The 144,179-nt window shown below is 37.9% G+C and overlaps 1 protein-coding gene across 1 annotated transcript; it reads right to left on the bottom strand.

The window, feature by feature from the left end:
* Positions 1 to 50,588: 50,588 nt before the first annotated feature.
* LOC128642570 (V-type proton ATPase catalytic subunit A-like) lies at positions 50,589 to 125,176 on the bottom strand. Its single transcript, XM_053695338.1, has 15 exons — positions 125,107 to 125,176; positions 111,831 to 111,923; positions 102,174 to 102,302; positions 99,727 to 99,941; positions 98,942 to 99,079; positions 98,171 to 98,322; positions 93,824 to 93,986; positions 93,470 to 93,578; positions 90,655 to 90,777; positions 90,397 to 90,511; positions 90,236 to 90,299; positions 65,214 to 65,417; positions 64,668 to 64,762; positions 63,559 to 63,730; positions 50,589 to 50,942 (listed from the first exon to the last, which is right to left on the bottom strand). The coding sequence occupies exons 2-15, from the start codon at positions 111,910 to 111,912 to the stop codon at positions 50,850 to 50,852; spliced, it is 1,854 nt and encodes a 617-aa protein (XP_053551313.1). The 5' UTR covers positions 111,913 to 111,923; positions 125,107 to 125,176; the 3' UTR covers positions 50,589 to 50,849.
* Between the last annotated feature and the right edge of the window lie 19,003 nt (positions 125,177 to 144,179).

The raw sequence follows: 144,179 nt of genomic DNA, 5'->3' as shown, positions 1-144,179 counted from the left end.
AATAATAACAATATGAATATTGTTCTGACACCTGAAACTAGCAAAACAGAAATCACTTTTTTAGACTTAACCATATATATATTAGAAGGTAACATACACACAAAAACTTATTTCAAAAAATGTGACACTAACACATACATTAGGAAGGATAGTGACCATCATCCAACATGGCTGAAAGCAGTCCCCAAAGGACAATTTCTTCGAATGAGAAGAAATTGTGATACTCTAACCGATTTTGATACACAATCAAAAATCATTAAAGAAAGATTTGAAGCAAAGGGATATGAAACAAATCAATTAGAAAAGGTCAGGACAGAAGTGGCCAATAGAGATAGGACAACATTAATATCAAACACCACCCAAAAACAAGAACTTTTCAAGACTCATTTTCCAAGATTTACTACCACTTTCAATTGTGGTCACAGACAAATAAAACACATTATAAATAAACATTGGAAAGTTTTAAAAAATGATGAATATCTAAAAACCATTATTCCAAATAGACCATCTATTACTTTCAGAAAAGGCACAAATTTCAAACAAAAGTTAGCACCATCTCTCATTAAGGGAATGAATCCTCCTAAACCGATTCAGATTTCTAATTTGACAGGTTTTTATACTTGTGGGCATTGCAAAGCATGCAACCACACAAAAAGACATTTAAAACTTTTAGTTCAACAGTGACAGGCAAAACATACCCAATTAGAGATTTCATTAGTTGCAAAACTAAAAATGTAATATATCTATTACAATGTGAATGTAAAATACAATATTTAGGTCAAACCTCCAGATTTATAAAAACTAGAATACTTGAACATATGTATAAAATAGAAAAAAAGAAGGATGATCATGGTGTCCCCATTCATTTTAACAACTGCCAATGTTATAAAAACAAAAGTCATCTATTCTGGATAGGCATTGAAATAGTCTCCTTACATTGGAGAAGAGGTGAGATAGAAAAATCACTAAATAAGAGAGAGCTTTGGTGGATACACACGCTAAAGACCTATGGCCATTACGGACTAAATAAAGATATTAGAGTAGCGGCCTTTATCTAAGAGTATAACATTTGTAACCAATGAATTACTATTTATTCATATGCATTCGTAACAAATGAGTTACAATTTTTTTCATATGCACTTTTGTATGTATATCTTTTATTTAATTTTTTTATCTTATATTTTTAATATTGTTTTTAATATTATTTAAAAACATCATACATATCCGGTTTAGAACAACATAATGATTTTTGAAATACATTTTTTTCTATAAAAATGCAAAGTACTATTGTTGTATGGTTCCTATATTGTTAACTGAGTCCTTAGTGATCTGCACTATTATTTTTAGATCGTTGCACATAAATACTGGACTTTTAACAAAGATTATGGATAAGACGATAAAGAACTCTTTTACATCTGACGAAAATCGGAATGGAAACAAAAGGCTGGCGAAAAACATCCAGGATTGGCTCTTCCATTAAACATGTGATCACAAATCAGAAGCGGACCTGATTTAGAACTTATGTCCAATATGAACTCGAAAGGGAACTACTGTTTAACTGAATTTGATTGGTCCTAAAAACAAGGTGAAATTTACATACTGTCATCCGATTTATATAATATAATTACAATTAGATCTTTGCATCTTTTTGCACACTAACAATGATCTAAACAGAAATCGGCTGACATTATTGACACCTTAATTTCTGTGAATATTGTAAATTTTGTGAGTCTGGCTCCGGTCAGACCGGAAAAGGAACATTAATCATTTCTGTATAAAAGCACCTGTGTAAATCCAAAGGCAGCATTGTACCTTTTACTGCTCTTGAGAAAGACGAAACATTCGTTGAAACGCGTAGAGATTTTTGATTATGAGCTTTTTATCTATTTGTCCATAGTGACATTTTAAATAAATTTGTACTTTTAAGAACTTTTGCTTGCTGCCTTTTTGGATTTCTTTCAACTACACCAGTGGGAGTACTGCAAAAGGAGCCGGATTCCGATTTTATCGGAGTAAGTATACTGCACATTTTGCACCAGTTGTATACTGCATTTTAAAGTACGTTATCCTATATTCACAGCTACAGTGGATTGTGGGAATACCTGATTGCAAAACATCACTCAGACTACACTTTTGAAAGGAAGCTGGACTCTGAATTCTTTCAGAGTAAGTATACTGCACAATTATATGGTGTTGATCTACACACATAGAAATAAAGTCCTTTCATTCCCAGGCAATTTTGGAGCACAGAACAAGAAAACACCTGCGCCTCTATACCACACACCACTAACCCTAACACTATACCTAGCATTATGCTAACCCTAGCACTATACCTAGCATTATGCTAACCCTAGCCCTATACCTAGCATTATGCTAACCCTAGCCCTGTACCTAGCATTATGCTAACCCTAGCCCTATACCTAGCATTATGCTAACCCTAGCCCTATACCTAGCATTATGCTAACCTAGCCCTATACCTAGCATTATGCTAACCCTAGCACTATACCTAGCATTATGCTAACCCTAGCCCTATACTTAGCATTATGCTAACCTAGCCCTATACCTAGCATTATGCTAACCCTAGCCCTGTACCTAGCATTATGCTAACCCTAGCCCTATACTTAGCATTATGCTAACCTAGCCCTATACCTAGCATTATGCTAACCCTAGCACTATACCTAGCATTATGCTAACCCTAGCCCTATACCTAGCATTATGCTAACCCTAGCCCTATACCTAGCATTATGCTAACCCTAGCCCTATACCTAGCATTATGCTAACCCTAGACCTATACCTAGCATTATGCTAACCCTAGCCCTATACCTGGCATTATGTTAACCCTAGCCCTATACCTAGCATTATGCTAACCCTAGCCCTATACCTAGCATTATGCTAACCCTAGCCCTGTACCTAGCATTATGCTAACCCTAGCCCTATACCTAGCATTATGCTAACCCTAGCACTATACCTAGCATTATGCTAACCTAGCCCTATACCTAGCATTATGCTAAACCTAGCACTATACCTAGCATTATGCTAATCCTAGCCCTATACCTAGCATTATGCTAACCCTAGACCTATACCTAGCATTATGTTAACCTAGCCTTATACTTAGCATTATGCTAACCCTAGCCCTATACCAAGCATTATGCTAACCTAGCCCTATACCTAGCATTATGCTAACCCTAGCACTATACCTAGCATTATGCTAACCCTAGCCCTATACCTAGCATTATGCTAACCCTAGCCCTATACTTAGCATTATGCTAACCTAGCCCTATACCTAGCATTATGCTAACCCTAGCACTATACCTAGCATTATGCTAACCCTAGCCCTATACCTAGCATTATGCTAACCCTAGCCCTATACCTAGCATTATGCTAACCCTAGCCCTATACCTAGCATTATGCTAACCCTAGCCCTATACCTAGCATTATGCTAACCCTAGCCCTATACCTAGCATTATGCTAACCCTAGCACTATACCTAGCATTATGCTAACCTAGCCCTATACCTAGCATTATGCTAACCTAGCCCTATACCTAGCATTATGCTAACCCTAGCCCTGTACCTAGCATTATGCTAACCCTAGCCCTATACTTAGCATTATGCTAACCTAGCCCTATACCTAGCATTATGCTAACCCTAGCACTATACCTAGCATTATGCTAACCCTAGCCCTATACCTAGCATTATGCTAACCCTAGCCCTATACCTAGCATTATGCTAACCCTAGCCCTATACCTAGCATTATGCTAACCCTAGACCTATACCTAGCATTATGCTAACCTAGCCCTATACCTAGCATTATGCTAACCCTAGCCCTATACCTGGCATTATGTTAACCCTAGCCCTATACCTAGCATTATGCTAACCCTAGCCCTATACCTAGCATTATGCTAACCCTAGCCCTGTACCTAGCATTATGCTAACCCTAGCCCTATACCTAGCATTATGCTAACCCTAGCACTATACCTAGCATTATGCTAACCTAGCCCTATACCTAGCATTATGCTAACCTAGCCCTACACCTAGCATTATGCTAACCCTAGCCCTATACCTAGCATTATGCTAAACCTAGCACTATACCTAGCATTATGCTAATCCTAGCCCTATACCTAGCATTATGCTAACCCTAGACCTATACCTAGCATTATGTTAACCTAGCCTTATACTTAGCATTATGCTAACCCTAGCCCTATACCAAGCATTATGCTAACCTAGCCCTATACCTAGCATTATGCTAACCCTAGCACTATACCTAGCATTATGCTAACCCTAGCCCTATACCTAGCATTATGCTAACCCTAGCCCTATACTTAGCATTATGCTAACCTAGCCCTATACCTAGCATTATGCTAACCCTAGCACTATACCTAGCATTATGCTAACCCTAGCCCTATACCTAGCATTATGCTAACCCTAGCCCTATACCTAGCATTATGCTAACCCTAGCCCTATACCTAGCATTATGCTAACCCTAGCCCTATACCTAGCATTATGCTAACCCTAGCCCTATACCTAGCATTATGCTAACCCTAGCACTATACCTAGCATTATGCTAACCTAGCCCTATACCTAGCATTATGCTAACCTAGCCCTATACCTAGCATTATGCTAACCCTAGCCCTATACCTAGCATTATGCTAAACCTAGCACTATACCTAGCATTATGCTAATCCTAGCCCTATACCTAGCATTATGTTAACCTAGCCCTATACTTAGCATTATGCTAACCCTAGCCCTATACCAAGCATTATGCTAACCTAGCCCTATACCTAGCATTATGCTAACCCTAGCCCTATACCTAGCATTATGCTAACCCTAGCCCTATACCTAGCATTATGCTAACCCTAGCCCTATACCTAGCATTATGCTAACCCGAGCCCTATACTTAGCATTATGCTAACCCTATACCTAGCATTATGCTATCCCTAGCGCTATACCTAGCATTATGCTAACCCTAGCCCTATACCTAGCATTATGCTAACCCTAGCCCTATACCTAGCATTATGCTAACCCGAGCCCTATACCTAGCATTATGCTAACCCTATACCTAGCATTATGCTAACCCTAGCGCTATACCTAGCATTATGCTAACCCTAGACTAATAAATAACCCTATTGTTAGCCCTAGCCCTATACCTAACTTTACCCTAGCCCTAGCCCCACACACCTATCCCGAACACCAGCTCTAACTTTAACCATACCACAGATTAATTTCAATGCTCTGAATCAGAGAACATTGTAAAAATGCCACGTTAGGTTTGGTGACATTCCAATGTCATGCATTTTATGCCATTTAAATGTCTAATCTTTTAAATCTGGCAACATTTCTAGGATACTACTATACTATTTTACTATGGTTGTTGTCTCCATCTACTGAGTATTCTAGGTACTACATACACTTGTTACTGCAAAACTGGCAAAGTTTTTTATAGAATTTCACAATTGAGGGTTCATTTCCACTGAGTTGTTAAAAATGGAGCCATAGCTACCAAAGTTGCTGACATCTAAAAGTAGTTTATGGCTCCATTTTAGTACCAGGTTTCTATTGAACTATTTTGTGCATGGCGTGCAGTTGCTTTTTTCGTGTAGGTGTAAGTTAACATTGTGCTAACGCTACCATCAGACGTCAGATTTCTCTAAAATCGTGCCACAACATGTTTGTTGCTATGGTAAACCAACCTTACACTATAAAATTTACATTTAACATCTGCGCTCCTTATCTGTGATCACCTCTATAGAGTAACAAAAACAAAGATACACTGAATTCATTGCAGAAGGAAATGAAATTATATATTTTATTTAATGAAAACTTTTTTTTTTAAGTCATAAATATATTGATATAGCTTATATTCATTGCTGCCCTAGGCAAATGCCTATTTGGAATGATATGCTTGATCATATTTTTATATGGCAATAATTATTACAAATAACAAATTTATAAAGTGAAACACTTGCATTGTTTGAAAACTTTAATATCTCAATAATATCTCAGGTAAGCTAAATACTTACCTGTAAAATAAACCCTAATATAGCTACAATATAAATTATAATTATATTATAGCTATTTTAGGATTTATATTTATTTTACAGGTAACTTTGTATTTATTTTAACCAGGTACAATAGCTATTAAATAGTTAAGAACTATTTAATTGCTAAAATAGTTAAAATAATTACAAAATTACCTGTAAAATAAATCCTAACCTAAGTTACAATTAAACCTAACACTACACTATCAATAAATAAATTAAATAAAATACCTACAATTACCTACAATTAAACCTAACACTACACTATCAATACATTAATTAAATACAATACCTACAAATAACTACAATTAAATAAACTAACTAAAGTACAAAAAATAAAAAAGAACTAAGTTACAAAAAATAAAAAAATATTTACAAACATTAGAAAAATATTACAACAATTTTAAACTAATTACACCTACTCTAAGCCCCCTAATGAAATTACAAAGCCCCCCAAAATAAAAAAATGCCCTACCCTATTCTAAATTACAAAAGTTCAAAGCTCTTTTACCTTACCAGCCCTGAACAGGGCCCTTTGCGGGGCATGCCCCAAGAAATTCAGCTCTTTTGCCTGTAAAAAAACACATACAATACCCCCCCCAACATTACAACCCACATACCCCTAATCTAACCCAAACCCCCCTTAAATAAACCTAACACTATGCCCCTGAAGATCTTCCTACCTTATCTTCACCTCACCGGGTATCACCGATCGGTCCTGGCTCCAAAATCTTCATCCAACCCAAGCGGGGGCTGGTGATCCATAATCCTGCGGCTGAAGAGGTCCAGAAGAGGCTCCAAAGTCTTCATCCTATCCGGGAAGAACAGGCGATCCAGACCGGCAACCATCTTGATCCAAGCGGCATCTTCTATCTTCATCCGATGAGGAACGGCTCCATCGTGAAGACCTCCAGCGCGGATAAATCTTCTTCCGACGACGTCCAACTGAAGAATGACGGTTCCTTTAAGGGACGTCATCCAAGATGGCGTCCCTCGAATTTCGATTGGCTGATAGGATTCTATCAGCCAATCGGAATTAAGGTAGGAAAATTCTGATTGGCTGATGGAATCAGCCAATCAGAATCAAGTTCAATCCGATTGGCTGATCCGATCAGCCAATCAGATTGAGCTCGCATTCTATTGGCTGTTCCGATCAGCCAATAGAATGTGAGCTCAATCTGATTTGCATTACAATTAAAGTTGCCCCTAATCCTGAATTTCTGACCCGTTTGGGGATGTATAAAAAATTACTTTGTAATATACCTAATTAAGTGTCCGTGTGGGTTAATTTATATAGGTGAAACGACCCAGCGGGTCAGAGATAGAATTATACAGCATAAATCCAACATAAGGACCAATAATTTAAATGCACCTGTAGCCTATCATTTTTTGAGCTGCAACCACACAATTGCACAACTGCGCTTTCAAATTATAGATTTTGTACAAAGCCCTAGGCGTGGTGGCAATAGAGAATTATTGTTACAAAAACGTGAGGCTTTCTGGATTAATAAGTTAAACACATTGGCTCCCAATGGAATGAATAGAGAATTGGATTTGAGTGTGTTTCTTTAAGAGGTGTAATAATACTAAGAGTTATGTGATAATCCTTGTTTCTCTGGCTCTTTGAATTCTGTGTATAATATCTTGCTATGACATCTGTTAAATGCATTTTAACTTTGTATTTTTTTTAAAAAAGAAATGTTTTTAAATAAATGTGGTGAAAAACATGTATTTTCAGGTATAAACCACTAGAGGTCACTATGACAGGCATTCTTTTTGCCTTGTAAATGGTTAAATTAAAAAGGTGTGGTTTTACCTGGTTGTAGGTATTTAAGGTGATTATGTGTGATATACAAGTTATGAACATGAATAAGGGTTTGTAGCCCGAAACGTTGTTCTGCTTTCCTGGCTCCCAGTTTGTGACAATAAAGAGAACCTCTGCATAAGGACTTTGTGGTGCGTCTGCTACTTTTGTTCTATACTAACCCCTTGAAGATCACCCTACCTTGAGACGTCTTCACCCAGCCGGGCATAAGTGGTCCTCCAGAGGGTCCAAAGTCTTCATCCGATCTGGGCAGAAGATGACCTCCAGATGGGCAGAAGTCTTCATCCAGGCGGCATCTTCTATCTTCATCCATCCGGAGCGGAGCGGGTCCATCTTCAAGCCAGCCGACACGGAGCATCCACTTCCTCCGACGACTCCCGATGAATGAAGGTTCCTTTAAATGACGTCATCCAAGATGGCATCCCTTGAATTCTGATTGGCTGATAGGATTCTATAAGCCAAATTGGAATTAAGGTAGGGAAAATCCTATTGGCTGATGCAATCAGCCAATAGAATTGAGCTCGCATTCTATTGGCTGATTGGAAAAGCCAATAGAATGCAAGCTCAATCCTATTGGCTGATTGGATCAGCCAATAGGATTTTTCCTACCTTAATTCCGATTGGCTGATCCTGAATCCTATCAGCCAATCGGAATTCAAGGGACGCCATATTGGATGACGTCATTTAAAGGAACCTTCATTCGTCGGGAGTTGTCAGAAGAAGAGGATAATCCGAGTCGGCTGGCTTAAAGATGGACCCGCTCCGCTCCGGATGGATGAAGATAGAAGATGACGCCTGGATGAAGACTTCTGCCCGTCTGGAGGTCCTCTTCTGCCCGGATCGGATGAAGACTTTGGATCCTCTGGAGGACCACTTGTGCCCGGCTGGGTGAAGACGTCTCGAGGTAGGGTGATCTTCAAGGGGTTAGTGTTAGGTTTTATTAAGGGGGGATTGGGTGGGTTTTAGAGTAGGGTTGGGTGTGTGGGTACTTTTGCCTTTATTTTAGCTAGGTAGTTATTAAATAGTTAATAACTATTTAATAACTATTGTACCTAATTAAAATAAATACAAACTTGCCTGTAAAATAAAAATAAACCCTAAGCTAGATACAATGTAATTATTAGTTATAGTGTAGCTATCTTAGGGTTTATTTTACAGGTAAGTATTTAGTTTTAAATAGGAATAATTTAGTTGATTGTAGTAATTTTATTTAGATTTATTGTAATTATATTTAAGTTAGGGGGTGTTAGGGTTAGACTTAGGTTTAGGGGTTAATAACTTTATTATAGTGGCGGCGACGTTGGCGGCAGCAGATTAGAGGTTAATACATTTAATATAGTTGCGGCGTTGTTGGGGCCGGCAGATTAGGGGTTAATAACCATAATGTAGGTGTCGGCGATGTTGGGGGCAGCAGATTAGGGGTTCATAAGTATAATGTAGGTGGCAACGATGTCAGGGGCGGCAGATTATGGGTTAATAAGTGTAAGATTAGGGGTATTTAGACTCGGGGTTCATGTTAGGGTGTTAGGTGTAGACATAAATGTATTTTCCACATAGGAATCTATCACAATGGGGCTGCGTTAGAAGCTGAATGCTGCTTTTTTGCAGGTGTTAGGTTTTTTTTCAGCCGATTCTGCCCCATTGATTCCTATGGGGAAATCGTGCACAAGCACGTTTTGCCAGCTCACCGCTACCGTAAGCAGCGTTGGTATTGAGGTGAGATGTGGAGCTAAATTTTGCTCTACACTCACTTTCTTTGTGGCTAACGCCGGGTTTAAAAAAACCTGTAATACCAGCGTTGTCTTACGTGAGCGGTGAGAAAAAAATGCTCGTTAACACCGCAAGCCTTACCGACAAAAACTTGTAATCTAGCAGACAGTGTAACACTTTATTAAATATAAATATTGCATAAAATTTTTTTCATGCACACGCACGTGTGTGTGTATATATATATATATATATATATATATATATATAAACACATGTGTGTATATATGTACTGTATTTATATGTGTGTATATACAGTCGTATGCAAAAGTTTAGGCACCCCTGACAATTTCTATGATTTTCATTTATAAATAATTGGGTGTTTGGATCAGCAATTTCATTTTGATCTATCAAATAACTAAAGCACACAGTAATATTTCAGTAGTGAAATGAGGTTTATTGGATTAACAGAAAATGTGCAATATGCATCCAAACGAAATTAGACAGGTGCATAAATTTGGGCACCCTTGTCATATTGTTGATTTGAATACCTATAACTACCTAGCACTGATTAATTGGAACACACAATTGGTTTGGTGAGCCCATTAAACTGTACTCAAAATTTTTCTTTTGTGATTCAGATAGAGCATGACATTTTAAGCAACTTTCTAATTTACAGAAAAAGAACAGAGGCGCCACCATGGCCTAGTACCACCAAAACAGATATAGATGGGTGCAAGATAACAAATATACTCACAAACAATAAGCACCCAGCGGTGCTAATGGGGCAGGCTGGAACTTTGCAGTAGTCCAGCTCACTGTATGCGACCAGCAGTGATGTCCAGTCTGATGACCTTGAGGGAATACACCTATTGCCTGTATGAACACAAAAGGCAAACAACCATAGCCCAGTAACGTATGGACAAGGGCAAAAAGATAAAGATTGATTGCACTTAAAGGAAGGAATACACCTCCAGGTGCAGTAAAAATGGACTGGGGCCTCACAGCCGCCCAGCTAACTGGTATCACCAACAAAACAGCAAACAGCAGCATAAAACGTTCCAATGTACCCAGCAATGGTGTATCAATATAATACACCACAATAGCAAGTGTGTAGTTAAAAATGTTCATTATTAAAAAGCGACGCGTTTCTCAGCCTCCAAGGAGCTGTTTCATCAGGCTATGATACAAAATATTAAAATACACTGGCTATATAAAGGGTAACAAACATTCTCTGATAGGTCAAACAATTAAACAGTCACACCTATACATATGTGTTCACAATTAATTAGTTGGTATGGTAACGAAAGTAAACAATGGCCTCACAGATGGATTACAATATACATGTGATTCGCAATTACTCAGTTGACATGACAACCAAAGCAAACAAAACAAAAGCTTCACATATACAGATCACAACAAATAGTACAGCCCAAATTGGTATATATTGAAATCAAAATATATATATATATATATATATATATATATATATACTGTATATATATAAATAATAAAAACATTGCAAGAAAAATATAAAAAAATGCAACATTTGCAACATGAAAATACCCCTCCATCTCCTCCCCTGTCACCCCCACTTCTGCTTATATTTTCATAACAAGATATATTAAAATGCTAATACGTTGATACAAACATATATGATCCTGAAGCCAGCTTGTTTATATAAATAGCAAAATCCCAGTAGGGCCCTCCAGAGTAAAAACAATATAAGATAATATAGGTAGGAAAAGCAGATGTCCAGCCTAGGCTTGTAAAACTTGTTCTAAGTTTACAATAAAGCAATAATAAGGTTCTAATCGATATAATAAACCAAATAGTTTAAAATTGCACCTGCCTGTATATTATTTGTAGACAGACCGCTCTTAGCAGGGAAGAACATTTACTATGTGTAAAAAAGCATACCATGTATGTAAGAAGTTAACATTTGTGGCGTTGCCGCCACTCAGTCCCCACCTCGTGAGCAACTTCGTGTGTTAAGGGGTTTGTGCCTATGCACCAATCAATGAGGGAGAAAGCCGAAAGTGGGCGGGTCCACGGGTGTGTATGACTACCTTAGCTATACATTATAAGTGACAAAGAGGAACTACCTAAATAAAGCTATGCACCATATATACTTAGCAAATTATGATAGGATCTCACAAAGCATACTAACAGCCCTATAATGGCATGTCATAATGCCTATGGGTAGTAATTGCAAAGTCGATTTGCAAAAGGTGTAGGCTATGTGAGCCCAAACATAACGATCATAATGACTCAGACTCATAAAAAATAAAAAATAAAGTCAGTGTTAATTCCGTTCCGGGGTGTCTGCAATGTGATAAAAAACACTGGTAGTGTAACAAATGCCTATATAAAGTAATATATATCTAAATGATTGGGTAATAGTGCCTAATATATATTATCCTATAGCCACAGCTCATAGAAATAACGTGTTGTAAGTACTTAGTGATGAATGAAGTGAAAGAAAAAGGTGATAATGCTTGAGTAAGTGGCTTAGGGCCAAATGTTCCCTTCGTAAGACTATATTTCCTTATAGTCAACCTCTTATTCAACCAAACCCACTCATCTTGTTCCCTTTCCCCAATAAACACACAACTCCGATTTAGTGGCAAAAATTTGTAAAGGTAACTTTATTTATATACAACATCAGTAACGGCAATGAGTCCCCTAACTAAACCCCATTAAATTGCGGCGGACTTAACAATTAACACCGAATTGTTCTCAAACATGGAGGGAGCCCGCGCTCCCCCAGCCAGCCCATTATGTGCTTAACTTACACCGCACCAGACGCTCCATTGCGCATGTGGAAGTGTTATACCGGCTCGCCCGTCGGGGGCGTAGGCCTATCGTTCCACTTATGCCCTGTGCGTTACTTGGTCAAACCGTGCACCAATGCTGGCCGCAAATTACCGCCTCCTAGGGGTTCGCCATTCCACCAACTACAGTTACGCTAGTTTGGTACGCTACCTGACAGATGGGGATAGCCAGGAATTAACTAAAAACGTATTTGCCATTTCATGTCGACCGACTAGCACAACATTTTCTTCTTTCCAATTGGACTTATTGCCCTCTGTGACCGTTTTCCGGCTTGGATAACTGCAATAAAGAAAACACCAGTAAATATGAATGCAATCATTTCCTTTCCATGGGGATGGGTGGGTGGGACAAAGAAATTTTGTTTGAGACTGATGTCACAGCACAAGGTAAGCCCTTTTATGCATTCCTTCCCCCCTCTCTTGAACCCTCCCATGGCTTATTCCTATTCCTCCCCCTACTACTCCCCCCCTCTCCTTTCCCTGTTTTGCACACAGCTCCCCCCTCCCCCCTGGGAGTGGGCAGCTGCTGCTGCGTCTTTTCCTTTCCCATTGTCCCTGGCACTTACTGTGCTCCCTGCCTAATACGGCACTCCACACTCATAAGTGGCTTAGGGCCAAATGTTCCCATCGTAAGACTATATTTCCTTATAGTCAACCTCTTATTCAACCAAACCCACTCATCTTGTTCCCTTTCCCCAATAAACACACAACTCCGATTTAGTGGCAAAAATTTGTAAAGGTCACTTTATTTATATACAACATCAGTAACGGCAATGAGTCCCCTAACTAAACCCCATTAAATTGCGGCGGACTTAACAATTAACACCGAATTGTTCTCAAACATGGAGGGAGCCCGAGCTCCCCCAGCCAGCCCATTATGTGCTTAACTTACACCACACCAGACGCTCCATTGCTCATGTGGAAGTGTTATACCGGCTCGCCCGTCGGGGACGTAGGCCTATCGTTCCACTTACGCCCTGTGCGTTACTTGGTCAAACCGTGCACCAATACTGGCCGCAAATTACCGCCACCAATAACCCTCAACAAAAAGAGGGGACTCTTTTGGCCACAAAAAGAGGGGACTCTTTTGCCGCCACCTCATCACCCTATTCCTAACCTTGTCTACTGTGACCTCTACTTACCATGCTCTGCAATGTGACTTTTATATCTTCCAGAAAGATATCTTAACCATCATTCAATAAGTGTACCCCATCCGGCCTGTACAGTTCCGTGCAATCCGCCTTTATTCTGCCATGTGCTGCCTATCTGTGCCTTTCTGGCCCGTGCAGGGTCATGATACATTTTGTAAACGCGCTATTAATTATTTTCCTTGCCCGGAAGGCTCCTCTCTGTGACTCCACTGCACCCCAGGTCTGCCTTGAAATTATGGGGGACCACACTAGTCTAATGTGTTTCCATTTAGTGGTAAGCCACTGTAAATGTGACTTAAAGGGACACTGTACCCAAACATTTTCTTTCATGATTCAGATTGAGCATAACATTTTAAGCAACTTTCTAATGTACTCCTATTATCAAATTTTCTTCATTCTCTTGGTATCTTTATTTGAAATGCAAGAATGTAAGTTTAGATGCCGGCCCATTTTTGGTGAACAACCTGGGTTGTCCTTGCTGATTGGTGGATAAATTCATCCACCAATAAAAAAGTGCTGTCTAGAGTACTGAAACCAAAAAAAAAAGCTCAGATGCCTTCTTTTTCAAATAATGATAGTAAGAGAAAGAAGAAAAATTGATAATAGGAGTAAATTAGAAAGTTGCTTAAAATTGCATGCTCTTTCTGAATTACAAAAGAAAAAATGTGGGTTCAGTGGCTGCGATCACATCTATATTCTGCCAATATCCTATGTCTTTCCCCCCCAAGTGTATTACTATGATGTCTGGGTCCCTCCACCTTGCCGCAGCCTGGTTAATCGTTTGCGTCAGGTGTTCCCATCTCATGCCTCTCCTCCCTAGCCATCTTATTGATGCTTTGCTAAGGAGGAAGCCCAATTGTTGATAATTATCCTTTGCCGCTTTGACTGCTGCCCAGTGTATGTAGGAGTGTCCCACTATCCATACTCTCACCGCCCTTTCCCTTTTACCTGTACGGAAACAGAGGGGACAATGACACGTTACAATTTTCCATTGTTAAAAACTCATGCTTCCCTGCGTTTTAGTCGTTTTTCACAATTAACAGAATATATCTTTATATATATATATATATTTATGGTCTTACATATGTTTTGAAACAGTTAGACCTCCACCTGCCTAGCTTCTTAATCTCTCCTTCTGTTGCTTAACGCTGCAGATGTTGCTGCTGTTATTCTAAACGAGTGAGTGTTATACCTGCATGTCTCCCAACCCAGCTTTTGAATGGTTAATTTCAGAATTTGCCTGAATTGAAAAATAGAAACCAGTTCTCCCTTTGCATGTGTAAACAGTTGGTTCCCCCCTTTTGGTCGACTAGCCATATACTTATGCAAGTTTCTTAGCGGGTATGTTCCTTTATCCATGTCTTTGTTAATGGATACCCAACACCCCTTTCCCTCTGGGTCCGTTTTTGACCTCCTCACGTACACCATAATGGAGTCTTTGTACAACCGGACCTGATTAAACAGTATTCCCCCTTGCTGGTCTTTCTTGTTTTTTGCTACCACTTCATTTACTTGAAATGCACCTGCAAAGGCTAATGCGTGTAACCAAAAAAAAGGGGGGTATATAATGAGCGCAGGGTGAGACCACCAAGCTCCTGAAAAAAACAATGAGTCCCTCACACAGGTTATAGCATATAATAAAACAGGATTAGGGAGACAGGAGCGCTACAGCTAAAGGTGGTTACAAAAAATTACTAAGTACAAAATAAATAATCCAGTAATTCCTAAATACTGAGTGTTAATATCTAAATATTGAATGAAAGGTATATACCTACAATTAGAACAAAACAATACCAAATGGATTAAAAATGGTGAGAATAATCAGATATGCAGAAAGTGAGTTGTGCCAAAATTTAATCACACATAAAACCAACAAAATCAATAAACACTATGAAAATCTAATTAAAAAACGGACGTCTCCATTAGCTTAAAAATATAGGTTGCCACCACATCAGAAATCTATGAAATCAAGCCTATTATCCGTTGGCTTAGTCTGTTCAATATCAAACTGGTTATGCAGGGAAAAAGTTCCGAAAAGTAATTTGTTTGCTAGCAATCGCAGGCTTACCCCCAGGCTGTATACACTCTGTGTCTTCCGTGAGTGAGATTACAGCCGTAGCGGGATGACGTCACTTTTGTAGGCGCTGTCTCAGATCGGCCGTCTGATTGGTCCTGATTGCGATCAGCTTAAGAAAATAGTGAATGGATTCACAATGCAAAGTATCTGCCCTTAGGTGCCCGACAGCACACAGGATACTTATGTAGAAGAGACACTCTGTTAGGACTTCTCAACCAATTCAAAGAGTGCCAGCAAAAGAGATTGTTTGTTTTTGCAGAATCGGCTAAGCTCGTTAGCAATTATCCCAATCCTTATATTTCAGAGTGAATAACAAATTAAAATCACAGCGTTTTCCAAAGGGGATATATGTAGCTCCAGCTACAGACAAAAGAACAGTCCCTTCAAGTTGCAACACATCAACGCGTTTCTCCCTATGAAGGGCTTTTTCAAGATAGATTAGTTGCAACATGTGTACCTTTTTAAAGGTGTAGCTGACTCCTTATTGGTCAGATGCATTGTCTCTTTTAAGGTAGTATGAATTTTAGGGTGGTATTGGCAAACCTCTCTATTGTGGGCAACCAAAATAAGTAAGTAAAAATTTATCTACTCTTCATCACATCACTAAGACTTAACTTATATAGCTCAAAACTTTAATCGCAGCAATTTAATGACAGGTTTTGATTTTGAAGCCAAATTATTAATTGCATGCACTACACTCATGTTGTCCGTCCAAAACCTCACACTTTTGTCTCTTAACTGGTGATGTCAAATGTCCACCGCCACCACTATTGGGAAAAGCTCCAAGAGTGTGAGATTTTTTGTTGCCCCCATTTCCGCCCAATTATTAGGCCATTTCTCTGCGCACCATTTCCCGTGTAGATAGGCCCCAAACCCATGTGCCGCTGCAGCATCTGTGAATAGATGCAGCCCTTGGTTGGAGAGGGGTCCCTTTTGCCAAATTCTAACTCCGTTAAACTGTGAAATTAATTGTGCCCACATTTGTATGTCTTCCCGCAACTCGTCAGTCAATTCTATGCTGCTTCTTGGGTTATTAACTCCTGCCGTAGCCTGCTCCAACCGTCTGTTGAAAATTCTGCCCATGGGGATAACCTTACATGTAAAGTTTAGGAGCCCCAGCAAAGCCTGCATATCCCTGAGTGTTATGTACCTTGATATGCCAGCCTTATTTAATTGTTTACCCAGCTTCTTTAACTTGTCTTGCGGAAGGCTGCATTTCTCCTCCCTGGTATCTATTTGTATCCCCAGAAATGTTAGGGGCGTAACTGGTCCCTCTGTCTTCTCCTGTGCTATTGGTACCCCCAATTGTTTAAGCAGTGATTGTAGGTGGCTCATTAACATTATGCATTGTTTTGTTCCTGTTTCACCTGCGATTAAAACATCATCCAGATAGTGTGCTACACTGCTTAACCCTGTTCTCTCCACTAGCATGTCATGTATAAATGAGCTGAATTCTTCAAAATATGCACAGGATATTGCGCACCCCATAGGCAAACACCTGTCATAGAACTATTGCCCCTGAAATTTGATTCCCATCAACCTATAGCTCTGAGGGTGTAATGGTAACAGTCTAAATGCTGCTTCTATGTCTATTTTACCCATTTCAGTGCCTGGTCCTAATCTCTTTATCATTTGGATTGCGTGGTTGAAGGACTGGTACTTTACCGAACATTGTTGTTCATCTATTGAGTCGTTTACTGACGTCCCTTTGGGTGCGGATAAATGTTGAATAAGTCTAAATTTCCCTTGCTCTTTTTTGGGCACTACTACCACCGGTGAAATTATCATATTGAGTAATGGAGGGTTTATAAAGGGACCCGCTATCCTGCCCAACTTAATCTCCTTATCAATTTTTTCTTTAACAACCTCGGGAAATTGGTATGCTGATTTTAAATTAAGTGGCTCCCAGTTTTTATCTCCCCCTGCGTTGGTATACAGAAGCCATTAGTAAATGATTCCGGTGGCTCTTTTTGTGTTTTTGTAGGTTAACAGCATTTTTACGATTATTTTGATGTGTAGCGGGGTGTACCTTTGGATGGGGCTAGTTAGTTTGTGTTTGGCTGGTTCCCTTGCGCTGTGTGGTCCGAAAAGGCCGCCTGGCGTTTCTATTACAGTCTACCCCAGGGTGGATTCCCTTGCAATATCTGCATGCATGCTTAAAGTTGCAATTTTGTCTGTCACACTTTTTGTCATTATACGCCCAACATATCTTTCTATTACCGTCATCTGTTGTGTTATTTCCAAAAGTGTTTCCGTAATAACTCCCCTTCGGCCTATGACCACTGTCTGGTTTAACTAACCTGGTCCACATGTTCTTTCCTACCAAAATATTTTGTGTTCGCCTTTCCTAATTTTTTTCTAAATTCAGTGTCATAATCCCTCCATGTCTGACCCCCAAAGGTTGTGTATACCTCCAATATGGTATGCATGTATCTCGCCAGACTCTCCCCTTGTGTCGGTCTATCTTTTAAGTAGCATGCTGCATATATTAGAAAACCTTTCATCCATTGTCTTTCCTGGGTGCGTCAATTTTCTTAGGCTCAATGACCTAAATATGTATAGCTTAGAGGAGAGAAGGGAAAGAGGTGATATGATAGCAACTTTCAAGTACATTAAAGGGTTTAGTAAAACTGAGGCTGTGGGTATTTTACATAAAATGGAAAATTCAAGAACAAGGGGTCATGAACTCAAGCTAAAGGGTAGTAGATTCAGGAGTAATTTGAGGAAGCACTTCTTTACAGAAAGAGTGATTTATGGAATAAACTTCCTCAAGAGGTAGTAATGACAAACACTGTGGGGGACATTAAAAATGCATGGGACAAGCATAAGGCTATCCTACAAACTAAATAAGTTTATACTGTTAGGTAATATTGGGCAGACTTGCTGGGCCTATGGCTCTTATCTGCCGCAATATCTATTTCTCTATGTTTCTATGAAGGTGGCCAATATGATCAGGATATCTATGGCATTAGACAATAGTTAGTCTCCTAGCTAGGTGATGCTATAAAAATGCAAACTATAGAACAGGTAGTAATAATATATCTCATGTATGGGTCAGTGGTATCATATTCATATATCCCACTTTTTATCTAGAAGTTTCATAGGAACTATTGGATGATAAACTATAGTACAAATGATAATCATAGCAATAAAGCAGGCACATGGCTAGCCAGGGCCCTAGCAAAAAAAGCCTTCCAATCTCATATTTTTAAAATAGATAATTAAAGGGGACAGACTGATACTGACCCTAAAAGAATAGCAAATGTTTTTGGGAAGTATTATTCTGATTTGTATAACCTCACAAAACAGCCTGACAATGATAATTCAGACGCCCTAGATCAGTATTTAAGATCGGTAGATACTCCCAGACTCTCAGCACAAGAGGCAGATATCTTGGATGCCCCTTTCACCCTGAAGGAAATAGTGGAAGCCATAGAGGCCTTATCTAACAACAAAAGCCCAGGCCCAGACAGCTACTCAAACGATTATTATAAAATGTATAAATCTGATATTGCCCTCCAATTATTAAAAGCATTTCAACACATAGACGAAGTAGGTTATTTTCCGCCAGAGTGCCTAGAAGCCTATATCTCTGTTTTACCCAAACCAAACAAACCAATTAACTTACCCAGTAGTTACAGACCCATCTCCCTGCTCAACACAGATCTGAAATTGTTTGCGAGGATTCTGGCAGGCCGCATCAACAAAATTTTACCCCAGATTGTGCACCTTGACCAAGCCGGTTTTGTGCCAGGAAGAGAAGCGCGAGACAACACCATCAGAACTCTACAATTAATTGACTACGCTAAATTAAACAAAATTGAGATGGTGATTGTCTCCTCTGACGCTGAAAAAGCATTTGATCGCCTGGACTGGAGATTTTTGCAGGCAGTCTTACGCAAGATGGGATTTGGGGAAACCATAATAAATAGAATTTTTAGTCTATACCACGGCCCTTCGGCCAGGGTAAGAGCAAACAATATACTATCAGATGCCTTTCCCATTCAGAACGGCACCCGTCAGGGATGTCCCCTGTCACCCCTCTTGTTTGTGTTGAGCATGGAGATATTGGCCCACAAAATTCAGCAAAATGATCAGATATCGGGTATCAGAATAGGGCAGGACGATTACAAAGTGTCACTCTATGCAGATGACGTACTACTTACACTGACCAGACCCACTGATTCGATCCGAGAAGTGCTGAGAGAGTTTAGGGACTTTGGTTCTTTTTCCAACTTTCTGATAAATGATCAAAAGTCAGAGATTTTAAAAATTACTGTCCCTCAGGCTACTTATGCTGAATTACTGGAGACATGCCCATTCTATCCCCAGAAAAAAGCTATTAAATACTTGGGTATATATCTATCTCCTAAACCTAAAATACTGTTTACACTGAATTATCAGAACCTATATAAGGAATTGGGTAAAGAGCTAGGTAGATGGAAAGATAAATCCATTTCATGGTGGGGGCGCATTCAGGCTGTAAAAATGACTGTGCTACCTAGAATTCTTTATATCTTCCAAACGGTGCCGATTTCTTTGACTAAATCCTTCCGCAACATGCTCCAGAAATTGATAAATGTATATGTCTGGGGTAAAATCAAACCTAGAATTAATCAAAACATAATGTACCGCTCCAGCCAAGACGGTGGTTTAGGGCTTCCCAAATGGAAACATATTATCAAGCAAAATGTTTACAAAAGGTATTGGATTGGCACCGTAATTCCAACAGTAAAGCATGGGTGGCCCTAGACTCACAAATATTAAGGGCCCCGTCTCCAGGAGTGCTGTGCTGGGTAGAGAAGAAAAGCAGGCCACCCTGGATCATAGCTTACCCACTATATCGACATGTGTTTGAAGTATGGGACAATCTAATGAATAATGATCATAGAATCTCATCCCTAAGATCCCCTATGTCACCAGTCTCACCTAACGCAGAACTACACGGGGGACTAGAACATAAACTGAATATACAACATGATTGGGAAATAGGTTATACTGCCCCTATTTATAAATTTTTAAATGGTAACAAACTTAAACAAAGGACAGATTTGGGTGATATATTAGGTGGTGCCTTTACAAAATGGCTGAAATACTATCAACTTAGACATTATTTAGCCACTTCAACTGATAGAGAACAAATGACTAGACAACCTACCCCCTTTGAGCAACAATGCTTGCAAGACCAACCATTGCGTCACACTTTAACATGGGCAAAAAAAGCCCTACTGAATGGTGAATCGACCAATACTCCCGGTTATGTAGTTAGGTGGCATAGGGAGCTAGGTAGGGAATTGACGGAAAAAGATTGGAAAAACATTATTCATAACACAAAAAAATCTTCGGTATCAGCCAGATCACTAGAGCTAAACTTTAAGGTTTTAGCGAGATGGTACCTCACCCCAGCGAGAATCAAGACAATATATCCTTCGGCATCTGATTTATGCTGGAGGGGGTGCGGAAGTAGAGGCTCTATGTCCCACATTTGGTGGGCATGCAATAAAATTCAGCCCTTTTGGTCACAAATAGGGGAATATATTAAGACTGTTAGTAATCAAAACAATGATTATCAACTTCAACTACCTACAGCTTTATTGAACTTGCTGCCTAGATGCAAGTGTGCAATCCAAAGGAAACTAGTTCAATTGGCATTAAACACGGCAAAGTCCCTGATAGAGGATAATTGGAAGTTATGCAAAATCCCTACGTTCCAAGCATGGGAGTCCCTTATGGAGCACACAATTCGCTTAGAGGAATATGGCTATTTTAGAAGGAAAGATATGGAAACATTTCATAATATACAATTTTATTGGGAAACAAGAATGCACACACACTAATAACCACATACTAACATCTAGGCCAACTGGGAAACAAAGAAAGGTAGGGTTTCAGAATGAACCTTGTAAATAGCTAACTAATGGGGAAATGGCATGCAGGGATACATGGGTGAGGTAAATTATATCTTGCTCTTTCTACTCATTCTTGCATTATACATTGACCAACTATTGTTTTAGATGTTTTGTTGTTAAATGTTGATTAAGGTTGTTAATTATATAGCAATAGCACACCTGAAATGCTAGATGTAATGTTTTCTTAAGATGTATGGAATCACTCTAGCTTCTGTTAAACACCCTTTCAAGCTGTAACAGATGTGCTTAACGACGCATTTATATGTATTGTACTACTTCATCCAATAAAAATTATTTAAAAAAAACAAAAAAAAACAAATGATGATAGTATATCTCATGTGTGGGTCAGTGGTGTCATATTCATATATCCCACTTTATTCTGGGGGTTCCATAGGAACTGTTGATGGATTACTAGAACCCTATCATGTTTGACGCTACCGAACAAATGGATCAAATGAAAGCCGCCATATCCAAATTCTCATTATGACCGTCGGGCTGAAGTGTTTTCAATTTTGTGATCCAATCCAATTTTGTGATTTATAAAACTAAGAGTGCTCTCTTTAGACCCTCTAAAAATAAATAGGTCATCAATGTAACGGCCATAGAACACCAGGTTTGCTGCAAAGTGGGAGTCATAAATATGTGATTGTTCGAAACTCCCCATAAACAAGTTAGCGAAACTAGGAGTGAACCTGGTGCCCATGGCCGTTTTATAGATCATTTGAACAATAATATTTTTTGGGATCTCATTCACTCATAACATCAAGAAAGATGAGATTGAATTTCTTGATCTAATCTTGGGGAGGACTGTGGATGGAGCAGTTTCCTCCAAAACTTTCTTCAAAACTTTCTTAAAAAAAAAAGCGCTGCGGAATCTGTTGGCGCTCTACAAATACCTGATAATAATAATAATAACTGTGGATTGCAATATTTTCTTTTAACATTTTGAGAGCAACCACTATAAGTGTTGGAAGATGAATGTCCCTTATGGACAATTCAGAAGAATTAGGAGAAACTGCTCCAGAATTGAAGACTATGATGTACAAGCTCAGGTCATTGGGGATAGATTCCTAAAATAAGGCTACCCACAAGATTTAATTAATTGAGAAATGAATAGGGTCAGAAATGAAGATAGGACCAGCTATTTCAATAAGAAACATACGGCTAGATTTAGAGTTTTGTCGGTAAGGACCCGCGTAGCTAACGCTGGCTTTTTTCTGGCCGCACCTTTAAAATAACTCTGGTATTGAGAGTCCACAGAATGGCTGCGTTAGGCTCCAAAAAAGGAGCGTACAGCATATTTAACGCCACTACAACTCTCGATACCAGAGTTGCTTACGGACGCGGCCAGCCTCAAAAACGTGCTCGTGCACGATTCCCCCATAGGAAACAATGGGGCTGTTTGAGCTGAAAAAAAACCTAACACCTGCAAAAAAGCCGCGTTCAGCTCCTAATGGAGCCCCATTGTTTGCTATGGGGAAACACTTCCTACGTCTGCACCTAACACCCTAACATGAACCCCGAGTCTAAACACCCCTAACCTTATACTTATTAACCCCTAATCTGCCGACCCCGCTATCGCTGACCCCTGCATATTATTATTAACCCCTAATCTGCCGCTCCGTAAACCGCCGCTACTTACATTATCCCTATGTACCCCTAATCTGCTGCCCCTAACACCGCCGACCCCTATATTATATTTATTAACCCCTAATCTGCCCCCCACAACGTCGCCTCCACCTGCCTACACTTTTTAACCCCTAATCTGCCGACCGGACCTGAGCGCTACTATAATAAAGTTATTAACCCCTAATCCGCCTCACTAACCCTATAATAAATAGTATTAACCCCTAATCTGCCCTCCCTAACATTGCCGACACCTAACTTCATTTATTAACCCCTAATCTGCCGACTGGAGCTCACCGCTATTCTAATAAATGTATTAACCCCTAAAGCTAAGTCTAACCCTAACACTAACACCCCCCTAAGTTAAATATAATTTTAATCTAACGAAATTAATTAACTCTTCTTAAATAAATTATTCCTATTTAAAGCTAAATACTTACCTGTAAAATAAATCCTTATATAGCTACAATATAAATTATAATTATATTATAGCTATTTTAGGATTAATATTTATTTTACAGGCAACTTTGTATTTATTTTATCCAGGTACAATAGCTATTAAATAGTTAAGAACTATTTAATAGCTAAAATAGTTAAAATAATTACAAAATTACCTGTAAAATAAATCCTAACCTAAGTTACAATTAAACCTAACACTATACTATCATTAAATTAATTAAATAAAATACCTACAATTACCTACAATTAAACCTAACACTACACTATCAATACATTAATTAAATACAATACCTACAACTAAGTACAATGAAATAAACTAACTAAAGTACAAAAAATAAAAAAGAACTAAGTTACAAAAAATAAAAAAATATTTACAAACATAAGAAAAATCTTACAACAATTTTAAACTAATTACACCTACTCTAAGCCCCATAATAAAATAACAAAGCCCCCCAAAATAAAAAATGCCCTACCCTATTCTAAATTACTAAAGTTCAAAGCTCTTTTACCTTACCAGCCCTGAACAGGGCCCTTTGCGGGGCATGCCCCAAAGAATTCAGCTCTTTTGCCTGTAAAAAAAAACATACAATACCCCCCCCCAACATTACAACCCACCACCCACATACCCCTAATCTAACCCAAACCCGCCTTAAATAAACCTAACACTAAGCTCCTACCAATCAGCCAATCAGATTGAGCTCGCATTCTATTGGCTGTTCCGATCAGCCAATAGAATGCGAGCTCAATCTGATTGGCTGATTGGATCAGCCAATCGGATTGATCTTGATTCTGATTTGCTGATTCCATCAGCCAATCAGAATATTCCTACCTTAATTCCGATTGGCTGATAGAATCCTATCAGCCAATCGGAATTTGAGGGACGCCATCTTGGATGACGTCCCTTAAAGGAACCGTCATTCTTCAGTTGGACGTCGCCGGATGAAGATGGGTCCGCGGTGGAGGTCTTCAGGATGGAGCCGGTCCTCATCGGATGAAGATAGAAGATGCCGCTTGGAAGATGATGGTTGCCGGCCCGGATCTACTCTTCTTCCCCGATAGGATGAAGACTTTGGAGCCTCTTCTGGACCTCTTCAGCCGCCGGATGATGGATCACCAGCCCCCGCTTGGGTTGGATGAAGATTTTGGAGCCAGGACCGATCGGTGAACCTGGTATGGTGAAGACAAGGTAGGATGATCTTCAGGGGCTTAGTGTTAGGTTTATTTAAGGGGAGTTTGGGTTAGATTAGGGGTATGTGGGTGGTGGGTTGTAATGTTGGGGGGGGTATTGTATGTTTTTTTTTACAGGCAAAAGAGCTGAATTCTTTGGGGCATGCCCCGCAAAGGGCCCTGTTCAGGGCTGGTAAGGTAAAAGAGCTTTGAACTTTAGTAATTTAGAATAGGGTAGGGCATTTTTTATTTTGGGGGGCTTTGTTATTTTATTAGGGGGCTTAGAGTAGGTGTAATTAGTTTAAAATTGTTGTAAGATTTTTCTTATGTTTGTAAATATTTTTTTATTTTTTGTAACTTAGTTCTTTTTTATTTTTTGTACTTTAGTTAGTTTATTTCATTGTAGTTATTTGTAGGTATTGTATTTAATTAATGTATTGATAGTGTAGTGTTAGGTTTAATTGTAGGTAATTGTAGGTATTTTATTTAATTAATTTAATGATAGTATAGTGTTAGGTTTAATTGTAACTTAGGTTAGGATTTATTTTACAGGTAATTTTGTAATTATTTTAACTATTTTAGCTATTAAATAGTTCTTAACTATTTAATAGCTATTGTACCTGGTTAAAATAATTACAAAGTTACCTGTAAAATAAATATAAATCCTAAAATAGCTATAATATCATTATAATTTATATTGTAGCTATATTAGGATTTATTTTACAGGTAAGTATTTAGCTTTAAATAGGAATAATTTATTTAAGAAGAGTTAATTAATTTCGTTAGATTAAAATTATATTTAATTTAGGGGGTGTTAGTGTTAGGGTTAGACTTAGCTTTAGGGGCTAATACATTTATTAGAATAGTGGTGAGCTCCAGTCGGCAGATTAGGGGTTAATAATTGAAGTTAGGTGTCGGCGATGTTAGGGAGGGCAGATTAGGGGTTAATACTATTTATTATAGGGTTAGTGAGGCGGATTAGGGGTTAATAACTTTATTATAGTAGCGCTCAGGTCCGCTCGGCAGATTAGGGGTTAATAAGTGTAGGCAGGTGGAGGCGACGTTGAGGGGGCAGATTAGGGGTTAATAAATATAATATAGGGGTCGGCAGTGTTAGGGGCAGCAGATTAGGGGTACATAGCTATAATGTAGGTGGCAGCTCTTTGCGGTCGGCAGATTAGGTGTTAATTATTGTAGGTAGCTGGCTGCGACGTTGTGGGGGGCAGGTTAGGGGTTAATAAATATAATATAGGGGTCGGCGGTGTTAGGGGCAGCAGATTAGGGGTACATAAGGATAACGTAGGTGGCGGTCGGCAGATTAGGGGTTAAAAAAATTTAATTGAGTGGCTGCGATGTGGGGGGGGCCTCGGTTTAGGGGTACATAGGTAGTTTATGGGTGTTAGTGTACTTTAGAGTACAGTAGTTAAGAGCTTTATGAACCGGCGTTAGCCCAGAAAGCTCTTAACTACTGACTTTTTTTCTGCGGCTGGAGTTTTGTCGTTAGAATTCTAACGCTCACTTCAGCCACGACTCTAAATACCGGAGTTAGAAAGATCCCATTGAAAACATAGGATACGCAATTGACGTAAGGGGATCTGCGGTATGGAAAAGTCACGGATGGAAAGTGAGCGTTAGACCCTTTTTTGAGTGACTCCAAATACCGGAGGTAGCCTAAAACCAGCGTTAGGAGCCTCTAACGCTGGTTTTCACGGCTACCGCCAAACTCCAAATCTAGGCCATAGAACACAGGAACTGTTTAAAGAATCAAATCCACCATTGTTTATCACAAGGTACAATGCTAACCATCATGCAATTAATAAGATCCTCATGAAACATTGGCCTATTCTGACCAATGACCCTGTTTTCAAGAAAATATTGGGCACCAAACCTAAGATTGTTTATGGAAGAGCACCCACTCTGAAAACTGCTCTAGCTCCTAGTAAAATTGTCAGAGATAAATTTCAAGCAAGCAATGCTCCACCAACTTACACCTTGGGAATCAGGTCCCCTAGAAATAAAATATCCAAGTGCTGCAGAAAACGTTGTGGGATATGTAGCTCTATCATTCATGGGGCTTCCACTTTTACATCATACACCACTGGGGAAACTTTTAACATCAAAGGATTTATGACTTGTGAATCATCATTCGTCATATACCTTTTAAACTGTACATGTGGGGTCCAATACGTTGGCCGCACCTGTCGTAGGATCAAGAAAAGATGGGGCGAGCATGCATATAACATTAAAAAGAATTCAAGAGCCCATAGTGTATCCAGACATTGCTTGGATTTTCATAATAAACAGAAAAATCCTATGAAAATCATACCTATAGAGTTGATTCCCAGATCTCATAGGGGCGCTTTTATGACCCTCAGAAAAAGAGAGTCCTATTGGATCACAAAATTGAAAACACTTCAGCCCGACAGCCTCAATGAGAATTTGGATATGGCGGCTTTCATTTGATCCATTTGTTCGGTAGCGTCAAACATGATAGGGTTCTAGTAATCCATCAACAGTTCCTATGGAACCCCCAGAATAAAGTGGGATATATGAATATGACACCACTGACCCACACATGAGGTATACTATCATCATTTGTACTATAGTTTATCATCCAATAGTTCCTATGAAACTTCTAGATAAAAAGTGGGATATATGAATATGATACCACTGAGCCATACATGAGATATATTATTACTACTTGTTCTATAGTTTGCACTCTTATAGCATCACCTAGCTAGGAGACTAACTATTGTCTAATGCCATAGATATCCTGATCATACTCACTATACTTATAATTGGCCACCTTAATAGTTAGTTTGAGTGTATTCCAGTCTCATACCAACCCTGCTACATATTCTTGACAAGTAGATGACAAGTATAGTTAAGTCACAGCAACATCCACTTTACCATTACAGTAGTATATGTTATTTATCACACCCTACACTGACTCACACGTAGGTAGATTACATTAGTCCACTATTAAGTCCTAATTAATTATTATTTTTAGTATTTATATAGATAATTGCACTTACTTTGTGCTATAACTCCGTTAATAATATATCACATTCCTTTATTTTGATTACCCAATATAGAGCATGAGTTTTCACTATTACTTTCTTTATTCATCCATTTCATTACATCATATCCCCTTTTCTCTAATGGACGATCACTCAAGCATTATCACCTTTTTCTTTCACTTCATTCATCACTAAGTACTTACAACACTTTACTTCTATGAGCTGCAGCTAGAGGATAATATATATTAGGCACTATTACCCAATCATTTAGACATATATTACTTTATATAGGGATTTGTTTTTTATCACATTGCAGACACCCCGGAACGGAATTAACACTGACTTTATTTTTTATTTTTTATGAGTCATTGTGCTTACAGACCGTTATGTTTGGGCTCACATAGCCTACACCTTTTGCAAATAGATTTTGCAATTACTACCCATAGGCATTATGACATGCCACTATAGGGCCGTTAGTATGATCTGTGAGATCCTATCATAATTTGCTAAGTATATATGGTGCATAGCTTTATTTAGGTAGTTCCTCTTTGTCACCTATGACGTATAGCTAAGGTAGTCATACACACTCGTGGATCCGCCCACTTTCGGCTTTCTCCCTCATTGATGGATAGGCACAAACCCCTTAACACACGAAGTTGCTCACGAGGTGGGGACTGAGTGGCGGTGACGTCGTAAATGTTAGCTTCTTACATACATGGTATGCTTTTTTACACATAGTAAATGTTCTTCCCTGCTAAGATCGATCTGTCTACAAATAATATACAGGCAGGTGCAATTTTCAACTATTTGGTTTATTATATCAAGTAGAACCTCATTATTGCTTTATTGTAAACTTAGAACAAGTTTTACAAGCCTATGCTGGACATCTGCTTTTCCTACCTATATTATCTTATATTGTTTTTATTCTGGAGGGCCCTAATGAGATTTTGCTATTTATATAAACAAGCTGGCTTCAGGATCATATATGTTTGTATCAACGTATTAGCATTTTAATATATCTTGTTATGAAAATATAAGCAGAGGTGGGGGTGACAGGGGAGGAGATGGAGGGGTATTTTCATGTTGCAAATGTTGCATTTTTTAATATTTATCTCACAATGTTTTTATTATTTTTATATATATATATATATATATATATATATATATATATATATATATATATATATATTATTATTATTATTATACTTTATTTATGAAGCACCAACATATTCCGCAGTGCTGTCCATGGATATAATTAATTTAAATAAAACAATACAAGACTTGTAAGAGACAGGACAAAATTTACAAACACATACAGGAGGGATTGAGGGCCCTATTCCCATGGGAACTTACAATCTAGAAGGGTAGGAAGTTGAGAAACAGGAGGTGAGGACTGTAAGATTTGGAAAGATGTTAATACAGAGTTAGATGAGGGAAATGTTAGGTAAGTGAAGTTAATTTATTATTGAGTTGGGTGGTAGGCTTCTTTGAGCAGAAAAGGAAGACAGATTAGGGCAAAGCCTGACAGCACGAGGGAGAGTGTTCCAGAGGGTAGGTGCGGCACGACAGAAGTCCTGCAGTCTAGCATGAGAGGAGGTGATAGTTGCGGATGCAAGGAGCACGTCATGGTTGGATCTTAGTGGACGGGCTGGAGTATACTTGTGTATTAGAGAGGATAGGTAGAGGGGAGCAGCATTGGTGAGAGCTTTGTATGTAAGAGTGAGAATTTTGAATTTAATTCTGCTGTGAATGGGGAGCCAATGAAGAAACTCACAGAGAGGTGCAGCAGATGCAGATCGACGGGAAAGGTGGATCAGCCTGGCAGAGGCATTTAGGATGGATTGAAGGGGGAAGAGGTGGGAAAGAGGAAGGCCAGCGAGTAGGTTATTGCAGTAGTCAAGTCGGGAGATAACAAGGGAGTGGATTATTTGCTTTGTAGTGTCAGCGCTCAGAAAAGAGCGAATTTTGGAAATATTGAGTAGATGCTTGCGGCAGGTTGTAGAAAGCGATTGGATATGGGGGACGAAGGATAGATTTTAGTCAAGTGTGACTCAGAGGCAGCAGACTTGGGGCGATGGGGAAATGGTGATGCCGTCAACAGGATAGAGAAGTCAGAAGTCGGCGTAGAGCTTGAGGGGGGGGGAATAAGAAGGAGCTCAGTCTTGGACATGTTAATCTTTAGGTGGTGAGAGGCCATCCAGGAAGAAATACCAGATAAGCAGTTGCTGACATGAGAAAGGACAGAGGGAGAGAGAGCAGGGGTGGAGAGGTAGATCTGGGTGTCATCAGCATAGAGGTGATATTTGAAGCCATAACTGTTGATAAGTTTACCCAGCGAAGAAGTATAGATGGAGAAGAGTAGAGGACCCAGAACAGATCCTTGAGGTACTCCAACAGACATATATATATATATATATATATATATATATATTTATGTATATTTATATATTTTGATTTTAATATACACCAATTTGGGCTGTACTATTTGTTATGACCTGTATATGTGAAGCTTTTGTTTTGTTTCCTTTGGTTGTCATGTCAACTGAGTAATTGCGAATCACATGTATATTGTAATACATCTGTGAGGCCATTGTTTACTTTCATTACCATGCCAACTAATTAATTGTGAATACATATGTATAGGTGTGACTGTTTAATTGTTTGACCTATCAGAGAATGTGTGTTACGATTTATATAGCAAGTGTATTTTAATATTTTGTATCAGCCTGATGAAACAGCCCCTTGGAGGCTGAGAAATTAGTCGCTTTTTAATAAAGAACATTTTTTAACTACACACTTGCTATTGTGGTGTATTATATTGATACACCATTGATGGGTACATTGGAACTTTTTATGCTGCTGTTTGCTGTTTTGTTGGTGATACCATATGTGGAAAAAAGGATGGACACTGGTCTGCGGAGCAAAGGACAGTGCTATCCAACTGACAAAATTCACACTTCCCACAGGTGTGAAAAAAAGCTACAACGTAAAACAACAGGGGGTCAGTGGCCCCTGAGGCTGACTGTCAAGGAACAATGACTAGAGGAATAAATAAAAAATATATAGACAAGGATAAGGGAATAGAATAAATACGCTGAAATAGGAAAAAAATGTATAAAATTTAAAATCGATCCAGCAATATCACAATTATAGGTCAACTAATATTGATATAACTTGAGTAAATGTGAGTGATACTAATTAAAAATTCAAATAAGAAAGACTAAAACAATTTCTAAACATCAAATGCAAGGATTATTTAATACATAAATTGATAACAATATACATAAACAATACACCGGTGTATATATTAAAAAAGGGGGGGTCGAGTTACATAAAATACGATAATAAGGCACACTCTATGTAGTACCAATGAGACGATAAATGGACGTTAAAAAGAGAAAAGAATCACAGCAGCAATAGGTTAAATGTTCAATCAATTGAGAAGTTGTTTTACGTTGTTGGTGATACCAGTCAGCTGGGTGGCTGTGAAGCCCCAGTTCATTTTTACTGCACCTGGAGGTGCATTCCTTCCTGTAAGTGTCTTTGTCTTTCCTGTAAGTGTCTTTGTCTTTTTGCCTTTGTCCATACGTTACTGGGCTATGGTTGTTTGCCTTTTGTGTTCATACAGGCAATAGGTGTATTACCTCAAGGTCATCTGACTGGACATCTGTCAGGGTGCCAGGAATCAGAAGTGCAAAAATAATCACACCTTTATTGATAGCAAAAAATAATAAAAGTCCACAAGTCAAAAAACAAGCCAGGAGTCAAAACCAGAGCTGGTAGTCAGACGAGCCGAGTCAGAAGCCAAAGCGAATAGTCAGACGAGCCGGAATCAGGAACAAGGAAAACAGCAGAGTCAGAAACAAGCCAGGGATCAGGAACCAGGATGGACGTCAGGCAGCCAGATCGATCTACACAGGATAATACACAGGAACTCTAACAAACAAGTCTGAGACAAGGCAAAGCATACTAAACAGCGGCCCTTTAAATAATAAGTGATGACATCACAATTCTGAACTGCATTCTGTCTCACATGGATGAGGCACACCAGCCATAAAAGGAAGTGCAGGAAATGAGCAGCATCCCCCACAATGCACCATAGTCAGGAAGAGAGGTGAGTAAAATGGCTGCCAGCAGCACATGGCAAACAAACAGGGAAAAAACCCTGACAGTACCCTCCCCTCAACGACCCCTCCCCCGCGGGAGGACAGTAATTCCCTGTAGCCAATTTCATAATCACACTCCGCTGGAGACAATTTCTTAGAGAAGAAACCACACGGATGCAAGGAACCGTCAGGCGTAGGACGTTGAGACAAGATGGCACCTACTCCAGTCTCAGACGCATCGACCTCAAGAATGAAAGGCAGGACAGGGTTAGAATGAGCCAGAACTGGAGCGGCAGCAAAGGCAGTCTTAAGACTATCAAAGGCCTTAATGGCAGTAGGTGACCAATGGAGTGGATCATTCTCTTTACGGGTCATGTCTGTGATAGGTTTGACCAAGGAAGAAAAGTTTTTAATAAACTTTCTATAGTAATTGGCGAACCCCAAAAAACGTTGAATAGACCAAAGACCAACTGGGCGAGGCCACTGCAGAACTGCAGATAATTTGTCAGGATCCATGAAGAACCCTGCAACGAAGATAACATAACCTACGTGATGGAACTCACATTTCTCGAGTTTACAAAACAAGCCGTTCTCATGTAGTCTCTGAAGAACCCGTGTAACATTAGAACAATGAGCCTCAAGTGTGGGTGAGTGTATGAAGATGTCGTCTAAGTACACCACAACACACTGTTGCAACATATCTCATAGGACATCATTAATAAATTCCTGAAAAACAGCAGGAGCATTACTTAGGCCAAAGGGCATTACAAGATACTCATAATGCCCGCTCCTGGTGTTAAATGCTGTTTTCCATTTAGTGGCCCTCCTTAATCCTAACGAGATTGTACGCTCCTCTCAAATCAAGTTTAGTAAAGACTGTAACTCCCTTGAGGCGGTCAAAGAGTTCCATAATGAGCGGAATAGGGTAAGCATTCTTAATGGTAAGACGATTAAGACCCCTATAATCGATGCATGGTTTTAACTCGCCACCCTTTTTCTTCACAAAGAAGAAGCCAGCCCCTGCAGGAGAGCAGGATTTGTGGATGATCCCCAGCGACAGAGCATCAGCAACATACTCCTCCATGGCACAATTCTCTGCAACAGACAGAGGGTACACCTGGCCCCAAGGAGGAATGGCTCTGGGTTGCAGGTCTATGGCACAATCGTAAGACCAGTGAGAAGGCAACGTACCGGCACGCACCTTGTCAAAAACGTCTATGAAGCAAGAAAAGGGGGTTAAATAAACTAGCGCTTAAGAGTTAATATCCCTTGCCTTATTCTCCTACTATCTACTTCCCAGATAGAAAGGTGTATAAAGTGAAAAAGTTATGGAGATTAGGCGCTTAATCTGCAAAAGGGATAAAGGTGTGTATGGAAGTCGTTAGCTAAATGTAGACCTTGGGCAGAATAAGTGAAAAATTCTTCTACAATTTATTTTCAAAATAAAAACATTATAATACCAAGATAAAATAAATCACAATCCCTAAGTGTTGCAACACTATATCGATCAATTCATAACATTTCTAAAATTCAGATACACCAATAAAAGGATTTATCTGCTCTTTTGTATCCTTTGTTCAAAGATTTTAGATAGAATGTATTCTTTTATTTCAACACAATTAATAATATTTGTCTCTATTCGATATTTTATATCTATATTTCATCAACTTTAAAATTACAAATATGTAGCAAAAACTAACAATTAGTTAAAACAATTTAAAATGCAAGACTGATTATAAATGGTGTCCCCACAATGGCTGTTTACTTATATTGGTTGTAATTTTGTGTATCTAAAAAGTTCATCAAAGCATTTGTAAGTAATTGGAGATAAATTACTGAGGGCTGTGTTCTTTATCCTTATATCTATGTTGTGATAAATTACGGTTTCACGGTTACCTCTTTGTATCCTCAGTGAGCTTAATTTGTAGAAAAGGAATGTTCCAAACAGTGTTTAGGGGTGATTTTCTTACCCTCTCTTGTGAGCTGTTACTACTCACGGCTTCCCGGCGGTTCCTATGTGTCCTCAGTTTGACTCTCAGACAAGGGGTTCCGGTAGGTAATTTTCCTTTGTGTTACCTTGTCACTGGTCCTTGTAGAAAGTGCTCTGATTACAGCACCAAACTGTAGGCAATCCTTTTGTTTCTGTAACTTGCGCAAGTTAGCTTTTGTGTTTGTAGTTCCTCAATCTCCTGCACTTAAGTACTTCTGTACGCAGGAAAAAAATTGGGATTATTATTTTAATTTATTTTATATTATTTTATTATTAATTGGGATTATTATTTTAAAATAAATGGATCTCCAAACTAATTTATTCTAAAGATTTGTCAAAAGTTTAAAATGTTAATAGGAGTAATAGAAAATGAATGTGAAAATTAAATAAACTGTTAAAATATAAATGGTTGAACCCCTTGGCATATGTGATTGGAGAAAGGCTGTTAGAAATAATGAAAAAAGAAATCGGTTAACCACTCTGATATGACCTGAATAAGAAATAAAAAGTTAGAAAATAAAATAGGATATTTGAACAAAAGGACTCTAGGACCCAGTGGAAAAGAGAAACAGAAGCAGTGAATGGACCAATGGAAATCAAGTCAGTGCATGGACCAATGGAAATCAAGTCAGTGCTATACGGAACGGACCGAGGCAAAACATGAATGGAGTGCTTTGATACAAAAGCACTGTCAATGAAATAGCCCACAGCACCGGAGTCGACAAGAGCCTGAGTGACTATGTCCACTCAGGAAAGAACAACCATGACCAAAGGTTTCTCCTTAAGCGGTTCCGGGGACGAGGATAAACCACCCAAGGTCTGCCCCTAACAGGACCTTAGGTGTGAGCGTTTCTCAGCCGTGTAGGACAAGACTTCAAAAGGTGGCCCTGTAACCCACAATAGAGGCAGAGCCCCTCCCTCCTCCTAAAGGCCCTCTCCGCCGTAAAGCGACGCGTGAATCCCAACTGCATCGGCTCAGCAGTACCTGGTGACTCGGGACCAGGAGGCATGGGAGGAGAAGGAGGAATGGGTGGGAACGAACATGTAGGAGATAACGGAACAGGAGGCTTCTGCAAGCGCTCCTTGAAAGAGGGCCTCTCTCTGAGTCTGATGTCAATTAGGATAAAAAAAGACACCAATGCCTCGAGATCCTCTGGTAAATCTCTAGCAGCAACTTCGTCTTTAATCACATCAGAGAGCCCATGAAAGAAGGCGGCAACAAGGGCTTCATTGTTCCAACCTACCTCTGCGGCAAGCATACGGAACTCAATAGCATACTGAGCAACAGATCTTGTACCTTGCTGAATGGACATGAGTCGTTTAGCAGCAGAGGAGGAGCGAGACAGAACATCAAATACCCTTCGAAAGGAGGCCACAAATTCAGGGTAATTTGAAATCACAGGTTTATTAGTCTCCCATAAGGGATTAGCCCAGGCAAGAGCTGTGTCAGAGAGTAACGAGATGAGAAATCCCACCTTAGCTCTGTTAGAGTGAAACGCCTGAGGTAACATCTCAAAATAAATGCCCACCTGGTTCAAAAACCCTCTGCACTGAATAGGATCGCCTCCATATCGCTGAGGTAGAGGTGCAGAACCGGACATGCTCCTGGTAGACATAGGTGCAGCAGCGGAAACAGGAGCAGCCATAACTTGCGGGACACTTTGGTCCAAATGTGCAGTGCGAGTCAGCAGGGTTTGCAGGGCTAGTGCAAATTGATCCAAGCGGTGATCCTGTACATCCATCCTGGAAATGATGGCAGGTAAAGGTGGATAATTAGCACCATTAGGATTCATGGCCTTTGCGTAATGTCAGGGTGCCAGGAATCAGACTGAGACTAGAAGTGCAAAAATAATCACACCTTTATTAATAGCAAGAAATAATAAAAGTCCACAAGTCAAAAAACAAGCAAGGAGTCAAAACCAGAGCTGGTAGTCAGACGAGCCGAGTCAGGAGCCAAAGTGAATAGTCAGACAAGCCGGAATCAGGAACAAGGAAAACAGCAGAGTCAGGAACAAGTGTCAGGGATCAGGAACCAGGAAGGACGTCAGGCAGCCAGGTAATACACAGGAACTCTCACAAACAGGTCTGAGACAACGCAAAGGCAAAGCATACTGAACAGAGGCCCTTTAAATAATAAGTGATGACATCACAATTCTGAGACTGCATCCTTTCTCACATGGATGATGCACACCAGTCTGACCATAAAAGGAAGTGCAAGAAATGAGCAGCATCCCCCACAATGCACCATAGTCAGGAAGAGAGGTGAGTAAAATGGCTGCCAGCAGCACATGCCAAACAAACAGGGAAAAAACCCTGACAACATCACTGCTGGTCGCATACAGTGAGCTGGACTACTGCAAAGTTCCAGCCTGCCCCATTAGCACCGCTGGGTGCTTCTTGTTTGTGAGTATATTTGTTATCTTGCATCCATCTATATCTGTTTTGGTGGTACTAGGCCATGGTGGCACCTCTGTTCTTTTTCTGCAGATCACGACATACCAGGATTTGACCGTCCTTCCACAGAGAGCTGCCCCATTTTGGATCATTTGGACTCATATGATGAGCTGTTTTAGGGTTTTTTAATATTTTTATTACTACTATTATTATTGTTTTTGTACACAGGTAGTAGGAAGCGCCCCCTTTGGGTTTGGGTGTACGTTTGTACACCACTCTCTATTCTATTCAACTTTCTAATTTACTCCTATTATCAAATTTTCTTTATTCTCTTGGTATCTAAATTTGAAATTCAAGAATGTAAGTTTAGATGCCGGCCCATATTTGGTGAACAACCTGGGTTGTCCTTGCTGATTGGTGGATAAATTCATCCACCAATATAAAAGTGCTGTCCAGAGTGCTGAACCCCAAAAAAGCTTAGATGTCTTCTTTTTCAAATAAAGATAGCAAGAGAACGAAGAAAAATTGATAATAGGAGTAAATTAGAAAGTTGCTTAAAATTGCATGCTCTATCTGAACCACAAAAATTTGGGTTCAGTGTCCCTTTAAGCCTTGTACTTCATAGACAGGTGCATCCAATCATGAGAAAAGGTATTTAAGGTGGCCAATTGCAATTTCTTTTTCTCCTCTGAAGAGTGGCAACATGGGGGCCTCAAAACAACTCTCAAATGACCTGAAAACAAAGATTGTTCAACATTATGGTTTAGAGGAAGGATACGAAAAGCTATCGAAGAGATTTAAGCTGTCAGTGTCCACTGTGAGGAACAGAGTGAGGAAATGGAAGGCCATAGGCACAGTTCTTGTTAAGGCCAGAAGTAAAATATCAGAGAGGCAAAGGATGGTGAGAACGGTCAAAAACAGCCCACAGACCACCTCCAAAGACCTACAACATCATCTTGCTGCAGATGGTGTCACTGTGCATCGTTCAACAATTCAGAGTATGGGAGAGTGATGCGGAAGAAGCCTTTTCTGCACACACGCCACAAACAGAGTCGCTTGAGGTATGCAAATACACATTTGGACAAGCCAGCTTCATTTTGGAAGAAGGTGCTGTGGACTGATGGAACAAAGATTGAGTTATTTGGTCATAACAAGGGGCGTAATCCATGGCGGCAAAAGAACACAGCGTTCCAAGACAAACACTTGCTAGCCACAGTAAAATTTTGTGGATGTTCCATCATGCTGTGGGGCTGTGTGGCCAGTGCCGGTACTGGGAATCTTTTTAAAGTTGAGGGTCGCATGGATTCCACTCAGTATCAGCAGATACTTGAGAATAATATTGAGGAATCATTCACAAGCTGAAGTTACGCCGGAGCTGGATATTTCAACAAGACAATGACCCAAAACACTGCTCAAAATCTACTCTGGCATTTATGCAGCGGAACAAGTACAATGTTCTGGAATGGCAATCCCAGTCCCCAGACCTGAATATCATTGAAAATCTGTGGAGTGATTTGAAGCGGGCTTTCCATGCTCGACAACCATCAAACCTAACTGAACTGGAGATGTTTTGCAAGGAGGAATGGTCCAAAATACCTTCATCCAGAATCCAGACACTCATTACAGGCTATAGGAAGCGTCCAGAGGCTTTTATTTCTGCTAAAGGAGGCTCTACTCAATATTATTGTGATATTTCTGTTGGGGTGCCCAAATTTATGCACCTGTCTAATTTCCTTTTGATGCATATTGCACATTTTCTGTTAAAGGGACAGTCTACACCAGAATTGTTATTGTTTAAAAAGAAAGATAATCCCTTTTTTACCCATTCCCCAGTTTTGCATAACCAACACAGTTATATTTATATATTTTTTACCTCTGTGATTATCTTGTATCTAAGCGTCTGCAAACTGCCCCTTTATTTCAGTTCTTTTGACAGACTTGCAGTTTAGCCAATCAGTGATGGCTCCCAGGTAACTTTACGTGCATGAGCACAGTGTTATCTATATGAAAAACATGAACTAACACCCTCTAGTGGTGAAAAACCTGTTAAAATGCATTCTTAAGAGGCGGCCTTCAAGGTCTAAGAAATTAGCATATGAACCTCCTAGGTTAAGCTTTCAACTAAGAATACCAAGAGAACAAAGAAAAATTGGTGATAAAAGTAAATTGGAAAATTGTTTAAAATTACATGCCCTATCTGAATCATGAAAGTTTTTTTTGGACTAGACTGTCCCTTTAATCCAATAAACCTAATTTCACTACTGAAATTAATTATTTATAAATGAAAATCATGGAAATTGTTAGGGGTGCCTAAACTTTTGCATACGACTGTATGTCTGTGAATACATAAAAATACATATTTACACACATATCAACATTATATACTGTGTGTGTATATATATATATATATATATATATATATAATATTATATATAATCCCAGAAAGAAGCAGGCACTCTCCGTTTTAAATTTCAAGTTATTTACTTAGTGACGTTTCTGGGTTTCTGAGGACGGGGGTGAAACCCCGAAACGTCACTAAGTAAATAACTTGAAATTTAAAACGGAGAGTGCCTGCTTCTTTCTGGGATTATTTGTTACTTTTGCTGTGCACCCCGGACCTTGTTTGAGAGTGCTATACCACTGACTTTTGCTAATATTATATATATATATATATACACATACATACATAATTAGACATGTATATGTATGTATGTCTGTGTTAAAGCCCTTTCCCTGCTTTTTTTTCTCGAACATCTGAGACCTCATATCTTTGAGTCTTTATAAGTTTTTATTTAAGTTTTTTTTACTATACTTTTTATTAGATAGTGTTATTATAAGTGTATCTGTAGTTTTAAATGCATTTTCGATGTGTTTTGTGACACTTTTTTGATTTGTGTAATAGTTAACCAGAGCTCTGAAGTTGCGGTAATCATTCTAGTGAAAATCATGATTGAGCTCCCGCGTTCACATTTACTTTCAGCTTGTAATATGGGCAGAATTTAACTTGTGCGCAAACGGCCTTGAAAACCCGATAGCGCTCCACTCGTAATCTAGCCCATTGTGGTATGACACACCATTAGAAACATTCGATATGCAAAATTACTTCCTACAGAACATTTATCGGTTTGCGACCTTGTGCAAACTTAATTATGGCTCAATGGAAACAAGTCCTTAGGCTGTATGTAGCTCACTTTGCCCAAATAGAGAAATAGAGAAATGTCCACATATTAATACCTACTCTTTTTTTTATTTCAAGGGTTTAAATATTATCAATTTTTTTATCTTTGTATAAGTTTGCTTGATGAGTGTGCACACATGATATGTTATTCTATACATGTGCTACAGTACTTATTTATTTAAAGGACAACTCAATGCAGTAGAATTGCATAATTGACAAGTGCATAATAAATAAATGCAATAACACTTACTCTGAATTTCTAATAAGAAGTAGATTTTTTTCTGACAAATTTATTTTTTCTCCCATTTGCCAGCCACCTGTATCATGTGACAGACATCAGCCAATCACAGACTAGTATACGTATACCATGTGAGTTTGTGCACATGCTCAATAGGATCTTGTTCCCCAGAAATTGGGAATATAAAAAGACTGTGCAAACTTTGATAATGGAAGTAAATTGGAAAGTGTCTTAAACTGCATGCTGTATCTGAATCATAAGAGTTTATTTTGACTTGAGATTATCTTTAAAGCAGTGGTCTGAAAGTACAGGCCCTGGAGCCATATGCGCCCCCCAAGATAGTTTCATGTGGCCCTCCCTTGTTTAAGGTAAACCGTTAATTTGAGCTGTCAATTGTTCTTAGGGTTCTGGGAGGTGTAACTAGTTTATGTTCTATTAAGGCACTCAAAAGATAAATATAAAGACAAGTGTCCAGTGTAGACTCCCTCCATGCACTGCTTGGATAAATGTCACTTTTTACGTTGTTATACTTTTCCAGAATGAACACTTCACTTGGCACTCAATAGATAAATATAGACAACTGTGTATGTCTGTTGTGGACTACAACTCCCACCATGCACTACAACATGGATAAATGTCACTTCTAGTTCCTAGTATATCTAGCACTTTCTCAGTTCAAGGGGCTCCCATGAGTGCAGGACACTCGGCCAGTGGCGCACAGATACATTGAGTTTGATACCCCTGCTTTAAAGTGACATGAAACCCCAAAATATTCTTTCATGAGATAGATAATACATTAAATTACTTATATTATCTAATTTGCATCATTCTATTGGTTTCCTTTGTTGAAGAAAGAACAAAGCACATGGGTGAGTCAATAACATGAGGCCTATATGTGCAGCCTGTAATCAGCAGCTCCTGAGCCTACCTAGGTAGGTATGATTTTATACAAAAGATACTAAGAGAATGAAACCAAGTAGATAATAGAAGTAAATAAAATTAAAAAAAAATTGCATGCTCTTTCTAAATCATGAAAGAAAAAATTTTGGGTTTCATGTCCATTTAAATGTAATTAAAGGGGCAGGCTACACCTTAGCTGCAAAAACATAATTTATGTAAGAACTTACCTGATAAATTAATTTCTTTCATATTAGCAAGAGTCCATGAGCTAGTGACGTATGGGATATACATTCCCACCAGGAGGGGCAAAGTTTCCCAAAACTCAAAATGCCTATAAATACACCCCTCACCACACCCACAAATCAGTTTAACGTATAGCCAAGAAGTGGGGTGATAAGAAAAAAGTGCGAAGCATAAATATAAGGAATTGGAATAATTGTGATTTATACAAAAAAATCATAACCACCACAAAAAAGGGTGGGTCTCATGGACTCTTGCTAATATGAAAGAAATGAATTTATCAGGTAAGTTCTTTCATAAATTATGTTTTCTTTCATGTAATTAGCAAGAGTCCATGAGCTAGTGACGTATGGGATAATGACTACCCAAGATGTGGATCTTCCACGCAAGAGTCACTAGAGAGGGAGGGATAAAATAAAGACAGCCAATTCCGCTGAAAAAAATCCACACCCAAAAATAAAGTTTAAATCTTATAAAGAAAAAAACTGAAAATATAAGCAGAAGATTCAAACTGAAACAGCTGCCTGAAGTACTTTTCTACCAAAGACAGCTTCAGAAGAAGAAAACACATCAAAATGGTAAAATTTAGTAAAAGTATGCAAAGAAGACCAAGTTGCTGCTTTGCAAATCTGATCAACCGAAGCTTCATTCCAAAACGCCCAGGAAGTAGAAACTGACCTAGTAGAATGAGCTGTAATCCTTTGAGGCGGAGCTTTACCCGACTCAACATAAGCATGATGAATTAAAGATTTCAACCAAGATGCCAAAGAAATGGCAGAGGCCTTCTGACCTTTCCTAGAACCGGAAAAGATAACAAATAGACTAGAAGTCTTTCGGAAATTCTTAGTAGCTTCAACATAATATTTCAAAGCTCTAACTACATCCAAAGAATGCAATGATTTCTCCTTAGAATTCTTAGGATTAGGACATAATGAAGGAACCACAATTTCTCTACTAATGTTGTTGGAATTCACAACCTTAGGTAAAAATTTAAAAGAAGTTCGCAACACCGCCTTATCCTGGTGAAAAATCAGAAAAGGAGACTCACAAGAAAGAGCAGATAATTCAGAAACTCTTCTGGCAGAAGAGATGGCCAAAAAGAACAAAACTTTCCAAGAAAGTAATTTAATGTCCAATGAATGCATAGGTTCAAATGGAGGAGCTTGAAGAGCCCCCAGAACAAAATTCAAACTCCAAGGAGGAGAAATTGACTTAATGACAGGTTTTATACGAACCAAAGCTTGTACAAAACAATGAATATCAGGAAGATTAGCAATCTTTCTGTGAAAAAGAACAGAAAGAGCAGAGATTTGTCCTTTCAAGGAACTTGCAGACAAACCTTTATCCAAACCATCCTGAAGAAACTGTAAAATTCTCGGAATTCTAAAAGAATGCCAGGAAAAATGATGAGAAAGACACCAAGAAATATAAGTCTTCCAGACTCTATAATATATCTCCCTAGATACAGATTTACGAGCCTGTAACATAGTATTAATCACAGAGTCAGAGAAACCTCTTTGACTAAGAATCAAGCGTTCAATCTCCATACCTTTAAATTTAAGGATTTGAGATCCTGATGGAAAAAAGTACCTTGCGACAGAAGGTCTGGCCTTAACGGAAGAGTCCACGGTTGGCAAGAGGCCATCCGGACAAGATCCGCATACCAAAACCTGTGAGGCCATGCTGGAGCTACCAGCAGAACAAACGAGCATTCCTTCAGAATCTTGGAGATTACTCTTGGAAGAAGAACTAGAGGCGGAAAAATATAGGCAGGATGATACTTCCAAGGAAGTGACAATGCATCCACTGCTTCCGCTTGAGGATCCCTGGATCTGGACAGATACCTGGGAAGTTTCTTGTTTAGATGAGAGGCAATCAGATCTATTTCTGGAAGTCCCCACATTTGAACAATCTGAAGAAATACCTCTGGGTGAAGAGACCATTTGCCCGGATGTAACGTTTGGCGACTGAGATAATCCGCTTCCCAATTGTCTATACCTGGGATATGAACCGCAGAAACTAGACAGGAGCTGGATTCCGCCCATACCAGTATCCGAGATACTTCTTTCATAGCCAGAGGACTGTGAGTTCCTCCTTGATGATTGATGTATGCCACAGTTGTGACATTGTCTGTCTGAAAACAAATGAACGATTCTCTCTTTAGCAGAGGCCAAGACTGAAGAGCTCTGAAAATTGCACGGAGTTCCAAAATATTGATCGGTAATCTCACCTCCTGAGATTCCCAAACCCCTTGTGCTGTCAGAGACCCCCGCACAGCTCCCCAACCTGTAAGACTTGCATCTGTTGAAATTACAGTCCAGGTCGGAAGAACAAAAGAAGCCCCCTGAACTAAACGATGGTGATCTGTCCACCACGTCAGAGAGTGTCGTACAATCGGTTTTAAAGATATTAATTGAGATATCTTTGTGTAATCCCTGCACCACTGGTTCAGCATACAGAGCTTAAGAGGTCGCATGTGAAAACGAGCAAAGGGGATCGCGTCCGATGCAGCAGTCATAAGACCTAGAATTTCCATGCAAAAGGCTACTGAAGGGAATGATTGTGACTGAAGGTTTCTACAAGCTGATATCAATTTTAGACGTCTCTTGTCTGTCAAAGATAGAGTCATGGACACTGAATCTATCTGGAAACCTAAAAAGGTTACCCGTGTCTGAGGAATCAATGAACTTTTTGGTAAATTGATCCTCCAACCATGATCTTGAAGAAACAATACAAGTCGATTCGTATGAGATTCTGCTAAATGTGAAGACTGAGCAAGTACCAAGATATCGTCCAAATAAGGAAATACCACAATACCCTGTTCTCTGATTACAGACAGAAGGGCACCGAGAACCTTTGTAAAAATTCTTGGAGCTGTAGCTAGGCCAAACGGCAGAGCCACAAACTGGTAATGCTTGTCTAGGAAAGAGAATATCAGAAACTGATAGTGATCTGGATGAATCGGAATATGCAGATATGCATCCTGTAAATCTATTGTAGACATATAATGCCCTTGCTGAACAAAAGGCAGGATAGTCCTTACAGTTACCATTTTGAATGTTGGTATCCTTACATAACGATTCAATATTTTTAGATCCAGCCCTGGTCTGAAGGAATTCTCCTTCTTTGGTACAATGAAGAGATTTGAATAAAACCCCAGTCCCTGTTCCAGAACTGGAACTGGCATAATTACTCCAGCCAACTCTAGGTCTGAAACACATTTCAGAAATGCTTGAGCCTTCGCTGGGTTTACTGGGACACGGGAAAGAAAAAATCTCTTTGCAGGAGGCCTTATCTTGAAGCCAATTCTGTACCCTTCTGAAACAATGTTCTGAATCCAAAGATTGTGAACGGAATTGATCCAAATTTCTTTGAAAAAACGTAATCTGCCCCCTACCAGCTGAGCTGGAATGAGGGCCGCACCTTCATGTGGACTTAGGAGCTGGCTTTGATTTTCTAAAAGGCTTGGATTTATTCCAGACTGGAGATGGTTTCCAAACTGATACCGCTCCTGAGGATGAAGGATCAGGCTTTTGTTCCTTGTTGTGACGAAAGGAACGAAAACGATTATTAGACCTAAATTCACCTTTAGATTTTTTATCCTGTGGTAAAAAAGTTCCTTTCCCTCCAGTAACAGTTGAGATAATAGAATCCAACTGAGAACCAAACAATTTATTACCCTGGAAAGAAAGGGAAAGCAGAGTAGACTTAGAAGACATATCAGCATTCCAAGTTTTAAGCCATAAAGCTCTTCTAGCTAAAATAGCTAGAGACATATAAAATTATTAGCATGTTGAAGAAGAATAATAATGCTATGAGAATTATGATCTGTTACTTGTTGCGCTAAAGCTTCTAACCAAAAAGTTGAAGCTGCAGCAACATCCGCTAAAGATATAGCAGGTCTAAGAAGATTACCTGAACACAAGTAAGCTTTTCTTAGAAAGGATTCAATTTTCCTATCTAAAGGATCCTTAAAGGAAGTACCATCTGCCGTAGGAATAGTAGTACGCTTAGCAAGAGTAGAGACAGCCCCATCAACCTTAGGGATTTTGTCCCAAAACTCTAATCTGTCAGATGGCACAGGATATAATTGCTTAAAACGTTTAGAAGGAGTAAATGAATTACCCAAATTATTCCATTCCCTGGAAATTACTTCAGAAATAGCACCAGGGACAGGAAAAACTTCTGGAATAACTACAGGAGATTTAAAAACCTTATCTAAACGTTTAGATTTAGTATCAAGAGGACCAGAATCCTCAATTTCTAATGCAATTAGGACTTCTTTAAGAAAAGAACGAATAAATTTTATTTTAAATAAATATGAAGATTTATCAGCATCAACCTCTGAGACAGAATCCTCTGAACCAGAAGAACCATTATCAGAATCAGAATGATGATGTTCATTTAAAAATTCATCTGAAAAATGAGAAGTTTTAAAAGACTTTTTACGTTTACTAGAAGGAGGAATAACAGACATAGCCTTCTTAATGGATTCAGAAACAAAATCTCTTATGTTATCAGGAACACTCTGAGTATTAGATGTTGACGGAACAGCAACAGGTAATGTAACAGTACTAAAGGAAATATTATCTGCATTAACAAGTTTGTCATGACAAACAGTACAAACAACAGCTGGAGGAACAGATACCATAAGTTTACAGCAGATACACTTAGCTTTGGTAGCTCCAGCACCAGGCAGCGATTTTCCAGAAGTATCTTCTGACTCAGTTTCAACGTGGGACATCTTGCAATATGTAATAGAAAAAACAACATATAAAGCAAAATTGATCAAATTCCTTAAATGACAGTTTCAGGAATGGGAAAAAATGCCAGTGAACAAGCTTCTAGCAACCAGAAGCAATAAATAATGAGACTTAAATAATGTGGAGACAATAGTGACGCCCATATTTTTTTAGCTCCAAAAATGACGCCACATCCGGAACGCCGACACTTTTGGCGCAAAAGAACGTCAAAAATGACGCAACTTCCGGAGACACGTATGACGCCGGAAACAGAAAAAAAAATTTTGCGCCAAAAAAGTCCGCGCCAAGAATGACGCAATAAAATGAAGCATTTTCAGCCCCCGCGAGCCTAACAGCCCACAGGGAAAAAGTCAAATTTTAAGGTAAGAATAAATTGATTTATTCATATGCATTATCCCAAATATGAAACTGACTGTCTGAAATAAGGAATGTTGAACATCCTGAGTCAAGGCAAATAAATGTTTGAATACATATATTTAGAACTTTATAAAAAAGTGCCCAACCATAGCTTAGAGTGTCACAGAAAATAAGACTTACTTACCCCAGGACACTCATCTACATGTTGTAGAAAGCCAAACCAGTACTGAAACGAAAATCAGCAGAGGTAATGGTATATATATAAGAGTATATCGTCGATCTGAAAAGGGAGGTAAGAGATGAATCTCTAAGACCAATAACAGAGAACCTATGAAATAGACCCCATAGAAGGAGATCATTGAATTCAAATAGGCAATACTCTCCTCACATCCCTCTGACATTCACTGCACGCTGAGAGGAAAACCGGGCTCCAACCTGCTGCGAAGCACATATCAACGTAGAATCTAGCACAAACTTACTTCACCACTGATAAAACTGATTTGTGGGTGTGGTGAGGGGTGTATTTATAGGCATTTTGAGGTTTGGGAAACTTTGCCCCTCCTGGTGGGAATGTATATCCCATACGTCACTAGCTCATGGACTCTTGCTAATTACATGAAAGAAAAGCCTCCTGCACCCCTTTCTATATCATGCAGCAGGAACAGTAAAAAAGTTATTTTAAAATGACTATTGTTTCTGGCCACTTTGAAATGGCTGCCAAGCTCTGCCCACTGATGACATCACGATCTGGGCTGCATTAAAGGCTTCACTAGTTACAAAAGACTCACTAGTTGGATTCAATGCTATTCAGCAGAGTGCATAGATGCAGCCCAGATCATGATGTCATCAGTGGGTGGAGCTTGGCAGACATTTCAAAGTGGGCAGAAACAATATTCATTTTAAAACAAATGGTTTACTGTTCCTGCTGCATGCTATAGAAATTCATTCCAGCAAAAATTGGAATCCACGTGGATGCATTTCAGCTTTGCATATAAGCATTTTTATAATATACATGTGTTAGCAAAAATGCTTCTAAAAGCTACAGCTGTTTCAGATGTGTATTTAAGTATGCACTGCATACAAGTATTTTAAACACAGCACTTGCTGAGAGAGCCTAAGGAGTTTGTACCATATAGTAATGACTCAGTTTGTTAATTGCTGGCATGATAAAAGCCCCACTGGTGCCAATCAATGTATATTGCTAATATGTTTCTATTCAAAGATGTAATTCATCTATGTGCATTTGAATTTTAACTGAAATGTCCCTTTAATCTAAGGTAGGACTTTAAGATGACTAAGGTGTAGACTGTCCCTTTAAACATTCTGCCTAGAACCCTTGATTTTTGCCATAGATGTTCCCAGGGGCTGTGGCATTAAGCCTGTACCAGCAAAGCCATGATTATGCCTTCTGGTATTTTGCTTTACCAGTCCCAAGCAGCAGATATGAAGAAAAACCAGAAAGGTTGCTCTATCTGTCAAAAGAATGCTGGTTACACTGTCATGGACAAGCAACACTATGCATGTCAGGCTTTAACATGAGTGCACAGTGACAGCTATCTTGAAGCATTCAGCAGCACATTCATGATATGACAACAAAATATTTAAAGGGAAGTACAATTTACTACAGAAAATTACACCTCAGTATGCTAAAGTCACATATGGCCAAACCACAAAGGATTAAACCTTTGCTCTATGGGTTATTGGCACAAAACGTTAAATACGGTTTTGAAAGTTAGGTTAATGTCACACAGTGGTTAAACCACTGCTAAGAGTATTACTGACACAAAGGTGTTAAACCACTATGCTATGTGATTCTGACACATGCTCTCTGATTCAAAGGGATTAAACCATTGCTCTGTGTGCGACAGTCACCAAATGATTAATCCACTGTTCTACTATGTCTTAATGACAGACAGGGAATTTGAACACTGCATTATATGTTACTGTCACAAAGGATTCAGTCACTGCTCTATGTATTACTTCACAAGGGGAATCAGATTACTTTCAGTTCTGGTAACTTGCACTCGAACGATACTTGTGCTCAAACAAAAAACGTTTACTTTTAACTTGTAATACGAGTGCACAGATGCTCACAGTTTACACGTGGTATGAACTTCCCTTGAACTACACTAGAAATCTTGCTCAGAATAATGTTTCACTTGTAATTAAGAATTATATATGTAACTGGCACATAGAGGATGGAATCATTGTTGCATGTGTAACTAGCACTTACATGTTAAATCATTGCTATATTTCTTACTGGTATAAAGGACATTATGTGTGCTCTGTGGCTACTGTAAGAAATTGTTCTATTAATGTTGACTGGCACAAAAAGGGTTTATACAAAAATATTTTAAAGGGACAGTAAACACCTTGAGATTTTTTACATCAAATGTTTAGTTCTATATAATGAAACAACTTTGCAATATATTTTCATTGTTTATTTTGCCCCCTTTTAATGTGCAATTTCTGCTTCTCAGAACATATGCCCTGCTGACTCCTCAAGGGCAACCCTACTATATATGTTTCACTAAATGGTTTTAACTGATAACTGCAAAGCTAACTTCATGACCGTGGCTAGCCTTGTTCTCTGAAGACTAAAGCCCAGATTGGTTCCTCCAAATAAAGAAAATGATGGGTGGAATTTGATGTTAATTTGTTTTAAAAGCGTTAAGACTTGGCTGGTAAATTAATCTATAACAGTACAACAGAAATATAGAAAAAGGAGAGAGTCAATCCTATTCTTAAAGAAATAAAACAAAAATTTATTCAATCAATTAAAACGATACGCGTTTCGGCGAAAGCCGTAATCATAGACATATCTATTTAATTGCTTAAATACTTTTTTGTTTAAATTTTTCAAGAATAGAATTGCTTCTCTCTTTATTCTACATTACTGGTTGACAATAAGGAGTCCCCCCTAGAGATCCTATTTTTCTTTTTTTTTCCTGTTTTACGACGGACCGTTTTTTTAAAGTACAGTGAATGGGAAAACAGAGATCCCTTTCTATTGGATGTGTTAACTTGCATGTACAGCCAACTACCTCCAGATTGGACAAGTGACATATTGGGATTGGGAATGCCACATTGATCTGTTGAATGTGCCTAGTGTTCGGGCTGGGACAGTATAAGGTATGGTCTATTAGTTCGGCAACAGATCCATTGGTCTTCAACAGGGGTACGTCACTAGAGCAGTAGAGGGCAAATGGAGCCCCTCATTCTGCAAAGTGGATGCTTATCCTACAGGAGGCAACTGGTATACAGCCGCTTTGCACACATATTCATGGGTGAGTGACTCTCTTCATTTCATCCTTAAGCTTAGAAACGACAGATCCCTCACTGTGATACACATTATTACCGGCTCCTGCTTTTCTTATTTATGGGCTTGACTCTCTGTTAGTAGCTGGAAACCCCCTTATTTTTAACACAACAGAAATGTCTTGTAATTACAAAGTGTATACTGTCCCTTTAATTAAAAATCACCAATGTGTACACAAAAAATACTTACAAAGGATAAAAGCATAGAACACACTGAACACACTTAAAACAGGATTCCTGCTACATGTTCCTCCTGGTCTAGTGAGTGTAGTGACGTTCTGCTCCAAATTTAAATACACAGTTGAAGAGCTGAAGCATCAACTCTGGTCTACTGCAAGCTCTGAAGTTCCTTGCAAGTTTAGTTTGCCAATCAGCACAGTTCATTTATTGCTATTTGTATAAATTATAGAAGTGTTGGGGAGGGGCCCTGAAATGTATATATGAGCTAAATCCCCTAAACAAATAAAGCGAAATACATAAATTATTAAGCAGAGCAAGCAGCTTATTTACCAATATGTTACATTTCACCGAATTTTCTGTGGGACAGCCAGCCAGATGATACACTAGAGTCCAAACACCCTGACTGACAGTGCTTTATTATCTCTCACCTCCAGTCATCTTTAAAATGCAACAGGTTAGAAGTTTAGTCAATTCTGATCACTTTTGATAAAATAAAATGATTGAGCCTTTGGTTAACAGTCTTGTGATTAAGGGTTTATTCAAATCATTACATCTTTTGGCTTGGTCTTGAAGCCTATAAAAACATCCAATATCTATCTATCTATCTATCTATCTATCTAAAAATGGTGTTCAGGATCTATGAGAAAGATAATTAGATGAGAAGAATAAAGTAAAATTGAGTATTCAGCTCTTTCATGAACCTAGCGTGATCATGTTACTGATGCATTTCTACATATGTTTGGAATTTTGTTACTAGGACTGAATTTACAAGTAAAATTGTATCTATCTTTGAAGCTGCTGTCTGGTATCACCAAATCCTTCATCTCTAATTCTTTAGTATGTGTCCCATTTAAATGGTAGAGAGTATTTTGTTTTTTACTTCCTGCATTGCACAATTAAAATTTTCACGTGTTAAACTTCATTTACCATTTACCAGTCTATTCTTACCATTTGTAAAAAAAAAAAAAAAAATCCTTGTGCAAGGCATTTGTTTCCTGCTCATATTGTCTTTTTTAATTTAGTATTATCATCAAACATGGAAATAATTATTGTTTAAGAACTGCCAATGTATTATGCATATAATGCAAAACAACAACATGCTTCTTAATAATAGTTTCTCACTTCCAAATAGCTTTATTTCGTTTTAAAATGGAAATATTTTACACTAAAGCTTAAATTAAACATTATTTACATATAAAATAGAGTAAAATGAAGTATATTAATTATAACATTTCATAATTAGTCTACTTTGCGGCTCCAGCACACATGTTGCTTCTCTCCTTCTTAATGTGAAATTGTATTTATCAGAATACACCTGTGCTGTAGAAGCAATATGTGTTATGACTTAGTCCTCTAGATTTTTCAGTGTAATGGTTTAGTCCTCCAGGCTGCGGAAAGCATTCTGCATCTCTTCAAGCAGCTGAGCATAATCAGCCTTGATCTTTGCTTCTCCATCCTTTACCGGATCCTGTGCAAGAGGGAAAGCATTCAAGTCAGAGATTTAATATCACTAAAATTAAAGGGACATATACACATCACTGTTGCAAAAAAACATAATTTATGTAAGAACTTACCTGATAAATTCATTTCTTTCATATTAGCAAGAGTCCATGAGCTAGTGACGTATGGGATATACATTCCTACCAGGAGGGGCAAAGTTTCCCAAACCTTAAAATGCCTATAAATACACCCCTCACCACACCCACAATTCAGTTTAACGAATTGCCAAGAAGTGGGGTGATAAGAAAGCAGCGAAAGCATCAAAAAATAAGGAATTGGAATAATTGTGCTTTATACAAAAAATCATAACCACCACAAAAAAGGGTGGGCCTCATGGACTCTTGCTAATATGAAAGAAATGAATTTATCAGGTAAGTTCTTACATAAATTATGTTTTCTTTCATGTAATTAGCAAGAGTCCATGAGCTAGTGACGTATGGGATAGCAGATACCCAAGATGTGGAACTTCCACGCAAGAGTCACTAGAGAGGGAGGGATAAAATAAAGACAGCCAATTCCGCTGAAAAATTAATCCACTACCCAAATCAAAAAAATTTCAATTTTTATAATGAAAAAAACTGAAATTATAAGCAGAAGAATCAAACTGAAACAGCTGCCTGAAGTACCATTCTACCAAAACTGCTTCTAAAGAAGATAAAACATCAAAATGGTAGAACATAGTAAAAGTATGCAAAGAAGACCAAGTCATTGCTTTGCAAATCTGATCAACAGAAGCTTCATTCTTAAAAAGCCCAGGAAGTAGAAACTTACCTAGTAGAATGAGCCGTAATCCTCAGAGGCGGGAATCCACCCAACTCCAAATAAGCATGATGAATCAAAAGTTTAAACAAGATGCCAAATAAATGGCAGAAGCCTTTTGACCTTCCTAAAACCAGAAAAGATAACAAATAGACTAGAAGTCTATCTGAAATCTGAATAGCTTCAACATAGAATTTCAAAAAACTCTTACCATATCCAAAGAAAGTAAGAATCTCCCCAAAGAGGTTTTAGGAAAACAATAATTCCTCCCTAATGTTGTTAGAATTTACAACTTTAGGTAAGAATTGAAATGAGGACAGCAAAAACCACATTATCCTGATGAAAAAATCAGAAAAATGAGATTCACAAGAAAGAACAGATAATCCAAAAACTGTTCTAGCTGAAGAGATGTCCAAAAAGAAAAATACTTTCCATGAAAGTAATTAATGTCCAGAGCAAGCATATGCTCAAATAGAAGAGCCTGAAAAGCCTTCAGAACCAAATTAAGACTCCAAGGAGGAGAAATTGGCTTAATAACAGGTTTGATACGAATCAAAAACCTGAACAAAATGATGAATATCAGGAAGTAACACTGCCTTATCCTGATGAAAAATCAGAAAAGGATATTCACAAAAAAGAGCAGATAACTCAAAAACTCTTCTAGCAGAAGAAATAACCAAAAGGAACAATACTTTTCCAAGAAAGTAATTTAATGTTCAGAGAATGCATAGTTTCAAACGGAGGAGCCTGTAAAGCCCTCAGCACCAAATTGAGACTCCAAAGAGGAGAGATTGAATTAATGACAGGCTTGATACGGACCAAAGCCTGTACAAAACAATGAATATCAGGATGATTAGCAATCTTTCTGTGAAAAAAGAACAGAAAGAGTAGAGATTTGTCCTATCAAAGAACTGAAGACAAAACCTTATCCAAACCAACCTGAAAAAATTATAAAATTCTATAAATTTTAAAAGAATGCCAAGAAAAGTAGGTCTTCCAGACTCGATAATAAATCTTTCTAGAGACAGATTTACGAGCCTGAAACATAGTATTAATCAATGAGTCAGAGAAACCTCTATGACTAAAAATCAAGCGTTCAATCTCCATCCCTTCAAATTTAATGATTTGAGATCCTGATGGAAAAAATGGGCCTTGAGAAAGAAGGTCTGGTTTAAACGGAAGTGTCCAAGGTTGGCAACTGGCCATCCGAATGAGATCCGCATACCAAAACCTGAGAGGCCATGCTGGAGCCACCAGCAGAACAAACAAATACTCCATAAGAATTTTGGAAATCACTTTGGAAGAAGAACTAGAGGCGGAAAAGAAATAGGCAAAAAGATAATTCCAAAGAAATGTCAATGCATATACTATTTCCGCCTGAGGATCCCCGGACCTGAATAGGCCCCTGGGAAGTTCTTTATTCAGATGAGATGCCAACAGATCTATTTCTAGAAATGCTCACATCTGAAAAATTGAAAAACATATCTGGGTATGAGAGACCATTCTCCCGGATGTAAAGCTTGATTAACAGAGATAATCCGCTTCCCAATTATCTATACCTGGGAAAAAAAAACACAGAATTTAGATAGGAGCTGGATTTCGCCCAAGCTAATATCCGAGACACTTCTGTCACAGCCTAAGGACTGATAGTCACACCCTGATGATTGACATACACCATAGTTGTGATATTGTCTGATAAACAATAAATGTCTCTTCTTCAAAAAGAAACTAACTGAAAAACTTTGAGAATGCACGGAGTTCTAAAATATCAAATGGTAATCTCGCCTCCTGAGATTTCCAAACCCCTTGTGCTGACAGAGATCCTCAGACAGCCTCCCAACCAAAAAGACTCACATCTGTAGAGATCATGGTCCAGGTTGAAAGAAGCGAAGAGACCTGTAGAACTAAATGATGGTGATCTTAACCACCAAACCAAGATAGATAAATATTAGGATTCGAAGATTTAAAATGTGAAATCCTAGAATCCCTGCACCATAATTCAGCATAAAAAACTGGAAAGGTTCTTTCTATTGAAAATGAGCAAAGGGAATTGAATCCAATGCTGTGGCCATAAGACCTAAAACTTCTATGCATATATAGCAACTGAAGGAAATAATAGAGACTAAAAGTACTGACAGACGGAACCCAATAAAATTGTCCCTTGTCTGATAGAGACAAAGACAGTGACACAAACTATCTGGAAACCTAAAAAAGGTGACCCTTGTGTGAGGAATCAAGAGCTTTTGAAAAAAAAGATCCTCTAACTATGTCCTGGAAGAACAAAGTGAATCATATGAGATTCCGCATCCTCAGAAAATAATCGGAATGAAAATAGAAAAATTAAAATATGCATTTATTGTATCTAATGAAAACAAATAATGCTATCACTGACCAAAAAAAGGCAGAATAGTTTGAATAAAACTCCAAAACCCAGTTCCTAAAAATGGAACTGGAAGAAATACCCCAGAAGATTCCAGGTCTGAGCAGCGCTTGAACCCCACGGGTGATCAGCCATGCTTCAACATTACCCAAAATATATAGGACCGAAACACACTTAAATAAAGTGTTAGCCTTACTGGAATAGCTGGAATATAATAGAGAAAAAAGACTTCTCACAGACGGTTTATTCTGAACTTATTCTGTACCCAAAATCAAAGAAATTTGGAACGAATAGAACCAAATAAAGTTCAAAAAAGTCTTAACCTGCCCCTTACCAGCCGAGCTGGAATACGGCACGTACATCGCAATTTTAGTGAGCTGATTTTGAACTGAAAAATTTCCAATTAAAAACATGTTACTTGGGAAAGAATTCAGGAATTTGTTCCTTAATAAGAACAACCAAACTAATATAAGCTTAAAGTTTTAGTCTTAGAACTCAATCTTGGAGCCCAGAGTAACAGTTAAGAATTGAATCCAATTATAAAACAAATAATTGATTATCTTAGAACAAAAGAAATATGGATTTTTAGAAATCACAAAATTCTTCTAGCTAAAACAGCTAAAGACATAGATTAAACATCATTTGCGAAAATATTCAATAAAATGAAGACACAAATGAAATTATTAGCATGATAGTCCAGTTAAAGGACCAGTCAATACACTGGACTTGCATAATCAATAAATGCAAAACAACAAGACAAATGCAACAGCACCTAGTCTAGTAAATTTTGTCCCTTTAACAAGGCTAAAATAAATCATAATCTGATACTTGATCTTAAAGTAAACAGAAAAAATGACGCAATTGCAACATCATCCAAATAAATCACAGGTCCAAGAAAAGTACCTGAAACTAAATAATTTTCCATAAATAAGAAAATAAATACTATTTTGCTATAGAAACAATAGCATAATTAGTAGGAGTAGAGATAGTCCCAATAAATTGGAGAACCCTCAAAATTGAATTTAACTGCCGGCAAAGAATATAGTTTAAAACCTTTGAAGAAGGAATAAAAGAAAATTCTCAGCCTATTCCATTCCCTAGTATGAGGAACTGGAAAAAAACCTCTGAAAACACAGAAGAAAAAATAAGCAGAAATAAAATGTTAGCTAGTCTTGAAAAAGAACTAGTTACCTTAATATCCAAAATAATCAACACCTTTTCAACAAAGAACAAATGTACTTTAATAAAAAAATAAAAAAGTAGATTTGTTAGTGTCAATATCTGATGAAGAAAATTCTGAATGAGAAAAAACATCATCAGAGAAGGATAAATTAGTATGTTGTTGGTCATTTGAAACTTCAATAATTAAAAAAGAAGTTTGAAAAAGACCTAAAAATTTTATTAGAAGGCACGAAGTCAGACAAAGCCTTTAAAATAGAATCAGAAAAATATTCTTATAAATCTTCTAAGTATTTCTTGTACATAAGATGTAAAAAGAATAGCAATATATAAAGCATAAATACTTGTGAATTCTGCATATAAAAGTTTAACATGAAACTTATAACAAACCATAGCTAAAGATAAACATTCATAACATTGAAAATAAATGAACTTAGCTTTGGTAGGACTGAACTCAGTCAACGGAATCCCTTAGTACGTTTTGAAACAGAACAGTGAAATCTTGCAATATGTAATAGAAAAAAACAAAATTTAAAGCAAAATTATCAAATTCCTTAAATGACAGTTTCAGGAATGGGAAAGAATGCAAAATAATAAGCTTCTAGAAACCAGAAGCAATAAAAAAAGTGAGGTTTAAATAATGTGAGGAAAAAAGTGGAACGCCCACATTTTTTGGCGCACAAAAATGTCTGAATACGCATGCGTCAAAAAATGACGTTCACAGAATACAACTTCCGGCATCAACTACGGCGCCGGAAATGACACATTTTTGCGCCAAAAAAGTCTGCGCCAAAAATGACGCAATAAAAAGAAACATTTTCTGCCCCCGCGAGCCTAACAGCACGCAGGAAAAAATGGTCAATTGAAAATTTTCAAGGTAAAGAAAAAATAATTTGAAATGCATTATCCCAAATAATGAAACTGACAGTCTGAATTTTAAAGGAATACTGATTATCCTGAATCAAGGCAAATATAAGTTTATAGACATATATTTAGAACTTTACATATAAAGTGCCCAACCATAGCTTAGAGTGTCACAAAAAAATAAGATTTACTTACCCCAGGACACTCATCTACATATAGTAGATAGCCAAACCAGTACTGAAACGAGAATCAGTAGAGGTAATGGTATATAAGAGTATATCGTCGATCTGAAAAGGGAGGTAGGAGAAGAAATCTCTACGACCGATAACAGAGAACCAATGAAAAAGATCCCCTAGAGGAAGACCATTGAATTCAAATAGGCAATACTCTCTTCACATCCCTCTGACATTCACTGCACTCTGAGGGGAAAACCGGGCTTCAGCCTGCTGCGAAGCGCATATCAACGTAGAAATTTAGCACAAACTTACTTCACCACCTCCACGGGAGGCAAAGTTTGTAAAACTAAATTGTGGGTGTGGTGAGGGGTGTATTTATAGGCATTTTAAGGTTTGGGAAACTTTGCCCCTCCTGGTAGGAATGTATATCCCATACGTCACTAGCTCATGGACTCTTGCTAATTACATGAAAGAAATATGATTGCACCTAACCTTGGATGTGATCCCAATATTGCTCTTGTATTTGGCAAATAATATTTTCTGAACCTGAGTTTGAATTGGCAGTCTGTTTTTACAGTGATCACAATCACAAAATGCTTCTGCTGTTGATAATCCTGAACCTTGAAGTAATTACCTCTCAAAACAACACAATTTGTTATCTTTGTTGTTAAACTACTGATTTTGTAATCTAAAACACAAATACACAAGATAATGGATAAACAAAATGGCATATTCCTGGTGTTCAGTGAGGGTTTGTATGCTAATTATGTGTGGTAGATGACGTGCAATTTACCCGTTGCTCTTCAAAACCATAGTATGTGTGTATATGTATTTTTAAGGAATTTGACCAGAGTCAGTATAGTGGGCATGTGTGTTTGTTGTTGATTCTTATTATTGTAAATGTTATTAATAATATTTATTTATCCTGATTTTATTAAGCAGGTAGAGTTTGTATCTGTTTGGTGACGTTGCTAGCATCATCCAATATGGCAGAGTCATTTACAAGTGTTTTATCCTTGTGCAAAACGTACATTTTATTCTCAAACTTGTTGAAGTACTTGGTAATAGTTTTATTGTTAAAAGTGCGTCTTGGCTTTGTCAAGTCCTTTAAGCTGTGAAATTTGTAAAAAAATGTCCTTTTACATGGGTCATTAAGTATCTAGAATTTGGATTGTGATCAGCCAAACAGGAATAGCACATGTTAAGTAGATGGCAATTTTTCACCAAAATGATACTTGAAAAAAATGCTGTTGATAGATAATGAAACGGACTGATTGTGATCATATTGACATTGAAAAGGGCTCATCTGCAGCTGTTAACATGGTGATAACTATCAAATGGCTGTGTTCAACTCCTATGTATTTAACCCCTGAAAAGATGTTAAATTTAAAGCTAAAGTCCAAATTGGAAGCTGTAATGCTAAGATGCTCCTAGCTGGGCTGGACCAGTAAGCCAATCAAGAACAGCATACTCATGTAGCTGCCAATCACCCTTCCTGTCCTGCCCAGGACCAGCTTGGCATTGTGACTCCTGTAGGACTTTAATAATGTATTTAACCCCTTTTGTGGGGTTAGTGGGTGAGCATTAGTACAAAAATAAAATGATCTAATGCAGTAGAGTCTTTTATTTAAGCACCAGCATGTCCTCATAATAAATTTACCAAGTCATCATAGCACACAATGAAATAAACAAAGTTTTATTTTTAACTGTTGTATTATGCACTAAACAAATATCCTTTGTCATAACTTCTAGTGTCTTCTCTTTACTACTTTTTAATAGTGTATATAGATACAGTGCCCTCCACTAATATTGGCACCATGGTAAATAAGAGCAAAGAAGGCTGTGAAAAAAATGATTTACTGTATAACCTTTTGTTCAAAAAATATACAAACATATTCTGCTCTCATGGATACAATTATTGGCACCCCTATAAATTCATATGAGAAAAAATATTTTCAAAGTATATTCCCATTGATATTTTACATGTTTTAATACATCTGGGTGACTAGGGTGACAGGAAATTGTTCAACCCTGACTTCCTGTTTCGCAGGGGTATAAATATGAGGTGACACATAGGTCAAATTCCCTGATATATTCATCACAATGGGTAAGACCAAGGAATATAGCCGTGATGTGCGGCAATAGGTTATTGGGCTTCACAAAATGGTAAGTGGCTATAAGAAAATAGCAAAAGCATTGAACATGTCAATTTCCACCATTAGGGCAATAATTAAAGGGACACTGAACCCAGTTTTTTTCTTTCATGATTCAGATAGAGCATGCAATTTTAAGCAACCTTCTAATTTACTCCTATTATCAATTTTTCTTCGTTCTCTTGCTATCTTTATTTGCATCTAAGTTATTTTTTTGGTTCAGCACTTGTTTATTGGTCAGTTAAATCAATCCACCAAGCAGCAAGAACAACCCAGGTTGTTCACCAAAAATGGGCCGCCATCTAAACGTACATTCTTGCTTTTCAATTAAAGATACCAAGAGAATGAAGAACATTTGATAATAGGTGTAAATTAGAAACTTGCTTAAAATTGCATGTTCTATCTGAATCACAAAAGAAAAAAATTGGGTTCAGTATCCCTTTAAGAAGTTTTAGTCAACTGCAAATGTTATGAATCAACCTGGAAGAGAAATCATGTCTATATTGTCTATACGCACTGTGACGAGTGGCCAAAATATCTCCAAGGATCACAACTGGATAATTGCAGAAAGTCTCCAAAACTACAATCTGACGTCACCTACATTGCCACAAGCTGTTTGGAAGGGTTTCAAGAAAAAAGCCTCTAGTCTCATCCAAAAGCAAACTTAAGCATCTTCAGTTTGCCAGACACTACTGGAACTTTAAACGGGATCAGGTTCTATGGTCAGATTAAACCTGCTTTTTGGCAATAAACATCAGAGGCAGGTATATGAAAAAGTACCTCTAAAATATGGTGGTGGCTATTTAATGTTTTGGGGCGATTTTTCTGCCAGAGGACCTGGATATTTTGTTAGGATATATGGCATCATATATGGCATCATTTCAATAGATATTAAATGAACACCTGACTGCCTCTGCCAGAAAGCTTAAAATGGGCCGTGGTTGGATCTTCCAGCAGGACAATGATCCAAAACAAACATCAAAATCAACACAAAATGGTTTACTGACCACAACATTAAGGTCCTGCCATGGCCATCCCAGTCCCCTGAGGTGACCACCATAGAAAACCTGTGGGGTGAACTGAAGAGGAGAGTCAACCAGCGTCAACCTTGAAATTGTGCCACACATATTTTTTTTTTTTTAAATAAACCTATGTTGTGTTTGCAATTGTTTGATATCCATGAGAGCAGAGTATTCTTGTGTATTTTTTGAACAAAAGATCAAAAGGTTAAATAATAAGACAATTTTTCACAGCCTTCTTTGCTCATATTTACCAAGGGTGCCAATATTAGTGGAGGGTACTAAGTGAAGAACATGGGAATTTCAAGGATTTCTATTCAAAACACATTAAAATTGATAAAAATGATATTGCATATTTTAAGGTATTTGACTGGGAAGGGCTAAAATTGCTAAAAACCCTATATATATGTTCAACAAATATTTACACCTATAAACACATAAATACACATGTATACACATATATAGACATGTATACATACAGCAAGAGAAAACCCAGCAAACCTCAAAGCACTGAAATAAACAATGTTCTTTACTGGAGATAAGTAAAAAAATCAGCATAAAAGCAAGTAGCCCTTGCAACCTATGAAAAATCCATATATCCAAACCCACTTTTATAACCACTTATAGTGCACAATTTGACACCATCTGTGATATTGTGAAGAAGAAGAAAAGAATCTTCCAATCCTCACAGCAGAGGACAGCCTTAAAGACTTTGTATCGCAAGGCTGCAATTTTGTATCAAGGAAAGGGTGTACACTAGGTGACACACTGTCCCCTAGTTTGCCACGCCAATCTCCCACAAATAGGAGCAGTTGGTTGGAAGTCAAGGGTCATTACAAATGTCACTTCAGTAACTGTATATCCTGTGGATTCACTCGGATTTCATGGAATTTTCAGTCATACATTACTCAGAAGGTGTATGACCTTGACTCTTATACTAACTGTCGCTCTACATTTGTGATATACCTGGTGGATTGCACACTATTCAAAAAGCAATATGTTGGGTGCACCACCAGGGAGTGTAGAAGTAGGATTAGAGAGCATCTCAAAAATATTGAGAATGGCATTGAATGCTCTGATCTGGCTAGATATTTTATACATCTTCATGACAAAGCGGTTGCAACATTCAAATGGCAGGTGATTGATCCAATAAGACCCTCCATTCGTGGAGGCAACAGATCGGCCAAATTGCTATACAAAGAAGCTTTTTGGATCTTCAAAATGCAGACTAGAAAACCCAAGGGCTTCAATATAGATGGCGACATCATTAAAGGGACAGTCTACACCAGAATTGTTATTGTTTTAAAAGATATATAATCCCTTGTTTACCCATTCCCTAGTTCTGCATAACCAACACAGTTATATTTATATATTTTTTACCTCTGTGATTATCTTGTATCTAAGCCTCTGCAGACTGCCCCTTTATTTGTTCTTTTGACAGACTTGCAGTTTAGCCAATCAGTGATCGCTCCCAGGTAACTTCACGTGCACGAGTACAATATTATCTATATGAAAAACATGAACTAACACCCTCTAGTGGTGAAAAACCTGTTAAAATGCATTCTTAAGAGGCGGTCTTCAAGGTCTAAGAAATTAGCATATGAACCTCCTAGGTTAAGCTTTCAACTAAGAATACCAAGAGAACAAAGAAAAATTGGTGATAAAAGTTGGAAAATTGTTTAAAATTACATGCCCTATCTGAATCATGAAAGTTTATTTTGGACTAGACTGTCCCTTTAATTTTTGGTGCCGCCCAAACTGATTGATACTTGTAGGTCATATTCACTGTTTAGAATTTAATGATGATTTTATATTGATATATCTCCCCATTTCTTTTTCATCACCTCATAGTGGTTAGTAAAATGTATTCTTTTGACAACAATATAGTCTATTGCATACCTCTCTGTTTTGTATATTTATTATGTGTTTATTTGGGTCATTTTATTCCCACTATTCAATCAACTGTACAATTCTAGGGTTGTTTCCTCTCATATCTCTTTTGGCTAATAACTATGATTGTAAGTGATAGCTTATTTAAATAGCTCTATGAGGACTCCCCTTTATATACAAGTTGTGGACCCTGTATGATTTCTCTAGATCAATCTTTTTATTCTATATGCTCTTATATATCTACTAATTCATTTGTACATTACATTCTAATATACATATTAGATTAATTATAGGTTTGACATAATATTTGTTATTCAATCTTGGAATGTATCTACAATAAGATCATTATCTATGTTTATGTACTGTTTTGTTTTTCTAAGGCTCCACTATGTTTTCTGATGCATACTAAATTTAATATGAGGAGTTAATTATATTACTATATTAATATATCTGTGTTTATACCTTCATTTTGGCCATCTAACTTCATTTCATCTATGTACACAATCACTCAACTTGTCAATATACATTGATTTATTTTTACCCTGTTATCTATCACATTATGGTTTACATGAGAACTGCATGATAACTTTAAAATAGCATAGATTTCGTGTTAACCCTCAATTATGCTAGTATATCCATGTGTTTGTGATCTTATATTTGGTATTTGGTCATGTCCCTTTAAATACGCAACCTATGTTTTTTTTACACCTGAAGACTCAGGTGTATTTAAGGATGTTTCATTGTCACTTTAGTTAAGTCCATGATTAAGGCAGAAGGCTGCTGAAACGCGTAGGACTGGATTTTTCAAAGGTTGCAAGGGCTACTTGCTTCTATGCTGTTTTTTACTTATCTCCAATAAAGAACATTGTTTATTTCAGTGCTTTGAGGTTTGCTGGTTTTTCTCTTGCTGTTGGATATTCTAATTACCTCCCAGCTGAGCCTCAGTACTACCTGGACCAACAGATGCTGTCATAGGTCGAGTCACAGCAGTACGTCATCCGTAAGTGCCGGTAGCAACAACAGAGGCATGTTTTGCCACTAAGGATCAGGAGAACGCTCACCCGGTTAGGAGCTTCGGTTTTAGTGGCAGTCTAGGAGGTTGGCGGCACGGGGACCCAGACTGGAGTGGAGGATACATCCAGGCACTAGGTGAATGATCCGTCACTGCATCACAGAGCCTCAGCCACATATACAGTTTGCCGGGTGAGTTTCCCTTTGAACCGTCTACTGACTTTCAGCTGTGCATTTGTTTAGAGCTGCAGAGGGGGATATTTTGTATATACATGTATACATACACACATATACATATTTAGACATATATATATATATATATTACACACATTGGAACCCTTTCCAGTCAAACACCTTGCAATATACCATATCTCTTTTTAACCCTTTTAAAATATTTATCATTATTAAAAGTATTTGTTTTAATTAAAAAGTGTATATATAACTGTAATACTTTATTTTAATATGTTTTACATGTATTTAAACTTGTCATTTCAGCATGGTCATGATATCCATTGAAAGAAATGGGTGAGCTAGAGCAACTTCGGCCGTGCTAAACCTTCGCTGATAAATATGATTTACCATGGACCTGTAACATCAAGTTGCTGCTCATCAGGTCCTGCACTATCATTAGCGAGCCACTTGTAAGCAGGCCGACTATGTTTTCTATTGTCTATTTCATTATTTTTTTCTGACCTTTGGTATAAACAAAAAAAACTGTAATGAAGTCTTTGAAGATTTTTGTTTACAATAATAGGACTAAACTATAGATGTATTTTTGAAAGAAGTTATATAATTTCTATAAATAAAGAAAACAATATAGAACAGGGATCATCAATTGTGGCTCTCCAGAGGTTTTGGAACTACATTTTCCATGATGCTCAGCCAGCTGAAATGCTGGCTGAGCATCATGGGAAATGTATTTCCAAAACCTCTGGAGGTCCACAATTGATGACCCCTGATATAGAATTTATACATTCATAGTTACATACACAACATTCTTACTAATATATATAATCACAGTATCCAGTGGATCAAGTTATTTCAGAAGTGCCAAGTTACAACTAAACAGAACAATTCAAGGATTAAAGCAAAAAGATGTTGATAAAAAAGTTAAGGTCTATTTTTCATATGTTGCTGTGTGTGTGACGCTCACCTTGAATTTCATTGAACTCAGCTTATAAAGAATGTCCCCAAGGTTCTCACGGATGACATTCCAGGTAATTTTGTTCTCAGCTTGAGCTGTTGCTTCCACAGCATGACGGGCCATATCATAAAAAGCTATCATATTCTGAAGCATCCCCACCGTCTTGTAAAAAGGACAGAACCTAACAAGAAACAAGAAGAGAATATTATTGTCCCAATATGAATTATCCATATTCCATCCCATGGTCATATGTGGTCACAGGGACGTTTTTGTGGTTTTCATTGTTATGTTGCTTTTGCATATAGTAGCGCTTTAGTGGTTAGATCCAGTGAGACTCCCCCACAATGGCAGCAGCTGTTCCGCAACACACAACTGTTGCCTATAAGCAGCAACTCAATTATAACATCTGACCAATCATAACAATAAGATGAGGCAGCTGGTTAGCGATGAAAAAAGGGTAAATCCAGCTCCATAAAAGAGAAAAAAACACACTTTATTAATCCAGATTAAAACAGGAGTTACAGCAACAGAAAAGATAAAGCGTAGCTTAAGGGTTTATGCTTTTCAACAAATAGCAGTAATCATAGCCTGTACAACACACATACATCAAAAAATGTAAACGCACTCCTACCCGGTAATTGGTCATAAGATAATTTTATATGGTTAAAGGAACATACAGCTATAAAATGAAAATGCTCTAATGTGTTAGAGCATTTTATTATCATACCTTTGCCGGATTATAACTATGTGTTTAACCCCTGCAAAAGGGTTAAACACATCATTAAAGTCAGCAACAGAGCAGCAATGCACTAATGCGACCCATTTGATCACATCTGGTAAACTAATAAAGAGAGGCATTTGCATATAGCCACCAATCACCAGCTAGCTTCCAGTAGTGCATTGCCTACCAAGATATGGTTCAACAAATAATACCAAAGGAACAAAGTAAATTTAACAACAGAAGAAAATTTGAAAGTCTCTTTAAATTGCATTTTCTATCTGAATTATGAAAGTTTGATTTTGGCTTTTATGTTCCTTTAAAAAGTGTTGTAATAAGCCTATTGTATTAGCAGTTAGTTGTCTGCATGTTGTTTTGGAGTTTCCTTGAGATAGTTTACCTGTCATAAGCGGAGTATCCATTTTGTTGTAGAAAGTCATCTTTGATCAGTTTGGCAACTTCCAGTGTGATCTTATCTGCTTCAGCAAGTGAAGCCTAAAGGGAAATACAGATATCATGGAGCATGCTATAAAAAAGACCATTACCTGCAGAGAATAAAGGCCTTTCTTCTAGCTATACATTTCAAACAACTGCAGACTAACATGCCTGTTTGTAGTGAAATAAAGAACATGGATTTTGAATGAGCCTTGATACTGTAAATCCCAGCAGTGTAAAGACACCAGGACTGCCCTTTGGGCACAGTGAGAGGGGCACCTGCCCATGGCCCCACACAACTAGGGGGGGAGGCTATGAGAAGGTATCCTGTACATCATGTATTTAGTTTATGAAGAACTGTTTATGGTATCAGGAGGTGTAATATATAGTGCTATTCTTTATATAAGTAACACTGTATGTTGGGACATGGGTGGGCCCTAGAGAAGGCATGGTATACAGGGGAAGAGAATAAGCGTGCAGAGGGTGGCCCTGAAAGACATCAATGTTGTACCTTTCCCACCAGCTGTACAATTTCTGCCAAATCCTCTTCTTCTTGAAGAATTTCTTTGGCTTTTGTTCTCAGGGGAATCAGCTCACTGTAGTTTCTCTCATAATATTCTTCCAGCGCCCTCATATATTTGCTGTAGCTGATGAGCCAGTTAACAGAGGGGAAGTGTTTCCTTTGTGCCAGTTTTTTATCCAGACCCCAGAAGACCTAATTTTGGAGAATGAAGAGAAGCATTAAATAAAACAGGCACCTTTCAAATGTTCTTTTACACTCTACAACTGTGTGATGAGAGCATTAGCTAGTGGATTTTTTTAACAGATTATTTTGTCACTGAAATTTTATATTAGTATGTATTCCCTCTGGGTGGGGGTTATATAGTATATGAGAGTAATTTTTAAGAATTAGTATCTCCCCTGTTTCATATAAATAAATTCCACTATTTCATAAAAATTAAATAAATGAATGAACTCATATAATTGATCTACGTTCATATGCATAATATATAATTTAATGGAACTTAAAAGGGACATTCAAAATATAATTGTACATACAAGAGAGATTACGAGTGGAGCGCTATTTTTGTCTCACACACTAACTGCGCTTGACTTCGAATTGTTTGCACGCGTCGTATACCCTGCACTAACCTGATGCCCGCAAAAAGTTTAAGTTACAATATTGAGATTTTAATTAACATATTCTCCCACAGTCTTCAATGGAGTGCATAAAGTGGGGGGAAAAAACTAACACCAAACAAGTCACGCAAACCTGATCACTTTTAACCAAGTGCGCTATCCTAACATGATAATATTTCACATTTCAAAATTCTTCTCAAAGAAGAATATGTTCTATTTATTCATAAATACAATGCACTTTTATATATATATATATGTCTATATATGTATACATACATATGTATCTATGTGTTTCTATGTGTTTTACTGTATATTTACTGTACATATTTCCCATTCCAATGTTCTTCATCTACAGGATAGTTATTTTATTCTTAAATACATATTTCTATATATATTTATGTATATACCTATACTTGCATATCTATTCATAAAATATATAGGTTTAGATATGTATTTTATGTTTACATATTTTTAAAGAAAAAAACAAATAATATAAGAGAGCATACAAAGTAAGATTAAAGTCTAGACAAAAGTGAATCTCTACAGCTAATCTAATTGACTAGTTTGCAAAATGTCCTTCTCCATTCATAGTATTTCTTTGCTTAGAGGAAGATAGGTTGGTTTCGACGTATGCAACAAAAAGAAAAACAAATAAACAAAGAACAATAAATAGCAATGTCCCTGAGCTATCCCGAGAGTATCTCTACTTAATGTAAATTGGGCCCATCTTTGATAATCCAATAATACCAAACATTCGGCTAGATTACGAGCTTTGCGGTAGAACCTCCCCTGGCAAGACTGGTACCGCATTCTAAAGTCAATAGTTAAGAGTTTTACACTATAACGCCGTAGCATAAAACTCTTAACTAAAGTGCTAAAAAGTACACTAACACCCATAAACTACCTATTAACCCCTAAACCGAGGACCTCCTGCATCGCAAACACTAAAAAAAATTTAACCCCTAATCTGCCGAACCAGACATCGCTGCCACTATAATAAATATATTAACCCCTAAACCGCCGCATTCCCGCCTCGCAAACATTAGTTAAATATTATGAACCCCTAATCTGCTGTCCCTGACATCGACGACACCTACCTACATTTATTAACCCCTTCTCTGCTCCCCCCAACGTCGCCGCTACTATACTACAGTTATTAACCCCTAAATCTAAGTCTAACCCTAACCCCCCTAACTTAAATATAATTAAAAGAAAACTAAATACAAATTACTATCATTAACTAAATTATTCCTATTTAAAACTAAATACTTACTTGTAAAATAAACCCTAAGATAGCTACAATATAACTAACAGTTACATTGTATCTAGCTTAGGGTTTATTTTTATTTTACAGGCAAGTTTGTATTTATTTTAACTAGGTAGAATAGTTATTAAATAGTTATTAACTATTTAATAACTACCTAGCTAAAATAAATACAAATTGACCTGAAAAATAAAACCTAACCTACGTTACACCAACACCTAACACTACACTATAATTAAATTAAATTCCCTAAATTAAATACAATTAAATGCAATTAAATAAAATTAGCTAAAGTACAAAAAACAAACAAACACTAAATTACAGAAAATAATAAACAAATTACAAGATTTTTAAACTAATTGCACCTAATCTAATCCCCCTAACAAAAAAAAAAGCCCCCTCAAATTAAAAATAAGCCCTACCCTACACTAAATTACAAATAGCCCTTAAAAGGGCCTTTTGTGGGGCATTTCCCCAAAGTAATCAGCTCTTTTACCTGTAAAAAAATTACAAATCCCCCCCAACATTAAAACCCACCACCCACACAATCAACCCTACTCTAAAACCCACCCAATAACCCCTTAAAAAAAACTAACACTAACCCCTTGAAGATCACCTTACCGGGAGAAGTCTTCATCCAACCGGGCCGAAGTCCTCAACGAAGCCGGGAGAAGTCTTCATCCAAGCCGGACGAAGTGGTCCTCCAGACGGGCAGAAGTCTTCATCCAGACGGCATCTTCTATCTTCATCCATCCGGCGCGGAGCGGGTCCATCTTCAAGACATCCGACGCGGAGCATCCTCTTCCTTCCGATGGCTAACACTGAATGAAGGTTCCTTTAAATGACGTCATCCAAGATGGCGTCCCTTCAATTTCAATTGGCTGATAGAATTCTTTCAGCCAATCGGATTAAGGTAGAAAAAATTGATTCATTCTATTGGCTGATTGGATCAGCCAATAGAATGCCAGCTCAATCATATTGGCTGATTGGATCAGCTAATAGGATTGAACTTCAATCCTATTGGCTGATTGCATCAACCAATAGGATTTTTTTCTACCTTAATTCCGATTGGCTGATAGAATTCTATCAGCCAATCGGAATTGAAGGGACGCCATCTTGGATGACGTCATTTAAAGGAACCTTCATTCAGTGTTAGCCGTCGGAAGGAAAAGGATGCTCCGCGTCGGATGTCTTGAAGATGGAGCCGCTCCGCGCCGGATGGATGAAGATAGAAGATGCCGTCTGGATGAAGACTTCTGCCCGCTAAGTGCTGAAACGCGTAGAAGTAACCTGTGGATTTATTGCACTCATCACCTACCTTCAAAAACTGTTGAAAGACTACAGGAGGATCCAGTTCAAACAGCGGCTTGTTCAGCTAAATCGACAAGCTACACTGAAGAAGGAAAAGACCGGGCTACATCGGGCAGTGAAGTGGCTGTGAGTACTTCCGCCGTGCAAGGACAACGCCGGCCAGGGAGCGCAGCCAGGTAAGTCTGTCATTAAGCCAAAATATCACATACGAATACAAGCCCATAAGGAATTACAGAGATAACCGTCACTTACACCTGGTGCACTATTTCTAAATACAGCAACTACTTTCTAAATGTAGCGATAAGCTGCACAAATAACTGACATTTTATTCACACGAAAAAACGGATATAAAAATCTGCATCAATTTAACCGTTCACACAATCTTGGAATATGTTAAAACGTAGCGATAAGCTGCAGAAATAACTGACTTTTTAATTCACACGGAAAAACGGATAAAAAAAATCTGCATTTATTCAACCACTCACACAGTCTTGGAATGTGTTAAAACTATCTTTGGAGACAGACTGCACTTTAACATCACCATCACATTAAAGCATTGGCAGACAGCCATATTTGGATACTATCCTAATTTGTATCGGTGTTTAAAGAGACTTATGATGTATTGATACATTCACACCAACCACAAAAAATATACGGACATTTGTTTTAAGAGAATTTTAATTTCTTCACTATTAAGTGTTATTCTATCTGTATCTCTTCACTATTAGTGTTTTTTCTATCTGTATTCTCACAATATTGTTGGGATTATTTCGCAAAATCGGAATGAGTTACAATATTTTCCTATAGATTAGGTCCATTAGTACAGTACAGTGTCTATATCGACATATTATTATCATATTTTAGAAATTGTGGCCACAACATACTTTTTATTGAATTTTTGTATATTTATACTGATTAAATTCTATCTATTATTTCAACAAAAGTAGTATGATTTATTATACAAATTGCCTCCTATACACATAGGGTTCTTATATATCGTTACATGGTAGCTAATATTTCATCTGTGACTATTTTAATCATAATTTTGAGATAAAAAAAACTATTTTTTTTCCCTCAGCTCCAAAAGAGCCTTTCATATATTTAAAAAAGCTTAGGGTTTATCTTATAGGTAGTGTAGGAGGTGACGGTGATGTTAGGGCCGGCAGATTAGGGGTTAATAATATTTAACTAATGTTTGCGAGGCAGGAGTACGGCGGTTTAGGGGTTAATATTTTATTATAGTGGCAGCGTTGGGGACGGCAGATTAGGGGTTAATAAATTTAGGTAGGTGGCGGTGACATTGGGGGCAACAGAGTAGGGGTTAATAAATATACTGTAGGGTTCGGCGATGTTGGTGGCAGCAGATTAGGGGTTCATAAGTATAATGTAGGTGTCGACGGTGTCCGGAGCGGCAGATTAGGGGTTAATAAATATAATGTAGGTGTCGGCGATGTCGGGGACGGCAGATTAGGGGTTAATAAGTGTAAGATTAGGGGTGTTTAGACTCGGGGTTCATGTTAGGGTGTTAGGTGTAGACATAAAATTTATTTCCCCATAGGAATCAATGGGACTGCGTTAGTGAGTTTTACGCTGCTTTTTTGTAGGTGTTAGACTTTTTCTCAGCCGGCTCTCCCCATTGATTCCTATGGGGAAATCGTGCACGAGCACGTTACACCAGCTCACCGCTAACGTAAGCAGCGCTGGTATTGGAGTGCGGTAATGAGCAAAATTTTGCTCAACGCTCACTTCTTGTCTGGTTTGTAAAAACCTGTAATACCAGCGCTGTCTGTAAGTGAGCATAACTGCTCGTTAGCACCGCACAGCCTCTAACGCAAAACTCGTAATCTAGGTGATTGTTAACTGATTCTCTATTATTTATTGCAATATCTTGCAATGCAAGTCCTAGTGACCGTGCAAAGTATTTTACTAAGGCAATTGATATGTTTATTGTATTTCTTGAGACATTAGATATTTTCATCTAATAGATGATTAAGTAGAGAAAATAAAGCATTCCAAATTGGTTGGACTTCACCACAGTCCCACCACATATGTCTATATGTGCCTAGTTTACCACACCCCATGTAGCAGAGCCTACTATTGTTTTGATGCATATGTGAGGTTTTTAGTGGGGTTAGGTACCATCAAAATATTGTTTTTACAGAGTTTTCTCTCAAGTCAGCGCTCAAGAGGCCTTGACCCGCTGAACGAAAGATATCCTCCCATACTCATCTCTAGAGAGATCTCTAAGTCTCTTTCCTAATTGATCATGACTGAGGTCTTGGGGTCACTTGGTGTTGTTTCTATAACTATATACAATTTTGAGATAGTCTGTTCTGGTCTGGCTTATAGGTAACATATTTTCTCTAGTGTTGTATATGTGTGGGTTGAGATAAGATTAAGATATGCACATAAGGAGGAGTGCAGCTTCAAATAGAGATACCACTGTATCCCTAGGGGTTCTAATTTAAGTTGTAATTGATTGAATGAGAGCATCTTTTTATTTTCTAATAAATCAGCTACTCTATAAAGGCCTTTATTTTCCCATTTATTTACTTGTTTTCTGAGATCTCCGGGTATCAGATATCTAATAGGCATGAGTAGAGCATGGTCAGGGAGAAGTTTCCTTTTTTTGCTAGTTTTGTCCAAATGCGTAATGTAGTTTCTATAGTTGGGGATCTATATTGTTTAGGGTGTGTGTTAAGGAAATGTTTGTCCCATAGTGGAGCGTCTGAGGCTTCCCATCCCCGAATGGCTGATTCCAACGTTACCCAAAAGGCTTCCCTTGGAAGTCTGCTTTTCATTTGTTAGTCTAGCGGCTCGATAATAGCCCAGGAGGTTAGGAACCCCCCCCCCCCCCGCTGACCTATGTCAAGTCAATATCGCATTTCGAATTCTGGATACTTTTTTACCCCTAATAAACGCTTGCAGACCAGATTGTAAATTGGCTAGGTCTGACATGACAATTCTGATTGGTAATGCACTAAAAAGATACAATAAGCGGGGCAAAATATTCATTTTAACCGCCGCTTGACGACCAAGCCAGAAAAAGTTATACGATTTCCATTTTTGGATATCCTTCCTAATGGTTTTAAAAAGTGGGATATAATTGTATTCATATAGTTGATGAGAGTGAGTAGTGAGATAGATGCCTAGGTATTTAATGGAGTGTTTGGACCATTTAAAATCGATGTTTAACTCTATTCATTTTTGTGTGCGAGGAGGTAATGCAATGGGTAATGCTTCACATTTGTCTGAATTGATTCGATAACTTGAGATTGTGGAGAATTTATCTAGTACATTATATAAATTGGGTAGGGAGAGAAGCGGTTTAGTGATGGTAAGCAAAATGCCATTCCCGATTAGCGTCAATTTGTATTCATTTTGCTTGATTTTTATGCCTGCAATATCTGGGTTATTTCTAATATTAGCTGCCAAAGGTCCGATACATAGGGCAAACAAAAGAGACGAGAGAGGACATCCCTGCCTAGTACCATTCTTTATTGGGAAGGTTTTATACTTTAGCCAGCAGAGGATACCTGTGCTGTCGGGGGCAAACAAATTGCCTCAAGAGCTGTAATAAATGGGCAATTGAACCCCATATGCTGGCGCACTAAGAACATATATCGCCAGTCAATTCTATCAAACGCCTTCTCCGCATCCAGCGATAGGAGCAGAGAAGGTGTCTGTGACTCATTTAGATGATGCTGATCATAAGTCTAGTACTATCAGGGGCCTCTCTGTCTTTGATAAAACCCACCTGGTCAGGGTGGACCAGGGAGGGCAATATTTGTTTAAGTCGGTTAGCAAGAATTTTAGTAAAGTCCTAATTAATGAGTGAGATTGGACGATAGTCGGAGCATTTTCTAAGATCTTTACCTGGCTTAGCTATAACCACAATTTTAGCTTGGAGCAACTCAGCGGGGATAGTGTGACTTTCCAGAATATCATTGCAAAATTTGGTTAGATGAGGTATTAAGGTGGATCTGAATAATTGATAACATTCCCCTGGGAAGCCATCTGGGCCCACCGCTTTACCCGAGTTTCTTGTAGAAAGAGGAGGTTTGCGTGTAACAGAGTATTGATTCATAGCTGTTTTTTGTTTGATATCTGTGTTCAGCCCTTTAACATTATGGGAAATTAAATGTATTCTGGGAGTCATGATAGGAGGAGGATTGGTAGCTATTACTGTATGATGAATGAAAATAGGGTGGAGTGTTCTAGATGCTCTATAGGGATTTTTTGCTCTTAGTCTATTGGATGTTAGTGTAAAGAATTTGCGAGAGTCGTATGTTCTTGGCAAGGTACAACATGGTAAGTGGGGATAACATAGGAAAACAATTATTGCGAAAACTATATATAAACTAGTGGCATCCCAAAAAGGTGCGGTGACTAAGTAACATGTTAGACTTCATCTTACTGCTTGGGAGTGGTGCAACAGCAACAATCAACATAAAATATAAAGACAAAGTAACATTGAACATATAACAGTTATTAAAGGCATTGTTTCATCAGTGTTGACAGGCATACCTATTGTAAGGAGGCCCAATAACCAGACAAAATAAGAAGGGCAGCTATTTGAATGAGCAACATTAGAGAACAATAAAGGATACAAGTGTTTAGGAGAGTTTAGTAATAGCAGTCGGATGAGAGTTTTTTTTCTCTTCTAGGGAATCAGCTAAGTCTACTATAAAAGTGCCTCATGTTTTGACTTTCAATTCTTTTGTCGTTTTCGATTAATCTTGGTCCACTTAGTAGAGTTCTGCGAGTGTTTTGGTGGTGTAGAAGATGGGGGAGAAGAGTCAGAAGGTGACAATAGAGGAACCTCTAGGCCTAGAAGTTTGCAAATTTCTGGAATGTCCTCCTCTTCTCTGATGGTGATGAGCTTCCTTAAATGAAGAGTGAATGGGAAGCCCCCATTTGTATTGAATTTGCTGCTTTCTTAGCATTGTTGTTAAAGGTCTCATGGAGTTTCTGCATTGAAGTGTCCTTAAACTCAAGTCCTGATAGAACTGAACTACATTCCCCTGAAACTTAAAAGTGGGGTTATTTCTTGCAATATTGTAATAATATTGTAATTGTAATTCTTGTAATATTTTTTTCTTTGTCAAGAAAGAAAGCCAGCTCTAGGAGGTAAACCCTCTTTAGGTTTTGGTTTAAGAGTCAGATGGACCCTTTCAATACTAAAGATGTAATCTGCCACCGCCCCTATTATTTGGCTGAAGAGTTGAGATAGGTAGGGGTGTAGATCTTTATTCGATATGGTCTCTGAGACACCTAGTCTAATGTTATTTCTTTGGTTTCTATTCTCCAAATCCTCAAGTTTCTCCTGCATTTTTGAGAGCAGTTGTTGTGAAGTGACAGTTTGAGAGACCACATCCAGGTCCTCTTTCAGTGTTTCGTCTTGTTCTGCTATGTCTGTTCTGATTTCAGATAGACTTGTTGTTACAGCAGAGTGCATAGAGTCTATCTTGTCCCACAACTTTTCGAAGTTAGTAGATATATCCTGTTTGGAGACTAGTAAGCGTAAGTCAGCTTTTGTGACAGGCATCAGATCATCTTCTCGTAATTCTCCTCTATCTAACCGTCCTCTCCCTCTGCCTCTGAGGAGGCTACGCTAGGAATTTTGCTTGATTGAGGGGTTTTAAAAAAGGTTGACATATTAGATTTTTTAGGAGGTTTGTCACCCTTGGTAGATTTTCTGGAAGACATTTCTCTGTCTGGGAATTGCTGGAATTCAAGTTAGCTCAGCAGGTTTAACACAATGCCAGATAAGCCTGTGGTATATGTATGTATCCCTCCGGAGAGTCACATCTGTATACCCTTGCCACAATAATGTCGATAGTGGAGTGTAGCTATAAGCCAGAGAAGTGATGGGGTTAATCAGCTCTCCTATTTTCGTAACTATGAGATTACTATTATATCAATGTGCCAGCGATATGAGAGCCATGTGTGCTAACATTTCTAATATTGTCCAGTATGTCTGAATCTACAGTCTGAGTATATATATTAAAGGTGGATTATTATATTGCTATATAGCATACATTATATGCAATTATTCAGCTCATAGGCTTTGTATGTAATGGGAATTACTTTAGAGGAGTAGGTCTTTATGTTCTCGCTACACCATGTTGGTTAATGGCGCATTTAGTTTGTCACTCTATGCTGGATGCGGCCTACCTTATGTTCAGAGCTGGGAAGTTATCAGGTGAAGAGGGATTCCTTATTTCAGTGCCGCTTTGGTCTGAGTATATCAGTATAAATGCCACTCAGCTGATGTATGGATCCCTGCTAGTGCAAAGCCGGTCGATTGTGAGGCCTTGAATTTGCCTCCCGCGTGTTGCGGTTAAGTTCCGGGCAGCATCTGTCACTCTAAGGTGTTCCTCCCGCCAAATTTTAGTGACCATTCTCTATCGGGTCAATTCCCCATGGGGTAGGGTGAGTTTTGAGGACGCCTGGTAGGAGATTTTGTTAATTTTAGCCTGTTGTTGCACGGAGCTCTGACTTTACGCCGCCATCTCTGAGCTCGGTCAGGCCTCGCCCCCTAAATATGTATTTTACATGAACATATATAGAAATATATATTTCATAATAAAAAGTACATTATTTTCTATGTGAAAAACATAGGAATGTAAAATATGAGTTTTGCACATCGTTTTTTCGAGATTTAGATCTTAAAGAGGTCAGATTAGCGCACATAAAAACTGTATTCTTAAGGCATGTTTTTTAAATATTGCATATAAAATATATATATTTTTTAAATAATTGTTATTAATTTTTTATTACATTTTTATTATTACTTTTTATGATTTTTAAAAAAATATTTTATATTACATGTATGTATCTCTATGTTAAAGCCCTTTACAGCCTTTCTTTTTCTATCACCTGAGATCTCATATCTTTGAGCCCTTATTTTTTTGAGTGTAACTGTACTTTTAAATGTATTTTTTATGTGTTTTGTATGGAATAAGATTGCTGTCAAAAAGGCAAGTGTGTGTGATTCTTTATCATTGTACATAAATTGTGACGTACGAATACAAATCTAAATTTTCAAATATAATTTTTGGAAAAAATTTGGGAAATTCCTTGTTTTTTTTAGAATACAAATCTTTAATTATAAATCCAATTCTTTTATTATTTAGGAAGTACACTTTTGTTTTTTGGACGTACAATCTGTTTTTTTGGAGTTTTTTTTAAATAAAATAAGATTTTTTCTTTTGGAAGTACAATTCTTTTTTTTTTTTTAATTACACTTCTAGTATGTGTCAAAACACTGTCAAAAATAAATCTAGTTCTCATTTGGATAAAGGACAGCATTCAAGGCAGAATAAGCACTTTAAGCATGTTAAAGCATGTCGTATGGTAAAACATATAAAGCATACTCTGAAAGAAGACCACATGCTACAGTGAGCTTTTGCTGCTACTATGAAAACTGTGTTTAAAACATCAAAACCTTTATTCCTCTGTAAAGTGTTGTATTATGCAAATGAGAATAATCACTTCTGGCATTTGCATGTTTCATAAAAAATGTTAAAATGTTTACGCAAGATGTTGATGAGCTGGAATTGTCAGCCATTTTTCCACATTTAATTGAAAGCAAGAGAGCAGCTACTTCCCAGGTACATACTGAAGTGAATGCTGTGACATCACAAGTCCTTTAGCAAAATGGGAACTAGATTTATTTTTGACAGTGTTTTGACACATACTGGAAGTATAATTAAAAAAAAAAAAGAATTTGTATTCGTATGTAACAATTTATGCACAATGATAAAGAATCACACACGCTTGACTTTTTGACAGCAATGTTATTCCTTAGTTTTGTGCCACTTTATATTTTGAGGGTTACAGTTAACCAGTCATTAAATTAATTAGCACTTGAGCGAAATCGTTTACTTTCAGCTTGTAATACGCGTGCTACTTCCAAAATTGTGCAAACACCCGCTATGAACCCCTTTTCACTCCCGCGCAACAGTTAGCACGCCACTCATAATCTGGCCCATAATAGGCAATGAACTTTCATTATTTATTTTGTCTTTTCCTGTCTTTTTGGTTTGTCCACTAGCTCCAGAGATGCATGAGTGGCTGGATGATAAGTGAATCCTGCCAACTTCTGAACCTCAACCTTTAGTACATGCAACAGAGTGAATGCTGGATCAGTGCAGGAGCCAATCAACATCCTTTCATAACTCGCTACACAAAGTAGACAAGATAAACATGCAAGAGGCTTTTCAAGTTGCATATTTTTAGATTGTAATAATGTTTGCTAGCAAAAAATTATAATTTAAAATGATTTTAAAACATTTATTTCATATTCAAATTTTCTTAAATGTAATCCTTAAAGGGACAGTCAACACCAGAATTTTTGTTGTTTTAAAAGATAGATGATCCCTTAATTACTAATTCCCCAGTTTTGCATAACCAACACAGTTATAATTATACACGTTTTACCTCTGTAATTACCTTGTATCTAAGCCTCAGCAGACTGCCCCCTTATTTCAGTTCTTTTGACAGACTTGCACTTTAGCCAATCAGAGCTGTCTACATGGTAAATTCATGTGCATGAGCTCAATGTTATCTATATGAAACACGTGAACTAATGCCCTCTAGTGGTAAAAAACTATCAAAATGCATTTAGATTAGAGGCAGCCTTCAAGGTCTAAGAAATTAGCATATGAACCTCCGAGGTATAGCTTTCAACTAAGAATACCAAGAGAACAAAGCAAAATTGGTGATAAAAGTAAATTAGAAAGTTGTTTAAAATTACATGCCCTATTTGAAACATGAAAGTTTTTTTTTTTAGACTTGACTGTCCCTTTAAATACATATCTATGGGGCGGAGCCTGACCGGGAGTAAGAATGGTCGCATAGCTGTGTAGCTCCGTGCAAGACATATGGCAAAAGAGTGTTAATCAAGGTCCAGCCTGACATACAAACAACAAGCACCATAACCAACCCCCAAGAAATGTAGTGGGACCTCAAAGACGACTTTTGACGTCGGACCGGTAAGCCTACATAGGAGCTGAATTGAGGAAAGTCTCAGATGCGCATGAAGTTAGCGCCATTTTGATTCTTCAGAGACAGAGGCACAGAGACACATTGAGCCAACACCAGGGCTCGGCAAATGAGGATGGAGACCTCAGACACAGTAATCCGCTATGTATGTCTTAGTGGCAGCAGGCTCCGGTATCAACTAAACTGCGCAACAACGGACGGCGCCATTACTGCTAACCTGACACAACTGCGCTACCACACTATGTAAGTCGAGCACTACTTGCTCTCACAATATTTACTTAAAATACTGGCTAACTGTATAGAGGATAGAAGGGAACCCTGAGAAGCTGTAAAGTTGACAACTCACAAGGGAGCACAGAAAATCACTTAGCGGGCCCCGCCATAATCAAGGAGTTTTGTGACATACATATGATAAAGTTAGTTTGTGGCTGGAACTGTTAAACGAGAGGAGCAGTAATAAATACACTATGACTTAAGGGTTAGATAATAATACAAGGCCTAACTTCATTTGAACCTCAATTACTACAAATAAACTATAGTCACCCCACGCTGTGGCAAATATGGCTGCTAGAAAGCCAAATAAAACTCTCTCTGCAGGAAAAGCAGCAACAGCTAGTCTGTTTTTCAAGCCTTCTAAAGGGGAAAGGGCAATAGAACCACAAGAAATTGATCAGGAAACCGATGCAGAAGTGGACATAGATCCTCAAAGCAGCGCCAGAGATTTAACTCCAGTTACAAAAGATGATATCAAAGCCCTAGTCTCAAAGCAGGACATTACTAACAATTTCGAAAAAATGTGGGACAAGATGGACTCTTTTCAAACCACAATAACTATTACAGCCTGGCAGAGTTCCGGCGTGAAATATCAGACCTGGGCACAAGAGTAATGGCACTAGAAGATAATGAGGATACAAGGGAAGAAAATATCTCAGCTATTTCTCAGAAAACCCAAGATCATCAACAGGAAATAGATATTCTCCACGACAAAATGGAGGATTTAGAAAATCGGTCCTGCAGAAGCAATATACGCATTAAAGGAGTCCCAGAAACCATAACTCAACCAGACTTGCAAAACTACCTCAGGGGGCTATTCCAAGCAATCACAGGCAGTATGGCGGAAGACAACTTCCAGATGGAGAGGGCACACAGGGCCCTTAAAGCCAAGCCAAAAGGGGACTACCCACCCAGAGATATTATAGTTAAAATGCTCAGGTTCCCAGAAAAAGAAGCCATTCTCCAGGCGGCGAGGAAAAATCCCACCTTCAAGTACCAGGGAGTAGTGATCCAATTTTATCAGGACTTGTGTGTACGCACACTACAAAGAAGGGGTTCACTAAGACCACTCACTCAGCTGCTCCGAAAGAACCAAATAAATTATCGATGGAGTTTCCCTTTTGCTCTGTCTATCCTGCATGAGGGCAAAATCCTTACGATAAGAGACAGACAAGATATACCGGATATCTGTGCCTACCTTAGTCTGGAGGTTCCAGAGTTGCCTTCTAACCAAGCAAACTCGGAAAAAGAAGGCAACATGCAAAATACAGACGCCAATAAGAAAACAAAGTGGACAAAAGTCCCCAAGAAAAAGCCGAAATGAAAAAAAAGAAGAGGCAGCGACAATAGGGAAGCATCCCTGGAAGGTTCCTCATGGAGGCAAGATGCAGATGAGTATATAGAGAAAAACTGTTCAAAAGACTGTTTATTTTCCCTGGAGCAGAGACTATTGACTCTTTTTTTTTTAGCTTAGGGAATGCTCCACGGAAATATCATAACCAATTCTGTTTCTGTTTTAGATTATACCTCATATGGTAAAACCAGTATAAGGTTACAAATTCAACATGAGAGTGAGAAAAATTGGGGGAAGGGGGGGAAATCCCCATAATAGGGGGAATTTATGTGGTAATTCATATTCTATAGATTATGAAGATATGTTAATAATTGCAATGATTATATCACGAAAAAATGGTTTGATGTCTTAAGATAAAGATTATCCTTTGCTATTTCAGTAGGTACTATGATAGATATGTTACAAATGCACCATTAGTTATTTAAGATGTTTATGCAAAGTCTAAATTATGTTCAGGAGTTATTCCTGAAATCTAAGTTTTGTTATTCTTGGTTTTTTGTTAAGTTGAAGTTTGTTATTTATTGCTATTTATGTATGATCATTGAGGTCTCTGGAAGGAATGCAACAGTTAGTCGGACCAATAGGGAGCAATTCCACACAAAATCCTACAAGACTAGAGTATGCCACAGACAAATATGATGCAGACAACACTCACTATTCTCTCACATAATGTGAGAGGTCTCAATACCAATGTAAAACGTAAGGTAGCTCTTAATCAATATATAAAACTGGGAGCGAAGATCATATTTCTACAGGAGACCCACTTTACACAAACCCTAATAGCCAAATACTGGCACAAATATTTCCCCACTCACTACCACTCAACCACAGATAAAAAAATTAGAGGTGTCTCTATCCTTATTCATTCATCCCTTCAGTTTGCAACTGAAGAGGTAATAACAGACCCAGAAGGCAGATATCTAATTGTCAGAGTGAGAATACAAGACACAAGGGTAACCCTTTGTAACATATACGCACCAAACGAACAGCAACACATATTTTTTCGACAGATTTCACACCTTATCACCCAGTGGTCCCAGACCAGAACAATTCTGGCTGGTGATTTTAATATTACATTGACAGCTAAAACAGGAGACCCTGAGAAGAAAACCTCACATAAACAACTTAGGAAAAACTCCATTGCAAAAACAATAAAAGAAATGCTAGATACACATAATTTAGTTGACACTTGGGAAACTTTATTTGGCAACACTGCAGACCACACTTACTACTCACATGCACATAACAAATACACCAGGCTGGATTATATTATGGTGAGTCAGACTCTCATCCCAAACATCATAAATGCCCGCATACATACATCCATGTGGTCTGACCACTCGGTGGTTCAGGTGGAGATGAGGGGTATAGTAAACCTCCACAGACAGAGATCCTGGACTTATGACCCGAACCTATTAGGAAGGGAATTCATCTACAAAGAAACACTTAAAAGCATGACAGAATACTGGCAAAAAAATGAAAACTCCACTACTAACCCGATTTTCACCTGGGCAGCACACAAACCTTATCTTAGGGGAATCCTGATTAAAGAAAAGGCGAAACTCACCAAACAAGCTAATAAAACCATAGACCAGCTACAGTCGGAGATTCAGTCTTTAGAAACACAACACAGGCAAACACACTCCCCTACCATATTTAGATTACTCCAAACTAAGAGAAAAGTACATGAAAAAATCTTAAACGAATCAGCTATAAGAGCCATTCAGAGACTAAGGACCAATTATTTCATGTATTCAAATAAACCCGATAAATATCTAGCTAACAAGTTAAGAGAAAGGGTCAAGACATACTCTATCCCTGTTATACAACACGCAGATGGTTCAAAAACGACTAACCCACAAGACATCTCAGACACCTTTGCCACATATTATGAAATTCCATATGATGGTCAGAAGGTCCAACACTCTAGTCAGACAAGAGACTTGTTAGCATCATTTCTTCAACACACTGAACTTAAGGCGATTAGCCCATCTGACAAGGACATTCTAAATGGAGAAATCTCCACCCAGGAAATAATTACTGTCTTAAAAGAACTCAAGATAGGGAAAGCAGCTGGCCCAGATGGCCTACCCAGTGAATACTACAAACTCTTTAAACATGCACTGATCCCTCATCTCAAAGAATTTTGCAATAATGTAATGCAGGGAGTAGAGATTCCAGTGGACATACTCAGAGCCAAAATTATAGTGATCCCTAAACCAGGGAAAGACCCAACAAGATGTCAAAACTACAGACCAATCTCCCTTATTAATCAGGATATAAAAATACTTACAAAATTTTTAGCCAACAGACTTAAACATATACTTCCAGATATAATACACCCAGATCAGGTGGGGTTCATTCAGGGAAGGGAGGCACCGGATAACATCAGGAGGACAATAGATATGACAGAATTCCTAGTGGCGGAGGGAACGCCTTCTCTGCTCCTATCGCTGGATGCGGAGAAGGTGTTCGACCGAGTGGACTGGCCATACATGTTTGTAGTTCTTTCCAAAATGGGGTTTGAGGGGGCTTTCGTACAAGCGATCAAGGGTTTATACTCTACACCTATGGCTACGGTTAGTGCAGCAGGGTATCAGTCGAGGCCTATAAAAATAATGAATGGTACTAGACAAGGTTGTCCTTTGTCCCCACTCCTGTTTGCGATCTGTATAGAGCCGCTAGCATCTCGTATTAGATATTCAGGAGACATCAAGGGGGTCAATATAGGACAATCGGAATACAAATTATCGCTTTTTGCCGATGATGTGCTGCTGACGCTGACTAAACCTATGGGCTCTTTAACACATCTATATGGAATTCTGCAGGAATTCTCTAAAATATCAGGTTACAAAGTTAATCTAGATAAATGCGAAGCACTGCCATTCTCGCTCCCCCACACCCCCCCCCCCCGCACACAAAAAAATTAATTGAGATTAATTTTAACATTACTTGGGTGAAAAACTCTATTTCATACCTAGGAACCAAAATTTCAGATTCATTTGATAAATTATTCAATTTAAATTACATTCCATTATATAAGACTATAAGGAAAAATATCGGGAAATGGAAAGGAGGGGGCTTCTCCTGGTATGGTCGCTTATCAACCATTAAAATTAATATTTTCCCTAAGATATTATATTTATTTCGGGCCTTACCAATTAAGATTCCCTCTACAGATCTACAAAAATTACAATCCGATCTCCATTCCTTCCTCAGAGGCGATAGGAAAGCCAGAATAGCATCACAAATTCTTACCCAACACAGACAATTAGGAGGGGTAGGTCTACCTAATTTAGCTGACTACTATCAGGCATCACGACTCGCCCAGGCTACCCTCTTAAGTAAACAATCCAATAATGTTATATGGACAGAGATTGAAAGGGATATACATGGACAGGAATACTCGGATGATATCCTATGGAAGTGGGGTGGGCAGACACACCACAATAAGGTTCGACTTTCAGCCACTTTACACACTGTCTCTATCTGGAAAACAGCGACCACAGGCCAGACTCTCATACCAACACACACCTGGGCCAAACCCTTAAGGCTTCTTATACCAAATGAGATTCAGAGATCTTTGGGGAAATGGGCGAACAAAGGGCTCTACAGAGTAGCAGACTTTTTACTGAGAGGACGTTTAATATTATATAACCAACTACAGGAAATCCTTCACCCCTATAAACTGTACTGGTATATTTACTTACAAATATCATCAGCTCTGAATAGATACCTCGTACAACATACAAGATGCCCAAAAACAAATTTAGAGAGACTCTGCATGTCACCGAATAGGGAGAAACACACAATCTCTAAACTGTATACAGATATTCAAGAAAGCAAATGTAACACCAAATCTAACTTAATGTTGAAATGGGAGACAGATTTGGGGTTTGCTATCCCGAGGGAAGAGTGGAATCAGATCCTCTATGACTCATGTAGAGGTTTGATTAGTGCAGACCTTAGGGAGAACACCATCAAAACCTCATTTAGGTGGTACCTGACCCCTATAAGAACATCCCACTTCTCATCTACTGATTCTAGGCTTTGCTATAGGGGATGTGGAGAACAAGGCTCGTATATCCATATGTGGTGGACCTGCCCTATAATAAAAAACATATGGTCCCAACTAAACAACTTATTAGGTCACCTACTTGACGAACACATATCATTAACAATACCTCAGGCACTCTTAAATAGAGGGCTCGATCAATTCAATCCAGCAATTAATAAATTTATTAAAATCTTATGTACAGCAACTAGGACATGTATAGCGAGACATTGGAAAGTGGGAACACCTACATGGAAAGAGGTGACAGATAAGATACAAGATATATACATAATGTCAGAAGGGACGGCCCGAATACAAAGTAACATGGACCAGTTTCAGAAGGTGTGGTTCTATTGGATCATGAAAAGCAGCCCAAGTAGGGAATGATAATGTGCAGAAATGGAGATGAACATTTAAGATGCTCTAGGCTACTATTATAATATACATGAGATAAGGATGTGATTGTGAACCTATAACCCTAAGGATGTAATCCAAGAGACATAACAGATGTTATTCATTAGAAACTATTAAGAAGAAATAAATGACCATACAGTATAGTTTAGTTCCCGTTAAAAGGTTTATTCAGTTCTAACAAGTTTGAAGTAGATACATAAAAGTAAGAAAACAATCTTAAGGCAACAGAAATAGCCAATCATAGCTCAATTAATCCCGACTCAACAACTCAACACTTTTAGGTGGAATGTCAGGAAGATAATTAAATACATTTTAGAGGGATGGTCAAAGGGTTAATTCTATCAATAGAAGTCGACCACCATTATTTTGCTTGACCACCACTGTTATCAATATGTAATTGCACTGAAAAGGAATACTCATGTATTAATAAGCTTTTGTTCTATAGTTTGTTGGTAGAACACTGATCATACATTTATGAATCCTGTACATGAAAATGTGGGACAATTGAAAAACATAATTTATGTAAGAACTTACCTGATAAATTCATTTCTTTCATATTAGCAAGAGTCCATGAGCTAGTGACGTATGGGATATACATTCCTACCAGGAGGGGCAAAGTTTCCCAAACCTCAAAATGCCTACAAATACACCCCTCACCACACCCACAATTCAGTTTAACGAATAGCCAAGAAGTGGGGTGATAAAAAAGTGCGAAAGCATATAAAATAAGGAATTGGAATAATTGTGCTTTATACAAAAATCATAACCACCCCAAAAAAAGGGCGGGCCTCATGGACTCTTGCTAATATGAAAGAAATGAATTTATCAGGTAAGTTCTTACATAAATTATGTTTTCTTTCATGTAATTAGCAAGAGTCCATGAGCTAGTGACGTATGGGATAATGATTACCCAAGATGTGGATCTTTCCACGCAAGAGTCACTAGAGAGGGAGGGATAAAATAAAGACAGCCAATTCCTGCTGAAAATAATCCACACCCAAAATAAAGTTTAATGAAAAAACTTAAGCAGAAGATTCAAACTGAAACCGCTGCCTGAAGTACTTTTCTACCAAAAACTGCTTCAGAAGAAGAAAATACATCAAAATGGTAGAATTTAGTAAAAGTATGCAAAGAGGACCAAGTTGCTGCTTTGCAAATCTGATCAATCGAAGCTTCATTCCTAAACGCCCAGGAAGTAGAAACTGACCTAGTAGAATGAGCTGTAATCCTTTGAGGCGGAGATTTACCCGACTCAACATAGGCAAGATGAATTAAAGATTTCAACCAAGATGCCAAAGAAATGGCAGAAGCTTTCTGGCCTTTTCTAGAACCAGAAAAGATAACAAATAAACTAGAAGTCTTTCGGAAAGACTTAGTAGCTTCAACATAATATTTCAAAGCTCTAACAACATCCAAAGAATGCAATGATTTCTCCTTAGAATTCTTAGGATTAGGACATAATGAAGGAACCACAATTTCCCTACTAATGTTGTTAGAATTCACAACTTTAGGTAAAAATTCAAAAGAAGTTCGCAACACTGCCTTATCCTGATGAAAAATCAGAAAAGGAGACTCACAAGAAAGAGCAGATAATTCAGAAACTCTTCTGGCAGAAGAGATTGCCAAAAGGAACAAAACTTTCCAAGAAAGTAATTTAATGTCCAATGAATGCATAGGTTCAAACGGAGGAGCTTGAAGAGCCCCCAGAACCAAATTCAAACTCCAAGGAGGAGAAATTGACTTAATGACAGGTTTTATACGAACCAAAGCTTGTACAAAACAAAGAATATCAGGAAGATTAGCAATCTTTCTGTAAAAAAGAACAGAAAGAGCAGAGATTTGTCCTTTCAAAGAACTTGCGGATAAACCTTTATCTAAACCATCCTGAAGAAACTGTAAAATTCTCGGAATTCTAAAAGAATGCCAAGAAAAATGATGAGAAAGACACCAAGAAATATAAGTCTTCCAGACTCTATAATATATCTCTCTGGATACAGATTTACGAGCCTGTAACATAGTATTAATCACAGAGTCAGAGAAACCTCTTTGACCAAGAATCAAGCGTTCAATCTCCATACCTTTAAATTTAAGGATTTGAGATCCTGATGGAAAAAAGGACCTTGCGACAGAAGGTCTGGTCGTAGCAGAAGAGTCCACGGATGGCAAGAGGCCATCCGGACAAGATCCGCGTACCAAAACCTGTGAGGGCATGCCGGAGCTACCAGCAGAACAAACGAGCATTCCTTCAGAATCTTGGAGATTACTCTTGGAAGAAGAACTAGAGGCGGAAAGATATAAGCAGGATGATACTTCCAAGGAAGTGATAATGCATCCACTGCTTCCGCCTAAGGATCCCAGGATATGGACAGATACCTGGGAAGTTTCTTTTTTAGATGAGACGCCATCAGATCTATTTCTGGAAGCTCCCACATTTGAACAATCTGAAGAAATACCTCTGGGTGAAGAGACCATTCGCCCGGATGCAACGTTTGGCGACTGAGATAATCCGCTTCTCATTTGTCTATACCTGGGATATGAACCGCAGAGATTAGACAGGAGCTGGATTCCGCCCAAACCAGAATTTGAGATACTTCTTTCATAGCCAGAGGACTGTGAGTCCCTCCTTGATGATTGATGTATGCCACAGTAGTGACATTGTCTGTCTGAAAACAAATGAACGATTCTCTCTTCAGAAGAGGCCAAGACTGAAGAGCTCTGAAAATTGCACGGAGTTCCAAAATATTGATCGGTAATCTCACCTCCTGAGATTCCCAAACTCCTTGTGCCGTCAGAGATCCCCACACAGCTCCCCAACCTGTGAGACTTGCATCTGTTGAAATTACAGTCCAGGTCGGAAGCACAAAAGAAACCCCCTGAATTAAACGATGGTGATCTGTCCACTACGTTAGAGAGTGTCGTACAATCGGTTTTAAAGATATTAATTGAGATATCTTTGTGTAATCCTTGCACCATTGATTCAGCATACAGAGCTGAAGAGGTCGCATGTGAAAACGAGCAAAGGGGATCGCGTCCGATGCAGCAGTCATAAGACCTAGAATTTCCATGCATAAGGCTACCGAAGGGAATGATTGTGACTGAAGGTTTCGACAAGCTGAAATCAATTTTAGACGTCTCTTGTCTGTTAAAGACAGAGTCATGGACACTGAATCTATCTGGAAACCCAGAAAGGTTACCCTTGTCTGAGAATCAATGAACTTTTTGGTGAATTGATCCTCCAACCATGATCTTGAAGAAACAACACAAGTCGATTCGTATGAGATTCTGCTAAATGTAAAGACTGAGCAAGTACCAAGATATCGTCCAAATAAGGAAATACCACAATACCCTGTTCTCTGATTACAGACAGAAGGGCACCGAGAACCTTTGTAAAAATTCTTGGAGCTGTAGCTAGGCCAAACGGCAGAGCCACAAACTGGTAATGCTTGTCCAGAAAAGAGAATCTCAGGAACTGATAATGATCTGGATGAATCGGAATATGCAGATATGCATCCTGTAAATCTATTGTGGACATAAAATGCCCTTGCTGAACAAAAGGCAAGATAGTCCTTACAGTTACCATTTTGAACGTTGGTATCCTTACATAACGATTCAATATTTTTAGATCCAGAACTGGTCTGAAGGAATTCTCCTTCTTTGGTACAATGAAGAGATTTGAATAAAACCCCATCCCCTGTTCCAGAACTGGAACTGGCATAATTACTCCAGCCACCTCTAGATCTGAAACACAATTCAGAAATGCTTGAGCTTTCACTGGATTTACTGGGACACGGGAAAGAAAAAATCTCTTTGCAGGAGGTCTCATCTTGAAACCAATTCTGTACCCTTCTGAAACAATGTTCTGAATCCAAAGATTGTGAACAGAATTGATCCAAATTTCTTTGAAAAAACGTAACCTGCCCCCTACCAGCTGAGCTGGAATGAGGGCCGCACCTTCATGTGGACTTAGAAGCAGGCTTTGCCTTTCTAGAAGGCTTGGATTTATTCCAGACTGGAGATGGTTTCCAAACTGAAACTGCTCCTGAGGATGAAGGATCAGGCTTTTGTTCTTTGTTGAAACGAAAGGAACGAAAACGATTATTAGCCCTGTTTTTACCCTTAGATTTTTTATCCTGTGGTAAAAAAAGTTCCTTTCCCACCAGTAACAGTTGAGATAATGGAATCCAACTGAGAACCAAATAATTTGTTACCCTGGAAAGAAATGGAAAGTAGAGTTGATTTAGAAGCCATATCAGCATTCCAAGTTTTAAGCCATAAAGCTCTTCTAGCTAAAATAGCTAGAGACATAAACCTGACATCAACTCTGATAATATCAAAAATGGCATCACAGATAAAATTATTAGCATGCTGAAGAAGAAGAATAATATTATGAGAATCATGATCTGTTACTTGTTGTGCTAAAGTCTCCAACCAAAAAGTTGAAGCTGCAGCAACATCAGCCAAAGATATAGCAGGTCTAAGAAGATTACCTGAACACAGATAAGCTTTTCTTAGAAAGGATTAAATTTTCCTATCTAAAGGATCTTTAAACGAAGTACCATCTGATGTAGGAATAGTAGTACGTTTAGCAAGGGTAGAAATAGCCCCATCGACTTTAGGGATTTTGTCCCAAAATTCTAATCTGTCAGACGGCACAGGATATAATTGCTTAAAACGTTTAGAAGGAGTAAATGAATTACCCAATTTATCCCATTCTCTGGAAATTACTTCAGAAATAGCATTAGGAACAGGAAAAACTTCTGGAATAACCACAGGAGATTTAAATACCTTATCTAAACGTTTAGAATTAGTATCAAGAGGACCAGAATCCTCTATTTCTAAAGCAATTAGTACTTCTTTAAGTAAAGAACGAATAAATTCCATTTTAAATAAATATGAAGATTTATCAGCATCAATCTCTGAGACAGAATCCTCTGAACCAGAAGAGTCATCAGAATCAGAATGATGATGTTCATTTAAAAATTCATCTGTAGAGAGAGAAGTTTTAAAAGATTTTTTATGTTTACTAGAAGGAGAAATAACAGACATAGCCTTCTTGATGGATTCAGAAACAAAATCTCTTATGTTATCAGGAACATTCTGCACCTTAGATGTTGAGGGAACTGCAACAGGCAATGGTACATTACTAAAGGAAATATTATCTGCTTTAACAAGTTTGTCATGACAATTAATACAAACAACAGCCGGAGGAATAGCTACCAAAAGTTTACAGCAGATACACTTAGCTTTGGTAGTTCCAGCACTAGACAGCGATTTTCCTGAAGTATCTTCTGACTCAGATGCAACGTGAGACATCTTGCAATATGTAAGAGAAAAAACAACATATAAAGCAAAATTGATCAAATTCCTTAAATGACAGTTTCAGGAATGGGAAAAAATGCCAATAAACAAACTTCTAGTAACCAGAAGCAAAGAAAAAATGAGACTGAAATAATGTGGAGACAAAAGCGACGCACATATTTTTTGGCGCCAAATAATATGCCCACATTGTTTGGCGCCTAAATGCTTTTTGGCGCCAAAAATGACGCCACATCCGGAACGCCGACATTTTTGGCGCAAAAGGACGTCAAAAAATGACGCAACTTCCGGCGACACGTATGACGCCGGAAACAGAAAAGATTTTTTTTTTTGCGCCAAAAAGTCCGCGCCAAGAATGACGCAATAAAATTAAGCATTTTCAGCCCCCGCGAGCCTAACAGCCCACAGGGAAAAAAAGTCAAATTTTTAAGGTAAGAAAAAATGATTGATTCAAATGCATTATCCCAAATATGAAACTGACTGTCTGAAAATAAGGAATGTTGAACATTCTGAGTCAAGGCAAATAAATGTTTGAATACATATATTTAGAACTTTATAAATAAAGTGCCCAACCATAGCTTAGAGTGTCACAGAAAATAAGATTTACTTACCCCAGGACACTCATCTACATGTTTGTAGAAAGCCAAACCAGTACTGAAACGAAAATCAGCAGAGGTAATGGTATATAAATAAGAGTATATCGTCGATCTGAAAAGGGAGGTAAGAGATGAATCTCTACGACCGATAACAGAGAACCTATGAAATAGACCCCATAGATGGAGATCACTGCATTCAAATAGGCAATACTCTCCTCACATCCCTCTGACATTCCCTGCACGCTGAGAGGAAAACCGGGCTCCAACTTGCTGCGGAGCGCATATCAACGTAGAATCTAGCACAAACTTACTTCACCACCTCCATAGGAGGCAAAGTTTGTAAAACTGAATTGTGGGTGTGGTGAGGGGTGTATTTGTAGGCATTTTGAGGTTTGGGAAACTTTGCCCCTCCTGGTAGGAATGTATATCCCATACGTCACTAGCTCATGGACTCTTGCTAATTACATGAAAGAAATGTTATGTTTACATGCCTTTTGAATCATAATAAAAATTATTTTAACATAAATACATATCTATACTGTGTATATGTGAAGAGGGATATGGAACATTAGAATTAGTTGAAATGATTTGACAAAGTGATTGCTGAAAATAGAGTTAAGACTGGAGAGAGGGAAAATGCATTGTCGGAATGGGAAATATAAGAAATATGTATGAGAGGAAGAGAGGCTTAAGGCCATATGCTCTGTGGGGAATTCCATTTAAATACAGAGGATATTGCCAAAAGGGGAGGAAACTACCTAAAGTGGATACAGAGGTATTCTGAATTCCTACTTCGATTTACCTGCACGATGCCGAGTGTCGCTGATGTTACAGGATCTGAGAAATCTCCTCCAGGAGGGGATACACTGCGAGGAAAAAAAATCATGCAACATGTCAGAACACAAGGTGCACTGTTAACTGCTGTTTTTATATGTGCACGTTTTATAGAATTCTTCAACCTACGCCCCAACAATGCTGACACTTCCTTCTCTGCGTGGACTACCAAGACATTTAACACGTCCAGCACGTTCATAGAAAGAAGCCAGCCGAGCACCAAGGTATGCTGGGTATCCACTGTCTGAAAAACACATTTGTAAAGGTTGATATTGAACATTATATTTTGAAGTATAGTATTGTCCCATAAATAATATGATCAGAAATCCAAATATTTGTATTTCAGGATATTTTTCTATGTATTTTTATAGTCTCGGTTAGACTTACCTGCAGGCATTTCTGCAAGACGTCCAGAAATTTCTCTTAAGGCCTCAGCCCATCTAGATGTTGAGTCAGCCATCATACTAACATTATATCCCATATCACGGAAATATTCCGACAAGGTAATCCCTAAATAATTAGATGATGATGTTTTGTTCAGAAACATTATATTTCCACAAACCAAGAGAAAATAGGACAATAGAATGTTCAAGGTCATGTGAAAAACACTCAAGATAATTGGTCACTTTTTATAGGGATTTTGTCTAAACTACTGCAGATTTGGGGATTTGGTAATAACTAGGACTCTGTGTTTCACCTGCAAATATCTCCAGATCTAGGACGAGAAGTACATTTTATTAAACTTTGCTTGACACATTTCACTGTGGTTTTCACTTGAAACTGATGCAGTATAACTGTAAAAAGCTGACAGGAAAATATCACCTGAGCATCTCTATGTAAAAAAGGAAAATATTTTACCTCACAACTTCCTCAGCTCAGCAGAGTTAGTTCTGTGTAAAAAGTTATACTCAGCTGCAGGTAAAAAAAAATAAAAAAATGAAGAAATGAACAGCAGCCAATCAGCATCAACAGTGCTGAGGTCATGAACTTTTTTACTGTGATCTCATGATATTTCACTTAACTCTCATGAGATTTCATAGTAAACTTCCTTAAACTGAATAGGGAAATAAGATGAGTGTTCACGAAGCTCACTCCCTTAGCTGTCCCGGGACAGACATACTGATTTGCTGCTTAGAAATCCTTTACAATGGGATTGTGGCTACTGAGGAACTTTTGAGGTAAAATATCTTTCTTTTTTACATAGAGATGTTCAGGTGATATTTTCTATTCAGCTTTTTACAGCTATACTGCATCACTTTCAACTGTTTCAACATTTGGTTATCATGGCCCTTTAACTAATTTAATTTAAATACAAATTTTATTGTTTGTTTTCGTTTTGTGTTTTTAGTACGTCACATAGTTATTTACTAATTCTACTTAAACATTGGTCTTAGTCATTGTAAAAGTTATTTCTTTATACCATTACCTCTGTTTACATTCTCATTCTAAAAGAAAAAATACATTTTCTATCTGATGTTGCTATGAGAAATAAAAATGGCAGCTGTTTGCGCGTGTCAGGTGTAACGCTCGTATAACAAGTTGAAATTAGACGTGATCGCTTGAGCGCAATCGAAGTTAACGTGCGTCGGGATAGTGCGTTCTAAGAGCTCTGGTTAACTGTATCACGAAACCAAAAAAGTGTTGCAAAACACATAAAAAATACATTGAAAATTACAGTTACACTTATAAAAACACTATCTAATAAAAATATATATTTTTTTAAAACTGCACAAAAAAAATATAAGGACTCAAAGATATGAGGTTTCAGAGTTTTAGAAAAAGGGCTTTAACATAGAGATATATACATGTCTAAATATGGATATAAATATAAATATATATATATATATATATATATGTGGGCATATATATATATATATATATATATATATATATATGCAGAAGAAGAAGGATGCACTCGCCAGGATTTCAAAATCGTTACCTTTATTAGTTGTAACATTTCAGGGTATTACCACCTTTGTCAGAATTAAAAAAATGTCTGACGAAGGGGGTAGTACCCCGAAATGTTACAACTAATAAAGGAAACAATTCTGAAATCCTGGCGAGTGCATCCTTCTTCTTCTGCCTATACCCATTTCTTGGAAACACCCTGGGTAGATGTATTTAAACCGTGAGTGCTGGCCCTCCACAAATCCATATATATATATATATATATATATATATATATATACTGTATATATATATAAATAAAAGTGAATTGGAGCCCTTTACAGTTAAGTAGATGAAAAAATGTAAAAGCATGTTATACTCTATATTTACTGTAAATATTTCACATTCCAATGTTCTGCACATAGCAGAATATGGTTTAAGCATTTATAAATAGATATTCTGTATATATATGTATATATATACCTATGTATAATCATGTGCATATATATATATATATAGATAGATAGATACAGATGTATATTGTACCAAAAAAACATTAGCTATATGTAGAAATATGTATTTATGAATAAATAGAACATATTCTCCTATGTGAAGAACATTGGAGTGTGAAATATTAATATTTTCATGTCAGGTTAGTGCACTTGAGAATATGCAATTATGTTTGCACGCGAGTAGGGTGTTTTATTTTTTTTGTTTTCCCACTTTTTTTGCTCCATTGACTTATATTGGTGAATACGTTAACGGGCGCGCAATATCCTTTTAGCGCACAAGTGGAAACTTTTTACTTTCAACTTGTAATACGAGAGCTACCCGATATGCGCAGAAAGCTTACTTCTAGCTGAGTTAGCGTGCAAGCAGGATCGTTAAATACCACTCCACATGTAATCTGGCCTTTAATAGGGAATACAGTTGCAAGTGTTCAGGACACTGAGGTCTGTTTGCCAGGTAATCCTGAATGCTTGCAACTGTATTCTCTATTATTAACTATCCAAAGTATGAAATGTATCACCTGTACATCGCATTTGTTATTTCTTTTCAAAGGGAATTATTTTCTTTTACTTTTCTTTTTTTTTGCTTTAAACATAAAACTAAATTCTAAAAAAGTGAACCTACTACTAACTATTTCTACCTCTATATTAAATCCTTCTTTTCCCTCCTTTACCTTCTTTCGTGCTCTGCGTAAACCTTGGTCATGTAAAACATGCACTACACTAGAAACACAGAGTTTGTAATGTAATGCACACTGCATAGCACCCCTTGAACCACCACTGGTCACATAACAAGGGAGACTCACCAGTATAGATAGAGGCTTCTCTTGCAGCCACTGGCATGTTTGATGTATTTGCAACCAAAGTGGTTCTCTTCATGATTGTCTCAGTCTTTCCATTCACTTCCATTGTGAGCTGTGGCACAAAAGACAATAGGACTCACTAATAAGTAAACTTCACACATACAGAGAGAGGTATCAGCTGCAAGGACAAGATGCTATTTTACTGCATCATTTGCACTGGATACTGGACATTGTATTGCAGCTGTGTATCAAACTAAATGCCAATAATATGCTCATTTCACCAAATAGATAGTCCCTGCACTAGGGGGGAAAAGAACTGTATTTACAACATAAGCCAGCCATGTTTTTAAAGCTCACCTCTGGGAAATCTCTCAGCACTTCTGACATCTCATTTCCACGCTCACCACAACCCACATACACAATGACGTCACTGTTAGAGAATTTGGAAAGAGCTTGAGAGATAACTGTCTTCCCACACCCAAAAGCACCTGGAATGGCTGTGGTACCACCTTGGACACACCTAGAACAGGAGAAAAAATGGGAAGCATTTCTTATTTTACAGCTGCATAACCAATAGTATATCAATATATTGACAGGATAAAGTGTCACATGCATTTAAGTTAAGAAATAGATCGTTATGTACATATGTTACATTATTAGATCTACAATATTTGCTGCAAGCAATGTTAATATGTTGAGATTTAAAATTAAAGACACTGACTATAAAATCACCCTCTTTGCGGACGATGTTCTGCTGACGCTGACCAGACCCCTCACGTCTTTAACAGGCCTCTATGATATCCTACAGAGGTTCTCTATTGTGTCAGGATATAAGATCAATATGGATAAAAGTGAGGCGCTAGCAATATTTTTACCAGCCCACACAAAAAAACTAATTGAACTGAATTTCTCATTCTCATGGGCCAAATCATATATTAAATACCTAGGAATTAATTTAACAGTTTGCTATAGTGATTTTTATAATACAAACTATCTCCCTATGTATAGAGAATTGCGAAGAGATATGGCTAAATGGAAGCTTCTTAACTTTTCTTGGTATGGCAGAATCTCTGCAATAAAGATGAATCTATTGCCAAGAATCCTCTATTTGTTTCGGACCTTGCCTATACTAGTCCAGAAAAAAGACCTAAAAACCCTTCAGACAGATATTATCTGCTTTGTAAACGGCAAAAAGCAATCGAGACTCCCTTATAGAGTACTAACTAGACATAGACAATTGGGGGGGGGGGGGTAGGGGTCCCTGATTTATTTAATTATTATGACGCCTCTAGGCTGGCCCAAACTGCGCTGATGGGATCCTCAATAACACACTTGGTGTGGATGGACCTAGAGAAGGAGATAGGAGAATTAGATTCCCCAGGAGATTTTTTTTGGGACAGACTCCGACCCCAAAGTAAAATTAAAAAATATTCCCAGACCACAGTATTTTCGGTTGATCATTGGACAACGCTAACGAATAATGAGAAACTGATGCCAAGCTTTTCCTCTAAGATGCCACTTAAATATCTTATTCCACATGACTACCGAAGACAGTTAGACAAATGGGAAAACAAGGGTCTGTACCGGGTGGGGGACTTGCTAGCACATAATAAACCACTAACCTTTAATCAACTAAGAGAAAAATTGATACCCATTCCCCTACATTGGTATTTATATTTACAGATTGCATCTGCAATAAATCGATATATACCACACATACACAAACAGATTAGCACTACATTAGAGAGATTATGCTGTACCCCCTCTAGACCTAAGAAATCAATTTCACTGTTATATCTAGCGATACAAAACTTAAATAATGAAAATAAACCAGCGGTCATGCTCAACTGGGAAACAGATACACATTCAACACTAGAAATAAGCGAATGTCAGGAATTGTTCTATTCCTCCTGTAAGGGACTAATTAGTGCCGATTTAAGAGAAAATAGCCTTAAGACCATTTTTAGGTGGTATCTGACCCCAATCAAAACGTCACACTACACTGAGGGGAGAAGTAGAAATTGTTATTGTGGATGTGAGTCGACTGGTACATACATACATATGTGGTGGGAATGCCCTGGTGTGACTCACATCGGGACTAGACTATCGGTATTTATCAGCACCCTTCTAGATGAGCAGATATCACTGACCATATCCCAGGCGTTATTAAATGCTCCACTTCCAAACTTTAATAGGCATATTAATACCTTCATTAAAATACTCTGTACAGTCACAAGAGTAGGAATAGCCAGACACTGGAAAGAGGGAGTACCGACATGGTGCGAGATACTAGAAAGATTTAAACTGACATACTCTCTACACGAAATGGCAGCAAAAATACTAGATACGACGGAAAATTTCCACAAGATTTGGTTCTATTGGATAATGCATCCACCTTAATATGACTATCCTAATCTAACCTGGTAGAACAGTAAAAAGAAACATGATGGGAGTGGGAAGAAGGAAGGAGTTCCGGAGAGACATAATTACGAAGACTACATTAAGTTTACTATATCATATTCAGAGGTGTGACACATCAAGAGTTCATTCTAGTGACCAAAAGTTATGTTTAGCTAGTTTTCTTTTATTGTAATAAAAATCCACATGAGAGATAGGTGTCTTTCATAAGAAATATATCAGGTATGCCTTACTGACTTTGAGACTTGATTGTATGTTGTAATTCCATGTGAAAAAAGATAAACTTCAAACTGTTAAACTCAGGAATTAAAGGGTTTATATGCCTAACAAGCTGATAATGTAATCAACTGTAAAAGACCGATATTGTATTTAATGATGTTATTTCAATAAAAATTATTTTATCATAATATGTTGAGATTTTAGTCCTTACACACACTAAAAAACTGTTAATGCAAGTTACCATATGCCTGAAATTATACCAGGGATAGGCAAGGTGTCCGTACACGGACACTGGTGTCCGTGACTAGCCTTTGCAGTGTCCGCCACAACCTTAGTATATGTTTTGATTGAATAATAGTTAAAAGTTAGTGGCTTGTCAAGAGACTGCTAGCGATATTGGGTGATAAGTTATGGAATAACTAAAGCCTGAGTGAAATACTGGATGTGTATCTGCATCTGTATAATAACACCCAGCTATATACAAAGATACAGTAGTGACACTGGCACATGCGTATAGCCAGACAAGGGTTGGTTATAGGGTCAGTGGTATCTGCATCAGTATAATAACACCCAGCGCTATATAATGACACAGTAGTGACACTGGCACATAGGTATAACCAGAGGAGGGCTGGTTATAGGATCAGTGGTATCTGCATCAGTATAATAACACCCAGCGCTATATAATGACTCAGTAGTGACACTGGCACATGGGTATAGCCAGAAGAGGGCTGGTTATAGGATCAGTGGTATCTGCATCAGTATATTAACACCAAGCACTATAAAATAATGTTTTTAATTTAAAATGTACCTTGGTGTCCTTCACTAAGGTCTGTAATTTGGAAAATGTCCGCCACAGCCTTTGTCTGTGCCTATCCCTGAATTATACAATGATTGAAATAGAAACATCATGATCCAAAATATTGCATCAAGGGTATATATAACTCAGATATTTTAGTTTATGTATATGAAACAGTAGCAGTTAAACATGTTCAAAATATATTTCTGCATGAAAACTGTACATATTTAAAGGGAAATTAATAGGAAGTGCATGATTATGAAGAACTGAGTCTCGGGACTCTACAGCTCATTGGCTGCCACAGGAAAATAAAATGGTAAAATTAAATTAAATTTTGGAATAAAAATCTCTTAAAGCTTTTGATTTATAAAGTTGCCGCTAAGCTAATGTTATATAATTATCCACTATGTGCAGAATTATATAATAGTATTTTGTAGGTTTACTGGCCCTTTAAATTGGATATCCTATTTAATGTATTAAAAAATATATTTTTAGAGTCTTTGAAGTAAAAATTAAACTTTCATGATTCAGAAAGGGCATGCTATTTTAACAACTTTCCAAATATTTTTTTCACCAAATTGCTTTGTATTCTTGGTATTCTTTGTTGAAAGCTAATCCTAGGTAGGTTCATAGTCTAATTTCTAAGCCCTTGAAGTCCACCTCTTATCTCAGTGCATTTTGACAGTTTTTCACAGCTAGACAGCTATAGTTCATGTGTGCCACATAGATAACATTGTGCTCACAACTCCTGTGGAGTTATTTATGAGTTAACACTGATTAAGTCTAGTCTGTCAAAAGAACTAAAATAAGGGGACAATCTGCAGTAGGCTTAGATGCAAGGTAATCACAGAGGTAAAAAGTGTGTTGGTTATGCAAAACTGGGGAATGGGTAATAAAGGCATTATCTATCTTTTTAAAACAATAACAATTCTGGAGTAGACTGTCCCTTTAATAATAGTTGTTGTTTTTTCCCTTTCTTACTCTTCTCCAATTAGGTTATTTGCTAAACTGAAATCTGATAAACCTAGCATGGCCTTTATTGACAAGAGGACAAGACACTACACAATTGTCACAGGTTAAAACAAGTATTTTCATAACTTCCAAAGGCAACAACAATTAGAGGATACTACTGGTTTAAGTATAGTAACTGAGATTTAGTAAATTAATCATTTCTCTTGACAGTTTGACTAATTTATGACATAAGTATTTTCTGCTAGGTCTGTCATAACATTTAAAATGCAAAGAATTAAAGGATTAAAGTAGAGGCATACGGGAAAAGGGCATCCAATACTCTCTGTCCAGTTAGCAGAGGATAGTTTGCTGGGAGTTTCTCAGTAGTCGGACGTATCTGTCTCACCGGCCAGACTTGCACCATAGTGAGTTTCTCTTTTATCCCTTCAAAATCTAACTCCATCACCACATCCTATGAGAAACCAGAAGAGTGTTAGTATTTTGCTTATGTATGGGATTCACTGTAGCATTTTTATATTTTGTTGGTGTTTGTATTTTAAATTAAAATAAATCAAACATGCTTGATTGACTTATGGCTAAAAAACAGTTAATACACTCTTAAAAGACACCACATAGCATTCCATAGTGTGACCAGATATGATGGTAAATGATTCAGGTGTCATTGCCTGCATTCCAATTCGGTATGGCTAGAATTATATATATAACTGAAGTGAATTTTTGTTTCCTCTTCTTTAGCATTCTAATTTTTTAGACGCATGGTTGTTTGAATTAGTTCTGCTTCCTAAATTAAGTATACAACATAACCAGATTCTTCCCCCTAAAAACTGGGTAAATAGACTTAGGGTACTAATCTTGTTTTAAAAAAATGCCTTTAAGTCTGATATACAAAATGTCTTGTTTTTATTATTAGAACTTTTAAAGTTTGGTTAACGGTCTTGTTCATGAAAGATGTATTCCAAATGGAACCTTCATATGAAAAGGTTGGTGATCCCTGATTTACAACTATGGCTTTACATGGTATTATCTCTATAAACCAGATATACTAAAAAAAAAATTATTTTGGTACCTACCGAAATATCATAATTTCCTGGAGGAGCGATGTAGGTGACTGTCCCACAACTACGAGGTGGCACCATAATCTTGTGTTGGATAAGGGAATTCTCTTGTACAATTCCATAAATGTCCCCTCCTGTGACGTGGCTTCCAGCCTAGAACAATTTATAACATGCTCACTAACTTTCCATTTTCTCAAATTAACAAGTCACATTTCTGATTAAGTAAATTTCTGTGGCTCACATGTACCACACCTATTAAAAGAAACCGATTGTTGCCCCTAGTTGGTGATACTGATCATCCTACAAGTTTAATAAATTACATTTCATTGATGTATAAGACTTTTAATACCTATAGAACAACTGCCAAACAGTTCTTTATCTAGTGTAACATGTAACTTTAAAAGACTATAATAAAAAACTGCTCTCTTTTGCTAAAGGAGTTTATTATTGTGACACATTCTAACTGTCATACGGTTTTCATAGCTCACTTATGTGTCACTTACAAGAAAAGGATACAGATCAGCCAATCATTGGCTCATCATGAGTTTGCCATAAGAGTTTTACAATTTAGTAGAAATTAAATAAACATAGCAGAGGGGAATTTTTCACAAAAAAAATATTTATTTATTTAAGAGAAACAGAAAACACTGTTAGAATTGTTAATGACGGACACTATACAAATTAATTACACTAGAGAGATTTCTGTAACTTGAGAGAACATTATTAGATTATTTCTAGTGGCCTGGAAATTTGTTGCCAGGAGACAGATAACCTTCTGGCGTATGATCTCCTTTACTTACCCGTATGTTTTTATCTGGAGCAAATTCCCATTTAATGTCTCGGGACAGAGCAGTGATATTAATTCCACGGGGGATGTAAATGCTTTTTGTCAGATCCGAGATGTCTTTAAGAGGACGTTGAATCCCATCAAAGATATTTCCCATAATTCCGGGGCCAAGCTCCACCGAGAGGGGTTTCCCAGTCCTTAACACAGGGTCCCCCACTGAAACTCCAGCTGGAGATATAGAGTTTAGGATGCTACAGAGTGATTATAATTGCAGGCTTTTCTAGAGTTGGCACTAAAGGCATATTACTCCAAGACTTACATAAAACTTACCAGGGAAGGCTCAATGACCTAAATATGTATAGCTTAGAGGAGAGAAGGGAAAGAAGTGATATCATAGTAACTTTCACGAATATATTAAACAGTTTAGTAAAGCTGAGGCTGTGTGTTTTTAATAAAAAGAAAAATTCAAGAACAAGGGGTCATGATCTCAAGCTAAATGATAGTATATTCAGAAGTAATTTGAGGAAGCTCTTCTTTACAGAAAGGGTGATTGATTCATGGAATAAACTTCAATTAGAGTAGGTAAAGGCATACGGCTATCCTATTAGGATTACAAGTGGAGCGCTAATTTATCACGCGCCTGTAAATTGGCAAATTTGCCCGTTTACAGGCACATGATAAATAACCAGTCATTAACAAGTGGCTGGTTATTGCTACCGCAAGCTCGTGGTAGCAATTAGCGCTTCAAAAATTAACCAGAGGTCAGATCTCTGTTAAATTTTCTAAATGTGCCCCAATTGCCCCAAAATTTAAGTCTAAGGTTGTTTTTTAAAACAAAAAAAAACTGCACAAAGCAGTTGGTAGGGCTTAAAGTGAGGAGATGTGGGATGTTAGAAAAAAATTGCTCTGAAAAGTGCCTTTATATAGCGGTCTATGGGGACTGTGTGTTCTCTGTAAACATATATGTATATGCTTATATACATATATATTTATGTGTTAATATGTGTATTCATATACATACACTTTGCTCCCCATCACTGTGCTACTTACCCCTTTCGCTGCGCTAGGTTCTCTGCCATGTCTCACAGCATGATCAACCCTTATGGGCTCAATGTACTAAGCAGTGTATGCTTCTTTCTGCAATGTAAGGTCTGGTGACCGCTGCTTCTTACTTTCTCCACCACCTCTGAGTTAGTGGAGATAAATCACTCTGTGTTCATTTGGGTTGATTAACAGACCAGTCACTTGAGAGAAGGGGTGGTATTACACATGCAAGTAGGTGAGTAATGATACATCCAGGCAGCGGGCATACAGTGTCTGCTGTCTTTTGTTGTAAAGCTGGGCAGACAGGTTACCAAGTCAGAAACCTTGTCCGCACACCCGGCTTTGTACATGAGGCCCTTTTGGGTTTAACCAACTCCAAAGTCAGACCAGCACTGTCCAAGGAAAGCTAGGAACAGCTGTGAGCTACTGCCAAGCCCATAGAAAATACAGCAAACATCAGAAAGGCTGTATCCATAGCATTTAAAAATCCCCTTATGGGGATCATCCTCATATACAACGTTTCGGGGCGTTTCCATTAATCATGTGATGCTAGTGTGTCATACAATGCCACAATTTATAGCACTCTCAATAAATCAATTGTAACAATTAATCAATAACATCATTATTTGAAAATCTTAATATAGGGCAATAAAGTATACAAAATCAAGTAACAAGAGAAGTTTGTAGTTTTTACCTTAGATGTTACCAGCCTTTACACGGCCATTACACACAATAGTGGTTTAGGGGCTGTTAGAACGATATTACACTCGTGTGGTCTCTTATATAACAACTATTTTCTTTTTGAGGATTCTTTTATTCAGCAGTTACAAGGGACAGCCATGGGTTCCAATATCGCACCCTACTACGCTAATATTTATATGAATGCCTTTGAGGAGAAATTTGTTTTTAAAAATATATTGTTTCGTCAGTGTGGCGCCATTTGGTAGCGCTACATTGACAACATTTTTGGGGTATGGGTAGGCGACATTGGAACCCTGGTACAATTTGTGGATGAATTGAATTGGTCAACAAATTTTATTAAGTTTAAATTGACATGGAGTAAGACTAAAGGGATTTTTAAATGCTTTTGGGTTTAACCCCAGTTGCAATGTTAAATTAGTTACAGACTGGGAACGCACTACCTGTCCAGAGTTGAACATGGAACTGAGATAACCAGGGACAGTGCATAGCCACCAGTCACCTGTTACAGAGTTTTCCATAAATATATGGTTATTTTTCAATATTATACTTGGTAACTTATTGCAACTATTGACTAAGTTTGCTACCAAGTGCTATCCCAAATCCCTTTGCAAACCTCCATATATTTCTGTTAATGGCATAATCAGCATTCTGAGATGAATCTACTTTAATATCCGAATATATAAGATTTATGCATTTCTGTTAAAAAAAGGATACAGGTCTCTTCATACACCTGGACGGTTGCCAGATCTCCTTCAAGACGAATGATCTCCCCAACAAGTTCAGAATGGCCAACACGTACCAGTTCATACATAGCTGCACCTGCCATCTCAGAGGCTATAACCACTGCAAAAGTAAGACACAGAGATCAGTTAGGGTCAGCGTGAACAATTCTTTGTTTCTAGAATTTTGTCTGAGACACTTGCTTGTCCACATCTGCTCCTGGAGTCTCGGCTTCATTTTGTAAACATATTTGATAGAGATATCATTATTATTATTATTATCGGTTATTTGTAGAGCGCCAACAGATTCCGCAGCGCTAATGTGAAATTATGTATTTTTTTCTTACATATTAATCAATTATTCAGTATAAAATCTAGTCCATCTGACAGATCTCTTACAGCAGTGTTTCTAAACTGTGGTCCTCAAGTACCCCTAACAGGCCAGGTTTTCATTATTGCTGACCTAGAGCACAGGTAAAATAATCAGCTAATGGGTAAGAACAGGTTAGTAACTATCGTTACTGATCAGCTGATTATTTTACCTGTGTTAAGACATCATGAAAATCTGGCCTGTTGGGGGTATTTGAGGACCGTGGTTGAGAAACTCTTTCTTACAACACCCGTTATAACCAACCCATTCCTTCATGTCTGCCCCGTTAATCAAGTAGAAGTGACTGCAAATCTACATTGCATGAAATACAAGCAATGAGTAAACTGACCTAGGCAAATTCCTAATTTGCCTATTGGTAAAGGTTGTTTCTGCAAAAAAAAAAAAAAAAACTCTAGGATTTTGATTTCATTTCCAGAACTTAATTAAAACACAGCAGTTGGTTTGAATAAAATTACACTCTTTATTTTAAACAGTAACACTACTCAGAACCCTTGCTAGTCCTTCTTATGATACCGTTCACTAAATTAGTATCCATTTCAAATGGAACAGCAATGTCATCTTTAGTTAAAAAATTTGTCTCAGACAAATTGTCACGAAAAAATAAATAAAAAAATTATCCTCTATTTCCTATGGGGAACATCTTTAGAGCAGATGAACAGGAGCTTTAACTTAGTATCTAGCGCTACTGCTACAAACCATAAGCAGCACAGAAAAAGTTGTTTTTTTTAACCCTTTCGCTGCTAGCTAAGCCTTTTTTCTCCCCAGTGATAAACCGATTTTGAGCTGTTTTGCTACCTCGGTTTAAACCCTATTTAAAGTTTAATTTCAGTGATTAACCCACAATAATTTGATATAGTTTTTTTTCAGCAGGCCCTGTAGATTTACAGTATACTATTATTACATTTAGAATTCATTGCATATGAAATGGCCATTTTCAGTATTATTTACTAAAATCTAAAAAAATTTTTATAAGTTAAGTGACTGTGTGAAATAGGGGCCCATACTGGCTTTTAAGGTTTTAATATAGATTAAAGAGGCCCCATTGTACATAACAGAAATAAAAGCACTTATTTTTTCTTGCAAGGTGTTCACAGTTACCACAGTGATCACCTGCTTATACAGGCAAAATTCATATATTTTTTTTGAGAGAGGGACTTGTCTACAAGAAAATAATTTTTATTAGGGGTCTCTACACATACCAGATTTTTTTATTGCACATATAATGAGCCATCTCCTAGCAAATTCCCAGGTGTTTTTCTACTTTATTTTTAAAAGATTGTTTGTGTGGCACTGCTCTAATCATTATTTGAAAGGGGGTTTCTCTTTCAAATGAGGGGTCTTGAACATTTGTAGCTGCTATGGGAGCTGAGATCAAGGGGTTTGAAGAACCTCCCCCCCATCCAGATCCCTTGCAGCTACAATGAGCTTCCTGGTTCTGCCCCCTTTTGTGACATCACCACGGCATATGTGGTGACAACACCAGCACTCCCCTAAAGCCTGGAAGTGCATCCCACTAGGTGAAAGACAGGAAAAACTCACAATATCAATTAACAATATCGTGACAGAGGTGCACACACAAATACAATTAATAATGGTTAAAAAATGGACTAATATACATGCGTGTAAATCAGCAAACAATATCACTCAAAGTCCAGATAATTGAACATCATAAAATGGAATATTCGTAATCCACGATATCAGGCTGCACTCTCCAATGAAGTGGGATAATAAGAACAATGTCCTGGAAGACAAAAAGGTAAAGAGGTGCCTAATGGTGCAATATCATCTGGATATAGGATTCATGAGAAAGCAGTAAGTAAGTTACTCACAAAGGTAATGCACAAACAGTACAGTAAAGGCAGGCCGAGACTTCTGAGCCGCTTGGCTGACTGACGCCCCACGCCAAAGATTCAGGGATACGCCAACATGCCGACTGCTGACGTCACGATTCGTGTCACTGGCATCCGATCAGATGTGAGATAGATAACCTCTTGCCGGGTGATAGTCAAGCAATCATACTTAACAGAATGTGGGCATGCGATTCCCAAAAGATGAAGACAGGGGTGCGGAGTGAGGTCATATAATAAAAGGTTTTATTAAAAGGTTTAAGAACATATGAACACAGCAATGCGTTTCTCGGCACAAGCTGATGTTTTATCAGGCTGTAATGTCAACTAAAACCCTCGCTCTATTTGAATCCCCCTGGTCCAATCAAAAGTGGTCAAAATAGACACACCTTCGCTAAAGAGATGGGAATATCTTCAATAGGTGGCTCAGTCACAGATGGTCAGAACATTATAGGAGTATCATAAAAAATTGCATAGTGGGGTGAGATATTGTCACTCCAAACATAATGGTGACCCGAACTGTTACTCAATTGCACCTATTGAAGATATTTCCATCTCTTTATAACAGGTTCAGAAGACTTAGGCAGACGGGATACTTTTTGGATCCACAAACTTCAACCTAAATATAAATGTGTGATAGAATGTTCTGGTTTTATAGATGGTTAGATCTGATCACTCCCAATATTTTATGTGTTATTATTATTTTGTATTATATATGGCTATAATACAGAACACACCTCTAGTTGTTATTTGTATTTTTATATTCTCTTATAGATATATATATATATATATATTTAGTCACCACTGCCAATACTTTCCATATTGGTTAGTGACAGTAGGTATCATCATCACCACTACCCATTTATTCACGTAATAATTTACACAACTATATCACTCCACCAATCACATACACGTTAGTATATGGTCATTTTCTATCTCCTTATATACTTTTATATTATCTATATTCTTACTTAAATATCATGTAGTCGTTATTTCGCACAACGATCACTACTTCCCTTACTCACAGTTCACATGTTAATATGTATTTTCTAATATTTATACACGTCTTTGAACATTCATTATTGTCTGTCTGAATGTACGTAGGTGAAATTATGTATACAAACATTCGTTTATATAGCTGTACACAAGTATAAGTGATCATATTTCGATAGTTGTGCTATTAGTCTAATGAGCAAGATCATTTCTGTAATTTCCGTATGAACGGAATCTTTGTTATTGTATGATATATCTATTTTGTTCACTGTTACTATGTTAGAACATAGATACATCCATTCTGTTTATTGTTACTATGTTATGCTAATCAGGTAATATCCAACATACTAATTTGCAATGTATAGACCAATAGTCATTAGCCTTAGCGAAGGTGTGTCTAATTTGACCATTTTTTGATTGGACCAGGGGGATTCAAATAGAGCGAGTGTTTTAGTTCACATTACAGCCTGATGAACCAGCAGCTTGTGCAGAGAAACGCGTTGTTGTGTTTATTTATATGTTTTTAAACCTTTTAATAAATCCTTTTATTATATGACCTCGCTCTGCACCCCTGTCTTCATCTTTTGGGAATTGCTTGCCCACATTCCGTTAAGTACGACTGCGTGACTATCACCCAGCAAGAGGCTATCTCACATCTGATCGGAAGCCAGAGAATTGTGACGTTAGCAGTGGGCGTGTTGGTGTATCCCTGAATCTTTGGCGTGGGGCATGAATCAGTCGAGCGGCTCAGAAGTCTCGGCCTGCCTATACTGCACTGTTTGTGCATTACCTTTGTGAGTACCTTACTTACCGCTTTCTAAGTGAATCCTATATCCAGATGATATTGCACCATTAGGCGCCCCTTTACCTTTTTGTCTTCCAGGACATTGTTCTTATACGCCCACTAGGTCACCACTGATCATCGGCCTGTAGTGAGGGGGATTGTCAAAAACAGCATTTTATTAGCGATCCCCTGTCTGATGAAAAGGGCTCGTCATGCACCTACAGGTAGCGATGTACATGACAAGAACACCTTGTCATGCACATCAAAGGGGTTAATTGGGCAGTATCGTCAAGAACAAAAGTTAAGCTTACATACTTATTGGCTGACACAAGAATCAATTAACTGACAAGCGTATTTGCTGGATGATTATTGAATAGTGTAAATTTGAAGACTTTCCTGCCTCTGCAATTACAGTTTATCTGCATGAACAAATCAACTAAATGCTTTGTTGCATTAATTAATGTTTTAATTTTTTAATTAAAGGACCATTCATTTATGGAAAATGCTGCAAATAGGTAAATTCAGGAGGGCTTTGACATTTAAAATTAATCTGAATATGCATCTAGTCACTATTAATGCTGACATATTTATACTGACATCTGTAGCACTAAAGGAGTTGAGACATTATCATATTACAAGTGATGGTTGTATCACAGTACCTCTCCCTTAACAGTCTGACTCCTTCTGTGCCTCAGCAACACGTCACCATTCTTATAAGTACATTTTGCTGATAATTTTTTGTTCATATCAAAATTTTAATACCAAACATACAAAACTTTTTATTCAAGGTGGGGATTTACTAGGGATATACATATAATGCCAGGAACCCCATTTAATTTCCTCAATCAACATTTAAAGCAAAAATGTTAGTAATTATTACTCACCTAGATTACAAGTTTTGCGCTAAACAGGGTGCGAAACTAACGCCAAAAAAGTTTTGTTATTTAACTTCCCATAGCGCTGCCATTACGAGTTACTGAAAATCTTTCTTGTGTGTGCGATATGGTGGCGTTAAGCTTCATACTGCGCAAAAGCCAAGGGCTGCTTTGACGTGCTCGTGCATGCTTTCCCCCATAGACATTAATGGGTAAAGAGTGTTAGAAAAAAACCTAAGTTAAAAAAAAACCCTGAAATGCGGAATGAAAAATCTCTGTAATGCAACCCCATTGATGTCTATGGGGAAAAAAAGTTACGTTTAAACCAAACACCCTAACATAAACCCCAAGTCTAAACACCCCTAATCTGCTGCTCCCGACATCGCTGACACTAATAAAAGTTATTAACCCCTATTTCGCCGCTCCCCAACATCGCCAACACTATAATAAAGTTATTAAACCCTAAACCTCTGGGCTCCCACATCACCGCCACTAAATAAACCTATTAACCCCTAAACCTCCGGCCTCCTACATCGCCGCCACTAAATAAATCTATTAACCCCTAAACCTCTGGCCCCCCCACATCGCGGCTACTAAATAAACCTATTAACCCCTAAACCGCCAGCCACGCTGCCACTAATAGTTTAATTTAGTGTTTTACAATGTGGGTTGCTGGCGGTTTAAGGGTTAATAGGTTTATTTAGTAGCGGCGATGTGGGGGGCTGGAGGTTTAGGAGTTTATGGGTTTATTTAGCGGTGGCGATGTGGGAGGCCAGAGGTTTTGGGGTTAATAACTTTATTATAGTGGCAGCGATGTCAGGGAGCTGCGCAATAGTGGTTATTAGGTTAATTTAATAGTCGCAATGTGGGTGGGCGGCAGATTAGGGGTTAATAGGTAGTTTATGGGTGTTAGTGTACTTTGTAACATTTTAGTTATGAGTTTTGAGAAACATTTTTGTTGTGTAAAACTCATAACTACTGCTCTCAGATGGCGGTATGGATCGTGTCGGTATAGGCTGTAACGCAAGCATTTTAGTCAGACCGCACAACCTGTGATACCGGCGCTATGAAAATCCCACACAAAAACGTAATTTTTTTGAGTGCGGAATGGACGTTGCGTTACAGGCTAAAATGCTTGCGGTACAGCTATACCGACACGACTCGTAATATGCGTTTCTGGCCATTACGCTGGAATTGCCATTTTTTCAGCGTTAAAAGCCGTGCCGCAAAACTCGCAATCTAGGTGACTATCAATAAAATGTTTGTTGAATCTGTTCCAACTTGGAAATGAATTGATCATCTATTGTTCATTTGATAAGAACAACGCCAATGGCTCTAAAAGTTCATAAAAGCGTAAAAAAAAATTTTTTTCACAATCTAAGAACTTGCAATATTTTAGTCAATTATCTTCTTTTGACTACTGAATGCCTTCTGTTTTCAGCACTCCATAAAAAGATAGTTTTGTATCCCAAAGCTATAATTTGTATCTTTTAAACCTTGTGTGCTATTTACATGATTATATAAATATATACACGTTCATACAAGACCCTGCACTGAGAATATGCATTTTGCTCTGATTTAATTACTTTACATATTTAATAATGTCTGCAAATGTAGAAACACTACCCTCTCGTTCTTCATGTCTCTGTCTTTTTTGACAGTTAAATTATGTAGGTGACATTAGCTTAGTAACTCACCCTTCAATTCTAATATTACCTTGTGGTACATTGTTCAATTGTAATATAATATGCACTAATATAAATTCTACTAAACACTTGTATTACCTCAGATGAATTGCCAATGAACATCCTTTCCCATTTCATGGCAATGAAGTAAAAAAAAATTAGAGGCGACCATTTGGTGCCGATTGTAGTACTAGCTCACAGTACACTCTTATAGGTAAGCTGTGAAACTGTGTAATGGTACTCTCTCTTCTAGAAACTGTGTATTATAAAAAATAAATCTCCCATAAATATATTACCAGAGATAAGCGTTAATTATGGCATGGTATGCCGTTAGGGTTAATTAGTCCTGAGGATAGTTACTGTTAGGATCAGATAATTTTGCAGCTAGAGTTGACTTGCATTAAAGGGACACTAAACCTAAACTTTTTCTTTAATGATTGAGAGAGAGAATGCAGTTTAAAGCAACTTTCTAATTCACTCCTATTATAACTTTTTCTTCATTCTCTTGCTATCTTTATTTGAAAAGTAGGAATGTAAAGCTTAGGAGCCGGCCCACTTTAGGTTCAGAACCCTGGATAGCACTTGCTTATTGGTGGCTACATTTAGCCATCAATCAGCAAGTGCAACCCAGAACAAATTGGGTTTAGTATCCCATTAAGGTTCGGGGGGGGGGGTTGGTTAATTTTTAGGTATTGATTGTATTTTATAAGGGCAAAAAAAGTGATCTATTTGTAAATTACGTACTAGCTATCAGTGCTGCACCTTTTCAGTAATCTGTCACTAAATAGTAGGGGCCAAGTGTGGCATGATCACTAAAATAGTGTCTCAACACACAAAAAAAAGTGTAGCTACTATTTACAGCATGTAGTGGCTCTATTTTCGCAATATATATATATAGTTATTTTCAAGATTAGAAGAAACAATTTATCATCCACCACAATACACAGTACTGCACCCAAGAAACTCAAAGTACAGTTGCACCTCCTAGTGATCAGATTTGATAATGCATCAAAATAAATCTTAAGTCAAAGCAATGTTAACAAATACGTAAACCACATAAAACCCTTTGTATATACTTTTAGCATGACTGTGGGTTGTCGGGTGTGAAACATTACCCAATTATGCATCAATGGTTAATTTTTATTAACATTTATGTGGCTAAGATCTTATTTCTTTTTTAATACTTATTGTATGGAATCACTAAATATCTGCCTGTGCCTGCAAAACTGGTGTGCTTCTTGCTTCAGTTATTTGTGAAATACTGTGTGTTAAAATACTTTGTTAAAAGAGGAGATTCTCAACTTTCAAATGAGGTGTAAGATGGCCATCTTGTAAACCGAGTTTAAGGTAATAGAGATGGGAGGGCATTGAAATTGTGCTTCCTTCTCTGCAGCAATTAAATCCATACTTCCAAAGTGATAAAGAAAGTATCCTCTTTCAAATGAGAGGTACCATGACCGTCTATACGACATATTATTGATAAAAAACAGTATATATCATTTTTGGAAAGCTAACTGGACACTAAGATCAGAGAAATAAAATGGATTGGTCAACAAAGCTGCACTACCCCTCTATTAAAAAGAAATTAACCAAAACACTTAAACAGCAAAGACTATTTCTTTAAATGCCAGGGCATATGATTCTCTAGATCCCATATGTTGTTTTGCACTTTTATTTTCTAAATTTTTCTCTACTTTGTTCCCAATGATCCATTTTACCTGCTGGAGTGTATTCAATTGTTTACAAATAGCTAATTTAACTTTATATCAGTATTTGAAATAGCTGATTTTGCTTCTGGTATAATATAAAGAAGCATATGTGTGTACAGAAAGTGATAAACTAAAGCAACCTGATTTCCCTGCAGGCTCAATCCATTTTAATGGGTTGTGGTTCCAAAGAACACACACAAAAATAAACCTAAAGAGGCAATTTCTCATACATTATATACTTTACAGCTGGTACAACAAATTATTGGAAACACTGTAAGGGGGGAGTGGCAGCAAATTATTCATTTGATGGAATCTTTGTGAAAAAATTAACTCATCCTCTCCTATAACAGACTCCCAAACAAGCCACCTATCATTAAAGCAGTGTTAATGTGCCAGGTTAATGTACCACCCCTCTATTACTGTACTAACATTAATCCTCTGTCTGCTGTATTATTCGAAGCACAATATAAATAAATCCTTTTTAAAAATCTATAAGATTTGTACCTTCTAGGGTTGCACCGATACCATTTTTTTAAGACTGAGTACAAGTACCGATACTTGTTTTCAAATACTCGCCGATACCAATTACCGATACTTTTTTTTTAATGTCATGTGACAGTTTACCAAACACAATACAGACTAATTATTTAAGATTCCTAAGAACATGGTTATAAATAAAAAATATTACAATAAAATATTAAATTTAAAGGGGTGATACAATTGGGTTGTAGGGCTGTTATATAACATCAATCTGACATTTGTATGGAGGTTTGACTCTAAGCTGAACAGTCTTTCACTTTCCACACTACTGCATGGGGCAGAAAGATATTTTTGGACCATTTTAGCCAGAGCTGGAAATCTGTTTATTAACTGCCCAGTACTTCAGGGGTTTGTCTGAACGAGGTACAGTGATCTCTACTACAATAATACAAATAACAGCAATTTGTATTGGCAGAACAGTAGTAAACAATTTTTAGTTTAGTCTCCTCTCCAGTTTAAAAACACCACAAGATAGCATATGAGTAGGAAGTGGAGGTATCGGTTTAAGTATCGGTGAATTTGCACGAGTACAAGTACTCATGCAAATACTTGGTATCGGTACCGATACCGATACTAGTATCGGTATCGGTGCAACCCTAGTACCTTCAATTTACCCCCCCAATATCTTTTAAAACAAATGTAATTTACTCAACCTACAAGTTGAGTTTTAGTAAATAAATGTTTAAATTATCCATAACAATATTGTATAAAGGTATTTATCTTATTTCTAGACACATTTTGTTAGCTTGCTGCAAGTTCCCATTCATAAAGCACAGTAATAAACAGCTTACTTAATTAGGGTAAGAAACTTTATTTTTAATACTTTACCAGGCCCAGATACACCGTGGACATATCCCATCATACTCTCCTGCTCTGCGTCAGCCATCTTGGGTAGCTTAGAAAATTCCATGATTGTGGATCCTGTAAAAAAAAAAAAAAAAGTGCTGAATTTTTTTATGTTACTCAATTTGTGGGCAAGGTGGCACATGGGAGAGGCGGAGTTATGTGAGGATATATAGGGTGGTCAATGGGATTGTCTGGGAGGTCTGTGTGGGCGTGTCTGAGCAAGGGACAGCGGGCAGCACAGCGGGAGATACCTCTAAACATAGGACAATGCCGCACGATGTGAAACGGTTGTGAGGTATTACATTTTCATTTACAGCAATCACTCATTTTACCCCTCTCACTGCTGAGTCATTTCCCACCCCTTTGTTAAACAGCTAGAGATGTTTAAAAAATAACTTTTGTTAGCAGAAATGTCATAATATAGAAAAACACCACCCAATGAAATGTAATAAAATAAAATTTTCTGTATTTTTCTATGATGTAAATAGTGAATAGCATTTTTTTAAAGGGACATTAAACACTAAGGGCTAGATTACAAGTAGAGCACTAAATATCGCTTGCATGCAAGCGATATTAGCGGTCCACTTTGTAATACCAGCGCTCAATAATGTGCACTGGTACTTTTTTTTGAGGGCATTTGGGGCACTTTTAGAAAATTAACCAGAGATCTGATCTATGGTTAATTTTCGGAGCGCTAGTTAATAATCACTTGTAATGGCTGGTTAGTTATTGCGCGCCTGCAAATGACAAATTTGCCCGTTTGCGTGCGTGCGATTATTTAGCACTCCACTTGTAATCTTGTCAAAAATACATTTCATGTACTCCCTTCTAAATATAGGTCCCTAATTTGGGAACCTAGGTTACACTGCAGGTATCTGAAGGAAAGTTGCTGCGTATGTGCAAACACTTCAGAGCTGGAATGCAGTGAAAGTTAGTTTTCAACATGGCGGCACCCATGACTAGAAGGCAGGGAATTACATTAATATTAAGCTTATAAAATGTATTTAGTGTTTAATGTCCCTGAAAGGGACAGTCAAGTCCAAAAACAACTTTCATGATTCAGATAGGGCATGTCATTTTAAACAACTTTCCAATTTACTTTTATCACCAATTTTGCTTTGTTCTCTTGGTATTCTTAGTTGAAAGCTAAACCTAGGAGGTTCATATGCTAATTTCTTAGACCTTGAAGGCCGCTTCTAATCTAAATGCATTTTGACAGTTTTTCACAACTAGAGGGCGTTAGTTCATGTGTTTTATATAGATAACATTGAGCTCATGCATGTGAATTTACTGAGGAGTGAGCACTGATTGGCTAAAATGCAAGTCTGTCAAAAGAACTGAAATAAGGGGGCAGTCTGCAGATGCTTAGATACAAGGTAATTACAGAGGTAAAACATGTATTATAGCTGTGTTGGTTATGCAAAACTGGGGAATAGGTAATTAAGGGATTATCTATCTTTTAAAACAACAACAATTCTGGTGTTGACTGTCCCTTTAAATATTTAAATACACATTTTATCATCCCACAGTTCACCTTCCTAAAACCCTAAAATTAGGAATGTATATGTATGTAGTTCAGTTAAAATGAATAATAATATTTTTGATATGTTTCTGTGGTGAGTGGAAAATTAAAGGCCTTGTAAAATGTGCCAAAATCTCCAATATAGAAGCAAAGCTGAGAGGTATTTACCATTGTTATGTAGCTATTGTATATATATATATATATATATATATATATATATATATATATATATATATTTATTTATTGTGCAGGCAACATTGGGGGAAACCTCGGCCTCCAATTTTGTTCCATTAACGGGACAGTCTAGTCCAAAATAAACTTGCATGATTCAGATAGGGTATGTCACTTTAAACAACTTTCCAATTTAATTTTATCACCAATTTTGCTTTGCTCTCTTGGTATTCTTAGTTGAAAGCTAAACCTAGCAAGGCTCATATAATAATTTCTTAGACCTTAAAGGGACACTGAACCCAATATTTTTCTTTCGTGATTCAGATAGAGCATGGAAATTTAAGCAACTTTCTAATTTACTCCTATTATTAATTTTTCTTTGTTCTCTTGCTTTCTTTATTTAAAAAAAAAAGGCATCTAAGCTATTTTTTTGGTTCAGAACCATGGAAAGCACTTGTTTATTGGTGGGTGAATTTATCCACCAAACAGCAAGAACAACACAGTGTGTTCACCAAAAATGGGCCGGCATCTAAACTTACATTCTTGCATTTCAAATAAAGATACCAAGAGAATGAAGAGAATTTGATAATAGGAGTAAATTAGAAAGTTGCTTAAAATTGCATGCTCTATCTGAATCACGAAAGAAAAAATTTGGGTTCAGTGTCCCTTTAAAGGCTGCCTCTTATCTGAATGCATTTTGACTGTTTTTCACCATTAAACAGGGCATTAGTTCATGTATGTCATATAGATTACATTGTGACCACGCATGTGGAGTTACCTAGGGGCCAACACTGATTGGTCTAAAATGCAAGTCTGTCAAAAGAACTGAAATAAGGGGGCAGTTTGCAGAGGCTTAGATACAAGGTCATCACAGAGGTAAAAAGTGTATTAATATAACCGTGTTGGTTATACTAAACTAGGGAAGGGGTAATAAAGGGATTTTCTTTTAAAACAATACAAATTCTGATGTAGACTGTCCCTTTAAGTTTCACCGATTAAATTAATTAATGGTAACCCCTTGGATTCTATAGAGCGCACTGTAGCTGCCAAAAATGATTTAAAACAAAACAAAACTAAGCAACCAAACAAAGAATCCCAGAATCAAAATGGTCTAACTGTTATCTGAGGCAGCAGCTATTTCACCTCTATTTAGGTGAGACTTAGCACTCAGAAGTCCTGTTTGAATGCACATTTTTTTCTTTATTTAAAAACATAAATATTATGCTGGACAAATATAAATGTTTATGCTATTGCAGTGTGTCTCTATCCAGCAACAAGATCTACTAGACCTGTCATTATCATCCAGTCAGCTACATACAAACGTCCTTTTAGTTTTAGTTTTAACTTTTTTCATGCAACAATAATTCTAACATATTTAAATATTGCTCTATCCTAGGCATGATACCACTGAAGTTAAATTAGCTGAAAGTGCTTTTAACCTTTCAGCGCGATGCCGGCCATGTTAGGTTCAGCTGCTTGCTCTAAACCTGTAAACACTGGATGTGATACGGTTTGTGCAACCCTGAATCTAGTACAACTCTGACTTAGTGGAGATTACACAGGCTGGTGTTTGTGTAAATATGCATATATCTAGTCCGCCAACCCATTGGATGCCCTAATAGTAAAACAGTTATTGCATTCAGTGACTAGATATAGGAAAAGAGGTCAGATTTATTTCTGATTTTACTCCTTTGTTGTTAACATTTTCACAAGTATACACTGTTCTGTACATATATACATTGTTCCGCACAAGTTTACACTGGTCTGTACATATATACATTGTTCCGCACCAGTTTACACTGGTCTGTACATATATACATTGCTCTGCACAAGTTTACACTGGTCTGTACATATATACATTGCTCTGCACAAGTTTACACTGGTCTGTACATATATACATTGCTCTGCACAAGTTTACACTGGTCTGTACATATATACATTGCTCTGCACAAGTATACACTGGTCTGTACATATATACATTGCTCTGCACAAGTATACACTGGTCTGTACATATATACATTGCTCTGCACAAGTATACACTGGTCTGTACATATATACATTGCTCTGCACAAGTATACACTGGTCTGTACATATATACATTGTTCTGCACAAGTATACACTGGTCTGTACATATACATTGTTCTGCACAAGTATACACTGGTCTGCACATATACACATTGTCTGTACAAGTATACACTGGTCTGTACATATATACATTGCTCTGCACATATATACATTGCTCTGCACATATATACATTGCTCTGCACAAGTATACACTGGTCTGTACATATATACATTGCTCTGCACAAGTATACACTGGTCTGTACATATATACATTGCTCTGCACAAGTATACACTGGTCTGTACATATATACATTGTTGTGCACAAGTATACACTGGTCTGTACATATATACATTGTTCTGCACAAGTATACACTGGTCTGTACATATATACATTGTTCTGCACAAGTATACGCTGGTCTGTTTATATATATATATATACATTGTTCTGCACAAGTATACACTGGTCTGTACATATATACATTGTTCTGCACAAGTATACACTGGTCTGTACATATATACATTGTTCTGCACAAGTATACGCTGGTCTGTTTATATATATATATATACATTGTTCTGCACAAGTATACACTGGTCTGTACATATATACATTGTTCTGCACAAGTATACACTGGTCTGTACATATATACATTGTTGTGCACAAGTATACACTGGTCTGTACATATATACATTGCTCTGCACAAGTATACACTGGTCTGAACATATATACATTGCTCTGCACAAGTATACACTGGTCTGTACATATATACATTGCTCTGCACAAGTATACACTGGTCTGTACATATATACATTGCTCTGCACAAGTATACACTGGTCTGTACATATATACATTGCTCTGCACAAGTATACACTGTTCTGTACATATATACATTGTTCCGCACAAGTTTACACTGGTCTGTACATATATACATTGCTCTGCACAAGTATACACTGGTCTGTACATATATACATTGCTCTGCACAAGTATACACTGGTCTGTACATATATACATTGTTGTGCACAAGTATACACTGGTCTGTGCATATATACATTGTTCTGCATAAGTATACACTGGTCTGTACATATATACATTGTTCTGCACAAGTATACACTGGTCTGTACATATACATTGTTCTGCACAAGTATACACTGGTCTGCACATATACACATTGTCTGTACAAGTATACACTGGTCTGTACATATATACATTGCTCTGCACATATATACATTGCTCTGCACAAGTATACACTGGTCTGTACATATATACATTGCTCTGCACAAGTATACACTGGTCTGTACATATATACATTGCTCTGCACAAGTATACACTGGTCTGTACATATATACATTGTTGTGCACAAGTATACACTGGTCTGTACATATATACATTGTTCTGCACAAGTATACACTGGTCTGTACATATATACATTGTTCTGCACAAGTATACGCTGGTCTGTTTATATATATATATACATTGTTCTGCACAAGTATACACTGGTCTGTACATATATACATTGTTCTGCACAAGTATACACTGGTCTGTACATATATACATTGTTCTGCACAAGTATACACTGGTCTGTACATATATACATTGTTCTGCACAAGTATACGCTGGTCTGTTTATATATATATATATATACATTGTTCTGCACAAGTATACACTGGTCTGTACATATATACATTGTTGTGCACAAGTATACACTGGTCTGTACATATATACATTGTTCTGCACAAGTATACACTGGTCTGTACATATATACATTGTTGTGCACAAGTATACACTGGTCTGTACATATATACATTGCTCTGCACAAGTATACACTGGTCTGAACATATATACATTGCTCTGCACAAGTATACACTGGTCTGTACATATATACATTGCTCTGCACAAGTATACACTGGTCTGTACATATATACATTGCTCTGCACAAGTATACACTGGTCTGTACATATATACATTGCTCTGCACAAGTATACACTGGTCTGTACATATATACATTGCTCTGCACAAGTATACACTGGTCTGAACATATATACATTGCTCTGCACAAGTATACACTGGTCTGTACATATATACATTGCTCTGCACAAGTATACACTGGTCTGTACATACAGTGGGGCAAAAAAGTATTTAGTCAGCCACCAATTGTGCAAGTTCTCCCACTTAAGAAGATGAGAGAGGCCTGTAATTTTCATCATAGGTATACCTCAACTATGAGAGACAAAATGTGGAAAAAAAAATCCAGACAATCACATTGTCTGATTTGTAAATAATTTATTTGCATATTATGGTGGAAAATAAGTATTTGGTCACCTACAAACAAGCAAGATTTCTGGCTCTCACAGACCTGTATCATCTTCTTTAAGAGGCTCCTCTGTCCTCCACTCATTACCTGTATTAATGGCACCTGTTTGAACTTGTTATCAGTATAAAAGACACATGTCCACAACCTCAAACAGTCACACTCCAAACTCCACTATGGTGAAGACCAAAGAGCTGTCGAAGGACACCAGAAACAAAATTGTAGACCTGTACCAGGCTGGGAAGACTGAATCTGCAATATGCAAGCAGCTTGGTGTGAAGAAATCAACTGTGGGAGCAATAATTAGAAAATGGAAGACATACAAGACCACTGATAATCTCCCTCGATCTGGGGCTCCACGCAAGATCTCACCCCGTGGGGTCAAAATGATCACGGGGGGACCTAGTGAATGACCTGCAGAGAGCTGGGACCAATGTAACAAAGGCTACCATCAGTAACACACTACGCCGCCAGGGACTCAGATCCTGCAGTGCCAGACATGTCCCCCTGCTTAAACCAGTACATGTCCGGGCCCATCTGAAGTATGCTAGATAGCATTTGGATGATCCAGAAGTGGATTGGGAGAATGTCATATGGTCAGATGAAACCAAAGTAGAACTGTTTGGTAGAAACACAACTCGTCTTGTTTGGAGGAGAGAGAATGCTCAGTTGCAACCAAAGAACACCATACCTACTGTGAAGCATGGGGGTGGCAACATAATGCTTTGGGGCTGTTTCTCTGAAAAGGGAACAGGACGACTGATCCGTGTACATGAAAGAATGAATGGGGCCATGTATCGTGAGATTTTGAGTGCAAACCTCCTTCCATCAGAAAGGGCATTGAAGATGAAACGTGGCTGGGTCTTTCAGCATGACAATGATCCCAAACACATCGCCCGTGCAACGAAGGAGTGGCTTCGTAAGAAGCATTACAAGGTCCTGGAGTGGCCTAGCCAGTCTCCAGATCTCAACCCATAGAAAACCTTTGGAGGGAGTTGAAAGTCCGTGTTGCCCAGCGACAGCCCCATAACATCACTGCTCTAGAGGAGATCTGCATGCAGGAATGGGCCAACATACCAGCAACAGTGTGTAACAACCTTGTGAAGACTTACAGAAAACGTTTGACCTCTGTCATTGCTAACAAAGGATATATAATAAAGTATTGAGATGAACTTTTGATATTGATCAAATACTTATTTTCCACCATAATATGCAAAAAAATTCTTTCCAAATCAGACATGTGATTGTCTGGATTTGTTTCCACATTTTGTCTCTCGTAGTTGAGGTATACCTATGATGAAAATTACAGGCCTCTCTCATCTTCTTAAGTGGGAGAACTTGCACAATTGGTGGCTGACTAAATACTTTTTTGCCCCACTGTATATACATTGCTCTGCACAAGTATACACTGGTCTGTACATATATACATTGTTCTGCACAAGTATACACTGGTCTGTACATATATACATTGTTCTGCACAAGTATACACTGGTCTGTACATATATACATTGTTCTGCACAAGTATACACTGGTCTGTACATATATACATTGCTCTGCACAAGTATACACTGGTTCTTACATATATACATTGCTCTGCACAAGTATACACTGGTCTGTACATATATACATTGTTATGCACAAGTATACACTGGTCTGCACATATATACATTGCTCGCACATATATACATTGCTCTGCCCAAGTGTACACTGGTCTGTACATATGTACATTGCTCTGCCCAAGTATACACTGCTCTGCACATATATAGGTTACTCTGCAAAAATGAATTGGAAAAAAAAAACAATATAAACTGTTCTGAACAAATATACACTGCTCTTATTAAATATACAATGCTTTGCTCATATATATACACCACACTGCACATATATACATTGTTCTCAATTGTGCATTGCTCTGCACAAGTTTACACTGCTCTGAACAAACATAATGCTTTACACATATCTGCATGCTGCCATACACACACAAATACAGATTGCTGCTGTGCATGACACTCTACACCTGTGACAAAGACAGAATGCAGCCTATAATGGATTTCAAATATGTCTTCTAATAACTTGCTTTATTGCTAAAGGGTTAGGGATTATTGTAAATATTGCTAACTGATCATGTGTTTGTGTTTCTTTAGAATACCCTAGTCTGCTTTATACAACAGGGCTGCATTTCATTTCCTGTTTTAAATATATATACTCTAAAGATAATTTTTACTGTTAGTGCTGCAACGTGTATCCTTTTGGTAACACATATCAATTAACAGTTTCTATTTTGATTTACTGGAAAGTCAAGCTGTGTTGTCTTTTTCACAGTAGTGCCAATGGTTTTTCTTTTTCTTGCATATACTTGCCCCCACCCCCCACAAATATTGCCTTACAAATAAAACACAGGGCTGGAAATTTCAACTAGTCCACGACTAATATGAAATTGCAACAGGCTAGTAAGAAATTAGGGTTATTTCTATAAGTATAGGGACATAAATGAGAAAATTAAAATGTTGTAATGTGACAGAAAAGTTTCTCATTGCTGATTGGTGCCTGCACACATTTGTCTCTTGTGATTGGCTAACTAGATGTGTACAGCTAGCTGCCAGTAGTGCAATGCTGCTCCTTCAGCAAAGGATAACAAGAGAATTAAGCAAATTTGATAATAGTACATTGGAAACTTTTTTAAATTGTATGCTCAGCCAGAAAAAAACTATTTCTGGGTTTCATATCCTTTTGAAGATTTAAGATTTCAGCCAATTCAAAACTCTCTATTTCATTTATTTTTAATTAGAAATACAGAGTGGCCTGTGCAGAGTACATGTTCCTTTTGTTTTACTCTGCACAGATACACAGCGCTGTGCACACAGAAATATTTACCCACAAATGCATATACTACACATATTACCCTGCATAAGCATATGCACATAGCCAGGGTGGATTTCCCTGTCCACTAGGTAACATTGTGATAACAGCTGTGATTGGTCAGTATTTTATGTTTTTCATATTTTGCATATTGACAGATAACCTTTAGTGTTAACAATAAAAAAGCAAGTTTAGATGATACCATTACTGGACTAAATGGAAACTGTCAGGCAAAGCAAACCCAAGAAGACTTCAAAGACCACATTGATGTTTCTTTTTACCAGGTTTAGTCATAAAAATGTTTTTGTTATGTTCTTAAAGGGATATGTCTGTGGAGGTAGAGGGGGCAATTTCCTACCCCCATACTTTGAGATTTTATAAGAGCCGTGACCATCTTTAAAATGATGTGCAGCATATATGTAACACCCCCCCACACACACACACACACACACACACACACACAAACAAAAAAATAATCTGTTGATACCAATGGGAACACACTACTCAAAGTTTTCCTAACATCTATATGAAGTATAAAGTAAAACTAACAGATTTGTACAACTGATATCTAGGTATCTACTGCTCAGAGGCTGATAGGGAAAGCTCCCACAGAAAAAGTTGGTTTATTCAAATTGGAAAAAAATCAATCAAAAAAAGAACTTTAAAACATTTTCAAATATTATTTTAAGATCGAACAGCTAATTACTTGTAGCACAATGTCCTGTTAATGCACCTATTTCACTATACTACACTGTATGAGCAAATACATCTGTTAAATAGCACTGGGAGCGATCACATATAAACTTGACAAATATCTCAATGGAGACTAAAACACTAGTATCATGTTAAAGTATTACAATCCTTTTTTTTTATGTAAATGCTCAAGTTTTGGTTATTCTTCCCTGTAAATACTGGTAATAAAGTGCCATTACTGGACTAGAGTGAGCATTTGTCAGTAATAAATATGGTTATGGCAATGCATATGTTTTATAGATATCTGTATATACTGATAATAAAGTGCCATTACTGGACTAGAGTGAGCATTTGTCAGTAATAAATATGGTTATGGCAATGCATATGTTTTATAGATATCTGTATATACTGGTAATAAAGTGCCATTACTGGACTAGAGTGAGAATTTGTCAGTAATAAATATGGTTATGGCAATACATATGTTTTATAGATATCTGTATATACTGATAATAAAGTGCCATTACTGGACTAGAGTGAGCATTTGTCAGTAATAAATATGGTTATGGCAATACATATGTTTTATAGATATCTGTATATACTGATAATAAAGTGCCATTACTGGACTAGAGTGAGCATTTGTCAGTAATAAATATGGTTATGGCAATGCATATGTTTTATAGATATCTGTATATACTGGTAATAAAGTGCCATTACTTGACTAGAGTGAGCATTTGTCAGTAATAATTATGGTTATGGCAATGCATATGTTTTATAGATATCTGTATATACTGGTAATAAAGTGCCATTACTGGACTAGAGTGAGCATTTGTCAGTAATAAATATGGTTATGGCAATGCATATGTTTTATAGATATCTGTATATACTGGTAATAAAGTGCCATTACTGGACTAGAGTGAGCATTTGTCAGTAATAATTATGGTTATGGCAATGCATATGTTTTATAGATATCTGTATATACTGGTAATAAAGTGCCATTACTGGACTAGAGTGAGCATTTGTCAGTAATAAATATGGTTATGGCAATGCATATGTTTTATAGATATCTGTAAATACTGGTAATAAAATGCCATTACTGGACTAGGGTGAGCATTTGTCAGTAATAAATATGGTTACGGCAATGCATATGTTTTATAGATATCTGTAAATACTGGTAATAAAGTGCCATTACTGGACTAGGGTGAGCATTTGTCAGTAATAAATATGGTTACGGCAATGCATATGTTTTATAGATATCTGTAAATACTGGTAATAAAGTGCCATTACTGGACTAGAGTGAGCATTTGTCAGTAATAAATATGGTTACGGCAATGCATATGTTTTATAGATATCTGTAAATACTGGTAATAAAGTGCCATTACTGGACTAGAGTGAGCATTTGTCAGTAATAAATATGGTTATGGCAATGCATATGTTTTATACATGAACACTACTTTGTTTATGATATCTGCACTTTATCCCAGTGTGCTGTGTGTGTATATATACACGTTGTGTTTGTGGATAAACACACTAGCTCTTCAGGTTGCTTAAGCACAGTGTATAGAACGCACATTGTTTGCATTTGCCTTAACAGGTATTTTGTGAACTCAATTCCTGTTAAGCAAGATAATTGTTATTAGTAAAAACAAAAAAAAAAGCTCTTGTAAAGTATCCCCAAAATCGCTAGAATCATCTGAACTGCCCTCAAAGGACAGAATTTCCTATACTTGTGAGAGCACAGAATTAACTATGTTGATGGCTGATGGGATATGGTTGTGTTTTCTTATATAAACTGTCATTTATGACCCCCCCCCCCAAAAAAAAAAAAATAAATAAATGATATGCTCTAGGACAATGGCACCCATTTTTTATTTATTTTTTAACAATACCTCAAAATAAAGTTAGATTATGATTATATTTTGTTTAAGAAAAAAAAAATATTTGTTAGTAAATTAAATAAAATATATGGGATTTACATTTACAAACTTTTGAATAAATATAAATGTATATAAATACCTTGTAAGAATTGTGTACGTTTGGGCAGCAACCATCCCCTTATTCTACATACAAATTATAAGAGATAATTTAGCTGGTGAACTAACTAATAATAGAGTGTTCATGTAAAATACTTGCCATGTATTGCCCCCACTTCAGAAACGAGATACTAGAAGTTTAGAAAAAGAATTCCCAGACAAAAGATCATTTATTAAAGCTAAATGGAACTAGATTTAGAGGTAAGTTAGTAAAACACTGCACTACAGAAAGGGTAGTAGATACACTGAGTAACCTTCCTGCAGAGGTAATAGGAACAGCAGCAATAAAGACTTGGGAATGGCTGATATGCAGAAGTCTCTGAAATAAATCAAGTCCTTACATTATATACTGCAGTTGTAAGTCCTCTCCAGTTCCTGTGTTAACCTATGGGAGCTGCTGCTGTAAATAGACCCTGAATAGTTTACAGTTTTGTTGTGACTTTTTCAACTTTTCGAATGAAAATAACGTGTTTCTATGAAAGCATTTGGAAGCTGTTTTGTAAAAAAAAAAAAATGTGCCTGTACTCATTGATTATTGATTGATATATTGTGCTCAGTAACGTTGAGAAAAGCAAAGGGACAATGTTGTTTACAATGTTTGATGTATTTTTCAGCCTCCTCTTGTGAAAACTAGAGTATTTACCTGATGATTACAAATATTACCTGTTATGAGATGGCAGAGGTACCCCCATAAAAAAATAAATAAATATATATATATAAATCAAATAAGCAGCATGTAGAATAGGATCCTGGTGTAAATCCACGTTATCCACAGCAGCAAGGAAAGCCAGCACCAGAGATAATATTTATCACCTGGGTGACATGTTTTCATGTGACCAAGGCCTCCTGGTTGGGGCCGAAACGTTATGATGTTCTGTCAATAAAAGGTGATAAATATTATCTCTGGTGCTGGCTTTCCTTGCTGCTGTGGATAACGTGGATTTACACCAGGATCCCATTCTACATGCTGCTTATTTCTTTTGGATGTGACTAGTGGCCGTGCACAGAGTGGTTGTGGTTGCTGGTGAGTGCGGATCTCATTGTCATATATATATATATATATATATATATACACACACACACACACTATATCTATATAGTGTGTGTGTGTGTATGCGTGTGTGTATATATATATATATATATACACACACGCATACACACACACACACTATATACTGTATATATATATATACACACATGCATACACACAGACATTATATATATATATATATATATATAAATATACACACACATATACATATATGCATACAACACACATAAATATATACATACATATTTAAGTGTATATATGGAAACACAGCGCTGATAGACATGCTCAATGCTTGGTCGCTGCAAAAAACACAATATCTGCGAAGTGCAATAAAACAAGGTACACCTGTACCTTTTTCTCTAACTATCCTTAGCTGAAACTTAGCTCCTTTCCATATCTAAATATGCTCAGGAGTGTGCGTATGTATAATATTGTTGCTAACACAGGAATCCTATTGCTGGAACAAAGGACTTCAATAAATCTATTACCACACATCTGTAATGAAAAACTGAGAAAATGGATGAAAATAATGATTTTGAATAAAGTTTGTAGAATAACTCACGTGGTGTCTCCTAGTGTTGGTCACGTTCTCTCAGGACCAGTCTCTCAGCAGATGGGCCCAATGCTTTTGCACACCTCTGTAAGCTGAATACAGATAAATATATATATTTATAGTGAGTGGTAGGTGGGAGAAACTTGTAGGAGGCAACTTTTGCCCAGAACCAGTTTCTGCTCACACGTGTCAGTAAGGTACTTGTTTGAAGGTGACACAAAGGGGGTTCAGTAAAATCACTGACAATTGGTGTTTTGTAAACAAGTTAAGTACCGGCTCCCTCTGCTTTGCTGTATCTATAAATCAGACTGTATGAATAGCGTTGTCTTTGAATGTTAGAGCTGAAATTGTACCTCAAAGTATCAGTGAAGGGAAATATTAATATTTTTATAACTAGTTTCTCAGATTATGTTGTGAAAAAAAAGCATTTATCATGTTATTTCAAATAAATAGTATAACATTTAACCACTGCTTTGGAAAAGCCAATGTGTTTATAAGTTATTGAACTTTTATCTAAGTAAAAAGGAGTTAAACACATCTAGGTATATTCATTTTTACTTAGCGTTTAGATCATTTACTGTTTAAGTGTTTTCTAGTCTCATATTCAGATCAGGAGGCCTATTTATCAAATGTCTGTCGGATCTGATCCGACAGTGCGGATCAGGTCTGACAGATATCGCTGAATGCGGAGAGCAATACGCTCTCTCCGTATTCAGCATTGCACCAGCAGCTCTTGTGAGCTGCTGGTGCAACGCCGCCCCCTGCAGACTCGCGGACAATGGGCCGCCAGCAGGGAGGTGTCAATCAACCCGGGTTGAATTCCGGCGATGTCTTTATGCCTGCTCAGAGCAGGCGAACAGGGTTATGGAGCAGCGGTCTTTAGACCGCTGCTTCATAACTGCTTTTTCTGGCGAGTCTGAAGACTCGCCAGAAACACGGGCCAACAAGCTCAATTCGGAGCTTGATAAATGGGCCTCCGCGTATGAATTTTTACCTGCAGTTGACACGATTAGAAACCACTTGATTGAAACATTAAACAAAGACGTGAAAGTTGAGAGCAAGCAGATAACGGCTTTACAATGTTATTATTGTTTGTGCGAAATAATTTTAGACTATAAATACTAGAATTGGTATTATCAAATCATCAGCTAAATAACCAATACTTCTGGCCTAGATTACAAGTGGCACGCTAATGATAGTGCGGGTCACGATAAGCAGTATTGCTGGACCAATATAACAATAGCACGCAACTTAATATTACAAGCCCATAGTAAATCACATTTCCCAAAGATGGGTTAGCGTGGCCAATATTTGTCTAGTGCAACCTATAGTTTCAATGGATATTGTGAATGCGCCAAATAGCGCTGGTATTACAAGTTATAGTTTGCGGACTTTGCGCTTGAGAGAAAGCCAAAACTGGGCTAGAATATTTAGAGCAGCTTGAGACCTGCAGTAAAGTGTAAAAACACATTAAAACTATTACCCTCATATTTCCACTTTTTAATAAAGAATTTAATCTAAATATTATTACAAACTTTTTAACCCCTTAACGACCAACGACGTATGGGGTACGTCCTGCAAAAAAATGCAGTTAATGACCAAGGACGTACCCCGTACGTCGTTGGTCTTTGAAAGCAGTGGAAGCGATCCTGATCACTTCCAACTGCTTTCATGTTATAGCAGTGATGCCTCGATATTGAGGCATCCTGCTATAACATTTTTTAGCCGTCCGATGCAGAGAGAGCCACCCTGTGGCTCTCTCTGCATTAGCCATCAATGGCTATGTTCGTTGGTGGGTGGGAGCTGATCCAGGGAGGCGGGTGGGTGGCCATCGGTGGGAAGGGGGGCGGGATCGAGTGCGCGCGCGTGCACGTGAGCGTGTGTGCGCGCGTGCGTGCGCGGGAGTGGGAACCCTACACTATGGAACAACAAGTAAGGTGGTACTTGGTGGGAGAGAGGGTGGGAACATTATACATTTTAACGATCTGGGAGGGTGGGAGGTTGGGGGTTGAGGGGGGGCAGCTACACTACAGAAAATAGTAGTTTTAAAATAATAAAATAAAAAATTTGATAAAAAACATTTGATTTCAAACTGGGTACTGGCAGACAGCTGCCAGTACCCAATATGGCGCATAATAAGGCAGAGAGGGGGGTTAGAGAGCTGTTTGGGGGGGATCAGGGAGGTTGGGGGCTAAGGGGGGATCCTACAGAGCAGAATTATTATTATTTTTTTTAAATCCCCAAAAAACTCTTATTTTAGTACTGGCAGTACTTAAGATGGCGAGGACAATTGTGGGGTGGGGGAGGGAAGAGAGCTGTTTGGGAGGGATCAGGGGGTGTGATGTGTCATGTGGGAGGTTGATACCTACACTAAAGCTAAAATTAACCCTACAAGCTCCCTACAAGCTCCCTAATTAACCCCTTCAATGCTGGGCATTATACACATGTGGTGCGCAACGGCATTTAGCTGCCTTCTAATTACCAAAAAGCAAAGCCAAAGCCATATATGTCTGCTATTTCTGAACAAAGGGGATCCCAGAGAAGCTTTTACAACAATGTATGCCATAATTGCACAAGCTGTTTGTAAATAATTTCAGTGAGAAACCTAAAATTGTGAAAAATGTAACGCTTTTTTTTATTTGTTCGCATTTGGCGGTGAAATGGTGGCATGAAATATACCAAAATGGACCTAGATCAATACTTTGGGTTGTCTACTACATTATACTAAAGCTAAAATTAACGCTACAAGCTCCCTACAAGCTCCCTAATTAACCCCTTCAATGCTGGGCATAATACACGTGTGGTGCGCAGTGACATTTAGCGACCTTCTAAATACCAAAAAGCAATGCCAAAGCCATATATGTCTGCTATTTCTGAACAAAGGGGATCCCAGAGAAGCATTTACAACCATTTATGCCATAATTGCACAAGTTGTTTGCAAATAATTTCAGTGAGAAACCTAAAGTTTGTGAAACAATTTGTGAAAAAGTGAACAATTTTTTTTATTTGATCGCATTTGGTAGTGAGATGGTTGCATGAAATATACTAAAATGGGCCTAGATCAATACTTTGGGATGTCTTCTAAAAAAAAAATATATACATGTCAAGGGATATTCAGGTATTCCTGAAAGATATCAGTGTCCCAATGTAACTAGCGCTAATTTTGAAAAAAAGTGGTTTGGAAATAGCAAAGTGCTACTTGTATTTATTTCCCTATAACTTGCAAAAAAAAAAAACAAAGAACATGTAAACATTGGGTATTTCTAAACTCAGGACAAAATTTAGAAACTATTTAGCATGGGTGTTTTTTGGTGGTTGTAGATGTGTAACAGATTTTGGGGTTTAAAGTTAGAAAAAGTGTGTTTTTTTCCATTTTTTCCTAATATTTTATAATTTTTTATAGTATATGATGAAAATAATGGTATCTTTAGAAAGTCCATTTAATGGCGAGAAAAACGGTATATAATATGTGTGGGTACAGTAAATGAGTAAGAGGAAAATTACAGCTAAACACAAACCCTGCAGAAATGTAAAAATAGCCTTGGTCCCAAACGGACAGAAAATGGAAAAGTGCTGTGGTCCTTAAGGGGTTAAAAGGGTTAAAAGTGATATGGTAAGGTGTTTGATTGGAAAAGGCTCCAATATATAAATATATATATATATATATATATATATATATATTTACACACATATTAACACACACACATTATATATACACACACACACACATATATATATATATCTTTTGCTAACACAATAACATTTTACGCACGCAAATCCGTCAGAATATTGTAAAATAATATAATCTATTAATAAGGCAAAATTATATCTACAATATAATATTACATCTTTATTTCCTTATGCTTAGACTGGGGAAATATTAAAAATGACCTAAGAAACAAGATTTATTAAAGGTGTTTTCGCACATTTACATGGAAGCAAAATATATGCAGGCAACACAAAAGTAAAATGCTACAGTTAACTGTTTCAGTATTGATGATAATTGCTTCATGCATTTGAACACAGACTGTATTAGTTAGTCTGTTTATTCTCATTTTATACTTAACATTTTTTTGTTGTGTATATGTTCAAAAAGTCAGAAGTGTGATTTGAGCTATATATATTATTTTTATTAAACCATAAAACAAATGGATTTATTAAAACAAACTGAGTGTGTGCAAAAATGTAAACATTTAAAAAAAAGCCATGTGAAGAAATACAATATGCTAGAATGGGTTTTCAAGAGATCAAGCCTGTTTTACAAGAAAAGTTTAAAAATATTTCTTCTACAAGATACAAGTCCATGGATTGCATCCTTACTTGTGGGATATTATCCTCCTGCTAACAGGAAGTGGCAAAGAGCACCACAGCAGAGCTGTATATATAGCTCCTCCCTTCCCTCCACCCCCAGTCATTCTCTTTGCCTGTGTTTGTACTAGGAAGAGGTAAAGTGAGGTGTTAGTTTTAGTTTCTTCAATCAAGAAGTTTTTATTTTAAATGGTGCCGGTGAGTACTATTTCCCTCAGGGGGATATGGAAGAAGATTTCTGCCCTGAGGTTAATGATCTTAGCTGCTGTAACTAAGATCCACATTGGTTCCCACAGAGCTTCTGAAGGTAATACAAGAGACATCTTCAGTGTGGAGAACGGTTTTCAGAATTGGCTGACATTTATTTCCCTGCAAGGGAAGGGGTAAGCAGTAGACCTGTAAAACAAAGGGGGTGTTACTGAAACCTATGCTTTATTTATTCAGTTGACATTTTGGGCCACACATTATAATGGACACTACATTATAAAGAGACACTGGGAGATATGCTTAACGATTTTTTTGTTTGAACAGTTTGACCGTATTGAGAGTTACTTAGGGGTTAAAGATTTCCACATGACTTATGATTGAAACCGCTTCACCATGCGGTTGTTCAGGCCTACTCGGTCATCGATCATGATAGGTGGGGCTTATTTTCGCACGCTCAGACACGCACTGTACTCTGGCTGGGAAGCAGCAGGCATTAGCTCCGGTTGAGCTTATGCAGGGGTTCTCTTATCCGGATTGTTGTCGAGTCATTTCGAAGTACCCTGGGGGCAGGTAGGCGCCACTGCAGAGCTGTGGCGAGGTGCAGAGGGTATTTTTGATGACTTTAACATAATTGTGTCTATAAATAAGTTTTAGAAGTTAATTCTCCCCTTACTCTTGGGGTGCAATAATTTTTGGAGCCATTATTAAGGAATAGTTCATTTTTATGAGTAAATTAACGGTTTAAAGCAGTTTTGGAAAATTTGTACGCTTTTTTATTTCTTAAAGGCGCAGTACACATTTCTCAAAAAATTAATTAAAGCAATTAATAAAGTGTTTAACGACTATTTGTGGTTATTACTAGTCTGTTCAACATGTCTGACATTGAGGAAACTCATTGTTCTAAGTGTTTAGAAGCCATTGTGGAACCCCCTCTTACATTGTGTACCTCTTGTACTGAAAGGGCCTTACAATGTAAAAAGCATATTTTAGGTCAAGAAAGTGTGCCTAAGGATGATTCTCAATCTGAAGAGAAACTGGATATGCCATCCAATTCTCCCCAAATATCACAACCTTTAACGCCCACACAAGCGACACCAAGTACCTCTAGTGCGTTTATTTCTTTTACTTTGCAGGAGATGGCTGCAGTTATGTCAACTACCCTTAGAGAGGTATTATCTAAATTACCAGTATTACAGGGTAAACGCAGTAGGTCAGGTATTAATGTGAATACTGAATCCTCTGATGCTTTATTAGCTATTTCCGATGTACGATGAGATGGGGGTCAGGGAATTGCTGTCTGAGGGAGAACTTTCAGACTCAGGAAATGTGTCACCTCAGACAGATTCGGACGTGATGTCCTTTAAATTTAGGCTTGACAGGATTAGGAAACTTTCTCATAGGACTATAGACCAATTCCAGGAGGAAATACACACACTAGAAACACAACATAAACAAACGGTAGCCACTTTTAAATTGTTACAGACCAAAAGAAAGCTATTAGCAAAGATTTTAAATGATTCGGCCACAAGAGCTATTCAGAGATTAAAGACCTCATACTTTATTTATTCAAATAAACCAGATAAATATTTAGCCAATAAATTGAGGGAAAGAGTGAAAATGCATTCTATCCCGACCATTCAGACTAAAGAAGGTACTAAAACATCAAACCCACAGGAGATCACGAATACCTTTGCATCCTATTATGAATCACTTTATGACGGTAAAAAGGTTACTAGAACATCTCAGACACACACTAAAACACTAGAATTTCTGAGACAAGCTCAGATTAGAAACATTTCCACCGCAAATAAAGAGAGTCTGAATGCAGAGATAACTTCCCAAGAAATCCTAAGTGTTTTGAAGGATCTTAAGGTGGGTAAGGCAGCAGGCCCTGACGGCCTAACCAGTGAATACTATAAGGCCTCTAAAAAGGAGTTAATCCCACACTTAAAAATGTTCTGTAATGATATCATGAAAGGAGTGGAGATCCCTATGGACTTACTAAGAGCCAAGATTGTAGTTATTCCCAAGCCTGGGAAAGACCCTACACAATGCAAAAACTACAGACCGATTTCATTAATTAATCAGGACATAAAAATACTAACAAAAATTCTGGCCAACAGACTTAAGACAGTGCTCCCGGAGATTATTCACCCTGACCAGGTGGGGTTCATTCAAGGAAGGGAAGCTCCAGACAATGTCCGAAGAACAATAGACTTGACGGAATGCTTGAAAATAGGGGAAATGCCTTCTCTGCTCCTATCACTGGACGCGGAGAAGGCGTTCGACAGAATTGACTGGTTATACATGTTGGAGGTACTGACGGGTTACGGTTTCAAGGGCGACTTTGTACAGGCAATTAAAGGAATCTACTCAACACCATCGGCTACAATAAGCGCTGCGGGATACCAATCTAGATCTATACCAATATTGAATGGTACCAGGCAGGGTTGTCCCCTGTCCCCACTACTGTTCGCTCTTTGTATCGAGCCGCTAGCTTCCAGAATTAGGAGATCAGATGATATTAGTGGAGTTAAAATAGGAAAAAAAGAATATAAATTATCGTTGTTCGCAGATGACATCCTTCTGACAATAACTAAACCTTTAAATTCCATGACGCATCTATACAAGGTGTTACAAGAATTTTCAGAAATATCTGGCTACAAGGTCAATATAGATAAGTGCGAGGCCTTACCGATCTCACTCCCCTCTCATACGAAAAAGCTGTTAGAGGTCAACTTTGATATCTCTTGGGTCAAGCATTCCCTTACATACTTAGGGATAAAGCTAGCAGACTCGTATCATAAGCTCTACCAACTAAATTATATCCCTTTATATCACACAATTAGACAGGAATTACATAATTGGAAGAAAGGCAACTTCTCGTGGAATGGCCGTCTGTCATCAAAAAAAATGAATATACTTCCCAGACTACTGTATTTATTTTGTGCCCTACCAATTAAGGTCCCCCATCAGTACCTAAAGAAACTACAAACGGATCTCCACTCCTTCCTGAGGGGAAATAGGGGAGCAAGAATTGCGTCACAAATTTTAGCTCAACATAGACAGCAAGGAGAGGTTGGTGTACCAAACTTAGCCGATTACTATCAAGCTGCTAGGACAGCTCAAACGACACTTTTAAGTAAACAGTCGAGTGAAGTAGTGTGGACTAAAATAGAAAGAGATCTGGTAGAACAAGAAAATTCGGATGGTATCTTATGGGATTCAGGTAAAGAGGGCAGATATTGCTTAGGAACAATCCCTACCATACTAGAATCACAAAGGTGTTGGAATCTGGCCATGAAATCCCATACACTCCTACCCAAGCACTCATGGATCAGGCCCATAAAGTATCTTCTACCGAAAGAGCTACATAGCTATGTAGGTAAATGGACAAAAAAGGGATTATATAGGGTAGCAGATCTAGTGGTACAGGGAAAGGTAGCAACCTATAACCATTTACGTGACATATTACAGCCGGACAAACTGCATTGGTTTGCATATCTTCAGATTTCCTCAGCCTTAACCAGCTACATTAAACTTCACAACAGACAACTTACCACTAGTTTAGAAAGAATATGCAAATTAGAGCATAGAGAGAAAGGAGTAATTTCCAAGATATACATGGATATTCAAGCTGATAAGCTTAATACCAAATCCAACATCATTCTGAAGTGGGAAGCAGACTTAGGTCTTACACTCCCGAGGGAAGAGTGGGATCAGATATTTCATGAATCCTGCAAAGGATTGGCAAGTGCAGACTTACGGGAAAACACTATAAAAACAATATTTAGATGGTACTTAATCCCGACTAACACATCTCATTATTCAACTAATAAGAGCAAACTATGTTACAGAGGATGTGGAGAAAGGGGGTCTTATAGGCACATGTGGTGGGATTGTACTATAATTAGGAATACTTGGGCTAGGTTAAATGATCTACTAAGCTATCTACTAGACGAACAAATAACATTGACCATGGACCAAGCCCTTTTAAATAGAGACCTGCCAAGATTTATACCGTCAATTAATAAGTTTACTAAAATATTATGTACAATAACTAGAATATGCATAGCCAAATATTGGAAAATAGGTAACCCGACTTGGAAAGAAGTCACAGATAAGATTCAGGATATATACTCTTTCTCAGAAGGAGCTTCACGATTGCAAGGAAATACAGGCCAATTTCAGAAAATATGGAATTATTGGATACTAAAGGGGAATACCCAAAGAGACAGAGGTAGTAATGGGATAGGAGATACCCTCTGAGTGGAGATATCAATATAGAAAGAAGGCCACCTATAGAGTTAAGGGACCTTTCTCTTAGTGCCAACCCAATACCCACCTGACAATACTGATAAGCTACTATAAAATGTAAAATAACCACACAGACAAATGTTTTTTCTTTTTTCCTTTTACAATTTTTTTTTTTTTTTTATTCTTTTTAGTTATGAACAAGTTAGTGATAAGGTTATTTGTTTACTTAGTTGCAATGTTAAACAAGAATATGATAAAATTCACTTCCAGAGCACAAAGGAACTTAAATGCTATTATTCTCTCAGGCTTAAGAGACAGTGGCACTCAATATAGCTGTGGTCTACAAGAGAATGGGCAAAAAGGTATTACGGAGTCACATGTAATGCCATAAAACATAAAGGACTTGAGCAAAGACTTGTTAAGTAATGATGATAAACAGAATGGTAATCTTTGTAAGAACTAAAGACCTTTATTGACAATGTAACTGTCGGATGATATGTGTTTGTATTTGCTCTTGGAACTGAAATAAAAATTATTTTAACATAAATTTAGGCTTGAACACCTCCGCCTGTTACTTCAGTAGGTTTTAGCGACTCTGGATGATTGTGACCCTATTGTGATACCACCAGAGAAATTGTGTAAGATGGACAATGATCTAGAGGTGCCTACTTACACTGATGTTTTTCCAGTTCCTAAAAGAATTTCGGAAATTGTAAAAAAGGAATGGGATAGACCAGGTATACCATTCTCTCCCCCTCCTAATTTTAAGAAAATGTTTCCCATATCAGACACCATTCGGGACTCTTGGCAAATGGTCCCTAAGGTGGAGGGAGCTATTTCTACCCTGGCTAAGCGTACAACTATACCTATTGAGGACAGTTGTGCTTTCAAAGACCCTATGGATAAAAAGTTAGAGGGTCTTCTAAAGAAATGATTTATTCATCAGGGTTTCATTTTACAACCTCAGGCTTTCATTGATCCAGTTACTACTGCAGCAGCTTTTTGGTTTGATGCTCTAGAAGAGTCTCTGAAGGTTGAGACTCCATTAGATGACATTTTGGATAGAATTAAGGCTCTCAAACTAGCTAATTCTTTTATTACTGATGCCGCTTTTCAAATTGCTAAAGTTGCAGCGAAAAATGCAAGATTTGCCATTTTAATGCATAGAGCGTTATGGCTCAAATCTTGATCTGCTGATGTGTCATCAAAATCTAAGCTTTTAGCTATTCCTTTTAAATGTAAGACCTGAATTAAAGGAATTCATTTCTGACATTACTGGAGGTAAAGGCCATGCTTTGCCTCAGGATAAGTCTGTTAAGATGAGGGGTAAACAAAATAATTTTTGTTCCTTTCGAAACCTTAAAGGAGGACCTTCTGCTTCCTCTTCCTCCACAAAGCAGGAAAGGAATTTTGCTCAATCCAAGTCAGTCTGGAGACCCAACCAAGCTTGGAATAAAGGTAAACAATCCAAGAAGCCTGCTGCTGCTACAAAGACAGCATGAAGGGGTGGCCCCCGATCCGGGACCGGATCTAGTAGGGGGCAGACTTTCTTTCTTTGCTCAGGCTTGGGCAAGAGACATTCAGGATCCTTGGGCACTGGAAATAGTGACCCACGGGTATCAACTGGAATTCAAGGATTTTCTCCCAAGAGGGAGATTTCATCTTTCCCGATTATCTGTAGACCAGATAAAAAGAGAGGCGTTCTTACGCTGTGTAAAAGACCTCTCTACCATGGGAGTAATTTGTCCCGTTCCAAAACTGGAACAGGGGCAGGGGTTTTACTCAAATCTTTTTGTGGTTCCCAAAAAAGAGGGAACTTTCAGACCCATTTTAGATCTCAAGTGTCTAAACAAGTTTCTCAGAGTTCCATCATTCAAGATGGAGACTATACGAATAATCTTGCCAATGATCCAGGAGGGTCAATATATGACTACCGTGGACTTGAAGGATGCATACCTTCATATCCCTATTCACAAGGATCATCATCAGTTCCTAAGGTTTGCCTTCCTGGACAAACATTATCAGTTTGTGGCTCTTCCTTTTGGGTTGGCCACAGCACCCAGAATCTTCACAAAGGTTCTAGGGTCTCTTCTAGTGGTTCTCAGACAGCGGGGCATAGCAGTGGCGCCTTATCTGGACGATATTCTGATTCAGGCGTTAACTTATCATTTGACAAAATCTCACACTGACATAGTATTGTCTTTCCTGAGAACTCACGGTTGGAAGGTGAACATAGAAAAGAGTTCATTAGTTCCACGGACAAGGGTTCCCTTCTTGGGGACTCGGATAGACTCGGTAGACATGAAAATATTTCTGACGGAGGTCAAAAAAACAAAGATTCTAAATACTTGCCGAGCACTTCAGTCCATTCCTCGGCCATCAGTGGCTCAGTGTATGGAGGTCATTGGATTAATGGTAGCGGCAATGGACATCATTCCGTTTGCCCGCTTTCATCTCAGACCACTGCAGCTGTGCATGCTCGGACAGTGGAATGGGGACTATGCGAATTTATCTCCTCAGATAAATCTGGATCAAGAGACCAGAGACTCTCTTCTTTGGTGGTTGTTGCCGGATCATCTGTCCTAGGGGACATGTTTCCGCAGACCCTCGTGGGTGATAGTGACAATGGACGCCAGTCTTCTGGGCTGGGGTGCAGTCTGAAATTCCCTGAAGGCTCAGGGTGTTTGGACTCAGGTGGAGTCTCTACATCCAATCAATATACTGGAACTGAGAACAATATTCAATGCGCTTCAGGCATGGCCTCAGTTGGCTTCGGCAAAATGAATCAGATTCCAGTCGGACAACATCACGACTGTGGCATATATCAATCATCAGGGGGAAACAAGGAGTTCCTTAGCAATGATAGAAGTATCCAAGATAATACGATGGGCGGAGGCCCACTCTTGTTATCTGTCGGCAATCTACATCCCAGGAGTAGAAAACTGGGAAGCGAATTTTCTAAGTCGTCAGACTTTTCATCCGGGGGAGTGGGAACTCCATCCGGAGGTGTTTGATTCATTGATTCACAAATGGGGCAGACCGGAACTGGATCTGGTGGCATCTCATCAGAATGCCAAGCTTCCACGTTACGGATCCAGGTCAAGGGATTCCCAGGCCGAACTGATAGATGCCTTGGTCGTTCAGCCTAGCTTATGTTTCCACCGTTTCCTCTCCTTCCACGCATGATTGCTCGAATCAAACAGGAGAGAGCTTCAGTAATCCTGATAGCGCCTGCGTGGTCACGCAGGACTTGGTATGCGGATTTAGTGGACATGTCCTCTCTGACTCCGTGGAAACTTCCTTTGAGACAGGACCTTCTCATGCAAGGTCCTATCCAACATCCAAATCTAATTTCTCTGTAGCTGACTGCTTGGAGATTGAACGCTTGATTTTATCTAAGCGTGGATTCTCTGATTCGGTCATCGATACTTTGATACAGACTCGAAAGCCTGTCACTAGAAAAATCTATCATAAGATATGGCGTAAATATCTTTATTGGTGTGAATCCAAGGGTTACTCATGGAGTAAAGTTAGGATTCTCAGGATTCTGTCTTTGGAGAAAGGGTTATCAGCAAGTTCCTTAAAGGAACAAATTTCTTCTTTGTCAATTTTGCTTCACAAACGTTTGGCAGATGTGCCAGATGTTCAGTCTTTTTGTCAGGCTCTAACTAGAATTAAGCCTGTATTTAGACCAATTACTCCTCCCTGGAGTTTGAATTTAGTTCTTCGAGTTCTTCAAGGGGTTCCGTTTGAACCCATGCATTCCATAGATATTAAATTGTTATCTTAGAAAGTTCTGTTTTTAGTTGCTATTTCTTCTGCTCGAAGAGTTTCTGAGCTTTCAGTGTTACAATGTGATTTGCCTTATATTATATTTCATTCTGATAAGGTGGTTTTACGTACCAAACCTGGATTTCTTCCTAAGGTTGTTTCAAATAAGAATATTAATCAGGAAATTGTTGTTCCTTCCTTGTGTCCTAATCCTTCTTCTAAGAAGGAGCGTCTGTTACATAACCTGGACGTGGTCCGTGCCTTGAAGTTTTACTTACAGGCGACCAAGGATTTCTGTCAATCATCTTCATTATTCGTTATTTATTCTGGAAAGCATGGGGTCAGAAAGCTACGGCTACCACTCTTTCTTTTTGGCTGAGGAGTATCATCCGCCTGGCATATGAGACTGCTGGACAGCAGCCTCCTGAAAGAATTACAGCTCATTCTACTAGGGCTGTGGCTTCCACATGGGACTTTAAAAACGATGCTTCTGTTGAACAGATTTGTAAGGCTGCGACTTGGTCGTCCCTTCATACTTTTTCCAAATTTGATACTTTTGCTTCTTGTGAGGCTGTTTTTGGGAGGAAAGTTCTTCAAGCAGTGGTGCCTTCCGTTTAGGTCTCTGACTTGTCCCTCCCTTTGATCCGTGTCCTGTAGCTTTGGTATTGAATCCCACAAGTAAGGATGAAATCCGTGGACTCGTCGTATCTTGTAGAAGAAAAGGAAATGTATGCTTACCTGATAAATTGATTTGTTCTATGTATACGAGTCCACGGCCCTCCCTGTCAATTTAAGACAGATTATTTTTTTAATTACAACTTCAGTCACCTCTGCACCTTTTAGCTTTTCCTTTCTCTTCCTAAAACCTTCGGTCGAATGACTGGGGGTGGAGGGAAGGGAGGAGCTATATATACAGCTCTGCTGTGGTGCTCTTTGCCACTTCCTGTTAGCAGGAGGATAATATCCCACAAGTAAGGATGAAATCCGTGGACTCGTCGTATCGTAGAAGAAATCAATTTATCAGGTAAGCATAAATTTCCTTTTTTTTAAAAAACTGTGGGGAAAAGTATTTGCTGAGGGTTTTGGATACTGCGATTGAATTGTTTCAGTTTAAAGCTTTGGAAGAGTTAAAGGGACAGTCAACTCAATTTTTTTTATTGTTTTAAAAGATAATCAATTACCCATTCCCCAGTTTTGCACAGAAACATAGTCATATTAATGCACTTTTTACCTCTGTGATTACCTTGTTTCTAAGCATCTTCTGACAGCACCTTGATCACATAACTTTATTCATTGACTTGCGTTTAAAGGGACAGTCTACACCAGAACTGTTATTGTTTAAAATGATAGATAATCCCTTTATTACTTATTCCCCAGTTTTGCATAACCAACACTGTTAGATTAATTGACTTTTTACCTCTGTGATTACCTTGTATCTAAGCCTCTGCAAACTGCCCACTTATTTCAGTTCTTTTGACAGACTTGCATTTTAGCCAACCAGTGCTGGCTCCTAGGTAACTCCACGTGTGTGAACAGAGTGTTATCTATATGAAACACATGAACTAATGCCCTCTAGTGGTGAACAACTGTCAAAATGCTTTCAGATAAGAGGCGGCCTTCAAGGGCTAAGAAATTAGCATATGAGCCTACCTAGGTTTAACTTATAACTAAGAATACAAAAGAGAACAAAGCAAACTTGGTGATAAAAGTACATTAGAAAGTTGTTTAAAATAACATGCCCTATCTGAATCATGAAAATTTAATTTTGGACTAAACTGTCCCTTTAAGCCAATTAGTGCTGTGCTGTTAGAATCCACGGGCGTCAGCACAATGTTATCTATATGGCTCACATGAACTAGCTTCGCCTGATGTGAAAAAAAGCATGTGATAATGGGGCTGTCTTTAGGGACTTAGAAACATACAGACATTTAGAGGTTTAAAGGTTATAAAGTATGTTAATATAACAATGCTGGTTGTGTGAAGCTGGGGAATGGGTAGTAAAGGGGTTATATATCTTTTTAAACAATAACAATTTGTGTGTTGACTGTCCCTTTAAGCAATGCAAAGGCCACTCCAAAACACAAAATAGCCAGTTCTCTTTAGACAGCTTGGTTAGCGTTACTACAATCACACATATCCTCTTGAGAAAGTCGGGGCGCCACCAGATGAAACGCGTTGAGGAGGAGGAGGATATGTGTCATCATAGTAATGCTAACCAAGCTGTCTAAAGAGAACCGACTACAGACGGGATCCACACACCAGACCGGTGAAAAGATCCAGGATCACAGCAGTCTCGTCAAAGATACAGTCTGGCAAAGGAATAAAATTGTGTTTATACTTTTACCCTTAGAGGTCCTTTGTGGGCGCTTGTGTTCCTTTTTCTTTTCTACAGTGTTTATACTCCTTGTGATACATTTTGCAGGAAACCTCCCAGAACACAAAGCTCCAGCCCTACCGCTTTTGGGAATCACACTAACTTGAGGACTTGGAGGATTCTACAGTATCTACTAAAAGGGTCACTTCATATACGGACCCACACTAATATCTCAGACTCATTATTGTTACTAGTCCTTTGATAGAAGGTCGGTGTGGTTCATTTTTTGCCTTGCTTGAATTCAATATCTTGTAACATACACCTACAGATAAGACTGTGGACTGTTTTCTTAAAGGATTATTTTCTGGGACTTTCTGAATATCAATATATTTATCTTTCATGAGGGCCCATGATCCATTGATGCAGGTATAAGGTTACAATGAAAACTTATCAAATCCTGTATTTTTATAAATGAATGATAGAGTAGCGCCACAGCATTTCCAAATATCTGTTTTAAAACTTTTGTATAGCCTGAAAACCTTACTAAAAGTGTGAAAATTACTTCACACTGCTCTAATGATGGATTGCATAAACACCATATTATATCAAATCTAAATGATATTCTGAAATCAGGAATTAGTTGGAGAGATTGTAGGTTATACACTGAGCAATATGACTATATCTTACCAGTCAGGAAAATAACAACAACAACTCAGGAAAGGAAAGTTGCAAGTACTTGAAGGCTAAAACCCCTTATTGATATTCCATTTACATAAAGAAAAGAAACCTTCCCCCTTCCCACAGCCAACTCTTTCCCCCTTTTTTTAAGCAAATCACTTTCCTGATTCCTTCTCAAATAAAAGATGGACACAGAACTGGAGGTTTACGACCAGTCCATGGTTGTGATTATTGAAGAAATAGAACATGAACTTATAGTGCTAAAGGGTGGTGGATTCATGGAATAAACTTCCAATAGGTGTGGTAAAAACAGGGACTGTAAAATAATCCAAAAATGCCTGGGACCTGCATAAGGCTATCCTAAGAAAACAGTAACATGTAATATGGGTAGACTTGATGGGTCTTTTGGTTCTTATCTACCATCAAATTCTATTTTAAACTGTCAACAAATACAAACTTCAGACATGGCAGCAACTGGGATCACTAACCAATCCTGAAACCAGCAAGAGGTCAAGGCCCTACTGGCTTTATGAGGAGCATCATAAGGTCACATCCTCATCAGATACACAGATGCCCAAGCTTGGGGAGGGCACCATAATGCCACAGCATGCAGACATCACCCCACTACACCCAGTGGCCTGACCATCACTCCATAGTCTGCTCTCTAATGGGCCATTACCTGCAGAAGTTGGATTAAAAAAAAATCCAAAACTTAAAGGGACAGTCAAGTTGAAAAAAAACTTTCATGTTTTAAATAGGGCATGTAAATTTAAACAACTTTCCAAATTACTTTTAACACCAATTTTGCTTTGTTCTCTTGGTATTCTTAGTTGAAAGCTAAACCTAGGAGGTTCATATGCTAATTTATTAGACCTTGAAGGCAGCCACTTTTTCACCACTAGAGGGCATTAGTTCACGTGTTTCATATAGATAACATTGAGCTCATGCACATGAATTTACCATGGAGACAGCTCGGATTGGCTAACCTGCAAGTCTGTCAAAATAACTGAAATAAGAGGGCAGTCTGCTGAGTCTTACAGAGGTAAAACGTGTATAATTATAACTGTGTTGGTTATGCAAGACTGGGGAATTGGTAATTAAGGGAATATCTATGTTTTAAAACAACAAAAATTCTGGTGTTGACTGTCCCTTTAAGGGGCATCAGTTCAGGGCCGGATTGGGCCGCCAGGATACCGGGAAAAATCCCGGTGGGCTGGCAGCCAGTTGGCCGGCAGGGGCAGCTGCAGTTTGTGGAGCTGTTGTGAGTGACGGTGCATATTACTAAGTAACCAAGAGGTTGTTTATAGCTTTTTCACAAAGTTTTTTTCCCTATGCAGTTAAATAGTGGAGCTCTGCAATTTTCTCACAGCATGCATGTGGGATGATGAAATAAGATGTAGGAAGAAAAGTGCGAGGGGAAAATGCCTAAAGTGTTGTAGAGGGGCGGGACCAATTGTGAGTCCGGTTGGCTGAGCCACTCCAAGAGGAGGCGCTACTATTTCATGGACAGCCACAGCACTGAGCAAGTCTGCAGACGAGAGACATCCGCAGCACGCTTCATGTTCGTGACCAGGCACTTAGAGGTCTGCTACTCGGGGGGGGGGAGGAAATACCATGCCACCACTCCTGCAATGTGCAAGGGCCAAGGATGGCAGGCACTCTGACACTCGGCACAGCTGCATAGAGGGCTCCGGGCCGGCAGTGTAGGCTCCTGACATTGATGTTCTGTGCCACACCCCCAGATCAGAGTTTCTCAGAGTCCCACAGCAGACAGGCACCAAGTCCAAGAGGCAGACACGGCAGAGCGCGGCAGCAGGTAGGGCTAGATAAGAGGCCCCAGGCCGGGACATTTAGTTCCTATACCTCAGTCTGTAAATGACATGCTAGTCACGTTTGCGTCAAACTAAGGTCTTAAGTAGTATCTAATTTTTAGATCAACACAGTTTGTGCTTCACATTGTGTTTCCCACCTGAATGTTGTGTACTGAGTGAAAGCAAATGGCGAATAATGGCGTTTTGGGCATTAAATCAAACCAGCAACCAAACAACTTACAAGAATCCTAAAGCCCTTCCATATACATACAGAGAGGAATCATCTCTCTACACTTCCTATCTCTATAGGCCTCAACAGAAAGCTCAAATATGTTAATAACCTGATTTCTTGGATATTATATGGGAACATAGATTTGTAGATGTGTAGGGAATGCAAGCAGCAGGAGGTATGTTTTCCACTGCAATGCAGCCCTATACAAAGATACCCCCGAATATACCTTCTACCTGCTTTGTGGCCCTCTTCATGACATGCAGATAACCACTAGCCATACAAACTGATTGCACACTAAACCCTAAAGCAGAACCCAAAGGATTATACACAGCAACTAACTGTTTAGGTATTCTGTAAATGTTCCTATGGCCCTCATTAGCCACATCTACTGATGTGTATACATGCAAGAAAGATGCTAACTTGGGTGCCAAAGTCCCATCTGCTCCTTCAGGACCAGGAGCACTCCCAACTTACCAGCAGCACCAACACTGCCACGAGAAACAGTAGCAGGAAATCAAAATCCAAACACAGTCCAAATACAAGCAGTACTGTGCACAGGACATAGTATAAACAGAACAAACCAGAATTTAAAGCCCTAGAATTATGTTAGGGTCAAAAACATGGAGACAAAATAAAATAATATTGCACGTAAAGTTGAAAGTAAACACCTTGTAAATAGAAGGCATCTCTGTTGTGTTGCTTTAGAATAATGTATCAGCCAAGTCTTAAAGTCCACAAATTGGATATGGATTATTATCTAGACATGAATATTCCAGTGACCCACTGTTTTAATCCGATCTATGTTATAGCTTCCCTTCCATTCAACACAGCAAGTGAATAAACTGGAGCAGACACAGGGTTGGTTAATCCTCAGGAAGAACATAAAAACATAATTTATGTAAGAACTTACCTGATAAATTCATTTCTTTCATATTAGCAAGAGTCCATGAGCTAGTGACGTATGGGATATACATTCCTACCAGGAGGGGCAAAGTTTCCCAAACCTCAAAATGCCTACAAATACACCCCTCACCACACCCACAAATCAGTTTAACGCATAGCCAAGAAGTGGGTGATGAGGGGTGATAAGAAAAAAGTGCGAAAGCATAAAAAATAAGGAATTTGAATAATTGTGCTTTATACAAAAAAATCATTGCCACCACAAAAAGGGTGGGCCTCATGGACTCTTGCTAATATGAAAGAAATGAATTTATCAGGTAAGTTCTTACATAAATTATGTTTTCTTTCATGTAATTAGCAAGAGTCCATGAGCTAGTGACATATGGGATAATGACTACCCAAGATGTGGATCCTCCACGCAAGAGTCACTAGAGAGGGAGGGATAAAATAAAGACAGCCAATTCCGCTGAAAAAAATCCACAACCAAAAATAAAGTTTAAATCTTATAATGAAAAAAACTGAAATTATAAGCAGAAGAATCAAACAGAAACAGCTGCCTGAAGTACTTTTCTACCAAAAACTGCTTCAGAAGAAGAAAACACAT

This window comes from Bombina bombina, chromosome 1 (assembly GCF_027579735.1).
Source record: "Bombina bombina isolate aBomBom1 chromosome 1, aBomBom1.pri, whole genome shotgun sequence".
NCBI classification, from domain to species: Eukaryota; Metazoa; Chordata; class Amphibia; order Anura; family Bombinatoridae; genus Bombina; species Bombina bombina.
The sequence above is the reverse complement of the archived record's forward strand: the minus strand, read 5'-3'. Positions and strand labels throughout refer to the sequence as shown.

What these genes read in the sequence shown, in the direction of transcription:
- LOC128642570 (XM_053695338.1), bottom strand. Translation starts at nt 111,912, where the DNA reads ATGGAATTTTCTAAGCTACCCAAGATGGCTGACGCAGAGCAGGAGAGT. An exon ending in GTATTGGATGCCCTTTTCCC is followed by an intron (nt 93,987 to 98,170) that starts GTATGCCTCTAC and finishes CTCCTGTTCTAG; the next exon opens with GTGTGTCCAAGGTGGTACCA. An exon ending in TGAGTTCAATGAAATTCAAG is followed by an intron (nt 50,943 to 63,558) that starts GTGAGCGTCACA and finishes CCTCTTGCACAG; the next exon opens with GATCCGGTAAAGGATGGAGA.